Consider the following 121,619-nt stretch of genomic DNA (forward strand, 5'->3'; position numbering starts at 1 on the left):
AGATAGACTCCTGTTAGATTACTTTTGTCTGCATATACACTATTTCTTGACTCTTTATTATTTATAACAATTCAGAAGAGTAATGACAGGTAATGTTAATAATAGCATTATTAACTTTTCTCAATAAATTTCATTTTGTGACCTCAACTTTATATGTTTTCTTGATTCATGACCTGAACTTTGTTTTGAATGTCTCATCAATTTGCAGGTTGCAATAATTCCAAAGGGTAATTCTAGAGGTGGCAATTTTAGTGTTTTGTCATAAATTTCATGCATGGGAAAATCTAGCCTAGGACTTCGCATTGTAAAGTCGAACTCCAAAGTCGAAACCTTAGCCACTTTAGTATCTAAAAATTTAGGAAGCCCAATTATTTAGTAGTAAGGGCGCTATTGAAGGAGATGGTAAGTTCAGTCGTTTCTAAATGATCTCAAATTTTTTGAATAAATTGCACCTTTACTATAAATAACGTGTACAATTTGAAACAAAGATTTTATATTCAGTTTATATGAGTCCGTACATGTCAATTATATAAGAATTACGTGACGTAATATAAGTTTTACATTCAAATATTTTGTGACGTTGATCAAATTTTGATTACCAATTTATGAACGTTTGTTCACTAATAACGGTGGTCTATGCTCCAACTTGTAGATCTAATGGGAGGTTGAAATTCGTACCAAAGATTTGCGAATTTCGCAGGTAAGTTTTCCTGAATTTCATCTAACTCAACGGTGGATTTAACATCAGGATTTCTTGATTTTCATAATCAAATGACTTTCTTACTACACAAAAGTTAAGAATTTGAATTTGCCACCTTAATAGTTAAATGATTGAAAATTCGAGGCTTGTATATTGGTACCACCAAGTTCAAACCATGGAGCTAAACACAGCCTGGATCACTTGAATTTGGTGCCAACCAAAGTGGCCAACTAGTCATCATGAATACCATAAGCCTATGCAGTATAGTTCTCAACGAGTTTGAAGAGGGGAAAGGCCGAAAGGGGCAAGATCGTTAGGTCAATCATTTTTCAATACTATCTGGTGTTGTACAAGTAATTAATAATAAGTTACAACTTATTTAAACATTGTTATATTATTTAAAAACAGTTATACACGAACCTATCCCTTGCCCATGGAAGAGGGCGATGAAGAACAAAAAATTAATGTGTTGGAAACTAGAAAACTAGCACAAAAAATCTTGGATGTGAACAAACTTGACTAGCTAGAAAAGCATTTTGTGTTGGTTTTTGAGGAAAAATGTTTGCTATAGACTTGGTTGTGTCAATTGGCTGGTGGCTTTGGGTTTCAGGATCTGTCCAAATGAATAGGGATAAACGGATCAAAAGTGTGTGGTGCATTGCTACTAATTGCATGTTGTTGGACTAATATATATAAAGTTCTGGAATTAGGATGTAATCTGATGCTAAAATAATAAAAGTACTAACCAAACAAAGGATTACAAGGGGTTACTAATTGAGTGCTGTATGGTTCAACTAATCCCAGCAATCCAAATGAGTGCCAGAGATTTTGGATTAGGGATCAAGTCTTACAACTCAAGGTTCTAAAATAAAACTATGACTCCAAGAATATTACTAAAAAAACAGTAGATATCCTATTTGTTATCCTTGGATGAGTCATGTCTGCTTGGAATGTGGTGAACCCTCCATTGTACTGCAAAAGAAATTATGTTTTTGAAAACTTTTAAACACATTTGTTTTAATAACTTATTATCTCACACAGACACATCCATGAAAAAGAAAACAAGTGCCACAGCAAAAACTTAAAAAACACTCCCAAAACACCAAACCCTAAACACAAAAATTTCTTGCAAAAACAAATACTATTGGCAAAAAAAACATGACTAAAACGTTTTTCTTGTTGATTTTTCATGGATAGCAAAGATAGCCTTCTTTGTACGGAATTCAATGGACTTAGTCATATATTTTGTTAACTTTTTGTCTTCTATATTGCTAACTGCTCATGTTTTTTGGTGAATTTTTGTTTTCTATAATGCTATCTCTGGTGGCAGCAAATATGTTACTTATTTATATCAATGATGGGTGGTGGTGGGCTGCAGCAAACCTTGTGAGCTTGTCGTCCAGGAAACACAGCACTCCATTTGCAGTAGACATAGGAGCAGTGTTGTTATAGAATTGAGTAACCAATAATTGGGTGACAATGCTTCAGTTGTTTTAAATTTAATTTATTGCCATAAGTACAATCTAAGCTTTTGTATCTAGGAATATTGAAAGATTAAACAGATTTGCTTTCATCAAGATTGCTTAAAATATTAATGATAACAAGAATAGACTTTTCATTTGGTCAGACAATACAATATTGAAAACTCAGCTCTAGAAAATAAGTATATGATGTAACAATTTTTGACCAAAATATACCTCAACAAAACCAACCCCATGCAGTGTGAAAGTGTAAAACAACAGCATGGTATGCAAATCACATATGAAAACTAGTGTTAGAGTTCTTTAAAAGTGATTCATGGCATGCTAAAACTCATACTTTATAACTCCATGTTTTAGTTTAATTTGGTCATGTTGGCGTCCACATACAACCGCTAATACCTTGGCTCCTGCAAAACTTTGCTCCTTTGGGAAAAGAAAGCTTATACAAATTCACCAAAGACCAGCATTATTCATACATTACATATAGCTAAGGATGCGTTTGATAAAATTGAATTCTGAAAACTGAAATTTGAAATTTGAATTCATTAAATTGTTGAATTATTAAATACTAAATCTGATACATTTGAGTGTATATCACATTAAGTGATAAGTGAATAGATCATCACTTGTTTTTTAGAGCAAGTTTTGTCTAAGAAATTTAGTGTCATTTAATGAATTCGAATGTTCAATTTTTTGTTATTAAATGCGTCGAACATGTTAAGATCTTAATTCATTAAGTTTAAATGCTAAATTGAATTATCAATTAGGACCTAACTCTCACTATGTGGTGTTAATATGGTGTTAACATTTAGCGGGCACTTTACATATGCCTATTAAAAAAAAAAATCTATTGTATACATACTAAAAAGAGTGGAATGGTCCCATGCTATTAATAAAAATAATAATTAATCCTATTATAAAACATGATCTGCATAATTGAAAATTAATCACAATTTGACTCTATTAAAATTTTCCCCGATGGCCACATTATACGCAACTCCAAAATATTCAAACTTTTCCAAAACCTCATGCCCTTTAATATTCTTACACATTTTCATTATTTTGTCTCTAAATCTACTAGAGAAGAGAATAGTTCTTACAAATAAATTTTTTTATTAATTTCAAACACATTGAATGTGCCTTAAATTCTCGTTATATATTAATTTTGAAATATTTACTTAATTAGTTTTCATAATGATCTGCCAAAGATCTCAGTTTACTCATCCATCAGAAGATACAGATATCTATGGTTTCTCTCTGTCCATTAATTTGCTAGACTATATAATTTTCATGTTCTTCATCTTGGTCTTAGAGGAAAATCAAAACAGTACTCCTAGTTTGGTTAATGATGTATCCTTGGCAACTAATTAATCATTTTGTTAATGACACTGATTACATTTCAGTTTTCCGCCTGACGGGTATTTTACATACGTGCAAGCTAAAAAATACCGAATTACACCCGTTCACTGCAAGTATACAGATCAACTAGTAGTTTAGGGTATATATCGGGTCGATCCCACAAGGAAGAGTGAACAATTACCGGTATTACTAAAGTTTCTCTATTATTTAGACTATCAATTAATGATAAGAAATTTAACCTACTGCACTTATACAAGAAATTAACAAATAAAAGCTCCTTAGGTTGTGGTATCCCTAACTACTCATGCAAGTATTATATTTGGATCATTGAATACTACATCTAGGCTAATTATGGTGTAATTTCCTTATGCATTTGAATCCTACTTTCGCAGTGAATCAATTATACTTATAACTAATCCATACCTATTCTCATGGTTATGAAATTAGCTACAAGTTCATTTCTTCAGTGAAATTACATGAAATGAATCACTAAAAACCACATAGGTGCACCTCTACTTTCGTGAGTGTACTCCCTATGTTTAACACTTCTTGAACTAATGTTAAATCTCAATTTTCATTGCAGAAATAACACCTTAGATAATCAGAATTAATGGTACCAGATTAATCATGATTTCAAGAGCCAAAGTGCTAAATAACTTGCTCAAATACTAGCAATCAAATAGCCAAATAATAAACACTAACAATCATAGGAAGTTCAACCAAACCCAAGGTATAAACTTTAAAAACACATATTAAATATAAAATCCAGAACTTGTATATTAGCTAAACTTGGAATCAAATACAAAAGATAAAGAGTTGGAAAGGAATGTAACCCATGTCACTTGAGCTCATCACCTTGCCTTCTTCATCTCCATTTTCATCCTAATCTAGATAATGTACAAGAGTGGATGAACTAACTAGCTAAACTATACTACACTAATCTAATACTAAGAGAATGGAAAAACTACATTTCTGCACTTCCAAGCTTCTCCCGTATGCTCTGCATGTCCTGGTTGCTCCCTATATAAACTGCTCCAAAAGCTCCTTTTCCATTGGTCCAAGTTTGCTGCATTTGATTTCCAAATCTGAAATTGTTAAGATAGTCAATAGCCATTGTTTTTGACTTGAAAATATGCCAACTTTCTTGCCCTTTTGTCTTCTAAAGCATGTGCACCGAATTCTCTTGCAGATTGTAGCTGGAAAGTAGTCAGAACACAAGAGAATTGACTGAGCAAAATTGCAGAATTGCGGCCGGAAAACGCGCCTACACAAAACGCGGTTACAAGTCACGTTTTGTGTACTCGCGTATTCACTTTGTCCTTACTTCAGCTACGATTTTCTCTATCATAAAGGCTGAACTGGATTTTTTGTAAAACACCAAAGTTGTAGCCCTTTGAGTTAGCTTTCCAATGCTTCAAGAATCATCCAAATCTGAGCTTTGTAGCCTGAGATATGATCGAAATACTAAACACTGGTCAGAGCTCTGTTTTCCACTTTGGACAGCTGAGTTGAATTTCGGTATTTCAACTTTTGGACTATGAAAACGGCTGAACTGGACTTTGATGTCTTCATACCAAATGTAGATATATCTCTTAGCTTCAAAATGGTACCAAGATCACCTTGATCCGATCTGTGTAGCTCCAGATATAGTCAAAATACCAAAACGTGTCAGAGTTGTCAAAACCTGACTTTTCTTGATTCAAATTGCATTTTTCCTTTTTACACTTCATATTTTATTTTCACCACTTTAATCCATCTTCAATCATCCAAATATCTTCTCAATGCACTTCATTTGATGATTGAATCATTAAACCTACAAAATATGAAGTTTTTACCATAAAAATCCATAAAATGCAATGTTTAGCCATTTTAACATAAAATGTAGTTTTTTTACCAAAACCTTAGTTATTTTAGTTATTAAACTAAATAATCAAACCAAAATTAACTAATAAAACACACAAAAAATACGTAAAATAAACTCTTATCAAATACCCCCACACTTGAACCATTGCTTGTCCTCAAGCAATAAAAATACAAACCAACAATGATCCAAAATTTGAAAATAAACATATGTAGCATTTCAACTTCATTTCCTCAAAACAAAGTAAATAACCATTATGCAATTATTCAATTAAGTTCAAGTACTCATAATATCAAGTAAAGGAGAGCCAATTATACCGTAATTATAACAAGTTTAATTCAATTTCTCATTCTTACTTAATTTCATACGCAAGTAACTCATATGGTCAATAATATGCTTCCTAAACTCATGATCATTTCTTATTCTACTTAAACAGATATTTATTCATATAACGTAGCTAAATATTACTTAAGTTGTGAAAGTGTCTTTTGACGCGAGAATCGACATTTTTAGATGAAGATCACCGGTTACTCAACACTTCACATACTCAAGTTGCTTTGCATACTCTTAATTCAAGTACCGTTTTACGCGAAAGTCGACATTTGTAGATGAAAACTCCCGGTTACTAAGTACAAGAATCATTGGAGTAGAATAGATCTTTTTTTTTTTTTCTTCTTTTTTTTCATTTTTTTTTTTTACAGCAAAGATAATAATAAATTCCTCAAAAGAATAATCATGAGAAGAGTATTGCACTTATTGACCATATTTATCACTTAACTTATAAAATCCAATAAAGAGAAGAAATTTCATCAAATATGCAAAAAAAAAAATATAGGTATAATTTTCTCCACTTTAAAAGATATACTTTCCTACAAATGCAAAAATTATAATCACATAATAGTCATTTCCAAGTTAAATGAGAAAAGAAGTTTCCAAATCACATATATTTATCTCAAATGTAGGAGGAATTTGAACTACTAATGGTATGGAACTTGGTACCCCTTGGATAAAATCGAAAAAATATGAAACTTTTTGGGGCAAGTTTGCAATTTTGGACAAGATTTTAGAAAAATTTTGAATTTTAACACAAGTCCAATATTTGCAACTAATAATTCAATCACATACAATGTATATAATCTCAATTCTCCCCCCACACTTAACATACACATTGTCCTCAATGTGTAAGAAGGAAAATCAAGATAAAAAATAATAATAATAATAATACTCCCCTATTATTGTGATTGAATATGAAGCTTCAAGGTATGTTGTTCGCTTGTCTTCATCGCTTCATGAGTTCCATTTGGTAACCATTAGTGATATAACCTAAAAATGGAAAATGAGAAACAAAAGTGATAACAAAGGCTTAATAAACATATAACGGCGATCCGTAATTCCTAAGCCTTTGTGGTGGTGATGTACCTATAGAAAATACACAATAAGCAACTGAAGGTACAAGAAAATATATGAGGAAAAGAAGAAAAAGAGAATCAAGGAAGCTGCATTTTTTTTTTTTTTAAAAAAAAGGTGCTCAGAAAACGCGACTCATCAAAACGCGCCATCAAGCCGCGTTTTATGAAGTCGTGTTTCTTCACATATCTTGTAGAATCGAAAACGCGACTACGTGAGAAAACGCGACTTTAAGTCGCGTATTTGAAGGCGCGTTTTTGGTTTCTGAACAGGCTGTAAAACGCGACTTGGTAGAAAACGCGACTTCCTGTCGCGTTTTGAGGCGCGTTTTCTTCAGTATAGGCGCAGAATTCAAAACGCGATTATGGAAAACGCGATTATAAGGCGCGTTTTCAGCCCAAGTGCATTTTCTTCTGCGAAATTTTTGCAGAAAGCCAATTTGGAAAAATTACCATTTGTACCCCAATCACACGAAATGCATCATAGATCATTTGTTTGCTAAAATTCTCAATGCATGCACATGTAAAATGATCAAAATATGCATTTTCACCCCTTCTAACAAATCAAAAACAACAATTACTCAAATTGAGGGGTTGAGTTCCTTGATCAAATTTCGCCTTTTTCACCTCATTTGGTCACTTTTGCTTCCATTTCCAATACCTACAAATGAAAAATAACAAAATAACTCAAACATATACTTTAAACATAAAATTACCCCAAAATAACATAAATTTAAACAAACATTGGGTTGCCTCCCAATAAGCGCTTCTTTAAAGTCAATAGCTTGACTATTTCACCTCATTTTTCAAGGAGGCTTAGTTAACGAATAATCCACCATTTTAGGCCGTGGTGGATCATTAAAAGGTGGCTTTATCGTGAAAGCCACATAATCTAATGATGTGAGAAATGGAAGTGGCTTACCTATTCCAAGTGTTTCATAAATATTACCTTGAAAATACACCACTTGAGAACTTACCAACGGAAATGTCATGAGAGTATCCTGGGCAGCAATACCCTTAGAACCTACACTTTCAATGCATTCCTCAAGAGGGGTGAAAAATGAGTCATTAAAACTCACCTCTTGAGGTTCAAGGTTAGTTCCAAAGATATTATCATGTGAAATGGATATTTGCTCATTAAAACACAATTGAAATTCATCATTTTCATCCAAATGAAATCCATTTTCACATACAACATTCCTACCATTCATGCTAGGATCATTTTGCAAATTATTAGAAGAAATAACCTCACACAATGCATTCAATTGCTCATTTATTCTGCCAAAGTGAGAAGTTAATTCATCTATTCTTTCCTCAATCCTATCAAAACGGTTGGAAGTTGCATTAGCTAATTTTTCTAAAGCTAATTCCCAAGATGGCTTAGAATCATTAGCTACCATTTCAATTGCCAACTCCCAAGATGGTTTTGATTCATATTGGACACATTCAGGTTGGTAATCATAAAAATATGAAGAATTACTATAAGTACATTGATTATTCCAACCATAAGCAGGAGAATTGCTCAAATTAGCACTATATCGATCAAAACAAGGATTGTAATGCTCTAATTCATCATAATAATCCATATTTTGTGCTTGTCTACATGTATTAGAAGCATGATAATCTCCACACAAGTCACAAATCACATGATAAGAATTAAAAACATTTGCATTCCTCCTTTGTTCAATTTCCTGCACAATTTTGTCCATTTGAACTTGTAGCATCATAACATCAAATTTAGCCTTTAAGCACCTTATACCATCTTCAAAAAACATACCTTCAGTAATTTCTTGGTTACCTCTGTTGAAGGAGCTTTGCACTAGGTAACCATCCATTGCCAATCTTTCATTTCTCAAGCTTTGTCCTCCAAATTGATCTATCCTCCTCATCACCTAAAATTGCTTTTAAACAACTTAAGAGCAAAATTAGTAAGAAGAATAGGTGATAAAATGCATACACACAGAAAATACTAAAATGACAGAAAATAACATTCACACAATAACTAATAAAATGTCTAAACTAATAAAGTTACTCTTCACACCGATATTGCCAAATCTTCCCCGGCAACGGCGCCAAAAACTTGACGGGTATTTTACATACGTGCAAGCTAAAAAATACCGAATTACACCCGTTCACTGCAAGTATACAGATCAACTAGTAGTTTAGGGTATATATCGGGTCGATCCCACAAGGAAGAGTGAACAATTACCGGTATTACTAAAGTTTCTCTATTATTTAGACTATCAATTAATGATAAGAAATTTAACCTACTGCACTTATACAAGAAATTAACAAATAAAAGCTCCTTAGGTTGTGGTATCCCTAACTACTCATGCAAGTATTATATTTGGATCATTGAATACTACATCTAGGCTAATTATGGTGTAATTTCCTTATGCATTTGAATCCTACTTTCGCAGTGAATCAATTATACTTATAACTAATCCATACCTATTCTCATGGTTATGAAATTAGCTACAAGTTCATTTCTTCAGTGAAATTACATGAAATGAATCACTAAAAACCACATAGGTGCACCTCTACTTTCGTGAGTGTACTCCCTATGTTTAACACTTCTTGAACTAATGTTAAATCTCAATTTTCATTGCAGAAATAACACCTTAGATAATCAGAATTAATGGTACCAGATTAATCATGATTTCAAGAGCCAAAGTGCTAAATAACTTGCTCAAATACTAGCAATCAAATAGCCAAATAATAAACACTAACAATCATAGGAAGTTCAACCAAACCCAAGGTATAAACTTTAAAAACACATATTAAATATAAAATCCAGAACTTGTATATTAGCTAAACTTGGAATCAAATACAAAAGATAAAGAGTTGGAAAGGAATGTAACCCATGTCACTTGAGCTCATCACCTTGCCTTCTTCATCTCCATTTTCATCCTAATCTAGATAATGTACAAGAGTGGATGAACTAACTAGCTAAACTATACTACACTAATCTAATACTAAGAGAATGGAAAAACTACATTTCTGCACTTCCAAGCTTCTCCCGTATGCTCTGCATGTCCTGGTTGCTCCCTATATAAACTGCTCCAAAAGCTCCTTTTCCATTGGTCCAAGTTTGCTGCATTTGATTTCCAAATCTGAAATTGTTAAGATAGTCAATAGCCATTGTTTTTGACTTGAAAATATGCCAACTTTCTTGCCCTTTTGTCTTCTAAAGCATGTGCACCGAATTCTCTTGCAGATTGTAGCTGGAAAGTAGTCAGAACACAAGAGAATTGACTGAGCAAAATTGCAGAATTGCGGCCGGAAAACGCGCCTACACAAAACGCGGTTACAAGTCACGTTTTGTGTACTCGCGTATTCACTTTGTCCTTACTTCAGCTACGATTTTCTCTATCATAAAGGCTGAACTGGATTTTTTGTAAAACACCAAAGTTGTAGCCCTTTGAGTTAGCTTTCCAATGCTTCAAGAATCATCCAAATCTGAGCTTTGTAGCCTGAGATATGATCGAAATACTAAACACTGGTCAGAGCTCTGTTTTCCACTTTGGACAGCTGAGTTGAATTTCGGTATTTCAACTTTTGGACTATGAAAACGGCTGAACTGGACTTTGATGTCTTCATACCAAATGTAGATATATCTCTTAGCTTCAAAATGGTACCAAGATCACCTTGATCCGATCTGTGTAGCTCCAGATATAGTCAAAATACCAAAACGTGTCAGAGTTGTCAAAACCTGACTTTTCTTGATTCAAATTGCATTTTTCCTTTTTACACTTCATATTTTATTTTCACCACTTTAATCCATCTTCAATCATCCAAATATCTTCTCAATGCACTTCATTTGATGATTGAATCATTAAACCTACAAAATATGAAGTTTTTACCATAAAAATCCATAAAATGCAATGTTTAGCCATTTTAACATAAAATGTAGTTTTTTTACCAAAACCTTAGTTATTTTAGTTATTAAACTAAATAATCAAACCAAAATTAACTAATAAAACACACAAAAAATACGTAAAATAAACTCTTATCAAATACCCCCACACTTGAACCATTGCTTGTCCTCAAGCAATAAAAATACAAACCAACAATGATCCAAAATTTGAAAATAAACATATGTAGCATTTCAACTTCATTTCCTCAAAACAAAGTAAATAACCATTATGCAATTATTCAATTAAGTTCAAGTACTCATAATATCAAGTAAAGGAGAGCCAATTATACCGTAATTATAACAAGTTTAATTCAATTTCTCATTCTTACTTAATTTCATACGCAAGTAACTCATATGGTCAATAATATGCTTCCTAAACTCATGATCATTTCTTATTCTACTTAAACAGATATTTATTCATATAACGTAGCTAAATATTACTTAAGTTGTGAAAGTGTCTTTTGACGCGAGAATCGACATTTTTAGATGAAGATCACCGGTTACTCAACACTTCACATACTCAAGTTGCTTTGCATACTCTTAATTCAAGTACCGTTTTACGCGAAAGTCGACATTTGTAGATGAAAACTCCCGGTTACTAAGTACAAGAATCATTGGAGTAGAATAGATCTTTTTTTTTTTTTCTTCTTTTTTTTCATTTTTTTTTTTTTACAGCAAAGATAATAATAAATTCCTCAAAAGAATAATCATGAGAAGAGTATTGCACTTATTGACCATATTTATCACTTAACTTATAAAATCCAATAAAGAGAAGAAATTTCATCAAATATGCAAAAAAAAAAATATAGGTATAATTTTCTCCACTTTAAAAGATATACTTTCCTACAAATGCAAAAATTATAATCACATAATAGTCATTTCCAAGTTAAATGAGAAAAGAAGTTTCCAAATCACATATATTTATCTCAAATGTAGGAGGAATTTGAACTACTAATGGTATGGAACTTGGTACCCCTTGGATAAAATCGAAAAAATATGAAACTTTTTGGGGCAAGTTTGCAATTTTGGACAAGATTTTAGAAAAATTTTGAATTTTAACACAAGTCCAATATTTGCAACTAATAATTCAATCACATACAATGTATATAATCTCAATTCTCCCCCCACACTTAACATACACATTGTCCTCAATGTGTAAGAAGGAAAATCAAGATAAAAAATAATAATAATAATAATACTCCCCTATTATTGTGATTGAATATGAAGCTTCAAGGTATGTTGTTCGCTTGTCTTCATCGCTTCATGAGTTCCATTTGGTAACCATTAGTGATATAACCTAAAAATGGAAAATGAGAAACAAAAGTGATAACAAAGGCTTAATAAACATATAACGGCGATCCGTAATTCCTAAGCCTTTGTGGTGGTGATGTACCTATAGAAAATACACAATAAGCAACTGAAGGTACAAGAAAATATATGAGGAAAAGAAGAAAAAGAGAATCAAGGAAGCTGCATTTTTTTTTTTTTAAAAAAAAAGGTGCTCAGAAAACGCGACTCATCAAAACGCGCCATCAAGCCGCGTTTTATGAAGTCGTGTTTCTTCACATATCTTGTAGAATCGAAAACGCGACTACGTGAGAAAACGCGACTTTAAGTCGCGTATTTGAAGGCGCGTTTTTGGTTTCTGAACAGGCTGTAAAACGCGACTTGGTAGAAAACGCGACTTCCTGTCGCGTTTTGAGGCGCGTTTTCTTCAGTATAGGCGCAGAATTCAAAACGCGATTATGGAAAACGCGATTATAAGGCGCGTTTTCAGCCCAAGTGCATTTTCTTCTGCGAAATTTTTGCAGAAAGCCAATTTGGAAAAATTACCATTTGTACCCCAATCACACGAAATGCATCATAGATCATTTGTTTGCTAAAATTCTCAATGCATGCACATGTAAAATGATCAAAATATGCATTTTCACCCCTTCTAACAAATCAAAAACAACAATTACTCAAATTGAGGGGTTGAGTTCCTTGATCAAATTTCGCCTTTTTCACCTCATTTGGTCACTTTTGCTTCCATTTCCAATACCTACAAATGAAAAATAACAAAATAACTCAAACATATACTTTAAACATAAAATCACCCCAAAATAACATAAACTTAAACAAACATTGGGTTGCCTCCCAATAAGCGCTTCTTTAAAGTCAATAGCTTGACTATTTCACCTCATTTTTCAAGGAGGCTTAGTTAACGAATAATCCACCATTTTAGGCCGTGGTGGATCATTAAAAGGTGGCTTTATCGTGAAAGCCACATAATCTAATGATGTGAGAAATGGAAGTGGCTTACCTATTCCAAGTGTTTCATAAATATTACCTTGAAAATACACCACTTGAGAACTTACCAACGGAAATGTCATGAGAGTATCCTGGGCAGCAATACCCTTAGAACCTACACTTTCAATGCATTCCTCAAGAGGGGTGAAAAATGAGTCATTAAAACTCACCTCTTGAGGTTCAAGGTTAGTTCCAAAGATATTATCATGTGAAATGGATATTTGCTCATTAAAACACAATTGAAATTCATCATTTTCATCCAAATGAAATCCATTTTCACATACAACATTCCTACCATTCATGCTAGGATCATTTTGCAAATTATTAGAAGAAATAACCTCACACAATGCATTCAATTGCTCATTTATTCTGCCAAAGTGAGAAGTTAATTCATCTATTCTTTCCTCAATCCTATCAAAACGGTTGGAAGTTGCATTAGCTAATTTTTCTAAAGCTAATTCCCAAGATGGCTTAGAATCATTAGCTACCATTTCAATTGCCAACTCCCAAGATGGTTTTGATTCATATTGGACACATTCAGGTTGGTAATCATAAAAATATGAAGAATTACTATAAGTACATTGATTATTCCAACCATAAGCAGGAGAATTGCTCAAATTAGCACTATATCGATCAAAACAAGGATTGTAATGCTCTAATTCATCATAATAATCCATATTTTGTGCTTGTCTACATGTATTAGAAGCATGATAATCTCCACACAAGTCACAAATCACATGATAAGAATTAAAAACATTTGCATTCCTCCTTTGTTCAATTTCCTGCACAATTTTGTCCATTTGAACTTGTAGCATCATAACATCAAATTTAGCCTTTAAGCACCTTATACCATCTTCAAAAAACATACCTTCAGTAATTTCTTGGTTACCTCTGTTGAAGGAGCTTTGCACTAGGTAACCATCCATTGCCAATCTTTCATTTCTCAAGCTTTGTCCTCCAAATTGATCTATCCTCCTCATCACCTAAAATTGCTTTTAAACAACTTAAGAGCAAAATTAGTAAGAAGAATAGGTGATAAAATGCATACACACAGAAAATACTAAAATGACAGAAAATAACATTCACACAATAACTAATAAAATGTCTAAACTAATAAAGTTACTCTTCACACCGATATTGCCAAATCTTCCCCGGCAACGGCGCCAAAAACTTGACGGGTATTTTACATACGTGCAAGCTAAAAAATACCGAATTACACCCGTTCACTGCAAGTATACAGATCAACTAGTAGTTTAGGGTATATATCGGGTCGATCCCACAAGGAAGAGTGAACAATTACCGGTATTACTAAAGTTTCTCTATTATTTAGACTATCAATTAATGATAAGAAATTTAACCTACTGCACTTATACAAGAAATTAACAAATAAAAGCTCCTTAGGTTGTGGTATCCCTAACTACTCATGCAAGTATTATATTTGGATCATTGAATACTACATCTAGGCTAATTATGGTGTAATTTCCTTATGCATTTGAATCCTACTTTCGCAGTGAATCAATTATACTTATAACTAATCCATACCTATTCTCATGGTTATGAAATTAGCTACAAGTTCATTTCTTCAGTGAAATTACATGAAATGAATCACTAAAAACCACATAGGTGCACCTCTACTTTCGTGAGTGTACTCCCTATGTTTAACACTTCTTGAACTAATGTTAAATCTCAATTTTCATTGCAGAAATAACACCTTAGATAATCAGAATTAATGGTACCAGATTAATCATGATTTCAAGAGCCAAAGTGCTAAATAACTTGCTCAAATACTAGCAATCAAATAGCCAAATAATAAACACTAACAATCATAGGAAGTTCAACCAAACCCAAGGTATAAACTTTAAAAACACATATTAAATATAAAATCCAGAACTTGTATATTAGCTAAACTTGGAATCAAATACAAAAGATAAAGAGTTGGAAAGGAATGTAACCCATGTCACTTGAGCTCATCACCTTGCCTTCTTCATCTCCATTTTCATCCTAATCTAGATAATGTACAAGAGTGGATGAACTAACTAGCTAAACTATACTACACTAATCTAATACTAAGAGAATGGAAAAACTACATTTCTGCACTTCCAAGCTTCTCCCGTATGCTCTGCATGTCCTGGTTGCTCCCTATATAAACTGCTCCAAAAGCTCCTTTTCCATTGGTCCAAGTTTGCTGCATTTGATTTCCAAATCTGAAATTGTTAAGATAGTCAATAGCCATTGTTTTTGACTTGAAAATATGCCAACTTTCTTGCCCTTTTGTCTTCTAAAGCATGTGCACCGAATTCTCTTGCAGATTGTAGCTGGAAAGTAGTCAGAACACAAGAGAATTGACTGAGCAAAATTGCAGAATTGCGGCCGGAAAACGCGCCTACACAAAACGCGGTTACAAGTCACGTTTTGTGTACTCGCGTATTCACTTTGTCCTTACTTCAGCTACGATTTTCTCTATCATAAAGGCTGAACTGGATTTTTTGTAAAACACCAAAGTTGTAGCCCTTTGAGTTAGCTTTCCAATGCTTCAAGAATCATCCAAATCTGAGCTTTGTAGCCTGAGATATGATCGAAATACTAAACACTGGTCAGAGCTCTGTTTTCCACTTTGGACAGCTGAGTTGAATTTCGGTATTTCAACTTTTGGACTATGAAAACGGCTGAACTGGACTTTGATGTCTTCATACCAAATGTAGATATATCTCTTAGCTTCAAAATGGTACCAAGATCACCTTGATCCGATCTGTGTAGCTCCAGATATAGTCAAAATACCAAAACGTGTCAGAGTTGTCAAAACCTGACTTTTCTTGATTCAAATTGCATTTTTCCTTTTTACACTTCATATTTTATTTTCACCACTTTAATCCATCTTCAATCATCCAAATATCTTCTCAATGCACTTCATTTGATGATTGAATCATTAAACCTACAAAATATGAAGTTTTTACCATAAAAATCCATAAAATGCAATGTTTAGCCATTTTAACATAAAATGTAGTTTTTTTACCAAAACCTTAGTTATTTTAGTTATTAAACTAAATAATCAAACCAAAATTAACTAATAAAACACACAAAAAATACGTAAAATAAACTCTTATCACCGCCAACGACAAATGACGATGTCTCCCTCCAATCAAAGCCCGACATGGACAAACAAGTGACTGCTTATACAGTTTGAATTATTTTGCCAAACTTGATAATTTTGATTATGACAATTCCAACTTCTACCAAGTTTATCTTAATTTCCAATTAGATACGTGCCAAATTGATTGCGTAAATGTTTGCACTTTTTCATACCAAAGCACAAGATTGAGATTTATAATCCCTAAGCATATCACAAAAGCAATCAAGTTTCATGTCTTTTCTTGATTTCCATTGAACCGAAATTGCTACAATAAGATTTTCATGTTCTTTTTCCTCTTTTTAAAGGTCAATATATATATTGAACCATTTTATAAATGCTTACATGAACAATAATCAACTCTTATATAATAATTTCCAATTAATATGGACTAATTTATATCTACTCTGAAATTGACTTGTTTCTGGAACATGATCTGTTAATGTTGATGGACCTTGGTCTTTGCCAGTGTAAGATTCTTCTTTCATGTTTACCCCTGTTGTTGTTGCTGCTGCTTTCCGTACTTGTACGGCCACAGGGGCTAACAAGACACCCTTTTGAATTAACAATTGACATTACTTAAATCCATCATGGCCTTGCAATATTATAAGCTCTAACACTTGCATAATAAAAAGATTTTTTTTGACTTGTTAACTAGTCTTAATATATTTTTCACTTTTCAACAAATGGAGACAAATCTAATATCTCCATTTACAAGAAAAATAATAATAATAATACAGAAGTAAAAGCTTTATCAACTTGTTTATGAGCTTTAGGAAAACTAGAAATGAATATTTTATAGTTCAACTCAACACCTAGTTCTCACATGTGAGTTGGAATGAACCAGCTCATTCACAAAGTTAATAAAAAAAAGAAGTCAAAGCCAATGCACAAAATCATTAAAAATGCCAAGCCTAATAAGCCAATCTCACAACAAGAATATGAACAAGTAGACACTTTGATATATAGCAAATGTAAACACTACGGTTATAGATATATAAAAGGTTAAAATTATCAATATAATTTTGGTCCGGTTTGTATTGCAATTTTTTTGAAGTTTTTGTAGAAAATGTACCGTAGCAATTTGATATATATATATTAGATAAAAATGTGACTGAAAAATGTATTCATAAAAAACGTAAAAAAAAAAAATTTTGGTAAAAAATGGCTTTCCAAACAAGGCAGTGAAGATTCGTTCACATATTGAACGAGAACATGAACAAATCAAAGCAAAGTGCTAAATATGCTAGGACAATAACGTCAACATGTATGAAATGTTTCTAAGTCATGTGTGAATATATGAAAATCCAAGGTTGTAAAATTAATTACACCCTATGTGCTTGTAAAGAATATGTCTTCAAGATCTTCGAATGCTATCTATGTCTCTTTCTAAGGGTCTACTAGGAGGAAACAGCATGTTTGGTTAATGTGCATTTCTTGAAGACAAAGGGGCACCCACAAGGTGGTTGAAGGGTGTTACATGCCATGTGAATTTCGTAGCAAGACACTGTCAATCGCCTTATCCCAAATACGACCTTAGGCCCGGGGAGTGCTGTCCATCGTCTTCGTCTGTCTCTGCAGCTTATTACTATCATGATCTCCTTTTTGTGATTTGACAAAAATTGATCTAATCAAAGATAAATCATATGTTTTTTTCATTTAAATCAATATTTTTTTATATTTTAATTGTCAAACTAGGAAATTGATGGAATTGCACATGATATGTACGATAAATTGATTAAATTGTGGATCGTGTCTAATAGTGTTTTTTTTTTTAATTTAGCGGTGGACGGATGAGATTTAAGAAGCAGGGAGGAGGAACGAGGATTAGAGTGACTAATAGTGGTTTTACTAAGTAGAGGAAGTAGTATTGAATCATTTGCACGCTTTTTTTCTCTTTTTTTTTTGGGTTAAATGGTTGCTTATTGCCATAGACTTGAGTTGATAATGTTTACGGCAAACATCTGTTTATATGTGCTGGCTATATTGTACCTAAACTTGTAGCAATTTATTGTAAAAGGAGGCTCTTATTTCTGCTTCAAAATCCATCTGTCTTTTGTATTCTTTTTCTTTCGGGCAAAACCATCATGGCCCTTTTTCTCAACTGAGTTCATTGAATTAAAACATCAAAACACAAATGACCTGATGATGTTGCATACTGATTCTTTGCACTCAGCAACATTTCCAAAACAAGGGGAAATGAAAATGTAAGAATCTAACAATTTGATATGCTGCTCCCTTAAAAGCACAAAACATGCACGTGAGGAGGTACATATACACAAGAACAAAGCTCCTACTTAGTACCTGGCAGCTTAAACTTTTAAATTTGATGTTTGGATAAAAAACAAAAAAGCCCCCTGTGATAAATTTAATATACAGAAAAGTCCCCCATAGTTTCAAAATATACAACACGACCTCTCATATTTTGAACTAAATTGTAAAGATGACGGAATCCGTTAAACTTAACGGAAATGGACGAAATGACAAAAATGCCCTGATATAATTAAGCAAAAGACAGCTCAAAAAAATCATTTATTTTATTTTCTAAATAGGGAGAATTGAGGGTTGAGGGGTAGAACAGGTATATTTGATAAAAATTAAGTATAAAATTTTTTTTTTAGATTCCAATAAGTCATTTCCGTTAAGTTTAATGGATTCTGTCACCTTTACAATTTAGTTCAAAGCATAAGGTGTCGTATTGTATATTTTGAAATCATATAAGGCTTTTCTGTGTATTAGACTTATCACAGGGGGTTTTTTTGTTTTTTTACCCTTGATGTTTTAATATGATAAACAAGGAACCTTTAAGAAAAGAGACAAACTATATGTATGTATATGTGTGTGTATGTGTCTATATATATATATATATATCAAGGAAGAGGTTTTTTTTTTTTTTTTTTACTTACAATATGATCCCTTCCATTTTGCAATTCTGGACACGTACTAATCATTTTCTTCATTAGTCTAAAGTAATTAAAAAGAAAGAGAAATACAGAAGCTTATAGTTCTAAATTAGCACTAGTACCCTTGAAAGGAAACAAGTCAACTTCATCACAAAGTAATCAGCCAAGTATTGTGATTTATAGCCACCACTGACTAGACTAGATCCAGACAAAAAGCTTTCCTTCACCCAGGCTTCTGAAAATTTTACTACCTAAAGTTTTTATGTACATTTGGAATCATTTTATTACAGGCTTTCTTCTTCTAATCCGAACATGGTGATTCCTAACATGTTTCTCAAACCCTCTTTGAATCAAATATACATCTTTAATTCTAGGCTAGTCATGTTCTCCCCGCCCCACCGCCCCAAAAAAAAAAAAAAAATTAAAGAACAATCATTTTTGAGATGCTCATGTAGTCCCTTTTTGGAAAATAAGTCATTTACATATATCATGCAAGGAAATTTCTTGCAAATTAAAGCTACCCCTAATATTGATGGTGACTTCTGTGACCCATGAGGGTCCTCATGTTGTAGAATGTGTACAAAGAATAAGAACCTACTAATTAATACTGCAACAGGCCTTAATGTAACTCTGCACATCAGTTCAAGTTGAAGTTGTCTGTCTACATTCTTCTATATATAGTCTATGCAGTTGCAGAACAGGATACATAAATTAAAGGGATCTATTCAACTTTAAAGTGCTTGAAGAATATCAAACTATGGCTGTTGCCCCAAAGAAGCATACTCTTCTCATGGCTTCTTTCTTGCTTTGCTTTCTCATAGTCACCGCTCAAGGTATAAATCCCATGTGTCCTTGTTATCTTCCTCTATTTGAAGGCAAAAGTAGTGTATTTGTAATAAAACTAAGAACTTGATTTTGCTCTTGCAGCAAGAAGCACGCCAAGGGAAAGTAGAGGAGTTGAGAAGGCAGATGAAAAAATGCTATCAACAACAAAAGAGGTGCCAACAAGTGAAGAATTGGAAATGATGGATTACAGTCCAGCTAGAAAGAAAACTCCAATTCATAACTAGCAAGAGTTGTGTGATGGAATCCATCAGATGAGTGCAGGCATATTATATCCTGTACTACTTAGTATGCAAGCTTATGCTTATAGATTCTGGCAGGTTAGAGGAAAGTCACAAAATTAGTTAGAAGAAAAGTAGAAGAGAAGAGATATATTTTGCATTAGGGTTTACAGATATGGTGAACTATGAAACTTTTCTTTGTGAAGAAGCTGACTGTATATGGCCTTACATCATTGTACATGAATTATGAGTGCTGTCAAAAGGGAGATTTCTGAAGTTTTTGGACACAACATGTTATTTATTTTAGATTTGTCATATCATGGAGTTTTTTTTTTTTTTTTCTATTTCTGGTCCACTTGAGTGGTGGTTCTTGATCTCCTTCTTCTTGAACCTCAAAAAAAGTAGTGAATTTTATAATCAAGCAGTATACATCAGACGGATATATTAGGTGATTATATATGTTAATTCTTGTGTCCCTTGCTCTATCAAATTAAGTTGAGGACAATGAATTGCCAGCTTCCTGGAAAGAATTCAGTTAGTTTATCTTTCATTCATATTTTGCAGATTTAATCAAGGTTCCAGATGGGGAGAGAGACTTTTTTTCTGATTAGGCATTGTAAAACAACTTGATTTTTTGGAAGATTAATATATATGGTCGTCTAGGAAATATGCCAATTTATGGAAGATTTGAAATTGGTGACAAGATAGCCAGAATTAAAATAAAGCTTTTTCTTTCATTTTTATCCTTAACTAATAGTGTGATTAAAGAATTCATCATTCGGGGATAAATTTGGATTGCTTAATTTTCTTTTACGACATTTATAGTGAAGGTACTTTTTCCAACTCTTCTACAAGTTCTAGAGATGGCATTAATGCTGAAATCAACTCTTATATTTGTAGAGAAAACCTATGTAGACAAATTTTTTAACTTGCTCCTAACTTTCTGCAGTTCATCAGGATGAATGTCATTAAGTATTTCTCTATGTCAAGCAATTCTCAGAGGTGGCATATTAATTAAACAGTGTAATTATGGTTACACGAGCAAGTTGAATTAGCACCTCAAAGAAAGTTTGGAACTCATTATACACCTTAATTATAATTGGCACAATCTTTCCTACACTAGAATACAATAGACTTTCCGTCAAATTGTAATTAAGATATATTTCAAGTGTTAGAATTTTGAAAAGATAAGATTAATTAGGAAAAGTACTGTATAAATATAAGAGAAGATAATAATTGTTAGTATGTGTATATACATGGCAGGTTAAATGAAGTTTATGTGTGTTAACGAGGCATAGGCACCCGTTAGAAAACTCTATTATAAATTGCAACACCTTTATTTATTTATTTTTTGGTACCCTAAATCTAGAAAGTGCAGTTCTAGATTAGCACAATTATGTTATATAGCCAAAAATACTTTGTTTCCATACTTGCAGCAAATGGTTGATATATAGTTGGCACTTTAATATATAAACTGATATAGTTTTATATGTTTCAGGTATTAATTACCAAAAAAAGGATATGATATTCAAACCAACATTTTACTGCCTATATATATATATATATATATATAGACACACACACATGTATATATAGAAACACACACATCCTTCCACTAGTTTTCAATTTTCTTGCCTGGTGGATATCATATTCCTGGGGCAGTGATAATTGGAATTTGGACATACCAAAGAAGTAGCTACCATCTTAGCTTCTGTCACAGTTTGGTGGCTCCCAAACTTATATTAATTTTTATAGCCAATTTGAACTAGACAACTAAAAAGTTGTTGTGGCTGCTTATGAATCTAACTAATTATTGATTTGCGCCAAATTTTTGAGGTCAAATTGGTAAGACAGAAAATTGAACTATAGACAGTATTAAATTAAAGAATAACCAAAAGTGCATATAATTATTAATTAGTTGCAGCATCTTTGTCTTAATTGTAAAGGACTATATCAGTAACCCGACCAAAGTCGACAGATAATGACCTTGATACTCAAATTGTCACAAATTGTCACAAATTGATAGTTGGGGTTTGATCCAAACAAGCACCATAATTGAATTGAGTAAACAATGAAAGAAGATTTGAAATGTTGAATTTTCTTGACTTGGACAAAAGACTCAATTCTCACATTCAAATTTCAACCTTAAGAAGTGATATTTTCCTTGTCCTTCTCATCCAACATATAAACGTAAAAACATGTGGTAGTTTGGACTTTGGAGGTTTTTAATGATTGATCTTGTTAATGTTTCTCAACCTTTCTTGACAATAATTACATGTCAAATGTTTCTTGGCAATGCAATATCGTTGACATCATTGACTTCTTTTTTTCCCTTGATTGGAAGAGTGGGAATGAATCGAAACAGTATGCTCCATATCTTAGATGTGTTAACACAAATTGATTCCAACATTGACAGGTGAGAGTACAGGACAACTTTCATCATCATGGCGTAGTCCTTTAGATTATTTTATCTTAATTTTGAATGACCTTTTTTTAAAATAAGAGGTTTTGAATCTAAAATATTTTTACTCTACGCAACTCGAAAAGTAGAATTTCAAATTTTAATAAAGTCGAGAGTTATGAATATAGGAGACAAATTCTCAAGTAGCGAAAAATCAATTAGATTGTTAGCATTGAAAAATCAATTAGATTTGGAGAATAAGTGGTCGAAACAGCAATATACGTATTCCCTAATTAATGATAAATTGCTTATATAGTGAGTTCTTTTTTTATATATAAAACGAAAGCCAGTTTATTTGATAAAGCAATCTGCACTAATGTCAGATAATACATAAAGTATGTCACAGATATATTTAATATGAAAAATCATTAGATTTAATAAAATTACAAAATATAAAAGATTACACTGTGAATTATCAGATTTGACCAATTGCAGGAGCTACTCCATAGATATTTGTACATGTCTATTCCCTTAAATCTATATATAAGATTTGAAAAAACTACTTAGATCTGAGAAAAAAATAACATAATTAAACAAAGCTCCCATTGAAATAGCTTAGAAGAGAAGAAAACACTAGAGACAAAACTCTCACTAGTATAGCTTAGAAAAGCTTTATGTTCACTTATATAGAGGAGAGGACCGATGGTAGAGAGAAAAGAAGCCTAAGCAGAGCTCACTTGTACGGCGAATGCTAATTGACTTCCTACATTGTTAGATTCGGCATTGTAGAATTCTAGACATAACTCTAAGGATTCTTGATTAGGTGAAAAAATCTATCTCTTTTGGCTTAAAACTTTGCTTGAACCTCAGATGAACCTGCATCTTTTTCCTTTTCTTCTTTATTAATTTGAACATCAATCAATCACTTCACAAACTGAATGAGGAGTATAATTCTTAAAGAAAGCAATTAAATCATAGCTTAATCCTGTCGTTCGGTGGGAAAGTTAGCGTTTCACTCCCTAATAGGATAATTTAAGGCCATCCATTTAGCATCTAATATTTAAGGGCCAACTTAATATAATATTACTAGTTTATTAAACCTAAGGCCCTGTTTGGAAGTGCAAGTTTTTAGCAAGTTTGTTTCATACAAGTTTTTTAACAACTTTTACTACAGGAACCCCAAAAAATTTCACAAAGTTTTTTACCTACACACCTCAAAATACCCAAAACACACAAAAAAAAATTCCCTCCCCTTTTTCTTCTACTTCCTCACCCACTCCAACCCACCACCACCTCCACCACCACCTCCGTCACCCACTCCAACACACCACCATCTCCTATCCCACCTCCCATTTTTCTTCTTCTTCCTCCGTCACCACCACCTTCGTCACCACCACCTCCGTCACCACCTCTTCCAGTGCCCAGCAAGAACAATTAGGCCCCCCATGAATGGAGGTAGCAGAAGTGGAAGGAACACCGCCGGCGACTTTGCCGGTGTCGCAGAAGTGGAAGGAACATTGGCACCGGCGGATGGAACCTCTGCAGTGGCTGGAATTGGAGAACTCGCCGGAATTGGAGAATTTTTTCCCTCTCCCCCTCTTCCTCCCCTGCCATCATCCTCTCGCCTTTTTTTTTTCTCTCTACGTCCGGCGCAGAGGGGGGTGGCGCAGAGAGGGGCGGCGAGGGGAGAGGGGGAAGGGGCAGAGGGGGACGGCGGGAAGAGGGGGAAGGAAGGGGAGAGAGAGGCGGCGGGGTGATGGGGAAGGGGCAGAGGGGGGCTGCGGGGGGGGGGGAAGGCGGGGGAGAGAGAGGCGGCGGGGGGAGAGAGGGAAGGCGGGGGGAGGGGGAAGGGGCAGAGGGGTGCTGCGGGGGGAGGGGGAAGGCGGGGGAGAGGGAGGCGGCGAGGGGAGGGGGAAGGGGCAGGGAGGGGGACGGCGGGGCAGAGGGGGGCGGCGGGGGAGAGAGGGAAGGCGGGGGGAGGGGGAAGGGGCGGGGGGAGGGGGAAGGGGCAGAGGGGTGCTGCGGGGGGAGGGGGACGGCGGGGCAGAGGGGGGCGGCGGGCGAGAGGGGGAAGGCGGGGCAGAGGGCGGCGAGAGGTGGAGTTGCAGCTGGGTGTAGCGGGGAAGAAGAAGAAGAAGAAGAAGAAGAAGAAAAAGAGAGGAAAGAAAAGAAAAAGAAAAGAAAGAAAAAGAAAAAGAAAAAGAAAGAGAAAAAAAAAAGAAAAGGAAAAAAAAAAGAAAAAGAAAAAGTTTTTCACCTTACAAAAACTTCTACAAAATTTTTCACCTTATAAAAATTTCTACAAAATTTTTTTAAAAACTTCTACAGTGCACTACAGTAAAGTTTTAGACAAACTTCCAAAAAACTCAGGTTCCAAACAGGCCATAAGTCTCAATCACCATACTCAGAATAATGAATTGAAAATTAACAAAAAGACACTAACAGTGCGTACACCATCACAGTTGAATGTCTGATATACATGCAAAATTTAATTTAAATGATGTGTCATACATTTAATAGTGAAAGTATATACACTATCATTATATAGAAAATTAATCCAAAATATACAACGGAAAAGTGAGAGAATCGTGTATAAGCCACCCAAGCTCTTTTCTCATATGCCAAACATAGCTTTTTGTTTTTCTTTTCTGGACAAAGACAGCTTTTATTGCTGCCATGTTTATAGTACAAATTGAAACAATAACCCTATGATGAAAGAAAACAAAATATACCCTCTATATTTGTATCTAGGTGGTAAAGATAAATTTCAAGGAAAAATGGTGTCGAAGAATCAACTCAAGAGTCCTCTCCTGTACAAAGTACTATGCTAAGTGAGATTAACATAAGAAATGCCATATCTTGCTTCTGTAAGAGCTGTCAAATGATCCCTTGTCAGCAATCATCTGTGTACTTGTTCAGGTCTTTAAAAGATTTTAGGACAGAATGGCTTTATTGAAGAAGTTGATGATCGAGGTAACTCTGATCATAATAAATGGTAACCAGAAACAACAGCAGCACCATTTCTTGAAGTAGTCAGTTTTCAGTGGATTTTCTCATAGAACAACAAACTAGCCTCTGCTTCCAGAACATCCTTCTCTGAGACACCATGCACTTCAGAATCCGAGATGCAAAACCATCGTGCATGAGTCGGTTCTAAGAGCGCAATTGGATCTTCATCACAAGTCTCAGCTTTGACTCTTCTGTAAACAGTGTAATGACCGCTTCCAACTTTTCCAAAGTGCTGGACGACTGAAACTAGCCTGTAGGTATGATCTTTGGAAGATGTAGAAGTGGAAGGTCCATCTACCTGCACCAAGAAGAAAATAAAAAAACTGCATGATGCACCTAGCTGCTTAGAAATGAAGATGTATATTTGATTCAGAAAGAAATGTCCATGTAAATGACTTTAAACACCAAAGATGGGAAAAACGATGCAGTGCTGAATTCAGAGGTAAGGTTAAACTCACAGCAGCTGTGACCACCATAAAATAAATCATGGGTTGAGGAGATGTGATCAGTAATTGTGGGGGAGAATGAAAGCCAGATGACTATGAGCTACTTAGCATAATCCAGAAAAATTTGACTACTTGAATCTCAGTTCAAACAACAACTGGATACATAAAGGCTGTTCTCCAATTTCAAAGTAGCATTTAGATAGAAATGCAATCTGCCTGTGCAGAGGAAAAATATCAGCTTCTCTAAACTTCACTGTTTTGTCTCATGAAAGCTATGACCATTATGCTTTTCATATCTTTAACACCTGTACCACCAGGCAGTTGTCTTTCCTGTGTCTTCCACAAAAAAATTTTGCTTGATTATTGGCACAAGTGCTATTTGTAACACAATAAACATTCCATGGGGAAGAATTCCAGAGTTTAAACATAATAAACTTTGCATGGGGAAGAATTCCAGAGTTTATAACAAGGAGAACCATAATAATACCAAGTAACTAAAGAATTCCATATGAATGCAGATATATTCTTGTGGACTTATTCAGATAAGTCAGCACATTAAACAGAATACAAGATAAAAAAAAAATTATAGACCTTGAGCAGAAAATAAAATTTCTCAATCGTTAAATGAATGAAACAACTTGCAATTACAAAATATGACTGAAAACAAGGACAAATATTTTGAGTTTTCAGTAGTTGCTTTTCAAATGTAATGGATCTTCAGGTAGAACTCAATGCAACTGAAAATATTTTGATGTGGCAAATCACTGGTTACATATAACAAGGTGTGGAAAGTACTAGACTTGTTATCTCTAAGCTAACCTTGTCATTAGAATGAATAGGCCTAAAGTTCATCATGAAGTCCACAGAGCTTCCATTCCCAGGCATTTTTGGCCAAGTTTTGATCCCATGAACATTTTTTGGCGGGTCATATACAGTTTGTTCGTGATCTGGATTCTCTGCTTCCAAAGGAAATTTATTTGCTGTCTCCCCATTGCAATTTATCAGACCTGTAGCATTTTCCATGGTTGGTTGCATTGGACAAGGGAAGGGTGGCTGACATTTGGACAGTACTTGCCCTCTTTGCAAATTTTCTTCCAAGCTCTTTATTACTAATCCCCTCTTCATAAAAGGTGAGAGGTCCAAAATCAATGGAAATGAGATGTGACCCTAGAATTACCATAACGCAGTTACAATAGCCATTAGTAGACTACCCAGAGATATGCATTAGTTTTTTCTGCAAAACCAATAAAAACCTAGTCTAGAACAAAATTTCACAAACAAAAATGATCATAATTAAGATCTGGTGCAAGGAAATAGCTCTAAAAAATCATGGTACACATACGCAAGGGGAAAATCATGAAATCTATTTTTTTATGTGCAAAATATGATGGATGGAGTTAGACACTTCACAACCAAGACAATAAAGTTCCTTGGCAAAGAATACCAGAGAACTAGAGAACTTGTGTAAAATTAACCAAAAAGAATACCTGAATTTTGACTAGTTCTCCAAAAAGATTCACAGAAGCACGTTGCAGGTGAACACACAGAATCTGCACATGAAAGACCAAACTGGTAAGGATGCAGAGAAGTGAAACTTTTTTAGTAGATTTAGTTAAAGAGAAACTGACAATTACAAGAGATCAAAAGCCAATGCCATGGATATATTGTGCTTAAATTTGAAAATACCAATGTACATAATGCGCAATGTATTATTCCTGACTATTACCTAATTTAGCAGCTTTGATATTCATATGCCTTCCATACTTTTGTTTAGCACATAGTGTACTTTGAAAGACCATGAAGACGGTAGTGGCGATACCTGTGGGCTACGTGCTATACTCAGCTGCTTGAAGCTTCTTGAGTAGCTGTTCGACCAGGGTAATAGTCTAAGAGAACAGAGACTTTTACAGTCACATGAATCATCCTGACTACAGAGTATCAGCTTTTCAATATCTGTCTGAGAAGAAAGCTTGCCTAAGTTACATAGTTAAAATCTCCATAAAATGCATGATTTAAGAGTGAAAAGGTTAACAAGAAAATCAGTATCTGTTCATGTGAAAAAGCTGAGTACTGAAAAATACTTTTACATAGACATGACTTCCAGTGTCACAAGCAGCATCTACATTAGCACTTGCAGACTTGATTCGCTTTCTTTAATAACTTACAATGCAAAATACCTTATTTTCACGTGTCAAGGATAGGTACTTAATAGCAGCATTATGCCAGCAGTGACTGCAGAAGTAATTATCAAGTCGTTCAGAAACAAAGAACTGGCTCAGGCAACTCTCCAAGGAGCATCCGGTCATCTGTAAGTTTGTGGGAAAAAAAAGGGCCAGCATGATGACACCAAATAGAGGATCCAGAAGAATTTACAGCAAAACACTATGTATTTTACAAACTTACAATTGTACCACCACTACTGAGCACCGGCGAGAGGTGTAAGCTATGAAATAATTGGAAATCCAGAGAGATCTACAGAGTACGCAAAATGTTTATGCTATAAGTAAAATTAGGTTTATTACAAAGCATGTAGGAAAGGAAACTGATAAGAAATTAGAGGAACTACAAGTTTGATTCAAATAAGAAAAAAGAAGAAACCCATATTCATCTTTAAACAATGAATAGACAGGAGAAAACAAATATGATGCAGTTCTTTCTTTTCAGCTCCTCATATGTTCAAAATAAATCCAATTCCAATTGTAAGATAAACACATGCACTTAAGTTTGGACAGCTGCTTGAAAGCAGTGACCATTAAAGATTAGTAGCAGTATCAAAATGAGAAATAGTGTCACAAGTACCATTCAACCTGAAACGAACAACTCTGACAGGTCAAGATGCTACCAAGGATCCCATCAAAAGGTCCAAGGAAACTACGCCGCCATCTTTGCTGTTCAGATTCCCTTAGCCTCTTTCTTGGAGCAAGAATTCTGGAATTATCGAGTACAGTTGCATCAGCCAAGGAGCTGGGCCTGTGAACATAAGATTCTGACAATTCTTCCCTCAAAGAAGAGAGAAGATGAAAGAATGCTTCCTCTGCATCCTACACATAGAACAGCTTGACCATTAAGCTGATAAAAAGTAACCCTAGCACAACCTATTCCAGTGCTGATTATTAAAATGTCCACCTGCTGGCTAGTTAAGCTGAAACTTGGCATGTAATTCTCCATAGCAACCATCACCTTTCGTGGACTTCGTACAGATCTCACATATTGAACCATACATAGTTCTGCAGGATACAATTAAACACATAAACTTGCCATGAAAAACCGAAAAAACAACCACTATTAATGAGACCCACAGGGTAAGCTGAAAGCTGCTTATAATTTAACACATCCGAGTTGCAGAAATACTCTCTCTATTAATTTATTCACTACTTGGTGCTGATGTTGCTATATCTTAAACCAGTGCAGATTTGAGGATTACAGGATAAAATTACATCAGATTACCTCAGGTACAAAACAATGAAGGACTTAAACATTAAGTTGCCACAAAATGCAAATTCCCTTATGGCTAGACATGACTCTTCCCAATGTGACAAAACAGCCATTTGAGTGCAATTTCTGGCATGAATAAAGAATCATATCCTTAGCTAGTTAGACTAGAAAATTGTGGCAATTTTCTGGCCTGCCCAATAACAAATCGTATTCATGATTTGCAGCAAGACGGATCATAAAGCACTCGTTAACAACCATTTATTATTATTAAAATAACTTTCAGAGCATTCCTTCAATGAAATCTATACAAAGCAATTAAGCAAGACCATCTGAGTTCATATCCAATTATTAATTGCCATAAGTAGTCATTGTCCAAAGGCATAAATGGGCAGGCATGCTCATTCATTTAGCATGGAATTACCCAAATTCAAAGCAATTTCCATTTATACACAAGTTCTACACAAACCTTCCAGCAGGGATGTCACGGCAGCAGTAAGAGGCAATGCTTTAGCACTCTCTTCTACTGATGGAAACTTATAGTCCTCAAAGACGATATCGAGGAATCTTTGAAAACTCGAACAACTAGCCAAAGCCTACGAATAAAGGTAAGCATAAGACGAAATACTCAAAAAAAAAAAAAAGTGTGCTAGAGCTCTCAATATATATTCCAACTTAATACAAACAACATGCAATCTTTAATAACTTAGCAGATGAAAAACCAACGATATATTTGAAACAAGAAGGAACCAACACAAAATTCCAAAAGCATTCAATAAGCTCAAAAACAAACAACCCAATGAGGTGTATATTAATTATAAAAAGACAATTATAAATTTGATCTATCTGAAGAATAGATTAAATAAATCTTAATCAAAGACTTTGAAATCCGAATTTATGTAAGAAGTAGATGACCATGGTAGGCCAAAGCAAATAAAGTTCCCAACTTTACTACAAGTCGGCATAAAATTAGCTCAGAAACAAACATCCATTGAGGTAAAGCCACAAAAAATAAAATAGAATAAAAACAAGAGCCATGTCATGAATTTGAATATACCTGCAAAACAACATTCAAGAAACAATTGTTTCCAAGGTTTTGCAATCCGGGCACAACCCAATTTTTGTCAGAACTAACAAGTCCATCAGATGATGACCATGGTAGACCAAAGTTGACAAAGCTTCCAACTTTACCATCTTTGACAGCCAAGATCAAGCCAGTAGCACCCAAAAGGCTTGCAGCCACTGATATGTGAAGCCCGGTTGGTGAACTCCAGTTCACTTGGGGCAAAAATTTGGCTCCAAATTTCAATTTTTCTACAAGGGACTGAATATCTATTCTTCCTTGAATTTTCATGGCTCATAGACAAAAATTACCTATCCCAATTCTCAAGTACTTCTGTATCTCTTCGTCGGTACTATGGGGAATCTATCGCGCCTTCGTTGGCACTCGTTCTTTCCATTATTTACCAATTGCCCCAAAAATATGGGAATTGGCAATTTGACTGCTTTTTTAACCTTTTGCAATTTGACTGCTATGGTGCTGTATTATATGGTTCATGCTAATTTGAAGCTCTAAATTATACACTTGTTTTTTCCAGTTCTAATAAAGTTCTTTATAATTTTGCTTTTTTTATGAGAGTGTGTAATTTAAAATTTTTTATGCTAATTTTTTCAATATGTCAACTAATAATTGCCACCTTCACACTTGATCTTATGTTACTCTACTAAATTATCGGTTACGAACTTAACATCAAGTTAGTAGGAACAATAATCTTACAGTAAATTTTTAGGTTTGTAGCAATTGTTCCTTGCAATAATAACTTATAATTGTCAAAAAGAAAGGAAAAAAAACTATATCATTCATTAGAAATGTATATGCTTTTTTTTTAACGTTGTAAATAGGGTTTGGCAATTGTATCCTGGTTGAATTGTATAAGTTGATGCTTAATTTAAATGCTTGGTTTGTGATATATAAAGTGTGATGTTCTTTTTTATAATAACTTATAATTGTCAAAAAGAAAGGAAAAAAAACTATATCATTCATTAGAAATGTATATGTTTTTTTTTTAACGTTGTAAATAGGGTTTGGCAATTGTATCCTGGTTGAATTGTATAAATTGATGCTTAATTTAAATGCTTGGTTTGTGATATATAAAGTGTGATGTTCTTTTTATATTTCATAAAGAATTCTCACTTATGAGGATCTGTGCATATAGTTTGTGATTCAAATGGTATGCATTATAAAAGAGATGCAAATTAATATATGTTCATGTTGTTTTCTTACAATTGAGATTATCTATTCATATTACAGAAACATAACTGTTTGTTTGTGGTGTAATCTGGATTTTACATTTATACCCTAATGAAACTGCATAATTGACTTTTTTTGTTAGTTAGGTTAATTATTTATATATATTTTACATTTTGTAACCCAATGAAAATGCACGACAAATTTTGTATGGGTTAGGTTAAATTTTTTTTTTAACAACCTTAAGGTCATCAACATAGTTTCAAGTATTAAATTTTCAAAAATATAAACACTTCAATTTTTTCTTTAAAAAATATTAGATATATATATTGTTAGTAATATGAGAAAATTTAAATTAAGTATAAGTAAAATGTTCAATTACATGGAGTAATATATTACAAAGATCAGGGTTAGTTATGACAATTAATAACGTTAAATAAATTAAAGGACGTTTTCACAAGGAGAAGGTATAATTTTACAAAACTCTATTTTTTGGAAAATTGGCATGAATTAGTTAGATTTGCAAATTGTCTTATAGTTTTCCTATTCTAATAACAAAAGACACCCATAAAATTGAGTTAAATGAATTTTCTTCCCTCAATGTCCTAAAATACCTATTTGTTATTTGAAAAACTATATATCATCTACTCTCTTTCTCTCTCTTTTTCTACCCCCTGTAAGTCTTCTCCTTTAGCAATGCCTCAATAAGCCAATGGCCTAAATCTAAAATTTTTTGTAATTAATAATATTAACAATCACCATATAATAATATTGATTCAAATTTCTTTTTTTAGTGTTCTTGATTTATTTTGCAGTACCAGTGGAGGTAAGTGTAATTATCGAAATATATAGGTACCTGTACTGACAATAATTATCAAAGTACCCTAGGAAATATTTTGGTCCTCATGAAATAATTTGGGCCCTTGGGAGGAGGGCTACAACACGAAGTTTAAACCCCAAGCACAGCAACCGAGTTCACTCTGGGCCCAATCAGAGACCCTGAAGAGTCCAGATTGTTCCGGAACTGTAATCCATATCTCAGCCGTCCATTTTCCGTAAAACCCTAAACCCATTCCGGAACCAATATAAACCCTAGACTCCTTTTCTTCTATATAACTATCCCAAAACCCTGTCGTTGCCTTCATTGGTAGCTCTCGCCAAGTCCGCCGCAGAATTACTTCCGATTCATTTCTGAGCTCGTTCTTTTCTGATGATTTCTGGTTCTGGATTGAATTCTACTCCGGTAGCTTGATTTGTTCGTTGGTTTTTTAGTTTTTCCGTTGAAAGGTTGAAAATTTTGATGGTGTTTTTGCTAATTTTACTCCGCGGAATCAGCATCTCCAATTCACTTGCGAGATTTTTTTTTCTGGTCTCATTAGTGGTTGGATCTGGATCTAATTCTACTCTGGTAGCTTGAGTTTTTTAGTTTCTGATGCTTTTTGATTGAAAAGTTGAAAACTTTGATTGTATTCTGCTATTCCGATTTCATTGTTTTTTATTAGATTTTTTGCACGAATTTCTCGTTATTTATAAAATTTCTAGGTGTCTAAGATGACACAAAAAGGCTCGAGAGCTTTCGCCTACGCCAGGCTTGAAAGCTTATGCTGCCTTTTTATTCTAATTTCTATCTGAGGCACCCCCTCCATACCTCCATTATTACAACTTTTTTTCAAAAAACTTTAACGTGTAAGGATAAATGCTACAGGCATGTATGTTTATTTGTTTAGGAGGGACTATTAACGTTGGCCCTTTAGCATTGGATTGAATTATTGCTTCAGGGATTTAGAAGTTCCTGATATGCAATTTCATCCATCCAATCACTTTGTCAGCAATACCATATGTTTTGCTGGTCATTCAAGGATGGAATACCAAAACTATTGGTTCTGTTTTTGTTTTGGATATGTTTTGCTAAATTGGAAATTAGCAATGATGACAAATGCAAGGGCTTGTTTCTCAAAACATTCGCAGTGGCCGCCTAAGAGCTTTCGCCTTCGCCGGGCTTGAGAGCTTATGCTGCTTCTATCCTTCCTTGGATGTCTGAGCGTTTACTCTTTCTTCGTTCTTTCTTTTCTAATTCTTGGCTTTTTTTCCTTTTCTGTTCCTTGGCTTAAGTTTTGAAGTCTGTTCTTGTTTCTGGTTTAGGATAGGATCAATGATTCGAGTTTCAGTTGTATGAGTTATAACATTTGGTTTATGATGACAAATCCAAAGGCTTGTTTCTCAAAACATTCGCAGTGGCCGCCTAAGAGCTTTCGCCTTCGCCAGGCTTGAGAGCTTGTGCTGCTTTTATCCTTCCTTGGATGTCTGAAACATTTATTTATCATCATTCAGTGTGTTTCTTGTGCTGTGGTATGTTCAAGATGTACACCTTCTGTTGGAGAAGGTTAGAAGATTACTTTGGGCTTGTCAGTTGCCAATTAGGCTTTAAGGTCTTTATTTGGACCATGTTGCAGTTTTAAATTTGTAGTGATGCTTGTTTCAACCATTGTTGAGCTAACACCGAGAATTGTGTTGTAGAATTATGTCCCTCTGTTAGCAACGACAGTGAATTTTAATTGATTATGAAGTTGCATTTAGGACATGGGTGTGAGTTTGCAGTAGCTATCAACTACTAAATTGGTTACATTCCTGTAGGGGCTTTGGATTTTGGGACTTTTGATGTCTGCCCCTTTTGCATCAATTTGAGTTGCTTTTGGGATGAACAAGTCCCCTATATACAATTATTCATCCTATACGTAATCTGCACTTCTTTTGATGTTTCACTGATTATGCAGTGATGGAACAATTTTTTTAGCTCTTGGAATGTGACTGTGTTTCTCGCATGATATGTTTGGTCACCATCTTTGTGTTATGTTTCTTTAGTTGTTTCTTGATGCCTCGTCCCAATTTTTATTTTGTCATCTAGTTAGCATACTTTTGTATTGTTGCAGTTATTAATTTTTGGTTAATGATGACAAATGCAAGGGCTTGTTTCTCAAAACATTCGCAGTGGCCGCCTAAGAGCTTTCGCCTTTGCCGGGCTTGAGAGCTTATGCTGCTTCTATCCTTCCTTGGATGTCTGAAGCAATCTCCTACTATTGCTTTGAATTGATCTTGTTTAATTTTGTTTGTTCTTTTATTTGATTTATTCTTTTTGCCCTGCAGTTACTTGATAGATGGAACATTGCATGGTTTTATCTGATTAGGTAATTTATCTGTTGTGTTTTTGCTTGCCTGTTTTCTCTTTCTTAAATATTGATGTACAAGTCCTTGAGAGATTTTTTTGCTTCACGCGAGCAAGTTGGTTGAAGAGAGGCCCACTTACAGTGTGTCAGTGGATAGGATAGATAATTTTTACTTTGTACTTTCATTAATTTTGGTCCTCTGAATTAGGGTTTCAAGATAGGATGAATTAGTTGCCTATGAAATTGCAACCTTTGCGTGTTTAGGACTATGAAACATGGAAGAACTATTATCTGGGACTTTCAACGTCTGCCCCTTTGGCATGTATCTGGGTTGCTTTTGGGATGAACAGGTCCCTTACATCCAATCATCATTCATCCTATACTTAATCTGCATTGCTGGTATATGTTTTGCTGATTATACGGGGATGAAACAAAATTTTCCTTCTTGGTGTTGTACTTTTTTGTTGCTTGGGACTATTCTTTTTTCTAATTGTTGTTAGGGATTTAATGCTGTTGAGAACTTTGAAAACTTATAAACGAGAAATGGGAAAAGCGAATTCTGTTTGCTTCCTGATGTTTATTTGATAGTGGCTCTTTAATGACGATTCTTTGTATTGGGGCGAGCTGCTGTTGTGCTTGTAAAACCCACGAGTTTTTCAATAATCGTCAGACATAAAGCACTTGTTTTTGTGGTTGAGGCTTCTAATGAAGAATCCCACTGTGATGAGTTGCGTTCTCATATCCTATCGCCTTGTGTAGCAGAGTCTCTGCTATGACCTCTTGGGATTGGCCATGAGAAATACATTCAACACACACACACACCGACACATTTATTACAGGTTTATCAAAGTTCAAAGAGAAAATATGCCTATGATGAGATCTATACCAAAAATACCATCTTTCGGGACTGAATGGCTTGTTAATAGCCTTGCTGTCATTCTGCAATTCTGAGGCATTCTATCTTATTGATAGCCCTTTAATTCACGTATTTGATTAGATTATCCCATTATCTCAACGGCCTGACCATTTTTGCTTTGAAAACTTTGTTGCAAAACTTTGTTGGTTAGTAAAGAATTTAAGATCAAATATTTTTCTATACCTGTAGTGATTCCACTACAGCTAATTTAGTGCTTATGGACGGTCCGGTGCTGTTTAGTTTTTGCACAACAGCACTTAACATAATCATAAGCTACATTTAGTTTGGCCACCTTTTCTTTGAAGCCTCTTTCTCAATTTAACCTAGAAGAGGCTATCCTGTAGTGGCTGATATCTCATATGTAAATTATGAAAATGTACATGGATTAATACTGTTCATTCAATGTGCTGAATATGGGTTCTGCTTTCAGTTTGTGATAATTCTATGATTTCGAATTGCAGGTCTTTGATTTTGCTGTGAAGGATATTTTAGTTTATTGTTTTGCCCCCATTCACCTGATGATTTGACAGGTTCAAGTAAATCATCTGGAGAACCGACCCACACAAAAGCTACAAGCGTGTATTACATCAATTTAGATATAGTACTATTGGTGTCATTATATCAAGCGATCAAGACCCAATAGATCTTAGAAAATATTTCTGCCAAATGTATATTCTATCATCCAAGAAATTGAGTGATTCCTTCTTTCTTCTAACTTTGAAATGAAAGTATCGATAGATACTGTCAAGGGGCGAGTGGATGTCCTTCAGGCTGTTCCTACCAGTTAGAAGGTTTAGGGTTTAATGGATGCATAATGTGTCAGGATTGTATCTGTAAATCGCAGTATTGAATCAACTTTGATGTACTGTGTTGATTTAATTTTGAGTTTGACAGAGTAATAGTGGTACCAAATTTGCCTGGATCTTTCTATGCATTGTGCTGTATTTTGTTTTCTTCTCCTGGTCGTATCGATCACATTAAGAGCATTTCCATTATAGATCAATTATTTTTTTCGTAGTCAATTAGAGGATTCGACAAAGATGTAGTACACATAATTGAAGGAACCCTGAATACGGGTTTTACTGTTTCATTTTCCAATGGTTATATATTCGTCCAGAGATTTGTTCTATTGAAGCTCAATATGCTCGCAAGAAGCTGAGAAGGTTAATTGAACTGTTTCAGGGACTTGTGAATGTCTTGCCCTTGAGCGTGAAATCAATTGCTCGAGGGAATAAAAGGAGTCCCTTACATGAAGATCCATCCCTTTGCTTGGTCAGCAATCCTTCTTGACATTATGCTTTGTTGACCACTCAGGGATGGAACAATTCCTGGTTCTTCTTTCCTTTTTCCCTCTCCTGTATTGGATATGTATGCTTTCAACTTTTATGTTCACTTTTGATGGGTTAGTTTTCATAATCGTCAACAATGGAAGCCCATTAATATATAATTTGTTTCTGGAGAAATTTCGCTTTGGCCAATTAATAATAGCTTTCAATTTTTGCTGGATAATTTGAGCAATTCAATCATGGTAACTTATTAGGGCTTTTGATTATTCTTTTTTCATCCAAATTTGCATGTCACACTAGAAATTGGATACCATATGCAAATAAATAATGATTCAAAATAGTCCAAAAAGTGTACCATAGAGAATTTATGCAAGGGAAGAAGTGGCTACTTGCAAGAAACAAGAGAGTTTTTGTGCAGATTTTCTTGCTTATTTGGGAGCCACAAAAAAAAAGAAGGAAAAAAAGATTTGTTGGAGCTTTGGCTCCCAACTTCCTAGTAATTTTGGAAGAATATGTGTTAGCAGATTTTAGTGGCATGTCTATTCAGTGCCTTGATTTGGCTTCTGAATTCTGCTCTCCCGATGCGTGCCCCAAAAAAAAAACGCATATGAAAGAATTAGCTAGATATGGATAATTTTGGAAACGTCAAGTGAATGCTACGTAATTGATTAATGGTACTGTATAAATTTTTTTTTTGAGAACATGTAGCAATATCAAAAAAGTATTTATTGTCAATTTCAAAAAAATGAAGAAGAAGCTGTCATTTATTTAATACCAAGTACAAAAAGAAAATGGTTTAAAAAAACACTTTTCAATGTCAGTAATGTGTTGAATTTTTCATCTCAACTCATTTTTGGCTATTTAATTTACCACTTGGAAAAAAATTTGGTAATAACCAATTTTAGATCAATTAGGCATCTGAATTCTCATTTCATGTGTAGAATTTGTGTTAAATCCCAATAAACTATAGAAAGAGCAATTCTTTCTGAATAAATCATGTCTTCTTTGGATCATAAAATTTCCCCACATTAGAGAGAGAGAGTAAGATCTCTTAGCCCTATCATTTTTTTTACATCAAATGTGAGATTCACAAAATTTTGTTCTATAGTTACACGTTGTGTAAAGTGAATTATATCGTATGTAGCTAAGTTACTTCTTGTACAAAATACATAAAATCGATTCGAACGATTTCTCCGTTAACTGTTTCTGTCTCAAATCCTAATCTTATCAATATGAACTCATTCAATCCTATAGATGAGAATTCAGTAAAAAAAAAAAAAAAAAAAACAGTTTAGATGATTAGTAAGGAAAATGAATAAAAGTTTTAAAGGTTAAAAAAAAATCTTCACTTTTGAATTTTCAGAGCGTATCATTGCAACGGCGAACAACCTTCAAAATGAAGAAATGATGTTCATCTTTTGACCCCATAAATATGAAAGAAAGAAAAATAAATAAATAAAGCAAAAGCAAAAGTGAGCAAAGAAAAGAAAAGCCACTCGATGACACAAATACGGAGCATGCAAGAGCAAGACCAATAGCCATCATGAAATCCACAGCACTTGAACCCACATTCCGCCATCCTGACGCGAATTTTCATGCAAGAATAAGGTCAGCAAAACCAAAAAGCCAAAACAACCGAATTCCCAAATCCTAAATAAAGCTAAGCATTCTCCTTCTGGAGTAAACAGTTGTCAAACAAATTCATTCCTCATGGCCCAGCCAGTGTACAAGGTTTGGAAAGGAAGAAACGTAAGTAATATAAAATTTTTGTTTTTTTTTTAATTTTGATGTTTTTAATATAATGTGATTGTCATTTGCTTATATGCGTTGTGATTAAATCACCAAAATATGATCTGGGGTTGTGCTATTTTTGAGGTTTTGATTTTTTGGTCGATTTATTGGTGAATTTTTGTTTGTTTCTAAGTAGCTTTTAGTTTTTGTAATTTGGAGTTAAGAGTGAACGTCTGTTTTTGTTTTTTGCGTGAAGTCCATTCTTTTATGCTAGTACAGTTTGCTGCTCAAAGAGATGAATGATCTAGCTAATGTTATCTGAATTGTGCTTTAAATTAGGATTAGGCTTCATATGGTTAAATGAAAGATAAGATTTATTTGCAGCAGGTTGAAAAGCTGGGAGAGGCTTTTCTTCAGTTGAGTTACTACGTGAATGAAATTAACTTAGGGATTAGTTCTCATTGTAGTGTACCTTTAAGGATCAAAAGGTGATATGTCACTCGAATAGGGATCAAAATCAGAGATCTCGAAGATAGGGAGTACATAATCAATTTATGGTATCAGAAATTTTCATCGTTCGTCTGTTCATTGGGTTTCAATAGGAGAGGGGTAACTTATGGATGAAGGGGTCTATTCTAGAATTTGATTGAGAAGATCATTTGTTTATGAAGCAGAAAGGTTAAGGTTTTTTGTTATACAAAGTAGGTGCTTTTTCCTCAACCACTTAACAAGAGGGCAAGGGCATACTAGCTAAGAAGTTAGAGGAAAAGACTGATTCACAGAAAGGGCTCTCTGATGCAAAGGATGGAATGCTTCTTGTTTCGGGAACTGGAAAATCTGAATTGCATATCTTGATTCTTTATGAATAAATAAGGAGATATCACAAGCCTCAATGTGTTGTTTTATCTCAAAATCTTTGAAAAAACATTATTTAGGTTCAATTTCAACTGTATTGCCAACTGTTTATTAAGAATTTAGTTGCAGTAACTCAGCAAAGTTTTAGCTGGGTAATTGATTTTTCTTCCTAAAAACCTCTTGTTGCTGGATTGTCTCTCTCTTTCTAGATTGTTCCTTTGTTTTTTAATTTGTTTTAACCCTTTTTGTCCATCTATTTGCTTCTTAAGTTAAATCAAGGTGGATAATAAGTTGGCTAAGGTCTCTTTCACTCTTTGCCTTATAGTGTGCATGCAGCTGGGGTGGAAAACTACTGTCTTTTTCTTTTTCCTCCCCAGTTGTGGCTCCTATTTTCCATTTCTGTTTTCCATTGACAGTGAATCTATGTTTTTCTACCCACTCTGATTTCCATTCCTTTAAGACATGCTTTGGAACATCATAGACATATGTATGTGCATTATGTGTCTCTTTAAGGGTATTATTGAGATCTGGATCACCTTATTTCATTGATGAACTGTTGTCTTGAAATATAGTTTAATTATATGTGTTTAAGGCTACTAGTTGGAATGCTGTCAAGCCAAATTGACAAGGCCCAGAATGACATAGTTGAGCTTATAGAATTGTTCCTTGGTTTACTTACCAAGGAATGGTTGGATTCTTTTGGGTAATGCCTCTTTATAAGCTGTCAAAAAGAAAATGAAACAGAACGTATTCAGGTGTACCAAATTCACCAACCAAGAAAAGGAAGAATCAATTCAACCAAGCTTTGTCCAAGCTACTCATTGGCGACTCTTTTTTCTCCAATTTTGCTTGGTTAGAGAAAAGAGAAAGGAATACAAAAAACAACAAAGGACAATGAGGTTGTTACCTTTTTATTTCTAGTAACTGACAGATAGAATTGTTGAATAAACAAAGATTCTAACATTATTCTTTCTTTCTTTGCTATCATATATATCCAAATTAAATTTACAGCAGATTGATCAATTTTACGTCTTAAATTCAAGATTTCTTTTTTTTGTTTGTGGTGCAGAAATTCTTACTCAATGGGAGGCTGGTATTTGGGCCAGATGCTAGCTCATTGATTGTCACCTTATTGCTTATTCTTGTCCCTGTTGTGATTTTCTGTGCATTTGTAGCAAGGAATCTCATTCATGAATTTCCAACAGAGAATGCAGGATATGCAGTGTTTGTGGCGGCAGTTGTATTCACTGTCTATGTCAGTTCTATTTATCTCATTTTGCATTGCATTTCATTATTTTCACTACAGTTAGATGTGCTGTTCCATTCTTTTTCTCTCACTTGATGTTTGAACTCTTCAAGAGTTCAGCTTTTACTCCTATCCGTTCCTTTCTGTAAGATACCTTAGAAAGAGGTAATCAGTGGAAACCTGATATGGTAAACGGAGATTGTACAGACTATCAGTTCCAAATTTAAACAAGTATGCACTGTTAGAAGTTTCAGTTGAGCTGTCCTAGTTTTTTAATTTCCAGCTGTAGATTTTAAGTGGCTTCAGCTCCCTTTCTATACATGATGGTTTTTAGCTTACTTTTCCTGCTCAAGTACTCAGTAGCTGAGACAGACAGAGACACACACACACACACACACAAAAGAAAAAAGGACATAGATGGAGATTACAGCATTGTTAACTTAACATGTCTTTATTGAGTGACATTCCATGATATTTCCAAGGTCTTTAAATGCATAACGCATTCTGATCTTGTGTGTGCTTGCATATTGGATGCTTGCTATGTACACACAAGCACATGCGCATAGAATGGGACCTGGGGGTAAAATAGTGAAAAGTAAAGTGGTGGAAAGAAGAATTGGACATTCTAAATGAAGGAAAAGATGAGATAATTATTTGTAATGGTTTTTCTTGCAAAGCTTGAAGTTTTTTCTTGCTTAGCTTGAAGTTTTGGTGTTGTTTGATTCTTTGTCCTTTTGTGTTAATGCTGTTAGTGGTTGTAACAGGTGTTGCTGCTTCTACTTTTAACCTCAGCATGTGATCCTGGCATTGTTCCTCGTAGCCCTCATCCTCTAGAGGATTTGTCTGGCTATGATTCTTCTGCTTCTGTTGAAGTTGGTGGGAGACAAAGCTTGCAGTTACCTCGCACCAAAGAGGTCTTTGTTAATGGTCTGCCTGTCAGAGTCAAATATTGTGAAACATGCATGATTTATCGTCCTCCAAGGTGCTCTCATTGCTCGGTGTGTGATAATTGCGTGGAGAAATTTGATCATCATTGCCCTTGGGTGGGACAGTGTATTGGAAAGGTTTGTTGTTCTTGCATAGTTTTCTGCCCTATGCCTTTTTCTGATTGTTCCTCTCGCATTTGCTCCTTAGCTATTGTTGCATGGTCTTCTTAATCTTGCCTTGAAATTAAAACTCCACTAGCGCTGTGGTTGTTTTTAGTTTAGTTGCATTCTTTTTCTGAGCAATGTATCAGGACGCAAGGTGAAGCACCACAGAATATTGGGGTGTAAGGAAGTGGATAAAGTCTTAGTCCGGGAAAATCTGTTGCTTATGTTGGAGATTAAATAAAGCTTGTAGTAGATGTGAAACGTGAAATTAATGATGGAATTTTTTCCCCAGATTATGCAATTGAAAAGTTTTCTGATAGTGAACTTCTATTTTTTCTGGTACAGCGCAACTATCGTTGCTTCTTTCTCTTCATATCTTCCTCGGCACTTTTGTGCATCTTTGTCTTCTCAATGTCAGCTTTGTACATGAAATTTCTCATGGATGGCAATGGCACTGCTTGGGAGGCTGTGAAACAATCACCGGCATCAGTTGTGTTGATGGCCTATTGCTTTGTCTTGTTTTGGTTTGTTGGGGGCCTCACAAGCTTCCATTTATATCTCATAGCCACAAATCAGGTGAATTGGGTCTTCCTTCTCTTTGTATGACTACATATTTGTTTGTTGCACGGGTCCATGGTAATTAACTAATTATTGTTATATATAAAACCTGAGAAAAAGTTTTATCCATCTTGGATCAGTTTGATATTATCAAAATCAAGTTTGGTCAATTTGATTACAAGAAATCAATAAAGATTCTGAAGTCTAGACCTGGGAAATATAACCTATTTTCTACTCTGTTAGTTTAATGCATCAAGCTGGACTATTTCATCTTTAGTCTACACCTGCTTGATGCAAAAGCTGCTTCTTCAGATTGCCTCTCTTTTGCACCTTAATGTTGTTTATTGTCTTCATGTATGATAGCATTCCCAAGTTCTTTATTTGGTTTCACTCCGTGTTCTTTCTTTTATTTGGTTTCACTCTGAGTTCTTTCTTTTACTGGGGTACAATCATGGGATGTCTTTGCCTTGCCAAATTAGATGTTACAGAGTCGCTTTTCTGTTGGAAAGTTTGCATCTTAACTCGACATCTAATATTCTCCCTCATTTTATGTTTTCCTGGAGTAACTAGATGCTTTGATAAGGTTCAAAAGTTGTGGAAAATCTTATTCAATTATTTAACGTCATACTATTGTTGAAGAAAGAAATGCCTCAAACATGAATGTCACTACAAGTTAGCAGACCAAGTGAAGAGAGTAGAAGCTAATTTCAATGTCTGTATGACCATTAAGCTTAACTTGGCTATTTTGTCATTATTTTCTGTCCACATAACCTTCTCAATTTTGTCTGATAATCTATGATATCTGCAGACCACGTACGAGTTGTTTCGGTATAAAGCAGAGAATAGGATCAATGTTTATGACCGCGGCTGTGCAAACAATTATGGCCAAGTATTCTGCGCGAAAAATGAATCTTCAAGAATTAATTTTCGTGCATATGAAACTGAGGAGGCATCGAAGCCTCCCTGTGCTTTAATCCAGGGATTGCTAGTCGGCGATACTGATGAGGGCAGACGAGAGAAGGTAGAAGATAATCTTGAGATGGGTAATGATCTTTTGAAGATATCCCAATGTCCTGATACTGAAGAAGTCACTGATGTTCGAAGTAGAGCGACTGACAGCCAACCTCAGCAACTTTCTGAAGTTGACTATGCATTGGGGTTAGAATCACATGTTTCCTCATCTAAATTTGATAGACATCATTCTAACATGCGTAGGAAGAATGAGAGAAGATGAAAAACAGGGGATGAGAAAGGATTACGAATCCAATTCCTTGTCTTCTGATGGACTTTTGAGCCTTGAAAGCATGATTTTCAGCATATGTTGGATGAAGCTGGATGGGGGATTTTTGGATATTGATGCGGTCACATGTACAAAGGATGGTTATAGTCTCTTGAAATGTTCATTCGAAACAGCATTCATCGTCTTATCATTCATCATATTCATCCCTTTTTGCACCTTGGCCATCCAATTTTCTGAGGCTTCTAAACCTGATGGTTCATAGATTAAAATTTAAATGACACTGGACAGGTTTTGCTTGTAGAAGTTTTTGCCCCTTGAACAAAATATACACTTCCAATGCCCGAGTTATAACATCACCGTCGTCATTCTTTAATCGGGATTTTACCAGTTGAAAAGATAGATTAATCTCTCACTTATCAATTTAAAGTACCTTGTTATAAAATATATCAACCAAAAAAAAAAGAAAAAAGAATATGATTCTAAATAGGCCGCAGCCCATGTTGGTTCAGTATGGGAAAACGAAATGCAAAACCTAACATCGTAAAGAAGAAAGGAGTTTTGGCAGAAATATTTTCTCTATATTTCACTCACCAATATTACAATGGTACGAGACCAATATATAGACTAACAATAGAGTAAAATACAATGAATTTAGATTATCTTTAAAATAGTAACTATCATTAATTTGATATACTTCAAAAACAAAAACAATTTCAACAACCCAATATCCAACAAGTAATAACTCACTACAACATTCCCCCTCAATATCCAATAACTAACAACTCATTACAATATTCTCCTTCAATTTGGCGCATAGATGTCATGCATGCCCAACTTATCAAGTGAGTTATAGAAACTTTTAGCTAGCATAGCTTTTTATGAGTATATTGGCCAATTGATTTTCAGATTTCACGAATGGGACCGCATTACATTATATTCAAGATTTTGTTTGATAAAGTTCCGATCCACTTCAATGTGTTTGGTGCGATTATATTCAATGAAATTATAATTGATATTGATAGCTACTCTGTTATCATAAAATAGATTCATTTCTGACTTTAGAGAAAGACCGATACCAGTTATCAATCTCTTAAGTCACAGAAGTTCACACATATCCTTAGTCATTCCTCTGAACTTGACCTTCACACTAGAAAATGCCTCCTCGTTTTGTCTCTTATTCATTTAAATAACTAAAATGTTCTCGATAAAGGTGAAGTATCCTCAAGTCGATTTTCAATCGACAATATGTCCCGCCCAATCGGCATCAATGTAACCATCAATACCGAGATGATTGTTCTTGAAAATAAAAAAATCTTTCTCAGATGAACCCTTTAAATATCGAAAGATACATAAGTTCAGTGATTAATCTTTGATAACTTTCTCTATCAGTCGGCTTTTAATTTCGATATTTTTCAAATCTATGGTTCTCGATAATCAGGGTGTCAACAGGTTTACAATCTAGCAATCCAACTTTTGCCAATAGATCAAATACACACTTTCATTGCCGTATTTGGATCTTGCCACTTCTTTGCATAAAAAGTTTTTAAACTGAAAATTTTTCATGTCGAATTCAACTGATAGTTTGACCTGTAACTTAGAAATTTTCTCAACATCATCACACGTGATAATCACATCATTGACATGAATAATCAGTACTATCACCTTTCCAAACCAATGTTTTAAGAATAAAATGTGGTTGGCATTACGCTTTTAAAAAATCATATTTTTTTTAGGATTTTGAATTAATAAATTATTGAGTATTTGTTTGTGTGTTTATTCTCCTACTCTTTCCATATATTGTTTTTATATGTGTTAGAATTGCTTCCGCTGTGTGTGTATTTTTTTATGCCAAGAATTAGGCCAATATCGACATGGAACATTTGCTCCAATTAGCAACGTGTGAGCTATTTCCATTATGTGCCAATTTTTTTGATCTATTCTATTTTGTTGTGGTACAAGAAGTTCCATGTATGACTATTACTATCAAAGAAATTTTGAAATGGTCGATTGTCATACTCGCCATCATTATTAGACCGTAAAACCTTGATTGTATCTAAGAATTGTATAATGAATCATTGGGTACGTTTGGACTGCATAATTTGTTTTGCTTAATTTAGCATGCAAAATTTAATTTTAAATCTTTTTTTGGACACGTCATTTTTTGCATTTGGTTGGACAAGCGGATATTTTCAAATACCCACCAAATTAACAGACAAAACTTGTGTTGGAGTAAGGGTTCACGTGGTAGAGGGACCTATCTTGTTTGTTTAATTCTCACTCAACAGCTTTATTGCCTCTGTACTGACACATGAAACCTTTTGCCTAAAATCTATCCATTGTTGTCAAGAGCGTTGAGGATTCTCTGAGTTACTTTCCTTGCTTCTTCCGCGTACTCCAGCCACCACTGCAATTCGTATACCCCTTCGAGCAATAAAAAGTTTCATCCAAAGCGATGGTGCCCGGCCATTCTATTCCAGATAACGTTAATTAGTGTGCCGCAAAAGCCACCAATGGAGGCACAAATAGACAACCAGATCTGGGATTTGTATACGTGCGAGTGCCAAGTTATTTACCAGAGTTATGTTCGGTTGATGTTCAAAAAAGAGCAAGTCATCGTAACTGGAGCTTATAAAGAGCAAATTCAAAGGTGTCATCTGAAACAATTTTGCAACCAATTTGAGAACCAGGTTAGTTGCGGGTCTTTTTTTAATCCCGCTTCACGCACGCATTGCCTTCAGAGTTGCCGCATATAGGCACCTATACACACGGAATTTGTGAGTTATGATGAAATTTCATGTTTATTTGTAAATCGAGTTAAGCCAGCATTAGCGTTAGCCACAAAGTGAATGCCTGATGAACTGAATTATCTCGTTAGATGATTCATTCTTGACTGTCGCAAATCTTCTATTTTTTGACAGTATACATTTCAAAGAAATCCCATAAACGGAATTTGAGGCTTGCTGAAGTATAGCTACTATTTGAAAAAGATATTAGAATTTCTGTTGTTTAGAAATATGATGAAGTATGCTGAAGCTGTTTATATGCTGAAGTTTAGAAATAGCTAAGTATGCTGAAATTTTAATTAACCTGTTATCTCCTATAGCTGAAGTATAAACAGAATGCCTGCTGTTGCTTGAAAAAGATATACAAGAATAAGTCCATTAACTGTTCCATTTCCGGTGATGTTATATTTCCTATATGTTGAAGGAAAAATACAAACTTGTTATGTAGATGTGGGATTCAAAATCAGTTTCCTAGAGCTACGTTTGATACCTTATGCTTGGGTTGTCAGTTATTGTGCAGCTTCGCAGTTGTGGATTTGCCTTAACAGTCTGACTAGATAATTACAGATTGAGAGAGAGAGAGACAGAGGTTTATTTTATAAGGGAAACCAGCTAAAAAGTATCCTGCTTTTTTAGAAAATTAGGGGCGAGCTCTCAATGACCAGAAGTCATAATAGTAATGCTCTTTTAGAGATAATTTTTGAAGAATTGAGTAAAAAGCGAAAACGAATAAATGCTTTGTGTTTTCACAAAGAAATACCATAGGCAAGATCCCCAGGCGGTCATCCATTTCCCTCCCCCATCCGGTAACGAAGATTGAGAATAGAAGATAACTTGGAACCTTCCTATTTTAAACTACTTCATTCGAGTGTGTGATACTCATGAGCTGCATCCTCTTAACACACCCTGACGTGGAGTAAATGCCTAACAAGCGCAGGCTATCATTGTCCGGTCCACCAATTCTCGCCCGTGCATCCGAGACTTCTTCCGTTCACTCATTCACAGTCTCAAACGACTACATCGAATTTCTAATTAACTACTTCAAGGTAAGTCCATAGCTGTTATGTCATCTAATGTGCAAAAACAAGTATTTGCTTTGCATTTTCATGATGGTGTCTTCAACTTTTGACCCTGTATAAGCATCTTCATACATCCATTTATGATCATTCTTCGGTCTACTTGTTGAACATGGCTAATCATTCTCCAACTAAAGCTGTTTACTCCACTGGATTTTTGTGCTTTGTCTGTCATTCACATGATAGTTTGAGGTATGCAAGAGTTCAAATTAGCACCAATTTGGCTGATTCGTTCCCCTCTGCCGACGTATTGTCCAGCAATTACAGATGACAGGGTGTCAGCCTGTGCAATAATAAAACTTGCTCAAACTAAAAGTAATTTCTGTAGATAGTGGTGAGTAAGGTCGAATCCACAAGGATTGGGTGTAACTGTTTCTTTCCAAATTCACAGTGACAAGGGGGGTGTTTTTGTGCAGAAAGTGACAATCAAATAAATTCAAATAAAATCTAAGAAACTACTAAAAATTAAATAACAAATTACTAAAATCAAATGAGTAATAATTAAGGATCTAACCAAGAAATAACTTCAGTAATGGTGCACCTAATTGATCATCGAAACAAAGGCAATTCCAATTATTTATCAATAAATAGGTTATAACTACCAAACAAGCGATGGCAGTTAACCCCTCCTTACTGTGTCAGTGATTAAGGTACGCCCGTTAATCACTGCTCTAATTAAGAGATAATCTTAGGTACGCTTATAAGATTTAATTCCCCAATTGCCTTACGTATTAGAGGAGCCCTATTCTAACCAAATAACGCACTACCAGTGTTATTTTAGGTTAGCCCGCGTATCCCCCTGACACAAATCTAATCATGCCAGTTGCCACTATTTTGAGACAATTAAACAATTACGGATTCAACGTCCCAATTGACAATAGATTATCAAATTAACTAATTATCCGGATACAAGATAATCAATTAATTAAACAATCATAAGCACTGCAACCAAGGAATATGCGAATACCAATAAATAGAGAAAAAGATAAAATTAAATCGATCTCACAATTTTTAGACGACCCAAAGCATCCGTTGTTTCTTGACTAGAGTGGTGAAATTAGCTCATGTTTGATGAACAAAATCCACGCAAAATTGCGGCAATAGTTACAACCTTCGTATCCATGAATTGGGCAAATTCAATTCGCTCTAATCAATAAGAAAAGTAAGCTATAGGAGTTGATTGATTGCTTTTACTCTTGTCTGACATACGAAGGAAGACAATAAACTACTAAAAGCTAAAAAGAAAGAAAAGTCAAAAGCTCCATGCTACGCTACAAGATGAAAAACTAAAAAAGACCAAAAAGATAGTGCTCCTTCTCTGCAATTCTTATTCTAGTTCCTATCTATTGCTCCTGCCTTGTGCGGCGGCTCCCCAAGGGAAAGGAACAACCCCTCTTCAGTTCAGCCGTTGCCAAAAGAAAGGGCAAAAGATTTTTTCCTTTGCCAACAATGCCCTTGGGCTAAGCTCTGTGACTTGGGCTCCTTTCCTGACAAATTGGCACCTGTTATCATATTTTCGTTCTACTTCCTGAAATAAATGCAAAATACTAAAAGTGAGTAGAATCTAATAATTAATTCACATTGGGTTAGGTAATAGAGGAAATTAATAATAAAATAAATGATAAAATTGCAACCTATCAACAGATGTTATTATTTGATAGCTGCTACAACCACTTGGAACTTTTAATTTTCTGCAACCAATACTTTGGCATTTTGTTGCCTTCGGTTAGATCACTTGAAGTAGTGCATATGTCCAAGTTTGAGTTCGGCCTGATTACTTGAAGTATTGCTGTTATGATGAGTTATGCATTTTGTTTACTTTGACTAGATTACTCGGATTTAGCTGTCATCTAAGCCTTAGCTTTTTGTTAGTTCCAGCCAGATTAGTAGAAATACCAATCTGTAATTAGATATAAGCCTGAGGAAGTTATGGGGCCATCCACACGGATTTTGCGTTTGGTGTTTTCCAGTTGCTGTATTTGTTTGGATTAGGACTGCATGCCACTGTTGTTAATTAAATGGGGAGATTTGAACAGAAATTATGACAATACTTATATAAGTACATGAAATATAAAAACTACTTCACTTGGGACTGCTACATTTATAATGTGATTGCAAAAAATAGCATGTAATGAGTCACAATATATATTAGTGTTGCGCTGCAATTGTTGGAGAGTTTAATTTTTGTTATGCACTACTAAGAACTGATATGCATTTCCTTTGATCTTTAATCTGCAGATGCCTCATGACCACACCACCGCAAAAGTTCATTTGGATGAAAACATGGAGATGCACTTCTGTATGACATACGTTGAGTGAAAAAAAAGTGGGAAGTGGAATCCAAACATCGCCACCGAGGCAAATTAGATGAAACTGGCTGCCCACCTTAATTCCGTCTAGGGAAAGTAGTATGGTTGGACTGTCTACCATTCGAAATACACGTGTTTGAAGAGGATTTGACATGCATTTGCCAAATTAAAAGGTTTGCGACTCTCGGTCGAAACTGGAATTGGGTGGGACGAGAATAGGAGATACTTCTTGACCGATGAATCTCAGTGGGCCAATCTGCAAATGGTAATAACCTATCCAACTTATAATTGTTATTGACAACAGAATTTGTTTTCATTTTTTTCCCATGATGCTTAATTCATAACTGCTGGGTTGACTTGTGACTTGTTACTTGACTTTGTAATATTTTAAATGCAAATATGTAGGCTGCTATGGTAGAATAGGATGGATAGGTACTCGTTTGCTCACTTTTTAGTCTTGACTTTAACATATGAGATGTATGAGACTAGAAGGATTATTTTTTCAAATTGGAGAGAAGAATGAAGATTATCGGAACTTCAGATACCACCAGTGCGTCGACAAATATTCGATACTATCTAAGATCTTGGAAGGAGAAACTGCCACTGGAATCCAGGCAACTTCTTCTGCATCTCCATCTTCGCGTGGGGCTCGACATATTCCAGTTATTCATTTCAGAGGGCAATCAAGTTTGCATTTTAGCGAGGAATTGCTCACTAGTAACCTAGATGTCGAATACTACGATTATGCTCCTAAAGTTGGAAGAAAGAGAGGATCGGCCAGTGTAGGGCCTACGACATCGGCACACAGATCTTGCCAGAGCAAGTCAAGCAGAAGTTTCGACAATCCATTCGTTGAGTGTGCCAACTCGCTCAACAACCTAGCCTCAGTGAAACTGCAGATTAAGGATCGTCGCTCCAACGACTCTGAGAAATATGATGTTACAATGGCAAATCAGGTTACAGAGTCGTTCGAAGGCGTGTCCAAAGGGAGGAAAGTCACAGCTCTTTTACAACTTCAGGATGACAAATGGTGTAAGACTTTCTTGACTATGGCACGTGATCTTCAGGAGTATTGGATTAACTCTCCGGAGGTTGCCCCACAGAAGGGGTCAGATCAAGAGTAGTTCCTATTTCCAACTTGAAATTTGATCCGTATAACCCATATTCAAAAAGATTCAACCAAAAATTACTTGCAAATGAAAGTTAAATTACTTTCTCTTCATAGAAATTTGTTTGAGCCACCTCATAGTGAGTTTAACAATCATTGTTCTCTTAATTGAGTTCAACAATATTGAATATTGCATGTTAGGTACTTGTGCATTATCATATCCAATCACACTAATTATATATGGCCTCCTTTCTTTAGTAGTAATAGTTACTTGACATGTAAGATCTAACTTACATAATTGATAGATAAAAAATTAGCTGATCTGAGATCTCTACAATGTAGTTGTAGATGCAACCGCAAAAAGTTGCTCATGGCTCAGAATGGTTGAATCTGCAATTGCATCGATCCCTCTTTCATGATTGGCGATCAACCTAAATATGTTTTTTCATGGTACTTCCATGTGCTACCCTATGAGTACTCAATACTTCTCTTTCTGTAATAGTCATTTTTGGCCATTTGACATATATGACCTAACTTACATAATTGGTAAAGCGTGATTGGTGATGGACACCCATTGAGTATTCACAATACTTTTCTTTTTTCTTTTATCGTCATCACATTCACTTGACATTTAACATATAAGACATGCATATTTGGTAGGTGGTGATTTGAGTAGAATAAAAGGACCAACAGAACAGAATCACATGTTGCTTCATGAATGTTGGATACTTTTTTCCTTGGATAAAGTAGGATGACGGACAACAACCCTTATTTCATCTAAGAAATATGTAGAGGTGGAGCGCACCATTTTGCCCTCTGCGAGAGAAAAATCTTCGCTAGCATCGAAAAGGTTACTTAAGATGAGTATCCAATCTATAATTGGTCGTTAATGTCTACATTACTCCCAAGCTGGCCTGTACTATAAAAGGGTTCAATTGCTAAAAAAAAAAAAATGTTGTTCAAGCGATAAAGTGTGACTACCTTAAAGTTAAGGGGCAAAAATGTTATTAACTCTATTTAAAAACCAAATGACAGCAAAAAGTAGGCGCGTGCCCCAACCACCAAATATCTCCTTCTTGAAGAAGAGGCAATCTGAAAAAGCAGGCTACAAAAGTACTTTCACTATTTATATGTTTTCTTTTTCATAAATTACACCAAAAATACTTTACTGCGACTACTGGCTTTCTTCTTCACACATTCTCTCTCTAGGGTTCTACGTTGAGGACGAAGCAATCCATAAATACTCAGTCAATTGAAGTCAACAAAAATGGTAAATTAAATTTCGTCGAAGTTTTACAGTTTTGGTTCCACTGACTCAGATCTATTCATATTGTATTTTGATTTTTGGAAATTTTCTGTATTTAATTTGGGGTTTCTTCCCGGTGGTTTAGGAAGGGGTTGCGAATAGCAGCAATAGCAAATTGGACGAAAGAATTGAAGCTTTATTGAATGAGGAGAAGCAGATGAGGCAGAATGGCGACGTCGCCGGCACCAGAAAGGCCGTTACTGAGATTCTTCAGCTTTGCTTTGAAGCTCGCGCTTGGAAAACCCTAAATGATCAGATTGTTCTCTTGTCCAAACGCCGAGGACAATTAAAACAGGTTTGGTTTCTTTCGTCTCCCTGTTTGTGGTTTAGAAATTTTAATTATACACGTGTCTAGAAATATAGATTTGGTTTCACATGAATAATAAGCATTTGTTGTTTATTTGTTCAGCTATAGGTTTTGTTTTTGAGTTAATTGGTTTCTTTTTAATTTCGATGTTCTGTGTAAACTGAAATTGATTTGTCGGAAAAATGGTTGTTTGGTGACTTAAATTACCATACATGTAGATGTGAAAGGAAGGTTTTATTGGATTATTGACTTAAAATCAGCTTTTTTTAGTGGGTGTGTACTTTGATTGGTTGACAGGTTTCTCTGGGGAAAATGTTAATGTGATTGGACAGTTTTGATCTTCAGTGCGCTCTGCGTTTCCTAGCTTTGATTGGTTTACTATGATTTTTGGTCCAAGTGATGGGAGATATGAATTAATTGTAGACATATTCACACGTTTATTTGATTTTTTTTGTGTATTCAGAACATGTTTATGAAAATATTCCAGGAGATATAATGTATGTAGATTGCAGAACTTTGAGCAAGCTAATGCTTTCTGTTTTAGTTGGTGTTTATTTACAATTGCAAAGCTAGCGGTGTTTGTAGATCAGGTGAATTAGTTGTAAGTTGGAGAATTTTGACTGCTTTAGGATTGTCGATTGGATTTTTTAATATACCGAATTAGTTGGCCTTTTATAGCTTTCTTTGAATATGTATAGTTCAGGCAAAGATATTTGTAGCTGGGCGGAGGATCTATATTGAACATGATGACAGAAGTTCCACAAAAGAATATATGTGTGTGCTTTTTCATGCATTCAAGTATTCTAAATAAGTTGGATCTTTATGCTTTACCTTGAAAGTATGTCTTTTGAATTGATTTACTTTTGTGATGAAAATGGTTTTAGCGCAATTGCTTGGCTTCTTTACTCATGATTGTGGCTTGTTACACTGGTTTGAAGTACAGTGACTTGTTCCAGTTTGACAACCATACATATCTTGTAGTGGAAAAGTAAATTGATATGTCATGCTTTATCATAATCTCAATGACCCTGTTTCGAGTTCTTTTCATTCTATAAGATCAAGGATTACGGACAAATTTGTACTGGAGCAGAAGATTTTACTGGGTTTTGAAGTATAGTTATCTCAGATAAATTTATGGAACAGGAATGTACGGGATGGAACCCCTATTTCAATGGCTTGTAGACTTTTCATTGAGAAGTATTTGGCACATTTGTTAGTTATATTGGATTTAGGGGGCTATTTATGACTTGCAACATTTGTTGTTGGCTCTCATGTAACTCTTCTGTAGGCAGTATGAAGCTCCTTTCTCGTGTTGCCCCCTGAGAACTCTGTGAAGAGTCAGAAGCTAAAAGTATGCTATCACTTGTTGTACTTATTTGAAGTTTGGAGAGAGAGAGAGAGAGTGTGTGTGTGTGGATCTTTAGGCACAGCATATAGCATGTTTGAGCAAAACATCCATACTCAGTGACAACTTTTTAAATTAAATATACTGTTAGTTGAGGCCACACTGTGTGTTAATATGAGTTTATGAACTTGGAAACGCTGTTTTCTGTTGGATCCCCTTAAAGAGATTGGGTATAATTCATTTCCTGCAAGCCATGGAAACATTGAATCAACCATTTTATAGTTGGGTTGATGGGGCCTTTTCATTCGCTGACTTTTCATTGACTTAAGCTGGATTCAGTCATAGCCAAGTGTAATTTCTATATTATTTTGGCTTCTGTGGGTGGATTTAAGTATGTTTACTGGTATCCACAGCTATCAACACTAGGTTGTGTAAAATCACTTTTTCTTTTTTTGAAGGTATGAGCACCTATTCTTAAGAGACCGTGGGATTGATTGTGTACTTTTCTTTCTTTTGCAAAGGATCAAAAGCTAAGATCGGAGTGAGATATTTTTGTGCCTTTCAAAAGTTTTATTTTAATAATGGGCACTTGAACAAATTCTTGGTTAATGATCTGTTTTACTTAGGCATCAGGCGTGCCCTACTGTTGGAGTGTCCTTGTATTTTTCTTTTGCTCGTAGTTGTTCTTCTGTGCTTAGTCATATACCTTAGGAAGAGTAGTGTGTGTAAAGACAGAAACAGATATTCTTTCTGTAAATTCTAGTGTCACTATGAAGAGAGACAGTAACATCTGCATTGGATGGTTGTCGCTGTCTGGTAGTGCTGGCTTAGTAAGTTGTACATCTGAAATGATCCATCTACAATTTCAGTTTTTAACTTCAGTTTGATTTTTTTATTTTTTATTTTTTTGGTCTGTATGTGGTTCTAAACCACATCCTTTGCCAAAACCCCGAGTAATAGTTTCCAATCTGCCTTCCTTTTCTGCAGGCTGTACAAGCCATGGTTCAGCAGGCAATGCAATATATTGATCAGACACCAGACCTAGAAACGAAGATAGAGCTCATTAAGACTCTTAACAACGTATCTGCTGGGAAGGTGAATCAGTAGTTGAATTTGTAAATTGGTGACCTATTTATTTTTTGGAAACTTCTTTTCTTCATCTTACTCGGGTCGTTCTTGGTGACCCCGTAGATTTACGTTGAGATAGAACGGGCTCGGTTGATCAAGAGACTTGCAAAGATCAAGGAAGACCAAGGATTGATTGCTGAGGCAGCTGATCTGATGCAAGAGATTGCGGTTAGTGTGCCAAGTTCCATATGTTTAGATATGTATCTAGATATATAGATGTTTGTTGTGTTTGGTTGTTGTGAACTGGGCATGCTGTTAATTTTGATTTTTTGTCAACGTGTTCCTTTTTCCTAATTAGTAGCAAATATGATGTTTCAGGTGGAAACTTTTGGTGCAATGGCGAAAACGGAGAAAATAGCTTTTATTCTTGAACAAGTACGCTTTAAACTCTTTCCATTACTTGTTCTTAAAGCCAGGACAGATATCAGGAACTTTGTGCACCATTTGATGTCACGATTTTGCAGGTTCGTCTTTGTTTAGATCGCAGGGATTATGTGCGTGCACAAATACTCTCAAGAAAGATCAGTCCAAGAGTTTTTGAAGCTGATACTTCAAAAGAAAAGAAAAAACCCAAGGAAGGTGAAAATATAGTGGAAGAGGCTCCTGCTGATATTCCATCACTCTTGGAGTTGAAGCGAATCTACTATGAATTGATGATTCAGTATGGGTTCTTGATTGCCCTTTTACTACTGTCAGTTTTAGGCCTCTGTTGGTTTTTTGGTGTGAAAGAAGAAATTAAAACAAAAGCAGCTAAGAGAAGGCATTCGGCTGCCTGCTTTTAGTTGCTGTTTGGTGAATATCAATCTCTCTATCTCTCTCTCTCTCTCTCTGTGCCAAAGATAATGGGTTATAGTTTAATTTGATGAACCTTTAGCCAGTAGAGGTATTGTGCAACTGCAGTTAGATTATAAAATCATTGATAAGCTTTTAAAGGGTACTAATATTCGAGTGGAACTTCAGCAATTCTAGCTAATTAGTGATATTGGGGGCTTCAAGTAGTTCTGCTGGCAATGCTTTCAAAGCAATGCGTTGTGTTCTTTTTAGCAGTTTTTGAGATGACAAAAGGTTGTGGCCTTGGATACTTTACTATGTTCTGATGTTTGGTAACTTTTCACTGCCAGTCTCATAAATTTGCAAACAATTGTAGCAATCATGTGACGTTTTAATAAGATCTCTATCAGAGAGTCCACCCCACCTCTAAAGAATGATTAAAAGTATTCATAGTTCATAAGACATTCATATCCTTATTTGAAGAAAATCAACATCAAGGACCAATTTGATCATTTTACAAATTCTAAGCCCCTCTTAATTGACTGAAGGTTGCCATAATCAGTATGGGAGGCGACTGTAATATTGCTTGGAGCTTGAGCAAGTACATGAATTTGAAAAAGGAAATATGCCTGTACTTTTGTAACCATTATTAGGACTGCACCCTAGGTAAGTTTCGAATTTGGTTTATGCAGTAGCGTGACAAACAGTGAAACGCGTGAAGTGGTGCTTTCCTGATTTTTAGGCAGTTTTGAACTCATTGAGATTGAGTCTGGTGTTGTGATACATTGAGTGTGTCTCATAATGGTGTCTTTTATGTACGGTTTTGATAGCTGTATATCTTTTACCTGACAGGTAACATGGTCATAATTCAAAAATTTGTTGGCAAATAGTTTCCAAAACCAACCTGTCTGCTTACTATTTCAATCTTATCTGTATAGGTACCATTCACATAGCAATGATTATCTTGAAATATGCCGCTGTTACAAGGCAATATATGACATCCCCTCTGTTAAAGAGGACCCTACACAATGGGTTCCGGTAAAGGACCTCTTCCATGAACATATCTTTATTCTACTTGATTAGATATTGTGTCATAAATTAAAGATTGGTTGACAGTTGAACAGATTTTCTTTCAGCTCTGCTGATCTCTTTCATTACCATCATTTGTGCAGGTGCTTAGGAAAATATGCTGGTATTTGGTGCTTTCACCACATGATTCTATGCAGTCAAGTCTTCTTAACTCAACTTTGGAGGACAAAAATCTTTCAGAAATTCCTCATTTTAGGTTTGTCCTGTATAAGATTTTTCAGTTTCCTCTGTTTTCCTTGTGGCCTACTCTTGTCTGTGCTGCATCTGAGTTACACTAATTTGGGCCTGATTCTGTGATAAGGCTGCTTTTGAAACAATTGATTACAATGGAGGTCATCCAGTGGACAGCCTTGTGGAATACATTTAAAGAAGAGTTTGACAATGAGCAGAACATGCTTGGTGGCTCCTTAGCTGATAAAGCAGCTGAGGACCTTAGACTCAGAGTAATAGAACACGTAATTTCCTGGAAATCTTTAATCTATGTGATATGTCTAATTTTCATAATGACTACACCCCCTGAATTTACTGCTGTTATAGCAGTCTGTTGTCTCTTTTGATTTTCTTAGTAAATCAATGATCACTAATCTACAGAAGTATTCTTGCAATGCAGAATATCCTTGTTGTCTCAAAGTATTATTCACGAGTAACCTTGAAGAGACTTGCAGATTTACTGTGTCTAAGTATCCAGGTTTGTTTCATTTCTTGTAACACTAGTAGTTCCATCTGCATTTGTTTAAAAAAAATAGAAGTTACGGATGGCTATAAAACTACCGTGAAGTATTAGGGGTAGTTATAAAACTACCTTGATATTCCATTAATTTTGTGTGAGAGGTTTGTCCAATTTCATCTTTCATTACATGGGTTGTGTTGGTGTTTTCAGTGTTATGATTTGTGGTAGTTTCTTAGTGGTTGATGAATTGGGGGTTAAAAAACTTCATTAACATCAGACTCATGCTTTATATATAGAAAGATATTATACTTTGTTCCCCATTCCTGCAGAAAGTAAATCAATTCTAGTTATAATTTTTATGTACTTGCAGCAAACTTGTTATTCCTCAGCGACGCCCCCCCCCAAAACAACAACAAAAAAACAAAAGCAAAAATCTTCTTTCTTTTTTGTACATCTTGTGGTTTTTACACTTAAGCTGTTTCATATGGTGATATAAATAATGATGATGGTGACAAAAACAATACTGGTGAATGAAATCTTCCTTTTATGTGAAAATTCCTTTTTCTTTTGAATGGAAATGATTGAACTGATGATGTGCTGGACATGGATTGCTAGGGCTTACGTCTCACCAGGTGTTGCTTTATGTCAAATAACCTTCCTTCTCTCTTCCAATTTTTTTTCCCTTTTGTCCTTTCTTTCCCCATTTCTCCTATGGTCTTGTGCTAGCAGCTGCGCAATGTGGTTAACAAAACACGGATTATTGCTGTATCAACTCTACTGGGTTCTAATTATTTTTCAACTTCATTTGTAAGATGAGTTTAATCAGGATTCTGGATCATTTTGTGTTTGGTCAGTAAGAAGCTTCTAATAAATATTAATTGCCCATGCCCATACCATACGATTTGTTTCTGTAACTTGAACTTGAAATTAAGATGAAAAAATTGTTTGACATGATATATGATACATTGTTCAAGTTAATGACAGAATTTTCTGAGTATTTTGGTTTTAAAGATGTTTGGCATGATACGTCAATTAAACTTTTTTCTTGTGCTGAACTGTAGAACAGTTATGAATGTAATAATGTGAAAAAGTCTTAACACCAAAGAGAATGGCTTAGTTTTGTAGTAGGTGCATGTTTTGGTTCTTTTCTGAAACTGCATACTGGATGTATGTTGAAATCAGTTTAAAGTGCCCTTATTTCACCTAAGTATCTATACATGCTTTTGAGCCATTTCATGTCTCTCATGGTTTATGACGTGCACCTAGAATTTCTTATATTCATTTCAGCTGTGTTATATATAGAGACTAGGATGGTAAACCACCACCCCCCCCCCCTTTTTCGTCCTTCCCTATACCAATTGAAAAGAAAGCCTTAAACTTGCTGCTATTGTGCTATAGGAAGAATTTATGATGGAAATTCTGTACCCTCCAAATCTCTATTTAATTTATCATCTGCTATCCTCTTCCTGCACATATAATAGACTTTATGGTGCTTGGTTACTTTATGTCTTTCCTCTTTCAAGACCCTTACAAACTTTAATTCCAATTCATTTGTCCCTCATGCTTTTTAAAGCTGGGATGATTGTAGATTTAGCCCCCAAAGTTCTTGACTGGTTTCCATTTTGGTTCCTGTGTTTCAGCTGAACACTTTTACTTGCTTATATTATGTAATTGTTCCTATGTAGGCCCTTGTGTTTAAATTTTGAAACATCTGGTGCCATTTGTTTTTGTAACTATGGATGTTGGTATATTTTAGCCGTATCAAATAGAATCATGGAAACTCTAGTGATCAAGCATGTTGAACATGGAAACATGAGATGTAAGTGCCATGAAACCAAACATGAAGGGCCAAAAGGATTTCTTTGGATCATGATGGACCTGGACTGGATTGTAACAAAGGAGAAAAAGTGGGATGCTAGCATTTTTTTCTCAGATTTTCTCCTGTTTCACTGCTTTAGCAGTACAGACTTTTCCATCGTTCATCCTACTGCATACTCTATATAGAAGCATATACTGTACCCCATCATCATATATGCATAATGCAGTTCTGCAAAGGCATTTACCCTGCATAATGAACCCTTGGTAGGTCCTTTTTATCTGAATTTACCTTTTAAACCGGGCTTTGTGGTTTTGGGATATCTATGTGCCTATAAGCTTTAGAGGGCTATGTCATAATTATTCAGTGATTCAGATCTATTATATCTAGTTGTCCTCTTTTGCCTGGTGTTTCCATTTTTTCCCATTCAATTACATGATCTGTCCTTTCTTTTTCCATCCTTCGTGCAAGAAATCCTTTTGCAAGATTTTGTTTTTCACTTCACCAAGTAGAACTCCCTTTGGGAGTTAACTTTACAGCAATCTTCTTTTTTTTTTTTCAAATCAAAGAACCCGTAATTTCTTACTGTCTGGTAACTGTATTTTGGTTATTTAGCCAATATTTGCATAGAAAGAGTGTCGTTATACAATTGAAACCCTGGCCGTGTTTCTTTTACAGTCTCGGAAGATTTGCAGTTTTCTTGAAAATGTGATTTTGCAGATATTTCGAACACATTGTTTTCGTCGTCTTCTCTAATGTTATACGTGTTTCTATTCGATTTCTCCCTATTGCAGGAGGCTGAGAAGCATCTGTCAGATATGGTTGTCTCCACAGCACTGGTTGCAAAGATTGACAGGCCACTGGGAGTAGTCTGTTTCCAAAAAGCAAAAGATAGCAATGATATCTTGAATTCATGGGCTATGAATTTAGAAAAGCTTCTTGATCTTGTGGAAAAGAGTTGCCATCAAATTCACAAGGAGACGATGGTTCACAAAGCTGTCTTGAAAGCTTGAATACATGCTGACATCATGACATCCGCGTAAGATTTTATCTGTGACTTTTGTTGGGAATGCATTTGGCGATTACTTTTGCATGTTACAGAGATATGTCCAATAATGTGAGATTGTAATTACATCCTCGCAGGTTGGCGTTGGGGTCCCTTTTGGCAATATTTGCCTGAGAACATGTTGGACTTGAATTCTAGCCGAAAAGCTATGCGTGAATTTTTTCCTTCTGCAGATTGGTGCTGATGCTTCTACATGTTTCTGCCGAGCCTTCTGTGATGCTTTGTATCTGTTTCGCGATTTATTCATTATCACAAAAAACTTCTACACTTTAGTGCTTAGGAATCGCTTGGTATTGGCGCCTGTACTCCTTTTTGCACATTTAACTTGCGAATTAGGGCCTCAAAATCATATTTTATCTCATGATCCATTACTGTTTCAAGTGTTTTTCATGTTCTTGTTTATACCGGTGTCGGGATCGAGATTTGGATACGGATCTTCAATTCGCCATCACAAACTGATTTTTGTTTAATGATTTAGTGGCCTTTAACGCTTTGCAAGAGGCTGTATCGAGAGTTACTGGTAGTTTTCGAAGGCTTCTTTCCACTAGTGGCTGTTACGTTTTTGCATTAGCTCTTGAAACTTCTGTTGCGTCTGGAGAAATCTCAATTCCATTTTCTCATGAAACAAAAAGGCGTTCCACATACTGATACAGAACAGGAGCAAACCACCCACCAACTTTGCCTGGCAATTCAAAGCCTACAACAATAAGTAAACACTTTTGGCAATGTGACACGCTCGTATGCTTTTCAGGTCAAAATACAATCTGGGGTATACTTTCGAGGCTATTTCAAATATGAAACGTGGAAAAACTATAGAGACTATTTATCGAATTTTTCCCTTCTTTATTTACACCGAAGTAAAAGTGTAAAATCCCAAATTGCTCGACTTGTGGTTTTGTACTGCATATAGCTTTTTGTTTTCCCTATCAATTAGTGTCCTTTGCCCTTATTATTTTACGGAAAGTGCTCGGTTTCAATAAAAACTAAGCGAGTTATTCAAAGTTTTGATCAATAGGTAGGGAAAATGGATGAAAATCTCATAGTTGTACGATTCTCATGGATGAGAAATTGTACAATGAGGAGCCCTCCTAATGATCATACGAGAACACAGGATCCAATATTCAAAAAGATGTTCATGTCCCCTGTTCAATGTATTATGCAATCCGTGCAGTTCACCGCAGCAATCAAGTTTAGCCCTTTGAAGCCACTTACCAACTGTTTACACATATCCTTCCTTTGCTGTCTGCTGCAATTTCTGCTGAAGAACACTGCTGACTTCTCATTGTTGATGCTTTTTCCCTGATGCTTTCTCATATTTGGTGAGCAATTCCTGTAGTGCTTGGGCTTCTATATCATTTTAAATAACTGAGAAACACAGAAAATATTTCCCCATTTCTTTATCTACTTTTATAGCTTCTACTCTTTCAAATTAACATGCATACTTTATAAGAGAATATAAAAGAAAAATGCAGTAATCCTAATTTAAACTGTACAGAATTTGTGAAAAAGATTCCATCTTTCATACTTTATAAGTGACAAAAGAAGAAGCTTTTAAAGTACTTGGTTCTGTCATGAATACCTACCTATTCTTGACAACCATTTATCATTTCAAGAACTTAGCAGAGTAGACCTTAATATATAAGGTGCAATATAGAAATAGTATGCATCTCAAGACCTGCTTAATCATTTGCTCAATCGATATGTTGGAATAGCCATCAGATGCTTGGCCCTGGTCATCACAAGGCCAAATTCCTCGGTCATGTCTAGCTCTGAAGGCAGCATCCCATTTGGAAGTTCCCAATTGAAACAATGCACCATTCGTGCCAACATAAGACGGACCACAGTTAGCCCCAACTGCATTCCAGGGCAGCTTCTTCTGCCTGAGCCAAAGGGAATAAGCTGGAAATCATGTCCTCTTACATCTATGTCGCTCCCAATAAATCTCTCTGGTGTAAACTTCTCAGGATCAGACCATGCATTTGGATCTCTTCCGATTGTCCAAACATTGATCGTCACTCGGGAATCTTTCGGTATATGGAAACCGTCAACTATGCAATCCTCCAAGGCTGCATGAGGAAGAAGTAATGGTACAACAGGATGGAGCCTTAATGCTTCCTTTACAACCATGTCTAAGTATGTCAGGTTTTCCAATTCTGATTCCTCAACCATCCTGTGTAGGCCTACTTTTTCGTCCAATTCTTGCTGGACTTTCTTCATTACTCGGGGGTTTTTCAAGAGCTCCGCGAGTATCCATTCAACAGTTGTAGCTGTAGTGTCCATTGCTGCAGTAAGCAAGTCCTGAAATGAAGATGCATATTTTTTTAATCTCTATGTTTCAGGAGATTAACTAATGTTAAGGGAAAGCAATGGCAGAAAGTTCTCACACCCTAGTGGACTAACAATAGAACACCATCAGTCAACCTGACACTTGTCAATCATGATTAGAGAGAAGTTGATTTAGAATTCAGAAAGATCCTACTGTGACTTGAGCTAGTAAATATAAAGACTGATGGAAAGTAAGACGCAAGAAATGATCACCAGGAGCAAACTAAAAATGTTGTATTGGCTATGTAAACGACAAAAGCTTTGGCCTTTCAGAAAGTAAGCCACGGATCATTGCAGACTTGAGAAAGAAATGGAGCATCCAACTTAAGAGTAGATTGTAAACTTAATTCATGCATTCCTTACCACCAAAACTGCTTTGATGTGGCGGCGATCAAATTCAAATTCAGTTTCTTTAGATTTCATGAGGGCCAAAATGGTATAGACAAAGTCATCAGCTTGCCTAGCTTGGTTTGCAGATTGCTCGTGTTCATCAATAATCTTCTCTAAGAATTCATCAAAAATTTTGCCGACAGTCTTCATTCTCCTGGTCAAGCCTTGAAGATCAAGTACCTTAAGAAAAGGATAGTAATCTCCAAGGTTAGGTGTTGCCATTAATTGCATAGCCTCTTTAATTACTGCTTTGAAGCCTCTGTCATCGAATTCCTTATCAGCATACTTCTTTCCAAACACCATCAGACAAGTCATGTTCGCGCTTAAGGCAGCAACTTCAGCACCAATATCAACAACATCATGATTAAGAGCCGCCTGTTTGAGTGATTCAACAAACAATCCAAGCTCTTCCTTTCTCACAGACTGAAATGAACCGATCTTAAGATTACTAAGCAAATTTAAGGTGCATAATTTACGCATGTTGCGCCAATATGGACCATACTTCCCAAAGGCCAGGCTTCTTTGCCCAAACATCAGATACTTTGCAGCTTCATGAGGTGGCCTACTGGCAAAAACAAGATCATATGTCTTCAGGAATTGCTCAGCCGCATGGGGGGATGAAACAACGATGTTTGATATGAATCCGAATCGTAGATGCATGATAGAACCATATTGCTTAGACAGCTTATGCAGATCCTGGTGAGGATTTTTCCCCAACAGATGAAGATGTCCTAGAATAGGAACTCCTCTTGGACTAGGGGGCAATTTCTTCTTCTTGTTCTTTCTGATCAACAATGAATTGAAGAGAAGAACAGTTGCAAGTACTGTGAAAGTTATCCAGACCAAAGCTGAAAACATCATGATTTGGAAGATCCTTGTTGCTTTCTTGTCTTTTTCAGCTTGAATTTATGCAGATGCTTGAAGTGATGATAGGTAACAAATGTTATTTAGCAGAATAAAAATGTAACACAAACTTTATTCAGAATTTTTGGCTGTTTTCTTTTCTTTGAACTTCTAAAAAACCGGTCAATTTGTTTCCTATTAATTTTGTTATCTAAATTCAAACGGAACCGTTAATTTTCTTTGATTTCTAAATCAACTGAGGATTAGAAGTCGCATCTGGTGGCTTAAATAAAATAATAGGAATTCCTCTGTTTACCAATTGAATATGTGTTACTATTAGGTAGTAAATCACATCAGAGGAATTATTTTCTTTGATTTCTAAATCAACTGAGGATCAGAAGTTGCATCAGGTGGCTTAAATAAAATAATAGGAATTCCTCTGTTTACCCATGGAATATGTGTTACTATTAGGTAGTAAATCACATCAGAGGAATTATTTATCAAAATTTATCTCAGATAATCTACCGTCATTTATAAATTACATTTTCTAACCGTCATTTTATCTCATGTACATCATATCAAAAAAAAATGCTATAGTATTTTTTTAAAAAAATTATCTCAGATAATCTACTATCCGATGGCTTATAGTGTATTATCATTAAAGTACCTTTATTGGAAAATTAATTTTAAAAAAAGCCCTGCTTGACGTATTTAACATATGTTGGAATATTTCAAAAAATGAAAAATTTTTGTCATTATTAATCACAATTTTAGTCACAAATTCTTTGTAAAAGTCAAGAATTTTTATTGTTGTTAGGGTTGATATTAATGCCAATTTGATATCATAGAATGAATCTAGACAAATATGTTTTGTAACAAAAAGAAAAAAAAGAAAAAAGTCAATGATTATGCATTAAGGTTGTAACTCCTATACGTTTTCAAAAGGATTGCGAGTTTTAAAAGGATTATTATATCATTCTTTTACATCTATCCTGCAAAAGTAATAAATTAAAGAACTGTTTAACTTGAATATTTTTATATAGAGCAAGAAACAGAATTGGGTCACGCCTTATCTTGGACTATTAATAGGCTACAGAAATATTACTTTAATATTATGTTGGACTATTAAAAGCCATAGTAATATTGTGTTGGACTTTGTATGCTAGAAGCAATGTGCTAAAACTTTCTATATCAGGTCACAAATAAGAGAGCAAATTAGTTCGCACCTCTTCCTATTCCATTGTATAGTACTAAATCTATTAGAGTTTTTTAGCAAGTATCTAATAAGCACTCATTAACACACTCAAATTTGACCTAACATATCATGTATATATATACATACTAATAGTTATTATCCTTATATTTATACAAGTTTTCAAATTAATATCATATTTTCAAAAATATAACACCTGAAATTAGGGGTGGACACGGGTCGGGTATCCGCCCCTATTATGATTTGGTTGATCCGACCCTAATATATCGGATCAACCATTTTGCAATCTTAACCCGCTTCTAATGTCTTCGGGTACCCGAAAAAAAGAGGCGGATCATAGGGTACCCGCCACTAAAAAAAAATTTACTTTCCAATGAAAAAATTGCTTTCCACCTAATATCAATATGTTTTTCAATATAAAAAAAATCCGCTTTCCAATTAATATTAATAGAGATATTGTAATCAAAGTCCATACATCACCATTCTCATGCATTTCATCCAACAATGAAACCAATCTCATAAATTTAGTACATTTTAGAATTATAATATCTAATAGATAAAAGAAAATTTCATGATAATTTTGAGTACATTACCATTCTCACACATTTCATCCTTCTACAACACAACAAACACAAGGGTAATAAGTATTCGGCAACTTTTCCAACTTCCTTAAGGATGTTATGGTACAAGACTGCATCCCAAATGAATCGACTGTGTAATCAAGTCCGAAAAATAATTGAACAGAGCTGATTATTTTTGGAGAAAGTATATCCAAAATAAGTTTGAAAAACCCTCCCGAACTTCCTTACATCTTTGGAATAGACCTTATGGCACTAAAGGTGATGAAAAAGAAAAATAAATTTCTTGCATTAAAACAAAAGAGAGAAATTTAAGTGACATAATTCCAATAAAATAAATCAAATAAATAAATAAATGAAAGACACAAATTTTTTAATTACCTAGCTAACAGAAAATTGGATCTTCAAACACAAATATTTGATTGAATTGATGAAAAATTTGCAAGAAAGATCAATGCAGGTAGAATAAAAATGAAAAGGATGAAGGGATGAACAATTCTTATGATAGAGTTTCACAAATTTTTTTTCATTTTGTTCATTTGGTTCAGGCTTCATTGAGAATATTCGCTTTCTTCAAACAAGATAAGGAGAGGCGGATCATATGGGATTAGAATATGAGGCTATGAGCCATTTCACTTACATTTAGGATTAAAATTATAAAATTATAAAATGACCACTAATTTTTTAAATATTTATATAATATACCTTGCGGGTTGGGTACCCATGGATTTTTATCTTTTTTATCCGTATCAGTACCCATTTTTGTGGGTACCCGATCCTCATTTGCCTCGCTAAGAAAAATCGAATCGGATATCCTATTTTTCGGATCGAATTGGATCGGGTTCATCAGGTTTTCGGATCGGCAGGTTTTTTTGTCCACCCCTACTTGAAATAGATTTTTATGAGTATTCAATAAGCACCCGTTAAACAAACCCAACATATTATTATACTATAATACTACTCACAAGTATTTCTTTTCTTCCCTTTATGTGATGCCATATATAATCTTACTGATTAGATTTCTCATCATCAGCCAATTATTATACTACTGTATAAGCTATCAAAAGTCATAACTGGCATGAACCATCAAATGTGGAATGCTTCTCCTGCCATATTCAAATTTTAGACTTGGTAGCTTTGTCTTGATTATACAACTTTTGATTAATCTTTTTTTTTTAAAAGGAAGTTTGACTATCTTCAATTTTAATAGTCATGCTTGACAAATTAATCGCAATCCAAGCCATATATTTGTTCTTCTGCTTCTCTGTGCCAATTGAGAAGCAATTGCCTTTTGGAAGCCCAAACTCTTTTAGTTCCAATCTTAGAACGCAACCAATTTTTCTGTGCGGCCTTTTGACCTTTCAGATGCTCTTATTTTAAGTAATATGTAATTTCCAAATGCTTTTTTTTTGTGTCTCGAAGATCATAATTTATTTTTCGAGCTTTAATTTCTTAAATCAGAATATGTCAATTGACCATTTACAATTACAACTTCAAACAACTATCTAATTTTCACATTTACAAATTAAACAAGATGTTTGATGATGTTTCTTCTCCTTTTCTTTTTCCCTCTTTAATCGGCAAACTCCAAATGTTTTGGGCACGATTTAGCTGATTATGTTTTTTTTTTTATTTAAAAGCTTTGCAGCCGTGCAATATTTCATTTCCATGACTTTAAGTAGGTTATATAATTGAATTAATTTTCCAATGTCTTTTCCCTATTAAAGTATTGATAGAAGAAGCACGAATCCAATTTTTTCAACCCTAGTACTGCCAACTAGAGGTTTTAAGGAGTTTGATTATTATTTTGATAATAAGGAGTTTGATTATTTGCATGTTTGAATCTTTCAAGGATGTTAGCTTGCAGCTTGTAGTTAGCTGAAAGTGGAATGGCTTATAAGAGAAATTGGGAGCTTAGAATTAAATGTTAATTTGAATTTTGTTCAACGCACTTTTATTTAATGTGTTTTCTGTGTATTTCTATTTTTAATTTATTTGTAATTTGTAGTTCATTGAGATTACTCAGTCTCCTTGTGATGAGTTGTGGGATTTATCCAGTTTGACTATGCTTTACTGATCGAGAAAATGTGGGTTTTAAGGGGAAACAAAGAAAGACAAAAGATGAAATCAAGAAACTTATAAATCAGCTACAAATCCATATAAACTCTATCACATCATTTGTACTGCTAACTTTTATTACATCCTAAGCCTGAATCATCCCAACACCAAGAATCAACTCCAAATAGACAGTTGAGGCCATTTGTGCAGGTTCTATTATTATATGAAATTATGATGTGTTTTATTTAAAAAAGAAAAGAAAAGATTGCTGAGATCTATTATTAAATAAAATGTTATTCTTTTAGGTATAAAAAAATTTTTGGGTGGATTCATTTCCAACCACCACCACGAATTAGGGCATATTTTCGAAACCATAAATCATTTATAGGGATTCTATATCACCTACCAATTCAGTAGTCATATTGACAACAATATTCGAACAGACTATTTTACTTGTTGATATATGTTTTACTTAGAGTCAAATGGAATATATGTTTTACTCATTGATATTATGTTTTACATAGAGTCAAATGGTATATATATTTTACTTGTTGATAGCTCTTGGCCATTCCAAAGTCCAATGCCACATAGTGGGCCATTGTTATGGTCCCAACCCCTACCCTTACGCCTGCTGCTACCTCTACCTCTCCAATTAACTCTAGTTGGGCCTCTTGCAGTAGTAGAATTAGTTATATCAGCATTTCAGCACTCATCCCAACACTAGAAATCAAAATAGGCTCAACATTAATTTTAGAGTGGCCCTTACCAGCTCCCCTTCCTACACCCCTATTGGTACCACTTTTTTCACCTCTATCTTGTGCTAGAAGTCTAGCAGCTCGTTTAGTAGGTCCATGTACCTTGCAACACATCAAAAATTGACAGCTAGATGTAGATATAAAAAACCCAACAAGCATATATTTTAGCTTTTACATGTGCATTCACTAGTTTCTTTTGCCGAGTGACTTTGCAACTTCTATTATTGTGATCAGTATGACCACAATGACTACAATGAATTAGCAGCCCTATTTTAGACCCTTTTTTAACATGTAAATCCTCTAATGGAGCCTTTTTTCTCAATTTCTTAGGTCTACCTGAGGCTATCCTCCTACGAGATGGGAATAATAAATCAAAATCTATGTTCACCTAATTTGCTTGGTCTGGCATAGGCATAATAACTTTTGCATATGCCTTTTTATATGTTTCCACTGAGTATCAATCATTAACATATGCATATGGATTTTTATTGTCTTGCACAAGTCCAGCATATACATGGACACACGGAATTCCTGTCATATCCCACTCACTACATGTGCAAGACCTTTGAATTGCATTAACAACAAAAGTTTCAGCTATACCAGTCACCTCATACATCTCTCTTATGGACACAAATGCGTCAAACTGAGCTAATTATTTTTTCCTCTCTTCAATTTTCTGACAAATCCTCGGACAATTGTGAGACTTCACCTTCTGAATCCAGTCTCTTTTTTCTTGAAATCTACACATTATTTGCCTTCAAATGGCTTCAAACATAGTCAAAACAAACTCCTCCCTAGCATCCTTAACCTATTGATTGAAGCTCTCACATGTGTTATTACTTAAGAGGTCACATTTTGCCCTTGAAGAAAAAGTGTGTCTAGCCCACAGGTTAGCTGGTATGGCTCTGAGCCATGCATGTGCTTCTGGTGGTACTGTTTGCAACTCTCTCATTTTGCTTTTATAGTGACTAGGCAAATAAACCCTGGCTGCTGCTCACATTAAGTCTCTTAGCTGCTTATCCTTGAATTTTAGATTGAAATCAGCATACATGCGTCTAACACAAAATCGACGCTCCACTTCATGATACTTATTCTCAATGCAATCAATTAATCCCTAACATAAAAAAATAAATCATAGAATTAGTGACATGAGTAAGTGAGAAAAAAAGAAAATAAAGCAGATTATAGTGGTGCTAACATTTTGTCTATCTGACAAAAATACCCAATTCCTTTCAAATGGAATCCAAATGGCATCAATAAGCTGTCCAAAAACCACCTCCAACTATCTTTGCTCTCAGACTCAACAAGAGCCATAGCAATTGGGAACATCTGGTTATTTGCATCCCTACCAATTGCAGACATAAGCTACCCTTCCATGACCCCCTTAAGGCGACATGCATCCAACCTTATTACAGGCCTATATGCATTTACAAAACCTTTCTTTTGTACAGTAAACATCACAAACATTCTCTTAAAGATTGGACTTTTACAAAGTTGGAATTTTTCAGTTACAAGAAATGCCACTGAATCTGGATTTCTTTGAAGAAGTGTAGCACAATAGTCTCTTAATCTTGCATACTGCTTTGCACATGACCCTGTGACTGCTTCCTCTGCCTTCTCTTTTACTCTATATATTTGAGAGTTTGTACAATTCAGGTTATACTTTTTTTTATGCTCTTTATTAGGATTCAAATTTTGTTTACCATCAACCTCAACATTATCTTCTACAATAATTTCACCAGCATGCATATCTTCTTCAAGAATCTCACCAACATAAAGTTGTATGATAGTTTGAATTTTATTTGTCACAAAAATTTCTAAAATTATCTAGTCACTGTTTAACAGCCTAAGACCAACCTAAAAATCAAGATTTCCAACCCTGTAGTACACTGATGTTTCATATGGAATTCCGGTTTCTTAAAAAGCATCTTTAAACTCAAAAATTGACATCAAACCAAGGTCAACATCATCAAAATTAGCAACTTCTCCCCCAATAAATTTGGGACGTGGGCAAAATGGCCTCCATAGTGAACCTCTAAAACAAAAGTTTTAAAATTCATTTTTCTATAATCACACAGACAAAGGCAATTTTTCAATGCATGCAAAGGTAACATAAAACATTCATCTTTTATTGTCCCATAAAAACATCTTAGTTTAGTCTATCTAATAGCTGATATATAACCAAACAAAAATGACAGATGTCGAATCTGTACAATAATAAGTACCTATTCGAGAAAAATATATAAATTTTGTATACAGGGTGAGTAGGGTTGAATCCAAAAAAATTGGAGATAATTCATTTCTTCTAGAGTTCAAAGTAAGGAGGGTGTTTATAAAATCAAGAATAATCAAATAACTCAAATAAAATAAATAAATAAAAACTGAATGAAAATTTATTAAAATTGAATTAAGAATAAATAAATTCTAGTAAAGAAATAACTTCAGAGATGGTTCACTCAATTGATCATCGATGTACTGATAATTTCATTTACTCACTGATAAACAAATTATAACTGCCAAATAAGCGATGACAATCAACTTCTCCTTATTGTATCGGTGATCAAGGTACGACCGCTAATCACTTCCCTAATCAACAAATAATTCTATGTACGACCGTAAAGTTCAATTTTTCAATTGCCTTAAAAATTACAGAAGCCCTGTTCTAACCAAATAATACGTTACAAGGGTTATTTTAAATTAGGCCATATGTTTCCCTAACACAAATCCAATCATGTCAGTCACCACTAATTTAAAGCAATTAAATAATTACGGATTTAACTGCTCTAACTAGTTTTAGGTTATTAGATTAAATTAAATATCGGGCCATTGATATTCAAATAACATAATAATCATAAGAAATTAAATCAGAGACCATACGAATACCAGTAAATAAAAGAAATAATTATAATTAATTCAATTTCACAATTTTAGATGAACCAAATCCTCCGTTCTTCCTTGACTAGAATGAGAAACTTAGTTTATCGCCATGGAAAAAGCCAAGTGCGAAATATTGGAATTTATTGCTGCGGCCATTCTCCAATTGAGATGAATTCCTGAGAAAAAGAGAAATGAATTCGGTACTCATGTTTCTTCCTAAGAAGAAACGAGACCTATTCACCACTGATTAGTTCCTCGTTTCGATAAAAAGGAAGAACAAAGAAACGATAATGCTCCTTTGTTTCCTTTCCTACTACTAGTCAACTACTACTACTTAGCGAAATCAAATTGTAACAAATCAAGTCTTATTCCAACAAAAACAAAACGTCTTAGTAGACAAAATAGACTAGCATTCTAGTAGGAATAAAACACTATCCATCTGGTGAGACATTCGACCGTTGTGACTTCAATTCAAATTTTGGAGAACACGTGCCAAATTCCGAGCATCCCAAACTTGCAAAATTAGACTTTGATGCGCCCATGCCACATTGCATAGAAATTAGTTACAGTTCACGTTCTTAACTCCTTTTCGCTCCAAATCCCTACAATTAACACAATTATCAAATATAAGTAGAATCTATCAATTAATGCAATATTTGACTATAATCAAGAGGGAAATAATCATAAATTTTATGACAAAAATGCAACCTATCACAAAGTAAACAAATAATCCAGCAAATTAATAATTAAAAAAGACAAAAATTGCTAAAAACCCATCATTTTCATTCTAACCCGACAATGACATAGCAACAAAATAGGGGACCACAGCAACATATGATTCAAACAGTAATTGTCTACCACATTAAAGGCTATGAAGCCACTAAAAAAACCCATACCCTGCTATTGTTGTTTCTACTAAGATCGAGAAAAAATTGCAAAGCCAAACCTTAAGGACTGCCCTTGCTACGATCTACTTCCACAATCTTCAAATTCAATTTTGTTGTCTGCTACGCAAGTTCATCGATTGACTTCATCTTTTCCATTCAAGATTCTGGCGAATTTCAAGTTCTTTAATGGAGGTTTTGTTAGGGATTCAGCCAAAGGAGAAAGTGGCTGATAGAGGACAAAGTGAGAAATTGACCGACAACAACAAAAAGAAACTTTTTGTCCTCCTAATTTCTTTTTTTTTTTTTTGTCGCATGTGGCAGAAGGAGGGAGATTTCCCTTCTCCATTTTGTCAGGGTAATTTTGGAAACTTGTATTTCATGAACCTAGAGATATGGGTAATTTGGTTTGTTCATTATTTTCTTAAGGATATTACTGTCTTTTCATTTTTCTGTTTATCTCCATTGGAGTTGACCATCAATCTTTGGGGTAAATTGAGGAAAAACAAACGTTGAGGGGTAAAGTGAGAAACGACCCATACCTAAAGGGGATAAAGTGCGATTAGCCCTAATTAGGATGTGACAACACAAGCTAGTGAAGAAGCGATTCTTTTATCATTAGCACACATTTAATTAGGTTCAGAATAGTAATATTTTACCCTATAACTCAATAATCCTAACTGAAAGACAAATTTGTATATATCTTATCAAAACTTTTTACTTGTATAGTTATAGATTCGAATTTGATTAGGTTCAATATATCATATCTCATTGTAAACCTATAAGTACAGCCATTCTATATCATTGTAAATAACTGAGAAACACAGAAAATATTTCCCCATTTCTTTATCTACTTTTAGAGCTTCTATTCTTTCAAATTAACATGCATACTTTATAAGAGAATATAAAAGAAAAATGCAGTAATCCTAATTTTAATTGTACAGAATTTGTGAAAAAGATTCCATCTTTCGTACTTTTTAAGTGACAAAAGAAGAAGATTTTAAAGTACTTGGTTCTCTCATGATATCTATTCTTGACAACCATTGATCATTTCAAGAACTTAGCAGAGTAGACCTTAATATATAAGGTGCAATATAGAAAAAGTATGCATCTCAAGACCTGCTTAATCATTTACTCAATCGATATGTTGGAATAGCCATCAGATGCTTGGCCCTGGTCACCACAAGGCCAAATTCCTCGGTCATGTCTAGCTCTGAAGGCAGCATCCCATTTGGAAGTTCCCAATTGAAACAGTGCACTGTTTGTGCTACCATAAGACGGACCACAGTTAGCCCCAACTGCATTCCAGGGCAGCTTCTTCTGCCTGAGCCAAAGGGAATAAGCTGGAAATCATGTCCTCTTACATCTATGTTGCTCCCAATAAATCTCTCTGGTGTAAACTTCTCAGGATCAGACCATGCATTTGGATCTCTTCCGATTGTCCAAACATTGATCATCACTCTGGAATCTTTCGGTATATGGAAACCATCAACTATGCAATCCTCCAAGGCTGCATGAGGAAGAAGTAATGGTACAACAGGATGGAGCCTTAATGCTTCCTTTACAACCATGTCTAAGTATGTTAGGTTTTCCAATTCTGATTCCTCAACCATCCTGTGTAGGCCTACTTTTTCTTCCAATTCTTGCTGGACTTTCTTCATTACTCGGGGGTTTTTCAAGAGCTCCGCGAGTATCCATTCAACAGTTGTAGCTGTAGTGTCCATTGCTGCAGTAAGTAAGTCCTGAAATGAAGATGCATATTTTTTTAATCTCTATGTTTCAGGAGATTAACTAATGTTAAGGGAAAGCAATGGCAGAAAGTTCTCACACCCTAGTGGACTAACAATAGAACACCATCAGTCAACCTGACACTTGTCAATCATGATTAGAGAGAAGTTGATTTAGAATTCAGAAAGATCCTACTGTGACTTGAGCTAGTAAATATAAAGACTGATGGAAAGTAAGACGCAAGAAATGATCACCAGGAGCAAACTAAAATGTTGTATTGGCTATGTAAACGACAAAAGCTTTGGCCTTTGAGAAAGTAAGCCGTGGATCATTGCAGACTTGAGAAAGAAATGGAGCATCCAACTTAAGAGGAGATTGTAAACTTAATTCATGCATTCCTTACCACCAAAACTGCTTTGATGTGGCGGCGATCAAATTCAAATTCAGTTTCTTTAGATTTCATGAGGGCCAAAATGGTATAGACAAAGTCATCAGCTTGCCTAGCTTGGTTTGCAGATTGCTCGTGTTCATCAATAATCTTCTCTAAGAATTCATCAAAAATTTTGCCAACCGCCTTCATTCTCCTGGTCAAGCCTTGAAGATCAAGTACCTTAAGAAAAGGATAGTAATCTCCAAGGTTAGGTGTTGCCATTAATTGCATAGCCTCTTTGATCACAGCTTTGAAGCCTCTCTCATCGAATTCCTTATCAGCATACTTCTTTCCAAACACCATCAGACAAGTCATGTTCGCGCTTAAGGCAGCAACTTCTGCACCAATATCAACAACATCTTGATTAAGAGCCGCCTGTTTGAGTGATTCAACAAACAATCCAAGCTCTTCCCTTCTCATAGACTGAAATGAACTGATCTTAAGATTACTAAGCAAATTTAAGGTGCATAATTTACGCATGTTGCGCCAATATGGACCATACTTCCCAAAGGCCAGGCTTCTTTGCCCAAAACTCATATGCTTAGCAGCCTCATGAGGTGGCCTACTGGCAAAAACAAGATCATATGTCTTCAGGAATTGCTCAGCCGCATGGGGCGATGAAACAATGATGTTTGATATGAATCCGAATCGTAGATGCATGATAGAACCATATTGCATAGACAGCTTATGCAGATCCTGGTAAGGATTTTTCCCCAACAGATGAAGATGTCCTAGAATAGGAAGTCCTCTTGGACTAGGGGGCAATTTCTTCTTCTTGTTCTTTCCGATCAACAATGAATTGAAGAGAAGAACAGTTGCAAGTACCGTGATAGTTATCCAGACTAAAGCTGGACACATCATGATTTGAAGATATTTGTTGCCTTCTCAATTAATTTGAGTGTTGATGTCTCTTTCAGCTTGAATTTATGTAGATGCTTGAAGTGACGATAGGTAAAAAATTTTATTTAGCAGAATAAAAATGTAACGCAAATTTTATTCAGCAGAATAAATATGTAACGCAAATTTTATTCAGAATTTTTAGCTATTTTCTTCTCTTTGAACTTCTAAAAACTTGTCAATTTGTTTCCTGTTCATTATGTTATCTAAATTTCAAACAGAAATGCATACCTTAGACCGTTAATTTTCTTTGATTTCTAAGTCAACTGAGGATTAGAAGTCACATCTGGTGGCTAAAAACCAAACAAAAGGGTATAAAATAATAGGAATTCCTCCGTTTACCAATTGAATATATGTTACTATTAGTTAGTAAATCACATCGGAGGAATTATTTGTCAAAATTTATTTGTTTGCATCATTAACTCATTTTCCAACCACTTTTTTTTATTTCAAATATATTGTATAAAAAAAGTGCTACAGTATTTCTTTTTTCAAAAAAATATCTTAGATAATCTACTATCCAAACACACCCATGGCCTATAGTGTATTATCATTAAAATTCCTTTATTGGAAAATGAATTTAAAAAAAAGCCCTGCCTGAGGTATTTAACATATGTTGAAATATTTCAAAAAATGAAAAAAATTTGTCATTATTAATAAAAATTTCAGTCACAATTTCTTTATAAAAGTCGAGAATTTTTATTGTTGTTAGGGTTGACATTAATGCCAATTTGACTATCATAGAATGAATCTAGACAAATATGTTTTGTAACCAAAAAAGAAAAAAAGAAAAAAGGTCAAGGATTATGCATTAAGGTTGTAACTCCTATACCTTTTCAAAAGGATTGCGAGTTTTAAAAGGATTATTATATCATTCTTTTTCCATCTATCCTGCAAAAGTAATAAATTAAAGAACTGTTTGACTTGAATATTTTTATACAGAGCTGGAAACAGAATTGGGTCACGCCTTACGTTGGACTGTTAATAGGCTATAGAAATATTACTTTAATATTATGTTGGACCATTAATAGGCTATAGTAATATTGTGTTGGAGTTTGTATACTAGAAGCAACGTGATAAAACTTTCTATATCCGGTCATAAATAAGAAAGCAAATTAGTTCGTGCCTCTTCTTATTCCATTGTATAGTACTAAATCTATTAGAGTTTTTTAGCGAGTATCTAATAAGCACTCATTAACAGATTTAAATTTAACCTAATATATCATGTATATATATATATATATATACCAATACTCCCTCCGTCCCACTTTGATAGTTCTGGTTCTTTTTTCACACAGTTTAATAAAAAATAGTTAACTTTGTTGGAACAATCAATTTAGGTAGCTATTTTCCTAAAATACCCTCACATTAGTTAGAGTACAACTTTATGGGAACTTGAATTGATGGTAAAAAAAGAATCAATTCTCATTAAATGGGGTAGGTTTATAGTAACAACAACTTACATTGAATAAGAGTATTTTAGGAAAATTAAAATACAACTACATTCTTCAATTGGAAAGTGGACTACAATTTGGGACAAACGAAAAAGGAAAACAGGATTATCAAAATGGGACGGAGGATTTGGGAGTAGTTATTATCCTTCATTACATTTATACAATTTTTCTAATTAATTTTATATTTTCAAAAATATAACACCTGAAATAAATTTTTATGAGTGTTCAATGAGCACCCTTTAGACAAATCCGACTTATTATTATACTATAATACTACACACAAATATTTCTTTTCTTCCCCTTTTTGTGATGCCATATATACTCTTACTGATTAGATTTCTCATCATCAGCCAATTACCATCCACAATTATACTACTGTATAGGCTATCAAAAGTCATAACTGGCATGAACCATCAAATGTGGAATACTTCTCCTGTCATATTCAAATTTTAGACTTGGTAGCTTTGTCTTGATTATACGACTAAGTTTGATTAATCTTTTTTTTTTAAAGGAAGTTTGACTATCTTCATTTTTAATAGTCATGCTTGACAAATTAATCGCAATCCAAGCCATATATTTGTGCTTTTGCTTCTCTGTGCCAATTGAGAAGCAATTGCCTTTTGGAAGCCCAAACTCTTTTAGTTCCAATCTTAGAACGCAACCAATTTTTCTGTGCGGCCTTTTGACCTTTCAGATGCTCTTATTTTAAGTAATACGTAATTTCCAAATGCTTTTTTTTTTTTTTGTGTCTCGAAGATCATAATTTATTTTTCGAGCTTTAATTTCTTAAATCAGCATATGTCAATTGACCATTTACAATTACAACTTCAAACCACTATCTGATTTCACATTTACAAATTAAACAATATGTTTGATTATGTTTCTTCTCCTTTCCTTTCTCCCTCTTTAATCGGCAAACTCCAAATGTTTTGGGCACGATTTAGTTGATAATTTTTTTTTAATTTAAAAGCTTTGCAGCCATGCAATATTTCATTTCCATGACTTCAAGTAGGTTATATAATTGAATTAATTTTCCAATGTCTTTTCCCTATTAAAGTATTGATAGAAGAAGCACGAATCCAATTTTTTCAACCCTAGTACTGCCAACTAGAGGTTTTAAGGAGTTTGATTATTATTTTGATAATAAGGAGTTTGATTATTTGCATGTTTGAATCTTCCAAGGATGTTAGTTTGCAGCTTATAGTTTGTACTGCTAACTTTTATTACATCCTAAGCCTGAATCATCCCAACACCAAGAATTAACTCCGGACAGACAGTTGAGTCCATTTGTGCAGGTTCTATTATTATATGAAATTGTGATGTGTTTTATTTAAAAAAAAAAAAAGAAAAGATTGCTGAGATCTATTATTAAATAAAATGTTATTCTTTTAGGTATAAAAAAAAATTTGGGTGGATTCATTTCTGACCACCACCATGAATAAGGACATATTTTCAAGACCATAAATCATTTATAGGGATTCTATATCACCTACCAATTCAGCAGTCATATCAACAGCGATATTCGAACAGACAGTTTCACCAGCTTGTGTTGGCAATAAAATGTTATTGGGTACCATTAATTGGAATGCAACCAGGATAAGGTTGCCATCCATTTGGTGAATTTTTTAACTTGCTACAAAGTAGAACAAATGAAACCTTTCCTAATGCAAATAATAAAAGTCCCTGGGGCTGTACCAAGAGTTGCCGGCTTTTGGTATTAGCTCTGGGATTAGGTTTATTTCATTCGACAAAAGTCAATTGCTTTGAGTCGGAAAAAATAATAATAAAAGCCAGACAACTTTTAAGAGTCTGGACTTTATCCTGTTATCCAGTCCTTGAATGATTCTACTCCTTCTGGATACATTGGAGTCGACATGGATAACAGGGTTTGTGTCTTTTTCCCACCAGCCATCCTCCATCTACCTTGTCAACTGTGAAGTGTCAAAGAAAATGCAAGGAAATGAAACGTTCGGATTCTGTGGGCTCTTCTTAATGTATATGCTGCATAGCCCACAGCAAAATTGTAGAAGAAATCAACAGCAACTTCAAAGTTGTTAAATTGTTTCAAAACCTGTGAAAAACCAAATTATATGGAAAACTCTGTGTGTGTGTATGTGTGTGTGTGTGTATATATATATGTATATAGAGAAAAGTGTTGATTCATTGCATATGCTGCATGAATTTGACCAACCACATATTCGTCTCAAATTGCAAGAGTCAAGATCAGGATGAAAGAAAGGCATTTTCATTTTTAATTCACCAACCACATGTTATTCTTATCCTTATCCTATTGCATTGCTAAAAAGCATGTAACAAGTTTTTTATGCTTGTCTGGAAAATAGTACTATGTTTCTTATGGGGAGTATTAATTTTTTTATGAAATCGTGGAATAATGTAAAGAAAATAGTTTTGGACTGGATTTACTGTTGATTAACGATTTCAGAATCATATACACACAATTAATGCATAAACTAACTCAAATAATACATGCATACACATAAACTGTTGCTGTGATTTTGGCATTCTACATCATTAAAATATGTACGACTCAATTAATCTGATGATTGGATTGTTACCAATAACATTCTTTTCTTTTTTTTTTTGCCTCTTCTCTGATTAAGAAATTTGGCATCTGCCGACTCTTCTTGAGCATACATCAGATCTTATCCAAAAACATACATTTTTTTCCCTCTTCGCTACAAAAGTCAATATCAAGAACATTCTTGTACAATGTAGTAGTTCGCCCTCAAGTCTTCAGCCAATTGAGTTCTATAACTTCTTTAACAGTTACAAGAAAAAGAAGTATAAACCTGCTTCGCAAGGAAAGATTCAGCACATACCAAATTGAGCTGTCCTTTGCCCTTCTGGATTTCACGAAAACGTAACATTAATTTACTATACCCTTGTTCTCGGTTGCTTTAAATTTTGTAACATCTAATTATGGAATGCGATTATAAAAAATAATCAGAATCAGCTATTCTTTGATTAATTATGAATTTTAGTTTTGTTGGCTTATTAAAATATCTATAATCTGAACACAGAAGCAAATGGGTAAAACTATAATCAACTGAGAACAACCTCTGTATATACCACGCATCGGAAAAAAATGGAAAGCTGATGCTACATGCAGCAAAAAGTATATATAATACTTTTGAAATTTACCCCATATTACACTTCAATCATGCTTTTGGTTTTGCAGTGAAATAACAACGAAAATGGCCACCAAAATTTAGCCAAACTAAACTAAACCAGCCTAATCATGGGCTAAAAATCATTCCGAAGAAGATTGATGATGTCCAGAATCGGACCAAGAGTTCATTGGAAAATCTGCCGTGTTTTCGCTCCTGCTGCTTGAAGGCTTCAGAACTGGTGGTTGAACTGGCAAAAACAGAGGATAAGCAGGGGTTTGAGGAGAAGGAGCTGGTGCTGAAATAGTATAAGGGGGGAAGGAGGATGAAGTTGATTGAAAGGTAGAGCCCGTTGAGGAAGATGGTAAAAGAAACTGGTCCAACAAACTTGTTGGTTGTCTCGGCAAAAACCGGCTAGGATTTATGAAAGACATCTGATTCTGAGCAGCATTGGAATTCAAGAAATTGGCAGAATAAGCAGGATTTTGCATGTGATGAAGAACCTGATGAGTGTGAACGATTGGCTCAGAGGATGATACGATTGAGAAAAGGGCGTTTGGAGAATCAGAAACCATCAACTGGGAGGACGATAAGGATGATGAAGATGAAGTAGAGGATGCAGAAGATGGCAAAAGTGTTACGTTTTCTGGGAAATTGAGTTTGGCTTTATTGCCTCGAAATCTTAGAGCTGCCTCATCATAAGCTCTAGCAGCTGCCTCAGCTGTGTCAAATGTTCCTAACCAAACTCTTGCAGCCTTGTATGGATCCCTTATTTCAGCTGCCCATTTGCCCCACGGCCGCCGTCGAACTCCTCTGTATCTTCTCTTTGGCTCTCCTGTGTAGGGCTCTGTGCTGTTGGTACTTGTTGCAGCATATGTATATGTTGCTCCTGTTGCTGCCATGCTGGTTCTCATCAATGAACTCTCCGCTCCTGAATCATTCCATTTGAGAAGTTGTAAACAACAAAGCAAAAGAAGAAGATTCATTTCCAGATGATAACCTATTAGAAATCAGAAGTGACCCAAAATATATATATATATATATAGAGAGAGAGAGATGAGAAGTGGTTTGGATAGAAATGAGATTTCATAGTGGCAATCAAAATCCCATCACCAATTTTTTTTGAAAAAAAAAATCAAGAAATAAAAAAATGACACTAATAAAACTACAAAAAGGGTCCATAGAAATCATAAAAGGAAGCTTTCCAAATGCTAAGCTTCCTTAATCATACCTAAACTATCAGCATCGTTTTCTTATCATGTGAAGTCTAATACTGAGTATAACCTCTCTTTTCTGAATCAGTTTGATTCTCATATGGCATTCATGTTTTCCCGCTTCCTCCACTTCTTTAAAAAGCATGCAAAATGAGAAGGGAATAGAGAATTTTTTTTTTTTTTTTTTTTTTGTGGGGGTGGGGGGTTGGGGTTGGGGTTGTCTGGGCTTGGGGAAAGAGATGTTTGGCATTCAGACAGAAGTATCAAAAGTCGACATACCTGATCCCAAGTTCGAACCAACTGGAGGGCGATCATTAAATGCCCAGCAAACAGCCGAAACTGATTCTGACAATCCCACATCAGGATTCAGCTCTGGACGTCCTCTTTTTTCTCCAACACCACCACCCCAGGAAGAGCATGCAGATGGAGAACTAGAATCACCATTTGATGATGCTGCTGCTCCATAATAACCTCCGACAACTCCACCGCCGTCACCTTGGTTCATCACCACCAGTTCTTGATCAATATCCTCAGCTTCACCAGCAACTACACGAGCCAAAGCAGACACAATAGCTGAATTCTCCTGTTCTCTGTCGAACCCTGAAAGCATTGGCGAAACCAAGGACTCTAGCAAACTCTTCTCCCCATCACCACCTCTATTTTCACCCCTCGCTCGCTTGCCTGAATTCGCCACCTCGAAAACACACATGTAACGAGTTTCAGAATTCAAAACTTGTAATCTTATGCTGCCTTATATTCCAAGGTAATAAGGCAACAACAGCCTTAAGAAGTAGTACTTCGCAAGAAGGTTTGACAACAACAACAACATCACCAATCAAGCTAGCTTCCACAACCGACCGTTATATATAGACTGCAAGTTGAGAGTTGAAAATTTTTAAAGCACTACAGTTAATATTAGTAGTAATAAACAATCCTTCTCCGCCGCCATGAATATTAAGACCGTCCACCGTTCATCAACAGGAAGAAACGTCTTGGGTTCTAGTCTTCTAGACTAGTAGATAGAATAGCTCTAGCTCTTTGTTGCCTTTTCTACGTAGTCTGACATCTGAATAGAACCACTCAAGCTCATAAATGGATATTACTCACAAATGATTCTTCAAAAACAAAAACAAAAAAAAATTTTGGTTAGATGTAAACCCTTCGTTCGGCTTCTATCTCCCTTCCTGTCCCAACTTTTATCCCGCTTTAATTTTCAGTCAAACATGGATACATTGCACATTAAAAGTAATAAATAAAAACGTAGAAAAGTGGGATCAAAAATCTTGAACGTTCATTTTATTTTCTATATCGCATATAAACATATTACATAATAAAAAGATAACTAAAAATTGACACAGAAAGTGAAATAGAAGATCATATCGTCCGTCTGACCTCCTGCACAAATTAAACTATCATTCTCTTATTGAAAAATTCAATTTTTGTTTGAATTGGCAAGTGGGATTTGTCAAAGCTGTAAAGGGGTGGTGGAATATTGTGAAAACGGTAAAATTTGTGGTTCGAGTTAGCTAAGGTTTAGGTGTTTGAATTTGATTGAGTCAAAGGGTTGGACTAAGTGTGAATCTAGAGCCAGTGGGCGGTATCTGCTACAGATATTTAGGAACCTCCCAGACGCTTTCGGGCAGGTCGGCCTTGGGATTTTCACAGCCGACATAGGCACATCTGGGCTTGGTTTTGTTTATATTTTTGGGAGATAATCCCGGCCCAACCAGTGTCTCTCAATATGTGAACTAGTGTGGGACTAAGTTTTGATATTGGTCAATCAAACTTACACTTGATTTCCAACACGTTTTTTTTTTTTTGTACAGATTAATGCGTTCATATGATTTTGGATAAGAATTGGATTGGCAATTATTCCACTTTATTTACACCTTATTCACACACACTGATTTGCTTGCATCATCAACACATTTTCCAATCACCTTTTTATCTCACCGTACATCATATCAAAAAAGTGCTACTGTACTTTTTTCACAAAATTATCTCAAATAATTTACAATCCAAACACACTCTGCATTATCCAAATAGTATTTAGTTATACTTGTTAGTGCAAAATAAACTTTAAATTAATTTGTATACGAGTCAATTTTACCCAAATGAATTCCATAGATTTTTTTAATGTTTTTTTTCCAGCAAGAAAATAATGGGATTTAAGAAGCAGAGAAGGGGAAAGGGAGTTAGAATCTAGGATTTCTAAATCGTACAGTCTTAATCTCAATCACTAGATCAAGGCCTCCTAAAATGCTAAAAACTAAATTTTTTTTTTTTAATCATTGTCAAATCAGTTGGATAAACTGTAAGGTTTAGTTGACTATTGATAAAAAATGACAATTTTCTAGATTCTAATTGACATCTTGTGACATTTGACCAAAAAAAAAAAAAATTGACATCTTGTGACGCACTAAACACCAGCTATGTTTGATTTCCTTCTGGCTGTTAATTGGACCATCAAGTCAATAATCTATGGTTGCAAATACATTTTGAAGGGTTAATTTCACTTGCACCCCTGTAGTTGTACAGTAAATCACTTTACGCTCTGCAAATTTTTTTAAGGTAGCAATTAACTCCACGTAAGATATTTCTTAACACAAACTTCCTCCACATTTTAGTTGTACCATATTTCCTTTATTCCTTTATTTCCTTTGACTTCCCTCTATCTTCCTTCTTGCCAAGCCGTTCTTCATTGTATGCACAAGTATAGCAAAGGCAACTTGTCCAAAAAAAAAAAAAAAGAGGGGACAAAAAGAACAAAGAAAAATAGGGTGTATTATTTAATTGTAAGGAGGACATCTAAACCAAAAATATCAATATATAGTTGCTAATAGATTGGCTAAACTATGAGTTTGAAGAGGTTGTGGTGAATATCTAATACTAGTGCATAACTAGAAGGGCTTAAGTTTAATTTACCAACTTTTAGCTTCTTAATTATGCTACTAATTTCACTTTAACAACCATGCCTTCCCTATTTTTTCATAACAACAAAATATTTCCTCATGCCTCAATAAAGAAATACATATCCAAGTACGATGCATAAATGGATGAAATAGATTAATGACAAAGTTGATGAAAAATGTGACTTTGCATGTTCCTTTTAATTGTCCTCTTCAAACCTTAGGATCTTTTTAATTACTAAAACTTGTTGTTTGCCGACTTAGTTCCATTAAACAAATGAGGGACTAACAAGCAAAGTTGAACTCTCTTCATTTGAACAAGATAGATTATTCTTCTTATATTCTAAGCACCGAACAATAATGAACACATAATCCAATTCTTGTTTTTACATTTCAAAAAATAGAAACGTGGAACCATAATCCCACTAACAACTTTGCTTAATTGCTTATATATATTTCTTTTGACCTTTTCCACATTGTCACATTCAAGCCAAACCACCAAAGGTGGTGATTACCAATTAAGCTCCATTAATTATGGAACAAGCACATGATTAAATGATGTGAAACCTAATTCTTTTTTACAAAGTCATATCTTACTCAAAAAAAAAAAAAATTAAGAATAGAAGTTTGTACCTTTCAACACATTAAATGAACATGGCAATATATCACAAAAAAGAATCCTTGGTTGTATGACATTCATATTTTTTGAACATGTTAGTCAAAGTCACATTAAATAGACTATTTTGACTGGAACTAATTTTGTAATTGCAATAATTTTATTCAAATTTTCCTGCCCCTCTCCGCTTCCTAAATCCCACTCTTTCTTTTCTGGGAAAAGAAATTAGTAAAAAAAATAGCAATAGTTTTATTCACTGCAAATATGCCTATATTTCCTTTCTTTTTAAAAAAAATATTTTCCGTGATATGGATTTGCGGGGGACAAATTTGATTGGTGGATGGGACGGTGTTGACAACATCGAAATGGATAAGTGGATTTTCAACGTTGACTTCGGTCAAAGCCTCCCATTTGCAGACGCGGTTTCTTGCCGTACGTGAAACAGTGTATGGGTTGCATTGCACATTTGCACCTGATTACTCTCTGTCTTTTTCCAACCAAAAGATAGAATTTATTGATACTACTACTATCTAGGGATTAATTAATTAATTAAACTTTATCCACCGGTCTCAAAAAAAAAAAAAAAACTTTATCCACCGAAAGTAGGCCCTTGCTTGCATCATACACATAATTTTCAACCACTTTTTTATCTCACATACATTACATCACAAAAATTACTACAGCAATTATTTCAAATAACTTCCTATCCAAAGGAAGCATTAAGGCTCCATCCTGTTGTACCATTTTATATCACATATATATATAAATTGTCAATTTTTCTAATTTTTTTAATCAATTTTCAAAAGAGGTAATTAAAGTGTGCATCCTAGGCGGATAAAGTACAACAGTGAGTTTTTAGGAGGTAAAATGTAAATTAACCCTACTGTTTAAGTACTCAATATGAAAAAAAAAGAATTTGAGTTCAATGGATGAGCTTATTTTTATTTATAAACTTATTATGCCTAATATAGAACACCAAACCAATGATTAAAAAAGTAAAATAAAACAATTTGATGATCTCAAACACTACTAGATGTGTAAAAATAATCATTAAATCCAAATTCAAAATCTAATTGTTGTGGGTAAACGTTTGACGTAATAGTTATGGTTGCAGATGATAGTACTGTTTTGGACCTCGGACTACCGGCATAGGATTGTTACCTTATGAATTATCTAAGAGCAGGTCAACTTAGTACAATATTGAACTACTACTATTTGCCCTTAAATAAAAAAAAAAAAAAAACTACTACTATTTGCCAACATCCCACGAGATGACCCAAAGATTGCAACCTTTTTTCAACTCTTTCATAGACCATTTGTAGCTTGGATTGTGGATTTGAATATTGTCAACCCATCAAACTTGGAAATCTGTGTATTTACATAATTTCACCAAATTAGTTCATATTATTATTCAACATAAGTTGTCTTTAATAATAATTATCACATTTTGTACGATGATACACCAGAATCACATTCATAACTTACTATTCTAATGACTAACACATTTTGTGTCTCCAAAAAGAAAAAGACATTTTTTCAATTGACAGGCTAGTTGTCCTTGCAAGAACTAGAAAGCCTCACACACACACACACATATATGAGAGTTCTAGAAATCAATTATTCGGTCCAAATCAGCTTTTTTTTAAAAAAAAACTTTTTTATCCCTCCTCACACCCTTCCCTATCTCTAATTGTCAGGATTCGAACTTTGAGCGTGACAGCAAATTCAAATCAGCTTAGTTTACCTTTAAGCAGCAATATTGCTGTACCTAATTTAACAACGGCTAGCTAGTTAAGGAGATTCTTGATTTTTTGAAGTGCATTCTTGTAGAATCTTTTGGTGGCTGAATTGTTCAATGATCAATATCCGCATATGCCAAATTGACAATTAAAGATGCATAGTCTAAAAACATACAAACTTTAAAGTTATTAGTTTGTCTATGAAGCAATTAACGAACTTAGTCAAAGTCAAAGTCAAAATTCAGAAGAGGAAGCCTTAACCACCACAAAAAAGGACTCGAGTGGTAGAAGAAATAAACAATTATTTGGGTAGAAGAAATATGAGTTCCAGATGATGGAGATTGCTGAAAAGTGAAAACCCCTCATGATAACATGAAGTACTAGGTACTTTTTTTTAATACAGCAAAAGTCATAAGATTTACCAGTTTTCCAAGTTTGATATCTTTGCCAAGTATTGATTATGATAGATTGTTCCTTAGCTCTACTTTTTCTTTCTTCAATTTGACATGATCGCGAGTTGAAATATTACCTAGTTCCACAGACGACTATGTCCTTATCCGCTGCAAAAACTTGCTGAATGTTAGATTTTTGTGGGGAGAAGAGTTGTAAGAACTAAGAAGTAAATTTCTTTGACAAGTTATGTGTACAAATGTCTAAATTCTAACCACATGTAATCCTACTAATAACTTGGATAAATTATAAATAAAAATTGCCTTACTGCTTTATGTCATTATCCACGTAACCAGTTTGATTTCTTCTGTCAAGTGTATGTATATAATTATTTATAATTATGCATGACAACCGGACAACATCTATATATAATATATGGTCACACTAACTTGTGGTGTTGTATGCAAGTCTTACCATAATCTGGCAAATAACCACAAGCTTAAGCAACCAAAAAAAGGTTCATAATTGAATATCAAAACAAAAAGCCCAAGTGTACTTACTATTTGAGCCACCATTCCCATGCAAATACCTAACATTTTGGGTACGTAATGCATTGAATACCTAACATTGCTTGCCCTATTGTCTAAGCATTTGGTCCATCCCTAATTACCAGTACCACCTCTCAATCACAACCAAAGAAAAAGTGGGACAAAAACAGCCAAACCCTCTAGAATTTGTCAATGGCACATATTCCAAAAGAAGTAAACGGCGAAAATGAAAAGTTGGATAGGCAACTTGCTTATATATTAGTTGACAGTTGACACAGACAAAATGTAGTGGTGATAATTCGATTAGTTGCGTAAGGATTATTGCTTTGCATGTGGATTGGATATTATCAAAGTTTCTGATTTTATAGCCTTCACGGGTTATGTTCTTTGAGAAAAAATTTGTGAATCAATTTTCGTACATTCTTGAGTTAACAACTGCACTAGTATATACTTAGATTTATTATCATAAACGAGCCAGGTACTGATATAGAATAGAGCAGTTACATTATTCTAGATGTAAAATCAGGAAAAGAAGAGCATTGACATATCTACTGCGTACCTTAACAAACTTAGTTCGTATCAAAGTATTCAAACAAAGAAAACTTCTTAACGTTCAAATGCAGCAGAACTTTACCTGGTCATGAGCCAAAATTTAAGATGCAGAGCGTGCGAGTATACTTTTCCTTCTCTTAGTTTCTCTTAAACCACAAATATTTTTCAAGTTTCAAGAAAAAATCCTACGAAATGGTCCTTTTTAGCACCCTTGTATTCATTCACACCTGCTTGACTCTTCCATCCATGTTTCATCAAAGGACCTCTATGAAAATTGCCTCTTTTACTAGTCCATATAGAACTTACTTCATTGCCATGAAAAGGGTTGTTCTTTTTTTGTGGTTACGATTTCCATGAGGATCGGATGATAGTTTTAATTACCAATCAAAGATTGTTTCAGGATGAAAGCTACTATTCTTCCTTCCAAACTACAACGAAAGGAACTTTTATAACATTTTAGAAAGCTAATTACACATTACAAAGCCTAGGAAGACAAGACCATTGGGAGCTTTTACCATCAAAAGGGATGAAGTGAAAATTTTGCAGGATGGTAAATTGTGCGTGCAACAATTTATAGATTGTCCTCGTGTAATTGCTCCTCCTGCTCACACCATCCCATAGTAATGAATCACCAAAGGAAAAAATGGAAGTATTGAAACTCATATTTAACGATTAATCTGTCAGTTTTCTTTATTTTATGTTTAAGGAATTGCTCATATTTAAGGTAACTTATCACAAGCATCCCACCCCATATACTTGGGGACAGGGCTGCAAACGAACCGAACTGCTCGCTAGCGGCTCGATTGAGTTCGAGTCGAGCTCGAGCTTGCTCGAGTTGAAATCGAGTTCGAATTCGAGCTCAAAATATTAAGCTCGTCTCGAGTATATATATATATATATATATATATATATATATATTTTTTTTAAGTATATATATTTTTTATTTTTTATTTTAATAGTAAAATTACATATATATCCTTAATATTTTATTATTTATTAACAAAAAAATATTATTTTATTTATTTTTTAAAAAATAAAATAATTATTTTTTATTTTTTTCGAGCTCGGCTCGAATCAAGTCGAACTCGAGCTCGAATTCAAGTTCAATAAAATTAAGTCAAGACTCGGCTCGATAAGACCAAAACTAGACTCGGCTCGGCTTGTTAGCAGCCCTAGTTGGGGAGATGTTGGCCTTTTAGTAACCACAAAAGTTAAAATAAACAAAATCAATAAAATTGTTAAGTACACACTACAAGAAATAGATACATATTTACATAAAAATAATTACATGGTTGTGTTTTCAAAATCCATTTTTTAATCAAATGAAAACAAAAATAGTTGATGATTTGGATTGGTTGCAGATGGAAGTTAATATTCATAAGTTTTTATATATTTTACCAGAGGCATATATATATGAGTAAATTTTATATACACTATCAGTGTATACACTATCACTGTTGGATAGATGATACATGAGTAAATTTTGAATTTAAAATGCAAATTTTACACATGTATCATATATCTAATGGTTATAGTGTATACGCTGACAGTGTATATATGATTAATCTTTTTTATACATATATTTAAGATTATGGATAATTAATATAGTATAATGGTTAAATTAGATTGGTTAACCAATAAGGATTATCTTACCATTTCTATAACAACGATTACTACTTCCATAGCTCAATTTATGACTTATTAACAAAAATTACCATGCAATTATATACGTCTAAAAATTCCCATGCACCACAGCATTTTAATTACCAAAGAGTTTATGCTTATATAGCACAATTTCGTTCTTTTTTGTTTTGTGTTGCCTTTCTTTCCCCGGGCTATTGTCATATAAAGAGGTACTATTGACTAATTAGCTAAAAATAGGTAAACATAGGCTACACCAACAGCCCAGGTTAGTACCACCAAGACATTTAAATCTTGATGGGGGTAAGAGGTCAAGGGTTCAACTCTTGTCTTTCACCTTGTCACTTAATTGTGGTTTCTTCCGATGAAAAAATTCCGTCCATTCCCCCTCCCCTAGACTAAATTAGAGTAGGTTATACAAATGTTATCTTTGCGATAAAAAAAAAGAAAAAAAGGTAAACATAGGCTACACGATGCTAGGTGATGAAAAGTCGCAAGAAGACTCGAGAAAGCGGGACAACGTTGCTCACTTTTTTCGGAGTCAGAGACCTTTGATTCTGACTGTTCTTGTGTTTTTAACTTTGGGTTAACTTTTGCAATGTCAACTTAAAAACTTATTTGATTTGTGGAACACAAAATAGGACAAGGATTGTCATGCCAAAATTGACCCTTTAATATGCATGCAAGCTCCTTGTCAAAACGAACGATCACCAACTTTGAACATTTTTAAAGTGCTTTGACCGTGAAAAGAAAGGGAAGAAAAAGGAAAAGAAAAAGAAAATGTGGGCAATGCAAGACTATGCCAAAAGATACATAGAAGGAATTGGTAATACAAGGGAAATTGAATAATAAAAACATTAGATATAAGATTTAGACTATTTCAAATACGAGTTTTCACTCATTTGATAGCCAAAATTGTTAGTAGATCCTCTAAAATTTTAGAATTAGAGAGAAAAAACATTTATATACGTACGAATAGCTTGGAAGAATTTAGTTCAAATTTTGAGTGGGAAAAATCTTAATCTTGTTAAGTGTCTGTTTGGGCAAAAAAATCAATAGCAAAAAGAAAGTTTCGAAGTCTTTCAAGGAACATGCTATAGAGGCTGATTGCCCTTGAAAGAACATGCTATTACATGCATGACATCGCTTCATCCCTTGGCCCTGGATTATGCTGCAAAGTTTAGCTTTATGCTATGTATTTTGTTAATAGGCAGCCAATTCAAGTGGAGGAGACATTCTTGATTTCTTAAGGTCAGTTTCTTTAATTTTAGTGGCCTTCTGTTGATTGTAGATTCAAATCTGTGCAATTTAGAATTAGAAGGAATCCATTAACTTAGGTCAAAGTCAAAGTCAAATTTCAGACAAAGGCCTTTTATTGAAGTTTAAATAACCAAAATTGGATTGTGGGTTCAAATGTATACAATTTAGAATTAGATAAACGCGTATTAATTTAGGTTTAAGCATTCAATTAATTTAGGTCAAAGTCAAAGTCAAATTTCAGGCAAATAATCCAAATTAAACCCGCCACATACTAATAAAGACCAAAAGAAAAAAGGGAAAGAAAGAGAACATGAATGGTTTGAAATTTGCACAACTGTCTGGGTAGAAGAAATTCGTGTTCATGATAACGCAGATTGCTGAAGACGATCATCTCATGATGAAGTGCTGCTTTCTTTCATTTGTGAATGAATTAGATAATTTCAAGTTTGTAGTGTTGATTATTTCTTGTTCCTCTCATGCTTTTGTCTCGTTATTTCTTTTGATTATTTCATGATTTTCATTGGACTTCAGATTTTATTTATATCTACACGCCCACCGCATATTTAGCTACTTCAGAAAAATATGTAAAGTAAGAATCTGGGTTGAGACCAATTGTGAGAGGCAATCTTCTCTAACAACTTAGGGCTAAAAAATGCATGCAATCATAAGTTTTAGTGTGTGTGCCTGAAAAAACTAACTTTTGGGTGCAATTTAGAAGAATAAACTTCTAGTAGGGGGAAAAATGTGCCATATTCCGCTACAACTTGTGAAGTATTTTTCAAATGCCAAATAAAACAAGAATACACTGTTTTTAACCATTTCTGCTGTTATCTCCTACACTGATTGAAGCTACAAATTTTGAGCTCACAAAATTCTTGCTTAGGACATGAATTTGTTCCAAATTGAAGGTTTTCAGTTTTGAAGGGGGGGAGACGTTTGAATGTATATTATTTCAGTTGTGGAGTGCATTCACATTTGGAAGGGAATCAGACACATGCACACAAGGGTGTTATCCTTTGATGGTGTTCCAATTTCATTCAAATAATTGAAAATTTATACACAAGCTTTTCCACAAACATATAATTGTTACAAAAGATAAAATCTTATAAAACTAAAAAAATCAGCAGTTTCAACATCCACATTTATAAGTCAATGATTTCTATCTTTGAAACTACTCCACTAATCAATTATTCTGGGGAAAATGATAAAATGAATGCTTTATACAAGAAATGTCAATTTTTTGCATAAAAAATGTTCTCTTTGTCCCTTTTATTAGAAACTGCCATTTGGCTATACAGGTATCTCTGGTAGGCAAAACAAACAGATAATCCGATATTTTATTGTAAAAAGTCTTTTGTCCCAAATTCCTGTATCATTTCTTGACCCAACATCTATTAGATCGCCATATATCCTTCATGAACCTCCCATTTTAATTCTTTTTTCTTGTCCCATTATGTTCCAATAATTAATTATGGGGTAGAATGCAAAAAATAGCAAATTCAATAACAATATATAATCAGAAAATTCATTAAAAACCAATTTTTTAGTTAAATTCTATCAAAACTAGTTTCATTCATGTTTTATTTTCTTTATCATTTCAAATAGAACCCAACAATGGCAAAAAGAGAAGTAAAAAACTCATAACCCCAAGTTAAACAAATTTTTCCAACTATTTTTTCCGTGAGTAAAATATTTACATACCTAAGTTAAAGCTTTTCTTGTCCATTTTTTATCTGGTTGTTGCTATATTCTTTTTTGTAGGGTAGGAATTTATGTAGCTGTTGACAATTTTTTTAAATAAACCTTTTTTGATATTTGTGTGACTAGTTCATTATTTTCTTTTTTAAAATCAAAAAAGAAAAAAAAATTGTGCTGCTTTTGCTATACTTTATATAGATAAATATAATGATATTTAATTATGTCGCCTTCTGGTGAAGGGAGATAGAGGGTAAAAAAAAAAACAGGTGACGGACGATTTGATGCTGCCAAAGCTCAAATTGGGGCGACCCATTGGCAACTTTTATCTTCTTTTCAACCTTTCTCAATATAGTTTTTTTTTTTTTTGGGTTAAATTTTTCTTTGGAATTTAGGATTTTTCCATTTTAAAAAGTCCTATATAACCCAAACGGTGATAGTATATACACTATGAGTGTATATAAGATTTACTCTAACTCTTTTTCAATTGTTAGTTTTACTAAATTTGATGTCTTCACGCCAGAACAAAGTGTTTTATCTTTTTTACCGTTGAAATTATCCTTACATGGTGAGGCATGACTTTTTTTTCCGACTTAAAAGTTATCTGAAATGGATATAGAGATCAAAATGATACTTTTTTTTTTTTTGTGTGTGAAGGATGAATTTGCATCATTCTGAAAGTGAAGGACTAAAAATGTATAGATGCAATATTTGAAGGACTATTTGCTCAATTATCCCAATAATTTATCATCACATGGTCAAATCCATCGACCTCGAAGGCTTGTTTGGATAGGGTATTATTTGAAATATTATTTGGAATAATTACTGTAGCATTTTTTGTGATATGATGTATGTGAGATAAAAAGGTGATTGAGAATATAAAAAGGTGGGTTGAGAAATGTGTTTATGATGCAAGCGAAATATTATTTGAGATATTGGAACTATCCAAACAAACCCGAATAATAACCTAAAAACAAAAATCTCAAGTGGACTCACTTTCTGATCAAACTTCATTCGTACGCATGCAATATCCATTACCTAACATCTAATGACTAGTTTGTTCCAGCATTTGGTCCATCCTCCTAGGATGTTAAACCACAACCACAACCACAACCTATTTATTACAGTATTATTTAAAAGTGGGACAGAAACATCCAAATAATCTAGAATTTGTCAACGGCATGAAAATTATCTACCAAGTAAACGATTGGACAGGCAACTTGCTTGTTGGTTGACATAGACAAAGATAATTCCACTAACAGTCTGCCTAATATTTCAAAATAAGACAAACATTTATCTTTGCCACTAGTAGTACTACATCAAGACCGCTGATCATGCACCTGACTTTGCCTTCTCATGTCGGTAACATTCTACCAAGTTTTCATTGATTTCAAAGACCCTACGTACTCCACTACATAATCATGCATGAAGTAAATAAGGGTTAATTTCAAAAACCTCCCTCGAGGTTCATTCTAATATCACCTAGCGCTCTTAAAGTTTCAAAAGTCTCACTTACCTATCCTATCAATATGATGTGACTAGATGTCCCGATTAGAGGGATTGAAATGACAAAATTACCCCCAATGTTCTCCTACTTTTTTTTAAGTAGCAAAAGGTTGAGAAAAGATTTTTAAAAAAAAATTCCTACGAGCTAAAATTTCAAAACACAAATAATAAGAATGCCAACTAAACTATTTTTCTCCCTCTTTGTTGCAAAAATCTATACTTTTAATTTTCATCTTTGCCACAACTGATCTCCTAAAATTTTCATTCTAATTTTCCTCTTTGCGGCAAGATTTTCGTGTCTCTTTGCTGCAAAATCTTTGCTCTTAATTGCCACTTCCAATCTCTTGAAGTTTTTATCTTTTTATAATGTTGAAGTAGTTTCAAAAGCTTCCCTTGCAGACAACAGTAATCTCTAGTTATGAAGTGACTAAATTTATTACTTATTACTCTTACATCTTCTCATAGTTTAAGTTTAGTATTCCACCTTATTTGTCTTTTTTTTTTCATATTTCAACATTCATAAATCAAATTGCACAAGGGTAAAAGTGGAAAGATGATATAATTTCTCTCCTCCAATGCATTTTTTAATATTGTGTTTACACATAAGGGGTGACAAAATGTTACAAAAATTGTCATTCCAAGGGAACTATGTGAGATTTCTGAAACTTTAGGGGTGCTAGTTGAATGATGAATGATGTAACTTTTTCCATTGGTGCAGATCTATTCTTTGATATCTATGGTGAATGATGAATGATATAATTACAGCTATTTTCAAAACTATTCTTTGATATCTGTGTATGGTGAATGATGCAACTTCCAAAACGCGTTACACTAATTACCTTGTTATCCTACATATACATATTGGAGTAATTTACATGTTTAGTCCCTAAATAAAATTAAAAATCTCGCAAAATCCCCTCAAGGTGTATTTTGAACTATTTAGTCCCTAAACTATTTCTTAATATTTCGTGAATCCTCAAGTATTATAATAAACTTTTTTTTAGTACATATGCTTTTCAATTTGTACCAAAGTAGTCCTTCGTCTGGGTCAATGAGTTGTGACAGCCTCACCTTCCTCTAAGGCGAACCAAAGAGGTTAGCGGACTGCCTGCCCAACTCTCGCCAGGACTAACGGTGCAAGCAAACACGATCTAAAACGTTCCGGAAAAATAAAAGCGCGCTCCAACCAAGGTTTGTAAAATCGGGATCCTACGTAGGATCGATTTTAGTTTCACAGGATCGGATCGTAGGATCGGATCGTAGTATCGTAAGATCCTACCAAAAGCTCTTAATTGCAATTAAAGGTTACAATTCTTTGATAAATTATAAATATACAATAAATATTTTCATTTATTTGCAAAATGGAGCTTCGTATTTCACAAATTTACCAAAAAATTGTAGGATCGTACGATCCTACCGATCCTACGATCCTACGATCCTACACGATCCTACACGATCCTGCTACGATTCTATGCGATCCTGCAAAAATTAATATGATTTGCGACTCTGCATACGATCCGGATCGATTTTGGTTATCCGGATCGTAGGATCGTACGATCCTACGATCCGGATCGCGATTTTGACAACTATGGCTCCAACAAGTCGAAATCGCAAAATAGCCAAACGCAAATCAAACCGTCGATGAAAAGTGGGTGCCATGTCATATAACTCGGAAAAATATTTCCAAACCAAATAGGACACATAAACAGGGTTAAACAGGGTTAAACAGTGTTATACACATACATTTATAATTTACAAAATAAAAGGAAGATAATTAGATCAAAATACATTTAGGGTTTTTCCAACTATCGAGGAGCTTTACAAAATATATTAAAACTAGCTCAACTCATGCTTCAAAACATTATAGTCCCCAAAAGTGGTTCCCTGTAAGGAAAACAAAATTTAATAGAGTGAGCTTACGCCCAGTGAGATACTTTCACTCAAGCAAGGAAGTTCAATTATACATGAAAACGATCAATCCCAAATCATTCAAGAAGAAAGCTAAATAAAGTCACATATCAATAACAATGGTAAAAGGATACGGACGGCTCTCAAGAGTCCCTTTCCTCGCTCGCCATACTTGATCGTATCTCATTGACCCTCCGTCAATGTACAACGTGTAATCAAACGTAGACTCCACTTTACTTCCATTCCTTCCACCCAACATACCCCTACCGGGCCCGAACTCCAAACAGTTTAAATTTGGTAATACTCGAGTATACTGGAATCGAGAGTCTCATACTACAAGATTCCATATAACAGTCCCCATGGCTCGTCAATTTTTACGATCAAGCCCTCGCCAGCTCGATTCAATCGACTACCAATGGGGTTGAGCTCAGTAGTAACAGTAATGACCGTTGGATACTCGTCCAAACGACACCAATTCCAGTATGTTCATATACCATTCAAGTAACACAGTAAACAGTCATATGAGACATAAAGAGTGAGAGTGATCAAGTACACCCTCGCTTTAATCAATTTCAATGGTGCAAATAAACATTCAAGGCATCAATGTCAAGTGTAACAAAGTCACATAGTAACAAGCAAGTGAGTAGTACACTCACCAAGCAAGCAAATGAAATTTCATAAACTTCCGCCCAAAGAGCGTCTTGAATCACAGTCACGCCCTAAAACATTCAAACAAGCACAATGAGACTCGAATACGAGTCATAAACCAAATCCACATACTACCAAAAATAAGGCTCCATTAGAACGTATAAGTACCAAAGTAAGCTAAGGAAAGTCCGGAAATGAAAGTCAAACCCTAAAAACCCAAAAATAGTTTTGATGTCTTTTAGCGTATTGGACACAACCGGCACTACGATTATCGGATGGATGTCCAATATACACCGTTTCGAAGCTAAAAGAAAGGGCTACAATGTTGAAGAAGGCCACTAAGTCCAGTTTGTAGTGCAACTAGGTCAAAATTTCAATGTACCAAACCAGAACCGCATAAACAGGTTAGCGAACCGCATTCTGGTTAAATAACCATAACTCAGGCTACCGAAGTCCAATTCAAGTGATTCCAAAGCCATCTGAAAGCTAAGATACCAGGATATATTTCTTAAGAAGACATTGACAACCAAATCAGTAGTATTCCCGGTCAAACTAACCAATTACAGAAGTGGATTATCAGTTTCGGACAGAAACAGGGCAGCAGGGGTATTTCGGCCTTTTCACAGGCTACGTTGCTCCGATTGGGCTGAAATTTTGTAGGAAACTATAAAACATCATTCTCTACAAATTTGATGTTTTAACCCAAGACTAATTCGTCCTCTAACTAGGGGAAACAGTACCTGGAAGAATGGGGTTAATTGAAACCCTAATTCCGAAATTTCCTTTCAAAGCGGAAATTTTCCGCAAATAGCCACAATTTACGCACCATAGCTTCATTCTAGATCATTCCCAACCATTATCCATGGCCAATCAATATTAAACATATAAAAACAGAAAAATCATGAATAAATAGAAAAATTCACCAATCTCAACCAAAATCATGAAATAGCCCACAAAATCACCTCTTAGACTTCCACAAGCCACTAATTAAACATCATTAGATAGAAAAGAGAGGTTCCTTAGCTACTCACCTTATCAACCAAAGAAAGGAGACAACTTAGCACCTTAGTCTTCCAAACCATTTCACTAATCACCTCACAATCACTAAACTAAGGGTTTTTATGGAGAAAATTCAAGATTAATCGGTTGGTTTGTTGGATTGAGCAAGATTGGAGCAAGAAATTGGAGAGCTTTTCTTTTCTTTTCTTCCTAGAGAGGCTGGCCACAAGAAGCTTGAAATGAAGATGATTTTTGGGTAATTTTTTATTTAATTGGTAAAGTAGTGAATAGTGGTCAAAGTCAAGAATTAACCACCGAGTGACACTTGTCACTACCATTAATGCATGGCTATCCTTTTGTCTCTCCAACTCTCATCCATTGAGTAACCTCTAATTATCTCTTAACACCTGCTAAAATAAACCCGGTATCCAACACTTAACCTAACTGGCCGAATTTTACCAAATTTTTCGCACTAGCAGGTCCCACGTCCGGTATACGCTCTTAATTTCTCAAAAACTAACCGATACTAGAAAAATCATCTAAAAACTATATTTACTCATAAAAATTTTCTAGAAAATTTTCCTAATAAAGAAAATGCAGAAAAGCATGCAATTAAATAGAATAAAACCTAGAAAATAAGAAAATTTACGGGGTCTCACATGAGTGCTTTCCAAAACCTCCCCCCCCCCCCTCCCCCAAAAAAAAAGAAGTAAAAAAGATGAAAAAGTGGCCCAATTGAGAATTTATGAGATTCAATTCCACAAAATCACCATATTCTTATCTTGCAAATGTGGTGTTCATATGAGTCAAAGGAACCTAGTGAGTTTTTATAATTCATAGCCCCCAACGTTGCTAACCAACTTATGCATCATACTCAACATGTACATTCTTGAAATTGATCCGTGGCTTCGATAGGCAAGCAAATATGAGCAGTGATTTTGGATTGTTCTGATTTTCTACACCCTCTTCTTTGGTTTTTCTTTAGCTCAATTTGGTTTTTTAAAAAAATAAATAAATAAAGCCGGAAAGCAAAAGAGTTTAGAACAAAACTTGAGGGACTTCTAAAACTTAAGGAACAAAGGTGACATTATTCACAAATCTTGCAGTTCAAGAATGTGGATCCAAACACAACTATTGTGCAGAAATTTCTTACATGCATTGCTTGAAGTTACAATAATAGTAAACTTGTATAACTGAGGCCCAAAAATATTTGTAATTAATCCTGTTTTTATATATGCATTTAATTGGCAGACATCATTTTCAGTATACTTCAGCAGTTCAACTCTATGTGATTTACCCAGGTTAAATATGTTCCAAATGAATCAACCATATGTGTATATTTATAGTTAGAAATCATCAAAATAAATGTAAGCCATTATCTATTAGGGCCTACATCTGTGAACATCTGGAAAAACTTCTGTTCTTCTAAGTTCTTCTAAGTCAGCCTGTCCAATTCAGCATAAAGACTAGGCACTAATGAGCAGTCAGTTCATAAAAACTAGAAGTAAAATTAGTTTAGTTAGGAAGCATTCAGATTCTGCCATTTGACATCTCCATCTTTACAGCAATCAGTCCTCATCCAACATTAAAACAAACAAATCTTGTCAATGTTCAAATGCAGCAGAATTGTGTTTGGTCATCCATTCTTCGCATGAACAAGGTGACTGTCATTTTTATGAGTTTACTCTATCATTTTCTCTTCAGAAAACCAGAAATTATTCCAGAGCTTTTAGGTCAATATTAACCTCTTTCAAGAAGGAAAAGAATACCAAAGTGATGGTCCTTTTTCTTGCAGAAAATTTTGTGTTTCCTTAAAGGACCTCTAATGCTTCACCTAATCCTCTTTAACCCGGTCGTCGTTAGAATTTAGAAACGTGGATGGTTGTCCAGAGAAACTGACGCTTTGGACTTCAAAGTCAAGATTCTTCAGTAGGAAAGCTATTGGAAAACAAAAAGTGGGAGATTTTGCAGGATTCGCTTTTTTTGGATTGCAGTTTTTCAAAGAAAAATTTTTATGTATTTTTTTAATCATATTTCTTATTCACCTTTTTACCTCATAAACATGAAACATACATTTAATCGCTTTATGGGAATTTTTCAAAGTATAGGAGTTGATCGTTAAATTGTCAATCCAAACATTTACTCCTTACGGTGATAGTGTATCGATTTTGGGTGAAAAAAAAATCTAAATCACAATGGAAAAGTTGCTTTTTTCATAGCCCTAACCTTACTAAAATTGAGATTTAACTTGAAATTGATGATAATCAACTTTCACATGTTGGCAAGTCCAGTAAAAACAGCACTTTTTTTTTTCCTATTTTAAAGTTGATCAAAAACTGCAGCATTGAGGTAAACAACCCCCAGTCTTAGATTTCCCACACATATAACGGTTAACCCAAACTCGACTTATTTTTGGGTCAACATTTCCCCCAATGGGCCTCCTTAACACTTCGCCATCCCAATTTTGATGCAGTTGTGATTACTGATTTGAACCCCTTTGGCTGTCTCGAGAAGGCAACGGCAACCGTAAAAGCTTCATACTGGAAGTTCTGAAACTCTACTCCAAGCTACTGAATCATGTGAAAACCAAATGTGGGAGTTTTTTCAATACGGAGGAGTGGATTTGAGCATAAGTTTGACAAGTTTCCACTAAATAGTTGAATGATCTTTAAAGAGTCTTCAAAGAAAGCGTGCCACCATTGTAGCTCACAGGGGACAAATTACTAGAATCAAGCAATTTTCATTTCTTAACTTTAGCTTTTGAGGAGCCAGCAATCACAATCCATCAAAACCCAGTACAAGTACAATTTTCAAAATGTAGCCATATAGATATATATTAAGAATTAACTCTATACAAATGGGTTAAAAGTTACAAGTAGCACACTAACTACACTCTTGAACCACATCCCAAAACACCATTGATTCTTGTTTTCTGCACCCGAGTGTGCCATTGCCAGTCTGTTAACAAAACATGACTCTAGGCCAAATTCTAATCTGTTAGTGGTTTTAACTTCCACAAGCCATGCACTCTTCCCTGTTTGCTAGGGAGCACACCATCTGGGCCATTTTACTATCATCATCAGCAGTTGTCTTTGGTTTATCCTGCATCAAATACGTAAATGCAGCACCTCAGCAAAACAATACAGGTTAAATGAGACAGTTGGGTTTTGTAGTTTAGCAGTACTTACCTTAAGCATTGCAGTGTCTACTGTGAATTTGATGGCATCCGCTGCAGCTCGTGAGCGCAGATAATACATCCCTGTTTTTAAGCCCTTGATATCCACATACACCAAAAAAGATATAATTAAGAGTTGGTTAAGTAGGAACAATTCAACCAAAATTTTAAGTGAGAAAAAGAAAGAGTAACAATGGCTCAATTTAATGGTATGATCAACTTCTGAAAAGGATATGATCAATTATCTCATAACTGATATTCATGTCAAATGCAGCTTGATCAAGTGTGGAAATCTTAACTCAACCTGTGTCATGCTATTTCAGTATACAATCTTATCTATGTATTTTATGGATATAATTGTACTGACTAGTACAGTCAAAGAATTCAATCCAAAGAGAACAAAAATCAGTTAAAACTATCCAATTAGCCATATTCCATTTCTTTACAAACTTATCAGTTGAGACATAAGGTGTGAAATACAGTAGTTTTGGACAAAGAAATAGTTAGTTCTTGAAAACTGATCTACTTGTGCTGCACTAATGATTATAGCTTTGACTTTATCATACAATTAAAAACACTAACCAGACACTTTCTATTATAGTAGTCCTTCAAACATGGAACACTCGTAGCATGACATATACAAATATTTCTTACATAAATTCATAAATTTAGTGATGTTAGTATTCAAACTCTTAATTAACATCTCCCTCAACTAATCATTGTATTGATCCAACTATACCTTTGACCAAGCATGAAAATGAAGCGACGTAAGCTTCCCAAAGTTGGGTTGGTCCATATGAATGTTAAGACTTTGACTTTGGTCTATGTAGCATCCACGATCTACAGCCATATCAACCAATGTCCGCTGTTTGATCTCCCAAACAGTCCTGTTAGTACCAAATTGAGTCAGCATGTTGCGATAAGGAATGTGAGAAAATAGGAAAATAAGGCGTGTAAGTGCTCCAAAATAAGAAGCATACTTGTATATGGCTTTAAGATCTTCAGGAATTTCAGGGATTTTCTGTACAGAGCCATCCTCATAGATTATCCTATTCTTAAGTGCTGGAGTCCAAAGACCCATCTCAGTTAAGTCATGAAGCAGATGCTTATTCACCACAACAAACTCCCCACTGGAAGAACAGTAAAACACTCGGATGTCAGCAAATAATACTCAATTCGGAGTGAGCTCAAATAGCATCAAGAAAATATACCTTAGAACCCTGCGACTATAGATGTTGGATGTATATGGCTCAAAGCACTCATTATTTCCAAGAATCTGACTAGTAGAAGCAGTTGGCATTGGTGCTATAAGAAGTGAATTTCGTACTCCATTTGTTGCAATCATTGCCCGTAGAGCATCCCAATCCCACCTACTTGAAGGTGTTACTCCCCACATGTCTGGCTGAAGAATTCCCTGCAAACACAGTGGCCAGTGATTACCCCAGTAGAAACATTGCAGAGATGAAGATATCTTAGCTCAAATACTTGCTCCAACTTCCTGATTTATTTTAGCATAACCAAGGGCGGCTCAAAATGGAACTAGTAACTATGTTGAACTTGTTTCATCATTTCAACCAGATAAAGACAAGGACTTTAGTTTGAAGAAGTCCAATAACTAGCAGTAATAATTCCAGATATGCCAAAGCAAAAAACAAGCACAAAAGCACATGTAAACCAGATCGACATACAAAGTTATTAACTAAACAATAAGACATCATATGACTACTGGTGTCACTGTAAGGAATCTTTAGAATACCTTGCTCACAGGACTTCCATCATAAGTTTCATATGGGCCATCTTTAGCAGCTAATTCAGAAGAAGATTTTAATGCATGATAGTATATGGTCTCAAATATGTCCTTGTTCAGCTGTTGAGCCTGTCAGAACAATTGGCTGCATAATCAGACTGCAGTGAATCAGAAATTCCAGCAAATAAACAACAGGTAAAAAATTTACCTCAAGCGAGTCAAAGGCCATGCCAAGCAATATGAAAGTGTCAGCAAGGCCCTGGACTCCAATGCCAATGGGCCTGTGTCGAAAGTTGGATCGCTTTGCAGTATCAACAGGGTAGTAATTGATGTCAATTATTTTGTTCAGATTTGAAGTAACTATTGCAGTAACCTGTTTCAAAGAACAAACCAAAGCCAAATCCACACTTCAATTTTATGACAAACGCTCATATTTCAAAGCAACAGGAAATTAATGGAATAAATATAACCTCTGCTAGCTTGTCAAAGTCAAAGAATCGATTTGCAGAACCTCTGCTGCCAACAAGTTTGGATGGTTGTGATTCAGATGTGAATCCCTACAAAAATAAAATAAATAAAACAGCCCTTGCTCAATAATCAATTAAGGAAATTTTTAGAAAGAACAACTTTAATTGAAAACATCTGCCTATGATAACTACCTTTTCTCTAACATATCGTGGCAGAGCAATTGAAGCCAAATTGCACACAGCAGTTTCTGTAGGACTTGTGTATTCAATGATCTCGGTACACAAGTTAGAAGATTTAATTGTCCCCAGGTTCTGCTGGTTGCTTTTTCTATTGCAAGTATCCTGAGAGAAAGCAAACAAAAAGGTGGGTAGAATAACTCACAAACAAGCATAAGCACCAAATTTAGCCATAAGAAATGCCCGAACTCCACTAACCTTGTACAGCATGTAAGGTGTTCCAGTTTCAATCTGGGATTTCAGGATTTCAAACCAGAGATTCTGTGCCTGAACAACTTTTTTTGCCTTACCCTATGAAAAGAAGTCACTCTTAGATAAAACCACTCCCAGAGAATGCAAGGACAAACTAGTAATATCTGATTGTCTGGCTATATACCTGTTTTTCATATTGAGTGTAGAGCCTTTCAAATTCTTCGGCCCAGCAATCAGCCAACCCAGGGGCCTCATTTGGGCAAAACAAGGACCATTTTTCATTCTTCTGTACTCTTTCCATAAAGAGATCAGGCACCCAGAGAGCAAAAAACAGATCTCGAGCCCGGTGCTCTTCCTGCAAACCAAGAAACTCTCACTGCCAATTAGCCATTAATCAAAGTACCAATCCAAAAGCATCAAAGTACCATCAAAAGCTAATTAAAATACAGACTATGTACATGGTTGGACTCATATGATTAATATGTAGAGTCATGCATACAACTGAGTCAACAAATCAACCATACCTTCCCATGGTTTTTCCTTAAATCCAAAAATTCAAAGATATCAGCATGCCATGGCTCCAGATATACAGCAAAAGCACCTATTGACAGTAGAAAGCTGAAATAAATCAAATAGAGGAACCACCTTAACAAGGGATATACCAGAGGGCACATAAAACTGTTGCATACCCTTCCTCTTGCCACCGCCTTGATCAACATAACGAGCAGTATCATTGAATACTCGCAGCATTGGAACAATACCATTGGATGTTCCATTTGTTCCACGAATATAACTTCCTGTGGCACGGATGTTATGAACAGATACACCAATGCCCCCAGCTGATTTGCTGATAACAGCACATTCCTTGAGGGTATCATAAATGCCCTCAATACTATCCTCTTTCATGCACAACAGGAAGCAGCTACTCAACTACCATCCACAGCACATAACCATGTTAGAACGCATATTGTTGGAGGCACAAATCATATGGAAACTGAAAATGAGAATATCTCAGAGATGCAGAACTAAAAAGATTAATTTTCTTGCATAGTACAGTCAATGCAAGTGTAACTTCTAAGTTTCAAAATTTAGCTTACTTGTGGCCTTGGAGTTCCAGCATTAAAAAGGGTAGGAGAAGCATGAGTAAACCATCGCTGAGACATCAGGTGATAAGTTCTTAAAGCAGAATCAATATCATCCTTGTGGATTCCAACAGCTACCCTCATCAACATATGCTGTGGCCTTTCAACAACCTTTCCTTGGACTTTTAAGAGGTAAGACCGCTCAAGTGTTTTGAAGCCAAAGTAATCATAGTCAAAGTCTCGGTCATAAATGATCTCACTGTCCAGACGAGCAGCATTCTGAAACAAACATTACATTAATTATGCCACTTGAGAATACAGGAATACAAGCTAAAAATATAATATGAAAACCTGCAATCAACTGAATCTTCTCGATTGGCTTATGTTTGGTGCAACATGCACAAATGTGTACATCTGTGTGTTTCAGAGGCAGAGCATCAACAGAATGCCAAAAAGGATTTCTTACCTTCATGATTATCTCATAAACATCATCAGCAATCAAAGGAGCTTTAAGGCCTGATCTTTCACTGACATGGCCATACATGTCCTTGACCCTGCAGCCACCACAGGAAGATTTAAAAATTATGTGCTATATTTCAAACTCAAAATTCAAACCTGATATATAGAATTGGCAAAATCCCTCAAGGACTCACGTCTCAGAAAATGATTTCTTGGTGTTTTTGTGCAGATTTGAAACAGCAATTCTTGCAGCCAACTGTTGAAAACAATAATCAACAGTAAGTAAAGCCAATATTAGCTTCCATTCCAACCACAAACTCTCATACTGATGACAAATGTGTAAAAATTACTAGTTCACTTAATCTACCCATCCGTCAACAATTTGACCCCGTAGCCAACAATAATCAATATAAGCAACAACCACACAACATAAACACCACAAAAAACTCAACATCCTCTAGTGGGTTTGGCTACTATTCATTCATTGCGCAATTCATTCAACCGGAGAGAACCAGATAACTCAAAATCATTACAATAAATCATATAATTAGAAAAGATATAGATCTAGAACATGCTCACAAGTCACATCAGTACATCAACACATACATAAAACACAATCTGCAACAAAGTTAACAGAGCCTTGAGCCAAAACAGCAAAAATCGATAATCCAAGTTGAGAAAAACAAAATCCTTAATCAAGTAATTAACCATCATATAGAATCCAATCGTTAAAAGATCTGATCACAATTAGAGAAACAAAAGAAAAAATGGAAACCCCGGAAGGAGATTTTACAGAAAACTACTCACTGAAGCATAATCAGGGTGGTTAGCAGTCATGGCCGCGGCGGTCTCAGCAGCCAACTCATCAAGCTGACTGGTAGTAACCCCCTTGTAGACGCCGGCGCAGACCTTCTGGGAAACCAAAACCGGGTCGCAGTGGTCGCTGCTGAGCCCATAACTCAACTTCTTCAACCGGGCAGTAATCTTGTCAAAATGCACAGCTTCTTGCCTCCCGTCTCTCTTCACCACATACATCTCTTCTCAAAATTAGCAAAACGGATAACTGCCTTTTCTCTGGGGAATTTCGTCAAACGGCTTAGAGGCTACAGAGCAAAATGACGATAGAAGATGGCATACATATATATAGTGGCAAAAACAAGAAACCGGCTTTTTAAATTTGAAATCTTTACTTAAAAATTGAAAGGGTCTACTGGGCTTCTGGTTTTTCCCTCTAAAAAAGAAGAATTTAGACGATGGGATTTGAAATTTTCCCGCCAAGAAGCAGCAAGGTTTGGTGGCGGGCACTCAGGAAAAGGCGCCTGCTGGTTGGACTGGATGGGGGTGGAGCTGGAGCTAGGGTCCACTTGGGCATGCTTTTTTCGCCTTTTACAACTAATGCTGAAAAGGAAAGAATGGAAGTGATTAGGCTAATACACAATAATAGCTTCCATTGAAAGGCACAATGGGGATATATTTATGTTCATGTACCACAATTGTGAATGAATGGGGGATGGAAGTAAAGCTTCCATTGAAAGTTTTGGAAACGTTGGGCCTGATAAAACTTGGGGTGTTTGAATTTCAAGATTCATCCTTCTTGTGGAAGCTTGGGAGTTGGAACGGTAGTAATCAATTGGTTTCTTTATATTTTTTGTTTCTTTCTTGGGACTATTTACAAAGTCGGGGAAGTCATCTTATAAGTCACAATTTTTGGATAAGAGATTATTAGAAAAAAAATATTTGTCGAAATGAAAAGATATTTATGATGCAATTATAAAAAATTCCCGATTGGCTTGCTATTTTCTTGAGTTTTTGTAGAAAAATATATGATAGCGATTTAATGTATGTAAAATAAAAGATAATCGAGAAATGTATTTATAAAAAACGTAAAAAATTTTTGAGAAAAAATAACAATACAACGTACCATCCAAGCAAACCTAGCTCTTTTCTCGAAAATTTTCTGAACAAATGGAAAAACAAAAAATGAAGGCGATTTCTTGATTTGCGGAAATGATTACACTTATTGAAATTTACAATAATAAATCATACATTAATTAATCTTTGTAGATTTATTAGATGAAGTGTTCAACGAGAGTGACAATTAAGTGCAACAATATATAGGCCGGCATAGATTTCTCTAGTTGTGTTAGCCTTTCTATGCCAAATCTCCTTTTTTAACCTCAAGAACAGTAAAAGACCAATCTCAAAAGAGATAGAACAAAACACGTTGGTGTGATTTAGAGCGGCTCAAATACGAGCTCAACTCAAGTTGGGTCAATATCGAGCTCGAAGTTAAAAACATTAAACTCGTTAGACTCGCGAGTTCGATTATATATATATATATTTATTTTTTATTATTTTAATGGTAAAATTACATATATATCTCTAATATTTTATTATTTGTTTAAAAAATTATTATTTTATTCATTTTAAAAATAAAATAATTATTTTTATGTTTTAAAATAAAATAATTATTATTATTTTATTTTTTAAGCTCGAGATCGAGCTTGACACTTTGAGCTCGAATTCGAGTTTGCAGGTTCGGCTCGATTAGGCCAAAACTCGACTCGACTCGATTTGTTTGCACCTGTGATTTGAACTAGCCTCTTTAGAACCTAGATACTGTGCAAAGGGGCGTAAATTTTCTCAATTACCAATTGATAAGCAACAGTATACAACCAGTGTGTGAAATATATAGGCATCTGGTTTCATGCAAGTTTTCAACAGTCAATCAGATTAAACTGGCGAGTTTAACTCTAACTTCCTGTCACCAACCAGGACTTCGGGTATAATACAATGGAATGGTTGTTATAAATAAAAAAAATCACTACTCTGACAATCAAACAATTCTGTTTAGAGGGATTCTTTCATTTTGTCGAGCAACTCGGTCTGCAGGAGATATCCTCTGTGGCATTGTCATGCCGCCAGAAACGATGATTTCTGCATTTGGTATCCAAATGTGAGAAATGAAGCAAAACAGTTGCAAAGAAAAAAGTAAAATGCATGCAGGTGTAAAATCAAGGCCGTAGTCATTTCTTAATGAGCAATTTCCAGCGCACTAATTTAGCCAAAAATGGTACGTTGTTTGGGATTCATGGAAAGGACAACTGAGCAGAGTATAGAAGTAGATTATACACAAGCTTCTGTACTGATAAAGTTGCACAGTATATAGATGGTTCTCAAGTTGAGAGACCAGAAGGCAAACCATATATACAACTCACGCAGCACAAGGCAATCATAACAAAGCTCATCAGATCTAGAGCAGAACAGTCCATGTATGAAGGGTAGGATACAGATAGATGGGGTTCGGGCAATGAGGTGCACCAGCCATCAAAAAGATTTGAAAGTGGCTTTTCACCAGTTAAAAAGCTGTATTTTTTAATCTCTCTTTAGAAAATTAAATACCAAGATTATCCGGCCAAAATATGAGAATTGCGCATGCACCCTACAGTTTGGATAATCAGGTCATATTTTCAGCACTGTGATGATCTCACAAACCCAAGAGCGAGTCAGAACAAAAGCAATTCAAGAAATACCTTATCTAATAAATCACTGAACATTCACAAACAGCGTGACAAATACACTATATCCAAGCACAATGTATTGTTAACATGTAAACAACATACCTATGCCTTCACGAATTGACAAATTTGGCCTTATGACATCCTTAGAGTTGACTAACAATATGTCACCAAGATACAAGTGGTTTGTTGGAACAAATACGCTACACAATTCTTCATCTCCATCATCTCTCTGTATCAAAAAGAACTTATAAAACCATTTGAAGACAGCTATTAATAGAACTAGCAGGGAAGTATAGAAGAAGTTCATACTGAAAAATTATCAAGCAAAAGCAGGTACTTCAGTCGAAGTCCAAAGATTGGCAAAGATTTACGTACACAAAAACTCGAGCGTTGATCTTTTCAAAGTTAATCATGTTTAAAATAGTATATTAATGTGAGAACTGTTATTAAAAATGCAAAAAAACTCAAAACTTTTACTAGTGATTAGAAGTTAAAATGCATGAAGCAAGATATGTGTGTAAAAACGTCCATCTTTACTTCTTGAATTTGGTCAATTTTGAACAAGTCTGGACTTAATTCAACAATCCACTAAGAACCAAGTGGCTTGGAAATAAAAGCAAACTTACTAAGTGTAGAAAAAACAAAAAACCAGTAATTAACAAACCAAGTACCTGAAGGAGGACTGTGGAAGTGATAAATCCAAAGGCATATTCACCAACACGTGGGTGACGGATAATAGCAACTTCTTTAAATGCAGTTGTGTTTTGGTCTGAAACAGAATATCCAGACAGAAGGTCAGCTTAATGGACTCTTGGAGATGACAATTCTGAAAAACAAAGTATATGAAGTGGTAACACATGAGCATGACGCCGTCTTCTGACCTCAAGAAAACAGTTGTCTGTTAAATCTCATGTTTATGATAGTTTGGGTTTGGTGACAGCATTGTATTTGTGCAGTAGCTTTATTAAGCTCTAAGTAGATTTGCGTGGCATACCCAGACTCCGGAGTATCATTACCAATTAAGACCACCACTTCTATTTCGGCTAAGAAAGAGTGTAATAAGATCCGGACCATATAGTCGACCATCAAAGAATGAATAGTCCATGGAGACTGAGAAAATATTTGCAGGTGAATATTAGCATATGAAACTTTTATGTCCATGCAGAGATTAAAGTTGTTCCTATATTCTGGAGAATTTGGTCAAAGTTGTTTAAACTTATTTTAATCAACTACATAACCTACATGAAGCAAAGATTCAACAAAACTATCATAATCAACTCAATGTGTCAATATCTTTGTCTCTAAAATAAAAGCCGAGGCTAATCAAGATCGTGCATAAGATTTGAAAGTTACAAAGAAAAGCATGGACTTCTGATAAAACTTTGATTCTTTAATAAATACATCGACATAGACATCCAACACGTGTATATCCCAAAAATAATGAAACATGCCACCCACTATAATGCAAACATATTTAGGTAAGAAAAAATTATCCTTGCCAGGAGAAATAGCAGCACTGATTTGCTTGGAGGCTGAGTAAATATGTTTCACAAAAGGCATTCGCTTGATAATCCATTCTCCAATCCAGAAAACTGTGGCACCCAGCCATGATGATACAAAAACGCCAACAAGGAAGACAAAAACTAAGGATGTGACAAATCCAAGTCCTGCATCATGAAGAACTGCATAAAGGACAAAGAAACAGACACATACAAACATACTAATAGAAAGAGAAAAAAAATAAAGACTAGGTTCTGCAAAAATAGTTAGATACCTAACAATAATTGGTCAAACAATTTATGGACTTTGCTAGGGAAAATGTCCATATTGCTGTCAAATTAGTAATAAAAATGCAAATATCTTATGATAGGGAACATAAATAAGTCCTGCGTGTGCCTGAAACTATGTTTATTACCCCACAAAAGACATATTTATCTGAAGCATTAGGCTTTGAGATCCCAAAGAAATTTCTCTAATAGGATGACAATTGACTCGTACAATAAATTTAGAGAGGCAATCCAACAGAGTTAAATATTTGTAGAATCCTAGGTTGATAATAGGACTTCTTGAAAACCAAATATCAAAATATTGCTCCCGTCATTAAAATGAAGGGCCCAAATACCTATAATGTCAGGCAGGTGAGCTGAAGAGGATATGACTAGTAATTAAGTCAATCGACTCCAACTTCATATAGCAAATAAGACACTAAACCAGTTGAGCTTAACTGGTTGGATGACCAATACTAGGTACTATTGAATTTTTCATTTAAGTCAAGAAGCTGGGAACAAGTTTTTACAGTTTTTGGCATTCTTGAAGTTCAATACACGGAAATAAATCAGTTAACCTTGACTAACTTTTGATTTCCTTATATCAAGAGCAAAAACTTCAATGGATTTGTCAGCTTCAAGCTCAACATCTGACTGCAGCTTAAACTCTTATGATGGGAATTCATCAAACATTTTGCAGTTCAACAATTTTCACAAAAGCCCATAATTTCAGTTGTAGCTCCTCACTGTCACTTAAGTGCAATATTAACAGAGTTTGCAAAGCATTTCGACTTAGTTACACTGGAAAAATTAATCTTCTCCAATTATTGTCAGAGGGTACACAAAAACAATTTTTGAAAATTCCACCCTTGTTGTACACTCTCAGTTCTTTTCCACGAGTTCCAGTCTTCAACCGAGCATCATGTTGCTCTTCATTTCTTAGAACCATAAGAATAATAGATCTATCCCCATTCGGCACATTTACTTACGCTATTACAAACAGTTATATAAGACTATAAGGCCTAAATAAGAAACAAAAGAATGGTACAGCATACCAAAAATGTCAATGCCCAGTTGCTCATATAGTGGACTGAAGAAACCATCAACAAACTGAACAAACCACCATGTGACAAAAAACGTAACAGCAACAGGGAAGAGTACCACACTGCAATTCAAATTCTGGGATGATTAGGCTCAAGACTGTTAGAAAACTGAGAAATAATAAAATGAAACAGCAAACTAGTTACCATCCAGTCATGAACTTCTTCGAAACCCAACTTTGAAGGAAGAAACAGCAAGCCTGAAAAAATGAAGAAAATCATGAGATAAGACATCCAAAAGAATTTTGTAAACATACAGATGCATCAGCTCAGACTCTTTCATGCCGAAAGGATGCTTGACAAAAGATGCAATGGTTGAAATTGCTATTTATTGTATAACTTCAAACACATATTCTAATACTTTTGGCAGTGATAAGTATGCCATGTGATTGAGAGGTGCCCTAAATTTCAGAAAGTGATTCAGTTAAAGACACATAGATATAGAATGAAATTATCAAATTTTAGTAAAGGAATCTTTAGCCAAAAAACTAGTTCAATCGGAGTAACTGTAGCACTATTGCAAGGTATTTATAATGAACAAAAGATGCAACAAATGACTAACTTAGATTCACCAATATTTAAAAAAAAAAAAAAAAGAGTGGCATTCGGTCACAAACAAAGCAATGCGTTGCTCTCATTTACTTCACAGAATTGTATTTATCATCATAACATCATCATCATCAGAGGGTATGAAAAAGGATGGACAAAGAGCCATTCTGATTTCTGCAAGTGTACATATTCTCTCTTATGTTTGAAACATTCAAGGAGCCAAAAATGGTATTCAGATGCTGGCAGCTTGAAAATGCTTATAGTACAGAAAATGAAGACAAGATCATTTCCCAAGCTCACACTCATCAAAGAAAACGCAATTATCCAACCTCAGACCATCCCATTTGCAGCAACCCTCAAAGAATAATGCCAAAATAGAACTTCATCACAATGAAAAGATGCTCATTTTACAGAACTTCATCTGCCAGGACGATGGTTGCATCATCTGACCACAACACCTAGAAGAGTTGCTTGAAAAAATATGCACTCTGAAGTTCCATGGCAAGGCATGCATGATCAACCAAAGCCAACTTCCTGTTTACTTCAACAAATGGCTAATTATAGGTCAACTTAACATTAGAGCGAAAACACAGTCCAAGTGGGTATTCTGAACACTCTTACCGCCACTGTCCTCTTATGTGATGAGAACCTTATCTAATCAATATACTAGGTGAATACTCTAGAAAGTAGTGTTATATTATTTATCCAAAAGACACGATATTACCTATCTATACAACATATAGCCACATATCCTTTTAGATTCTTTGTAATATATCAATGTCTTTGTTAACCATCTCAGGCTAATCGGATCCTAACTTCTGCCAGAAAAATGGGTTGTGCATTACAATCTTACCTTGTTTCATTATTTCCCACAGAGCTGTCAACAGTATACCATTTTTTTTTAGCATAAGAACTGTCTATTGTTGTTTCACTGATTCTGTTTCAAGTATCAGATCATGAACTGGATCTGGATTCGAAGCATCCTTGCTCCAGTTGAATATCCCTTAGAAACACATTCCATGATTGGTCATGTAAAACCTTCGACATCCTTCAGACTGTAATGAAAAACTCAATTACACGCATAAAATGAAACAACCAATCAAACTCCATCAGCTAGAGTTCTCAATCTACCCATAAAATGCCCAATTAACTTAAAATTTTATTTGAATATTAAGGGTTCTATTTTCTTGTTATTGAAATTCAATTAAGAAGCATCACATTCAGATAATACCATGATTTCCCCATATAAATGGGTTCAGAAATGTTCATTGAAAATGTACTTAACAAGACATCCAATATTAGGAGGTCCAAATTTAATGAAATGAAAAGGGTATTAAAGCAAAAATAAATAAAAACGGTGGAACAAATAGGCAAAATTAAAACAAACTACTACCTTACGGGTGGAAGAATTGGACGAATTGGGGGAAGATTTAACTGGGTTTTCGGGATCTTCTTCATCAACGCTTTGACTGAGTGGCACTGACGTGGCATCTTTCTCGTCCGCCATCTTCGTTTTCTTCTCCCTTTTTGCGGATTCAGAACAATCTAACCCAAAAGTTTTCTGCCCAAAGAATGAACTAAGACCAGACCTGACTAGACTTGAGAAATATTGGAATTTTATCACTATGGTATTTAGACTTGGATTGGAATTGAAGTAAAAAAGCTGTAAAGCGTTTAAAGAAATGATGGGATCGTGGTTTCTTAATTTCTTTCCTCCTTTTGCCTTGAATTTGAAGCTTTGGGTTGACTTGTTACAGTGTACCATAAAGGTTTAAAATTTTAATACATCTAATTTATTATTTCAAAAAAATTAAGAAAAAATGTTAATTGCACTATTATTTTTATCATATAATTTTTATTTATTAAACATTTAGATTATATGATAAAACAGATAATAAGAGTGCAATTAATATTTTGTAAAAATTATTATCTAGTGATAATGACCCCTAATTTATCATTCAATTGTATATACTTATATATTTCTTGCACGTAATGTATTTAAATATTTTTTTACTTAATTTGACAATTTATAAAATTAGAATACCTTAACCATTCTCTGGATGCAAACAAATCAAGCAGCTCATGAGTTTTCAAACGATCGACTCGACTTAGCATTGATTGAATTTAAGTCAATCTCAAACTACCCGATTATTCAAACAAATAACATATCAAGTATTGATATGTTAAACTCAAAAACTCGACGAGTTTTATCGAGCAGTGCATATGTGTGTGTGCATTAGTGTATAATACAAATTACATCTGCAGGCTTGACCTTATTCGATCACCTCATAAAGTTTAGCGAATCGAACTCGATCATAGAAATCAATGCTCATTTGAGTTGAGTTGAGTTGAGTTCAAGTTGAGTTGTAACTCAACACTCTTCACGATCAACTCGACTCAATTGCACCGGTATTCTTCTTGTCATACCCACTTGACGCATGTAAAATAAACCTCTTCCATGAGACCATTTTTGGGATCAGGTGGCACATGAATGGGGCCAAGTATGATTAGATGTTTATGGTTTTGGGGCAAAGTAATTAAGCCACACTTTTTAAAAGATCCAATGCATCTCCTTTTTGTTTGGTTTGAGTGAAGGAGGCTCTTGCACAAAATTCCTGATGTTTAGATGACAACAACATATAAGAGTCTAACAAGAACTTGAGGTGCTTGAGCAAAGTTACTACTAATTTTCATTCTATGGTTTGTTAACTAATCTGGTTTGCACCTATGTGAGACTATCAAATATATGTCTCCTATTTGTCCCCCATTTTCCAATATTACAAGCAGGTGATTTGGTTAAAATGTTGTTTTGCTTTGTTGTATGGATGATATGATGCAAAGTATCTTGATTGATATCAATGACAAGCATCTAACTGCATTCAGAAGTTTACATGCATTTACCGTATGTGCCTCGTGATATAGTAATCCTTTTGCCATGGTGGCTTCGAATCTCTGTCCCCAAAGTAGTCTATGTCCCTTATTTATATAGCTACCACGTGTCTCTAACCTTTTGTTAACCCAAACTCAAATAAATTTTAGATTAAATAACTATTTCTTGCAAACAAGTGAATTATTGGAATAACTAAAATTTAATTATAAACAAGAAAATATTACCTGTGACAATTGCGTTGAGCACAACATACGTTGGCTATTTGGTTCCCATATGTTTAAAGTTTAAACCATCTCCACTACCAGTAGGACCTTCATGCACATGCTTAAAAATAAAAAATATAAATGAATAATTATATCATCAAGACTCAAAAAAAATTATATCAGCATAATATCTAAATAAAAGCTTGCTTTTCATGCAAACAAACCCATGGTTTATTTGAGTTTGGGTTAACAAAATGTTAGAGACACGTAGCAGCTGTATAAATAAGGGACAGAGGGGACGGAGACTACTTTAAAGACAGAGGATTCGAAACCGTTTCCATATTCAGATATATCCTTTCTAACCAAAAGTTTCCAGTGTTGTGTGACATTTTTTTTAGAAAATTTTTCTTCTAAATTTGCTATTGAGAACTTATCTTCTCTTGAAGGGACATTTGGTGACAAGGTGGTGGCAATGTAGGCATCTTACTCTTGCCTTATACATCATTGATTTTGTGTTTGAACCTAGATCCACTTTGATATCTAATAGCACCTTGAGTCTTTGAACATTCCTCACCCAAATAGGGAAAAAAATTCTATGAACGTTAGCTCGGATTCTCTTTGGATTGTACTTGGTTACCAGATTCTTCCAAGTATGTTGTACAATTGGCTTACTGGGATTTAGCTCATTCAGCCCTAGGACAATGAAGCTGTCCGAATGGGGTTCAGTCCAAGAATTTTGGACCATTTCTTGATTCTTGAGTGTGACCTTTACACAAGGATGATGTTAATCTACTTGTATCCCTTTTGCTGCATACCAAAATATCAAAGAATTAATGCTAGATTATATGGCATTAGTCCATTATAATTTATAACTCATTAGTATAATATAATTGCCTTTTAAAAAATAAAGGAAAATGGGATTTAAGAAATAAGAAAGGAAAGGAGTAATTGGACCAAAACTTATGATTCCTGCGACCTTAATCTTAGCTATCAGATCAAGTATGCTCAGCGTGATTACTTTATGTAAATTATGAGGTATCTTCATTCAGTCTAGTTTAATATACGCTGCAAATATTCTAAATTAGTAAATTTCATATGTTAACGCTAATCCACTCATACCTTCCTTTTGAATAAGAAGATGGATCAAACCACTGAGCTTAGCTCAGTGGCCACTACCAAAGCCTTAAGGCTTGGTGAGGTGGGAAGTCAGGGATTCAAACTCTACCTCTCACCATTTGCCACTAATGTGGCAGGCCAGTTCAAGTGGCTGTTACACGAGTGTGTAGTGCTTTTGTCTGGGTCGATAAAGTTCATGTATTCATAAAGGACTTCAATGTAGAGAGAAATGGAATCGTCAACCTATATTTTAAACCAGTTTGGATTGCTATTTTCTAGAGTTTTGTAGAAAAATATACTATAATCATTTGATATACGTAAAATGTGTTCACAAAAAACGTAGAATTTTTTTGGGGAAAATGGCTTTCCAAAACAAGGTTTATATAAACCATGTTTTAAATTGGATACATATTGCTTCATTTTAAGGAAATATAAGAGACACCAAACCAATTTCACAAAAATGTAAGGACTATTGTAGCAAAAAAATTTTATAACTCTCTCCCTGCTTTTTTTTTTTAAAAAAAATTTTAAACTTCTTTTATTTTCCACACCGGCCCCGTGAGCAAAGACAACCTCCCCTCCCCGTCTCCGTCGCAGGTCATCTCGTGGATTCGCCGGAAAATCCAGGATAGCCGCCGGAGATCTCAAAAGTGGTAGCTAATCTCAGCTTTTCGTTCTTCCATTTCGTTCAATTTCGTTACCTTGTTTCCTTTATTTGGATTGAATATTCTGGATTTTTCATCCGCTTCTAAACTGTTATAGAATTGCGAATTTATATGCTCTTTTTTTCTTGAAATAAATACATGAATACTAGGAAATCAAAGTGCTGTCTGTGATTATTTTGTGGGAGTGCTTAAAATCTGTGGTTTTCCAAGTAGAAGTAATTGAGCTTTTTATTCCTTTGGAATGGAATAGCTGCAATGGTTTTGTCAATACCCAATATCTTTCTACTGTGTACTTTTCTTCATTTTATTTTGATCTGGTTTTGTTTAGGTTTTGCATTTTAGCTTATTTGAACTTTTAAGTTCACGACTTGATTTCTTTTATGTATTTTTCATAACTCTTTTTTTTACTGAATTTAAAGGAAGAAATTTCAAGAAAATAACAAACCAATGGTAGAATAGCAATAATTCTCTTGACAAGAGAGAGTTCTTTTCGTGAAAAGAATAGTTGCAGGTTGTCCACTATAATCTTTTAAAACTTAATCTATGGTTTGAACGAACCATCATCATTTTTCTACTTATGTAGTGACAGAATGCTACTTAACATTATAATGTTATAGTGATGGTTTGAACGAACCATCATCATTTTTCTACTTATGTCACTATAACATTTTAAAACTTAATGTTATGAAACTTTATATGTTGTTTCGATGCAAAATCATCATTTGTCTACCGATGTGGCATGAACATTTCACTTCTGGATTCTGCATGCAGAGTCAAAGCAGTTTTAGGAAGGGAGTGAGAGAATATGCATCAGAGAGGACCTGGGAGCGGAAGGCCTTCTGGAACTGATGGTTCTGATTTTTCCTATCGCATGGTAGTGGACTCGCGTACGTGTCTTTTTTCATTCTTCTTGTGAGTTTGGATTTTCATTTAACCCAATTTCTCCAATTTGTGTTTGTTTTGGAAGATATCTAAATCTTTCTTTCAATCTGTTATGTACTTATTAGGCTATAAAAAGGTCGCTGAATACAAGTCTCGCCTTTCTGTTCTCATCTTCACCCAGGTACAGAAGACTATAAGAACAGAAAACAGAAAAAGTACATGTATAGTATCTTTTAGTTTAAAAATGGGCAAGTCTGTTATAGCGCTTGTGTATTAGTGAGAGTTTTGGTTATCTAAGAAAAAAACGATTTAAAGATCTGCCAGATTCTGTGTTGTGATCAATTCGTCATGAGCCTTTTCTTTTTAACTTTTGAGTAGCCTTAGGTGTTAGTGTTAAATTAACAGGTAAGAAATTTAATTTTGGAATTTTTCTTTTAAGCATTTGGTATATGTTTTTTCTTTTATGTCTTGCTGAAATTGAAGAATTAGCCAATGGAGGTTTCTTATTTTAGTTGCATTCATAGTATTTTTTGGACTTACATTGGACAATTTTTCGCTGTAATTCTTCAACTGATACTGTTGTTTAGTTTCCGTATTAATTGGGCATGTTTTACGGAGGCTAATGTTTGATTTCGAATTCACAGTTTCACTTTTGACACAGTTTATGTCATCTATCGACAGGCTATTATTCAATTGTTAGCAGCAGTGAATGTATTTTTATCCACAACTAAGACGGAGGAGCTTGACAAAATTGCAGTTTCTTCATCTGTTATATGTTTCATTTCTCTCTTCATAGGAGAATTAGGTGACCTTAACATGTTTTTGTTGTCCTAGTCATTCAGTGATTGGAGACTGATCTTTACTGTTGAGTTTCTTGTTGTTCTGAAGGTAGGAAGCGAAGCCGGGCAAGTTTTCTGAAGTTATACATGTTAGGATCATCAATAGCTGTACTGATATCAACTGCTAATCTCTCAAGGAGTGCTTATGTGGTACAAGTACGACCACTTACTGATTTTCGTGGCTTTATTTGTTTAGAAACCCATTAAATCATGATTATTCTTCTTGACTTTAAACTTGACGATAAATCAGACAGAAACAGATAAATATTTAATCACTCTTTGAGTCAACTTGAAGAAAGAAATGTGGAATGAGATAGAAGTATTAGAGATAATGTGGAAGAAAATTTTTAAGAGTCTGTAATTACCTTATCATTGACTAGGCCTTATCAAGGATGAAATTAACTGGTAGATATTTCTCATAAGTTTTAACTTTTGACTTGCTGTTTAGGAGAGAGTGGGACCTATTGTTAATTCACACTTGCTCTATTTTGAAAGGTTCTTTATCTAGGTTGCTATGTAAGAAATGTACCATATTACAGCCAGAGACATTGATGGATATATTGTGTGAAATATCTGTATGTTCTGGAATAGGTTATCAAGGATTTTAGTAGCTGGGGTACGTCAATGCTTGAACTTTCAAAGGTTGCAACTGGCCTGCTAGGTAAATACTGTGATTATGATTTGAGTTAATGGTGTCTTTTCATAGATTTCATACGTCATTTATATGTCTTTTGATCAATTTGCAGGATTCGTGGTACAATTATATACAATCAGTACGACGACATCTCTTATCCGCAATATGGCTCCTCCTAAGAGGACTGCTTGATGATGAGATTAGCCACCATTTATCTGATTTGTCTTTTAACTTGCTTTTTGTGGGCATTTTCTTTGCTTTACTTTGTGATGGAGGAGAGCTTTTCACCCACCTTTTTCTCACTTCGAAAAGATGTTGTACAAGGGTATAAATGATGTATAAACCAGTGTTACTAATTCATACATCAAATTGTTCTTTTCCCTCTTGCAGTGGTGGTTTTCTTCTATCTCATGCTTATACTTCATCCTTTTGTGGTGCTCGTTTGTTCCTATTCAGTAAGGCATGATATTTGAAGTTCTCGTTCTTAAGATATCTGGTAGGGTAATTGTTGGTGATATATGCCTATTTGTTTGTCTCAACAACTTACTGGTGGATTTCACGGCCCTCTTCAACGAAGGTGCTTTACCATATAGGAAGAATAGCTCCTTCTGAGCTTGTTGGCATAATGTACATGATTAGCTTAACATCAGCCAACAAAAAAAATCTCGTCTGCTCTTATGTGGGCATTTTATTTTTTTGGTTTGCTTTCAGGAACTGATACTTAGACCTTCATTTCTGGTAGTATGAAGAAACTCAAAGCATTTCCTCCACGGCAATGGTTTATACTGTAACTGTCCTCTGATTCAATGGGGTGCTCTTGCCTCTTCTGTTTGTCTATCAGACTACCACTTGGTGATCCCATTTGCTGGCCTGAATTTTGTAGAGTTTTCCTTTTACTCTCACATTGGCATTGCCTCCCTAAAAATGTAAAAATTATCCATTATACCAAAAAAGTAAAACACACCACTCAGAGGAATAGTTTCAAGAACTGCCTATTTGGTTTCGAGAATTTAACCAAACAGAAGGAGATTATTTTAATTTCTGTACTATTTTTTTTTCTTGTATATCAATAATCAAAAAATATAACATCATATCTTATTGATCCAAGAGATTATTTTGCCCTTGGTTATGAGCAGCATTATTAAATCTAGCTCGACAAGGAAACCATTAAAGAGACTAGGTAAATGGGTCGCTAATTCTACCAGTTAAGTAGGTGGCTAAATCAGTGGGTCATTGAAATACGTATAAAATGTTAGATATTTTAGCATAGGTAAATTTGGGATTTGGTAAATACAGTGCATTTGGATGTTGATTATTATATTTAAAAGATGTTTTACAAATATATAAACATTAATGGCAGAGTCAATTTCACTCTGTTATGCTTTACAAACAAAAAGGTCATGGAGTTAAACAAAGCATTTTATGGTCTGCGGATTATGTGGGTACGACTCATCGTCGTTATTTATGTGAAGAATCAGTTTCATAGCCTCTCTTGGTATTATAAAAATATGATTTACTTATTTCAATTTATATTTATATAACTTTGCAACATAGACGCCGTAACTTTTCTTTAGGGTAATAGGGAAACCCTTTTGGTTTACGCTAAAGTCAAAGGAGTCCCTTCTCATTTCAAAATATCCGCAAAGATTTTCAACCCTGGGGAGGGGTCACAGAGAAGAGGATGCTATATTATAAGGAGTCTTGGGGAAGGGGATTTTGGGGGAAGGGAGATCCCTCCTGCTGTTATTTATTTCTATGGTATGCCTATTACTGTTGTTGCTACTCCTTGGCGGATTTTGACATGTTTGGAAGGTGAGTTTTTTGGGGGTTTGTCTAAAACTTTACTATAACTTACTGTAGAAGTTTTTTTTAAAATTTTTTAAGTGTGTTTATTTTTGAATATTTTGAAGTGTATAATTTAAAATTTTTGAAAATTTTTTTAAGATTACTGTAGTTAAAGTTTTTAAAAAACTTGTAGCAGACAAACTTGACAAAAAATTTGGCTCCCAAACAAGGCAATCTATGTTGGCAGGATTCAAACCTTGACTGATACTCCAAGGAGGAACTGAAGTTCCCCTGGTGGCCACCGGACCAAGGTTCCGTGGTTCACGAGTATGTTAACTAATCTAGAAAAATGGAGGGAAACTATCTAAATTAACTGAAATTGAGTTACTCATACTTGATTGACGATCAAAGCATAACTTGGGTGCTAGGGAAAAACAAAAAAATGGATAATAGCTACAGGATATACACGATATTAATAATTAGTGACAGCAGTAGGACTAGTAGAAGCGGGAGTGAGCGTGATTTTGTTGTCTTCACTCCACATTTGGCACATTGTGATCATTTTTATTTAGTTTTTTTTTATTATATAGCTTCATTTTTCTCAAAAAAAAAAGAGAGAGAA

At 34.7% G+C, this 121,619-nt stretch overlaps 9 protein-coding genes, 1 long non-coding RNA gene and 8 other non-coding genes across 27 annotated transcripts; 12 read left to right on the plus strand and 6 right to left on the minus strand.

The window, feature by feature from the left end:
• Positions 1-25,085: 25,085 nt before the first annotated feature.
• Positions 25,086-30,884, minus strand: LOC113700990 (ubiquitin carboxyl-terminal hydrolase 27). Of its 3 annotated transcripts, XM_027221420.2 has the most exons (10): positions 30,452-30,883; positions 29,864-29,990; positions 29,089-29,189; positions 28,770-29,003; positions 28,366-28,434; positions 28,140-28,268; positions 27,782-27,919; positions 27,450-27,512; positions 26,782-27,129; positions 25,086-25,814 (listed from the first exon to the last, which is right to left on the minus strand). In XM_027221420.2, the coding sequence occupies exons 1-10, from the start codon at positions 30,746-30,748 to the stop codon at positions 25,548-25,550; spliced, it is 1,773 nt and encodes a 590-aa protein (XP_027077221.1). In that variant the 5' UTR covers positions 30,749-30,883; the 3' UTR covers positions 25,086-25,547. The 3 variants fall into 3 exon arrangements, with proteins under 3 accessions (XP_027077221.1, XP_071915771.1, XP_071915770.1); XM_072059670.1 differs by lacking the exon at positions 26,782-27,129 and having other exon boundaries at positions 30,452-30,884; XM_072059669.1 differs by lacking the exon at positions 28,366-28,434.
• A 1,711-nt stretch (positions 30,885-32,595) lies between these two features.
• LOC113702119 (uncharacterized) lies at positions 32,596-36,646 on the plus strand. Its single transcript, XR_003451060.2, has 2 exons — positions 32,596-34,025; positions 34,787-36,646. It is a non-coding gene; the product is annotated as an uncharacterized lncRNA (long non-coding RNA).
• On the plus strand, positions 33,412-33,513 carry LOC113702523 (small nucleolar RNA snoR99). The gene has a single exon (XR_003451167.1). It is a non-coding gene; the product is annotated as a small nucleolar RNA snoR99 (small nucleolar RNA).
• On the plus strand, positions 33,564-33,687 carry LOC113702538 (small nucleolar RNA SNORD14). Its single transcript, XR_003451182.2, has one exon. It is a non-coding gene; the product is annotated as a small nucleolar RNA SNORD14 (small nucleolar RNA).
• LOC113702515 (small nucleolar RNA SNORD14) lies at positions 33,831-33,954 on the plus strand. Its single transcript, XR_003451160.2, has one exon. It is a non-coding gene; the product is annotated as a small nucleolar RNA SNORD14 (small nucleolar RNA).
• Positions 34,329-34,429, plus strand: LOC113702525 (small nucleolar RNA snoR99). Its single transcript, XR_003451169.2, has one exon. It is a non-coding gene; the product is annotated as a small nucleolar RNA snoR99 (small nucleolar RNA).
• LOC113702527 (small nucleolar RNA SNORD14) lies at positions 34,585-34,708 on the plus strand. The gene has a single exon (XR_003451171.2). It is a non-coding gene; the product is annotated as a small nucleolar RNA SNORD14 (small nucleolar RNA).
• Positions 35,138-35,242, plus strand: LOC113702524 (small nucleolar RNA snoR99). Its single transcript, XR_003451168.2, has one exon. It is a non-coding gene; the product is annotated as a small nucleolar RNA snoR99 (small nucleolar RNA).
• Positions 35,671-35,762, plus strand: LOC113702554 (small nucleolar RNA SNORD96 family). Its single transcript, XR_003451192.2, has one exon. It is a non-coding gene; the product is annotated as a small nucleolar RNA SNORD96 family (small nucleolar RNA).
• Positions 36,647-36,941: 295 nt separating the features above from the next.
• Positions 36,942-37,049, plus strand: LOC140012366 (small nucleolar RNA snoR99). Its single transcript, XR_011819548.1, has one exon. It is a non-coding gene; the product is annotated as a small nucleolar RNA snoR99 (small nucleolar RNA).
• A 1,436-nt stretch (positions 37,050-38,485) lies between these two features.
• LOC113701183 (protein S-acyltransferase 8-like) lies at positions 38,486-43,953 on the plus strand. Of its 2 annotated transcripts, XM_027221710.2 has the most exons (5): positions 38,487-38,757; positions 40,664-40,849; positions 41,605-41,904; positions 42,277-42,507; positions 43,298-43,953. In XM_027221710.2, the coding sequence occupies exons 1-5, from the start codon at positions 38,719-38,721 to the stop codon at positions 43,721-43,723; spliced, it is 1,182 nt and encodes a 393-aa protein (XP_027077511.1). In that variant the 5' UTR covers positions 38,487-38,718; the 3' UTR covers positions 43,724-43,953. The 2 variants fall into 2 exon arrangements, with proteins under 2 accessions (XP_027077512.1, XP_027077511.1); XM_027221711.2 differs by lacking the exon at positions 40,664-40,849 and having other exon boundaries at positions 38,486-38,757.
• An 8,096-nt stretch (positions 43,954-52,049) lies between these two features.
• On the plus strand, positions 52,050-60,883 carry LOC113701861 (26S proteasome non-ATPase regulatory subunit 12 homolog A-like). Of its 2 annotated transcripts, XM_072059030.1 has the most exons (13): positions 52,050-52,118; positions 52,215-52,275; positions 52,397-52,606; positions 54,951-55,058; positions 55,155-55,259; positions 55,410-55,466; positions 55,556-55,752; positions 56,801-56,900; positions 57,035-57,147; positions 57,253-57,406; positions 57,562-57,639; positions 60,232-60,476; positions 60,581-60,883. In XM_072059030.1, the coding sequence occupies exons 2-12, from the start codon at positions 52,273-52,275 to the stop codon at positions 60,448-60,450; spliced, it is 1,344 nt and encodes a 447-aa protein (XP_071915131.1). In that variant the 5' UTR covers positions 52,050-52,118; positions 52,215-52,272; the 3' UTR covers positions 60,451-60,476; positions 60,581-60,883. The 2 variants fall into 2 exon arrangements, with proteins under 2 accessions (XP_071915131.1, XP_027078521.1); XM_027222720.2 differs by lacking the exon at positions 52,050-52,118 and having other exon boundaries at positions 52,137-52,275.
• A 1,117-nt stretch (positions 60,884-62,000) lies between these two features.
• On the minus strand, positions 62,001-64,212 carry LOC113702489 (cytochrome P450 71AU50). Its single transcript, XM_027223720.2, has 2 exons — positions 63,192-64,212; positions 62,001-62,801 (listed from the first exon to the last, which is right to left on the minus strand). Exons 1-2 carry the CDS (start codon positions 64,077-64,079, stop codon positions 62,187-62,189), a joined length of 1,503 nt encoding a protein of 500 aa, XP_027079521.1. The 5' UTR covers positions 64,080-64,212; the 3' UTR covers positions 62,001-62,186.
• A 7,423-nt stretch (positions 64,213-71,635) lies between these two features.
• LOC113701094 (cytochrome P450 71AU50-like) lies at positions 71,636-75,618 on the minus strand. 2 transcript variants are annotated; one of them, XR_011818577.1, is made up of 3 exons: positions 74,558-75,617; positions 72,489-74,168; positions 71,636-72,144 (listed from the first exon to the last, which is right to left on the minus strand). XR_011818577.1 is itself a non-coding variant. In XM_027221583.2 (3 exons), exons 1-2 carry the CDS (start codon positions 75,443-75,445, stop codon positions 73,554-73,556), a joined length of 1,503 nt encoding a protein of 500 aa, XP_027077384.1. In that variant the 5' UTR covers positions 75,446-75,618; the 3' UTR covers positions 71,636-72,144; positions 73,546-73,553. The 2 variants fall into 2 exon arrangements, 1 of the variants encoding a protein (XP_027077384.1); XM_027221583.2 differs by having other exon boundaries at positions 73,546-74,168; positions 74,558-75,618.
• A 4,365-nt stretch (positions 75,619-79,983) lies between these two features.
• On the minus strand, positions 79,984-82,129 carry LOC113701481 (ethylene-responsive transcription factor ABR1). The gene is made up of 2 exons (XM_027222165.2): positions 81,557-82,129; positions 79,984-80,994 (listed from the first exon to the last, which is right to left on the minus strand). Exons 1-2 carry the CDS (start codon positions 81,984-81,986, stop codon positions 80,207-80,209), a joined length of 1,218 nt encoding a protein of 405 aa, XP_027077966.1. The 5' UTR covers positions 81,987-82,129; the 3' UTR covers positions 79,984-80,206.
• An 18,279-nt stretch (positions 82,130-100,408) lies between these two features.
• Positions 100,409-106,582, minus strand: LOC113702123 (ribonucleoside-diphosphate reductase large subunit). The gene is made up of 17 exons (XM_027223128.2): positions 105,855-106,582; positions 105,242-105,303; positions 105,055-105,142; positions 104,604-104,867; positions 104,196-104,436; positions 104,031-104,107; positions 103,691-103,861; positions 103,513-103,605; positions 103,270-103,419; positions 103,081-103,167; positions 102,819-102,983; positions 102,620-102,739; positions 102,075-102,277; positions 101,844-101,993; positions 101,603-101,750; positions 100,877-100,960; positions 100,409-100,790 (listed from the first exon to the last, which is right to left on the minus strand). Exons 1-17 carry the CDS (start codon positions 106,080-106,082, stop codon positions 100,695-100,697), a joined length of 2,427 nt encoding a protein of 808 aa, XP_027078929.1. The 5' UTR covers positions 106,083-106,582; the 3' UTR covers positions 100,409-100,694.
• A 1,082-nt stretch (positions 106,583-107,664) lies between these two features.
• On the minus strand, positions 107,665-113,723 carry LOC113702473 (protein LIKE COV 2). The gene is made up of 7 exons (XM_027223707.2): positions 113,377-113,723; positions 111,582-111,634; positions 111,390-111,499; positions 110,068-110,235; positions 109,240-109,337; positions 108,671-108,797; positions 107,665-107,984 (listed from the first exon to the last, which is right to left on the minus strand). Exons 1-7 carry the CDS (start codon positions 113,488-113,490, stop codon positions 107,884-107,886), a joined length of 771 nt encoding a protein of 256 aa, XP_027079508.1. The 5' UTR covers positions 113,491-113,723; the 3' UTR covers positions 107,665-107,883.
• Positions 113,724-116,696: 2,973 nt separating this feature from the next.
• On the plus strand, positions 116,697-119,601 carry LOC113701247 (uncharacterized). 5 transcript variants are annotated; one of them, XM_027221801.2, is made up of 7 exons: positions 116,697-116,842; positions 117,629-117,744; positions 117,865-117,920; positions 118,421-118,544; positions 118,628-118,734; positions 119,170-119,239; positions 119,325-119,601. In XM_027221801.2, the coding sequence occupies exons 2-7, from the start codon at positions 117,663-117,665 to the stop codon at positions 119,402-119,404; spliced, it is 519 nt and encodes a 172-aa protein (XP_027077602.1). In that variant the 5' UTR covers positions 116,697-116,842; positions 117,629-117,662; the 3' UTR covers positions 119,405-119,601. The 5 variants fall into 5 exon arrangements, with proteins under 5 accessions (XP_027077602.1, XP_071916379.1, XP_027077601.1 ...); XM_027221800.2 differs by having other exon boundaries at positions 116,703-116,845; XM_027221802.2 differs by having other exon boundaries at positions 116,703-116,845; positions 118,628-118,728.
• Positions 119,602-121,619: the final 2,018 nt, after the last annotated feature.

Source organism: Coffea arabica, chromosome 7e, assembly GCF_036785885.1.
Source record: "Coffea arabica cultivar ET-39 chromosome 7e, Coffea Arabica ET-39 HiFi, whole genome shotgun sequence".
Taxonomy (NCBI): Eukaryota; Viridiplantae; Streptophyta; class Magnoliopsida; order Gentianales; family Rubiaceae; genus Coffea; species Coffea arabica.

Coding starts and splice junctions, on each gene's coding strand:
- LOC113700990 (XM_027221420.2), bottom strand. CDS start 30,748: ATGAAAATTCAAGGAAGAATAGATATTCAGTCCCTTGTAGAAAAATTG. Junction 29,991..30,451: donor TCTTGAATGTTGTTTTGCAG/GTATATTCAAAT, acceptor CTTTATTCGTAG/GCTTTGGCTAGTTGTTCGAG. Junction 25,815..26,781: donor CTATTCATTCTAATGACAAG/GTTAGCTTAGAG, acceptor TTCTTGGTGCAG/GTAGATGGACCTTCCACTTC.
- LOC113701183 (XM_027221710.2), top strand. CDS start 38,719: ATGGCCCAGCCAGTGTACAAGGTTTGGAAAGGAAGAAAC. Junction 40,850..41,604: donor CAGTTGTATTCACTGTCTAT/GTCAGTTCTATT, acceptor TGGTTGTAACAG/GTGTTGCTGCTTCTACTTTT. Junction 42,508..43,297: donor ATCTCATAGCCACAAATCAG/GTGAATTGGGTC, acceptor TGATATCTGCAG/ACCACGTACGAGTTGTTTCG.
- LOC113701861 (XM_072059030.1), top strand. Junction 52,607..54,950: donor GCCGAGGACAATTAAAACAG/GTTTGGTTTCTT, acceptor CCTTTTCTGCAG/GCTGTACAAGCCATGGTTCA. Junction 55,260..55,409: donor ATCTGATGCAAGAGATTGCG/GTTAGTGTGCCA, acceptor ATGATGTTTCAG/GTGGAAACTTTTGGTGCAAT.
- LOC113702489 (XM_027223720.2), bottom strand. CDS start 64,079: ATGATGTTTTCAGCTTTGGTCTGGATAACTTTCACAGTACTTGCAACT. Junction 62,802..63,191: donor ACATCAAAGCAGTTTTGGTG/GTAAGGAATGCA, acceptor TCTTCATTTCAG/GACTTGCTTACTGCAGCAAT.
- LOC113701094 (XM_027221583.2), bottom strand. CDS start 75,445: ATGATGTGTCCAGCTTTAGTCTGGATAACTATCACGGTACTTGCAACT. Junction 74,169..74,557: donor ACATCAAAGCAGTTTTGGTG/GTAAGGAATGCA, acceptor TCTTCATTTCAG/GACTTACTTACTGCAGCAAT.
- LOC113701481 (XM_027222165.2), bottom strand. CDS start 81,986: ATGTGTGTTTTCGAGGTGGCGAATTCAGGCAAGCGAGCGAGGGGTGAA. Junction 80,995..81,556: donor TGGTTCGAACTTGGGATCAG/GTATGTCGACTT, acceptor GGAATGATTCAG/GAGCGGAGAGTTCATTGATG.
- LOC113702123 (XM_027223128.2), bottom strand. CDS start 106,082: ATGTATGTGGTGAAGAGAGACGGGAGGCAAGAAGCTGTGCATTTTGAC. Junction 104,108..104,195: donor AGGCGGTGGCAAGAGGAAGG/GTATGCAACAGT, acceptor TACTGTCAATAG/GTGCTTTTGCTGTATATCTG. Junction 103,862..104,030: donor TAAGGAAAAACCATGGGAAG/GTATGGTTGATT, acceptor CTTGGTTTGCAG/GAAGAGCACCGGGCTCGAGA.
- LOC113702473 (XM_027223707.2), bottom strand. CDS start 113,490: ATGGCGGACGAGAAAGATGCCACGTCAGTGCCACTCAGTCAAAGCGTT. Junction 111,500..111,581: donor AAGAAGTTCATGACTGGATG/GTAACTAGTTTG, acceptor TTTGAATTGCAG/TGTGGTACTCTTCCCTGTTG. Junction 110,236..111,389: donor ACTGGGCATTGACATTTTTG/GTATGCTGTACC, acceptor TTCATGATGCAG/GACTTGGATTTGTCACATCC.
- LOC113701247 (XM_027221801.2), top strand. CDS start 117,663: ATGCATCAGAGAGGACCTGGGAGCGGAAGGCCTTCTGGAACTGATGGT. Junction 118,735..119,169: donor GGAGTGCTTATGTGGTACAA/GTACGACCACTT, acceptor GTTCTGGAATAG/GTTATCAAGGATTTTAGTAG. Junction 119,240..119,324: donor GGTTGCAACTGGCCTGCTAG/GTAAATACTGTG, acceptor ATCAATTTGCAG/GATTCGTGGTACAATTATAT.